Here is a 144,179-nt window from a genome sequence, read left to right on the forward strand (position 1 = left end):
GTTCTCATGTAAGAGAGAGAAAACAAGATCCTAGTGTTTCTCATGTTCCTCTCAACTCTTGCTATAAATCATGATATCATCAAAGAAAACTACCACAAAGTCTTGATAGGGCATAACAAGAAATTCATAGTGACTAGTTTGGGTTCTAAAAGCAGTCTTGAAAATATCGGGGTCGATCACTCTCACTTGATGATATCCTGACTTAAGATCGATCTTGCTAAAGATTGTGGATCCTTTCAACTTGTCGAGTAGATCATCAACTCTCAAAATGGGGTATCGATTTTTCACAGTGATTTTATTTAAGGCACGATAATTGATGCACATTCAGAAAGTTCAATTTTTCTTGTTGACAAGGAGAACGGGTGCCCCAAATGGTGAGCTACTAGGTTGAATTAGGCCTCTACCCAAAAGATCTTCTATTTGGAATTGAATCTCTTGCTGCTCAGTAGGATTGTGTCTATATGGTGATTTACATGGTGGTGCGCTACCTGGAATAAGGTCAATCTTATGATCCTCAGGTCTAGATTGAGGTAGGCCAGGGGGTAAGTCTTCCATAAAGCAGTCGTCATAGATAGCTAGAAAAGGATCCAAAGGCTCTTGTTTAGTTTTCTTAGTCTCAAGACTAGCCTCAATCTTATTGACCATAACCAGATGTGTCTTCTCATGTTTGCGCAAAGCTCTTTTAGCTTGGGTATGTGACAATATAGGCCAAGAGGGAAGATTCTTGTCGCATTCTAGAGTCATAGTCTCAGTGCCTTGAGTCACAGTAATGGTGCGTTCAAGATAATCAGGTTTTGCATCATGATCGATGCACCAAGGCATCCCTAGAATGAGATCTTGCTCACGCAAAGGAGTGACTAACAAATCATTGCTCTCAACTAATGGCCCTAAAGTCACCTCAAGATCCTTAACCATTTGCAAGCAATTATAATTCGATCCTTGAAAAGCTGATTTGACTTTATATTTTGTTTTGATGGTTGCGAGCCCTAACTTTTCAAAGACACTATGTTCTTTTTCGTGCAATAGTGCAGTCATATGTAACAAAGAAGTATGAAAATAAGATGCACTTTTACCTAAATAACATTTACCTGAAGGGGTGTAGTCGGCATCTTCAGTGTCATTGTCCTCATCCTCGCCCTCTTGCTTGAAAGATTTATCATGGGATCCATCATCAATGTAGCTGATCCGTGCGAAGTTGCTGCACTGACTATTACCATTGGTACGTCCATTGGTTCTCTCTCCATTGCCTCCATTGTTGTTGGTAGCATTCTTTGCTTGGGTACCTGTCTTGTGTGTAGCAAGTGGATTCTTTGGATGCGAGTAGCAAAGCTTCTTCCCTGCTTTCTTTCTGACCCTAATGCCAAATCCATAGCATCAGAAGCTATAGATGGTTGAAGCATACATACATTAGCACGAATAGCAGGACGTAAACCCTCAACAAAGGTACGACATTTCTCCTTTTGGGATACTTTCTCAATGGTTTGCAATTGAAGTAGAGAGGAAAGATATTTCTCGGTGTATGAATCCACACTCTCATTATCCAACTGCCTCAATCTTTGCCATTTCCTGCGAGTATCCTCTTCAAACTGTGTAGGTAGGAAGCACTTCTTGATTTTATCTTTGAATGCTTCCCATGTCTTTGGAACATGAGTGCTTTCAGCAACCACACTCCACCATAATTGTGCATTGCTTGTCATGTGACTTGTAGCAAGTTTTACCTTCTCGATCTCTTCGTACCGTTCTCCCAAAAAGTATTGATTGAAAGAACTAATCCATGCAAGTAAAGCTTGTCCATCTCTTTTACCATCATATTTTGGAAAAGAAAAAGTTTTGCGATTAATCTTACCAGATTCTTCTTATCATGAAGCTTGAGTGCTTTCAAGATGGCCTTTCCCATGTTGTCTTCATCGCTGGACTCATGTGAAGGAGTAGTGTCATGATGTCATCATAGTGAAGTCTTCACATGTCGCTTCTTCTTCCTTTGATGTCTCGTCTTGCTTCTTCCACGCTCACTATCATTGGTGTCTGATGATTTGCTGCTTTCACTTTTTTCATCATCTTTGTCCTTCATATGCTTCTTTGTGACTTTAGTCATCTCTTTTAACACTCGATTTGTGCATTCTTCGTTGGCTTTATGCGTGTTGCACATGTTGCGCATGTACTCAAGTTCCTGCTCAAGGTCCCATGCATGATGTTTCCATGCATCCAAGGAATCTGATGCATGAATAGGTTCCTCTTCCTCAATCGATATAGGTGGCTTCCAAGTTGTCGTCACTTGGCATAGAGCATGTTCGATTTCTTGATGTTGTTGCTTCTCATGCTGATAGTGTTCTTGCCATTCTTCCTCAGTAAGTGTCATCGGTGTTAAACTTCTTCTTGATCAATGGTGATTGTTTTCCACATCCTCATCATGATGTAGATCTTCAGGATAACCTATCTCTGACGGAATACGCCTTCCAGACATAGTTAAGTATGTGCACGGTGCAAAGAAGAAATCACTATGAAATGAAATACACACAAACACAAGACTTATCTCAATTTAGTTTCCAAGCTTTGAAAGCGGCTATTTGTCAAATAGCATCTCAGTGGGCTTTCAAACTCACACAATTCCAATAAGTGAATCCACGTTGCAAGGTACAAAGCAAAGCTCGTGTCTGATAGCACTTGTAGACTGCCTCCTGCTCTTGTGAACACTTGCTTTTGAGATTCTCCTCTTCCAAAATCCGTTGGGTTGCTCCCTTGTTTGCACTTTTGCCTTGAAGGATATATTTATGACTAGGAACTTCAAAGAATAGAGCAACAAAGTGACTTGATCTAGTGGATAGTCACCAATTGTTAAGGGGACTTGAACCGGAATGGAGGACCTCCCGAGAAGTTTTAAGAGCAATCTCCCAAGGCTTCCTCGCGCGTAGCCAATGGCACCAATGGTGCCTTCAATGCCAGGTATGCCAAGGACTATGCCTTGGTCACCGCCTTTGTTGTATGCCTGGAGGAGCTAAAGTGCGGATGTGCGTTCACAAGCTTCGACCTATCTACATACGATCGATTTCTTTTGCTGCGATATATTTTTTTTCACTGCACGTTTTCCTGCCTGTGAGGTGTTCTACACTGTTTACTTCCATTGCTTCGAACTTTGTTGCGCTCTTGTATGTAGTGTCTGCAATCTAATGCATGATGTGGTTTCTTGTTCGAGGACACGAGGTGCGTGTGCTTCCCGTGCTATGGACAATGAAACCTTGGCTCTGATACCACTGTGATGGGAAACGCTCACGAAACCTACAAATCCTTGAAAAACATAGCAACACTCTTTGAAAATACGCATAAACTCTCAAAACTCACAAACGGAAGAGACAGAACAAGCGTGTTGTGGTTTCTTATTTGAGGACATAGGGTGTGTGTACTTCCCGTGCTATGGACGATGAAACCTTGGCTCTAATACCACTGCGATGGGAAACGCTTGCGGAACCTACAAATCCTTGAAAAACACAGCAACACTCTTTGAAAATACACACAAACTCTCAAAACTCACAAATGGAAGAAACAGAACAAGCGTGCTGGGTACAATCTCCCCCCATAGGAGTGGTGCTCTCCTTCCACCTCCTATGTATTTATGTATATTTCCCAAAAAGCTTCTGAGAAAAAATCGTACAAAAGCCCTTGTGCTTTTCTCCATGCACCCTTTTACAAAAAGCCCATCCACCTAGAATAGCTGGCTTTTTCTAAAAATAAAGCTTTTTCTAACTTTAGTTTATACACTTAGCCAAGCCACTAATATTCCAAATTTCAAATATGTGCATAAGCTTTTGTAATATCAAAAATTAGGCATAAGCCTTATTCGCCCCCGCATCACTCGAGTTGTGCTACGTGCCCAAAATATGGTAGATCATGCTTGCTAGATGCCATCGCCCGATCAATTACTCTTCCCCTGGATTCACACGATCAATAGTAATGAAATATTTCAAGCATAAGATAACCTTGGAATTAATCACCACAATCAATCAACCTTTCAGTATTATAGCAACGCGAAATCAATAAATCACATATGAATGGTGCACACATGCGACACATACCATCTCATGGTGCACCTGATGCTACATATGAATAAAATCGTACGGATGGTGCACACATGCTACACATACTGTCATCGCATAAGTGGTGCACACAATGCTACACACTCATACAGTCGTAGCCGTATATCTAGCCATGTAGGAGCACACATGCATCACTACGGAATAGTGAGCACACATGCATCAGCTGCACGACAAAAATGTTAGATCTCACAAAACTAAATACTAAAGGATTAAATTAACGAGATCATTCCAATTCTCATAACAAACACTCCACATAGATGTGTCTTCAAAAAGTATTTTCCTTGTAGCTTAGGTGGAGTGTTTACGAATCGAGGTAATGTTGTTGTATTTTGATCCATGCCATCTATAATAATGCACATGTACTCATTTGGATGAGAAATAGTTTGCTATTTCCAAAATGCATATTTTATACTAGAATGTTGAACAAGTCCATGATGAAATTCTCTCTTTTTTTTGTATGCTTCTTTTTGTTATGAAGATGTTGCACTCTCAAGTGCTCCCTTTAAACCATCACAGTCATTGCACTTTGATATTTTTTGCCTCTTTGGGATTTTAACATGTCCAAAGCTCTTTTTCCAAAGAGTATACAAAGTATGAAAAGATGCGAGAGCATGCCCTCTTTTCCTCTGTGTTTCTTCAATAGAGTTAAATACTTCTTTGTTTGTCAAACCTATTGGAAAATACATTTCAGATAGATGGGGTTGAGGCAAAGCATTTTCATGAATGTAGTCATTCAAAATTGTTGTTGCTGCAACCATTGAGGCTCTTGTTTTGGGCCTTCTTGTGTTTCCATGAATGTTAAATTTTACTCCATACTTTGCTTTATTAGCCAAATTCCAATAGGTGCCATGTGATAATCCTACAATAATGTGATCTACATTATTGCAAATACTTTTTCCATTTATAAGAGGCCTTATCTGTTGTCCTAAACTTCGCCTTCTCCTATCATTTACAAAAAAGCAAGAGAGTGGGGTGAGTAGGTATTCATTTCTTCTACTCCCTCTCCTTTGCCAGACATGTTCTCTAGAGCCCTTGATGTCATGTAAGTTAATGGATCACATACATCTATGCTTATAGCATGTAGATCGCATTGCTTTTAGCATAACATCTTCATTCATTACTTTTATTCTCTTTGGTTGCTTTTTTGGATCTGCCTGGACTCACTTTCATTTCATGCAGCTATATGTCTATTTTTGGGCCTTTTGTACAAAATTATTTGGTTTTGTACAGTTCTCGTTGTAAGATTTATTTGTCACTTTGTTTTCATGGGATGTTGCATCCTTGATCTTATCACTGTGACAGTCAAAGTCAAATACCAAATAGTCCTTTGTTGATCTCATCCCTGCTTTTGATACATTCATAGAACCGTTTACATTAATTGTTTCATGGGAGGTTGCATCCTTGATCTTATCATAGTCAAAGTCAAATACTGAATAGTCCTTTATTGATCTCATCCCTACTTTTGATACAATCATAGAACCATTTGCATTAATTATCACAGTGGCGATAGAGTGTCTAGAATGATCTTCAAACTCATCTATTCCTGAGAGAACATCACTCATTGATGCACTTTCTATGGATTTCATTACTCCATAGTCTTGAAACTCCTCTCCTCCTGAGAGAACATCACTCATTATATCATCGTGCATGATTTCCATTATTCCATAGTTGCTTGGTTTGACTCTAAGAACTTTATTAGTATCCATGAAGTCATCCATGCTTGACAAGATATTACTTTTGACAAGTTCTCAATGTGCATGAATTCATCTACTCTGGATAAGACATCACTTGTGGATTCTTTTTCTTTTTGGTACCAATGAACTCATCGACTCTTGATAAGATGTCAGTGCTATAGTTGAGTGCATTGGAATCATCCATCTCTAAAGGAATAGAGCTTGGTACATTGGCATATTCTTTCAATTCTTTGATATTGTAGTATACATTATGTTTATCATTAAAAACCACATGCCGAGTCTTTCCAATCTTTAAAAATTGCATGCTCCATCTCAAATCCTTACCTACCTCATAGTAGGGACCATCCAATGATATTGAGTTATCATCCATACCATCATCAGTAACTTTTTGAATTGTCATCTGCGCAAATGTCCAGTGTTCCACTTGTTCAAATCCCAAGACTTGACCTTCTGCTACGTTCTTATTTGCAAATGATATCATTTCTAAAATATCTCCCACTCTAAAATCCAAAGATATGCATTTTATATTCGTGATGACATGTGTTGGATAAGTCTAATCTCTGTCCCATGCAATATATGCTTTGTTCGAAGTATTATAGGGCATAACATCTCCAAGGATTTCCATATCCCCACACTTATGCTTAAGCTCAACACATGCACTAAGAATTTTTCATATGATAACTGCCACTTTATCTTCACAAAGTCTTCTAAAATGACAAATAGAATTCGGATCACTTTCATGGATTGTAGCAAATGCAACTACTTCTCTTTTGCAACATAGAATCACCTCCATCCCCATAATAATATTTGTAGCCATCTCCTTTGTGAGCTTCCTTTGCAAGCAAGTTGTACCAACAATAATAAAAAACATGAGTGTCTTTTTAATAATCTACTTTATTAATTATTTAGAGATCTCAATCTTGTTTAGGAAATATGAGAGGTCTTATTTAGAAATCTGGGTTTTCAATAAAGGATTTAGGATTCAATAATTAGCAACTTCCTAAACCAAAACCCAAACCCAAACCTCTTAACTCCTAATCCCTAAATCTTCACCCCTAATACCTAAACCTTAAACCCTAATCTTGGCCCTCTAATTCCTACACCCTAACCCCTAAACCTTGAACCCTAACCCCTAAACCCTAAACCCTAACTCCTAAGCCCTAACCCATAAACCCTAACTCCTAAACCCTGACTCCTAAACCTTAACCCATAAGCCCTAACCCCTAGTCCCTAAATCTTAAACCCTAATCTTGGCCCTCTAAACTCTAAACTCGAACCCCTAAGTCCTAAACCCTAACCCCCAAACCCTAACTCCTAAACCCTAACCCATAACCCATAACCCCTAACCCCTAATTCTTGAACCCTAAACCCTAACCCCTAATCCCTAAACCTTAAACCCTAATCTTAGCCCTCTAAACCCTAAACCCTAACCCCTAAACCCTAGCTCCTAAACCCTAACCCATAAACCCTAACCCCTAAGCCCTAAACCTTAAACCCTAACCTTGGCCCTCCAAATCCTAAACCCTCAAACCCTAAATCCTAAACCCTAACCTATAATCCCTAAACCCTAAACCCTAACCCCTAATCCCTAAACCTTAAACCCTAATCTTGGACCCCTAACCCATAACCCCTAAACCTTAACTCCTAAATCCTAACCCATAAACCCTAACCCCTAACATCTAAACCTTAAGCCCTAATCTTAGCCCTTTAAACCCTAAACCCTAAACGCTAACCTGTAAAACCCTAATCTTGGCCTTCTAAGCCCTAACCCCCAAACCCTAAACCATAAACCCAAACCCCCAAATCCTAAACTCTAAACCCTAACATCATTGATTTAAGTAATATCATTGATTTAAGTAATATCATGGATTTAAGTAATAGTTTTCATTAAGATTGATAAGTGGGAGTGGGAATGTGGGAATGGGAGTGGGAAAGGGAGAAGGAACAAAGTGATGTGGGATTGAGAGAGGGGGAGGTGGGAGAGTGGAAATGGGAGTGGGAGGTGGGAGGTGGGAGTGGGAGAAAGGGAGGGTGGGAGAGACGTGAGAAGGGGAGGTGGGCGTGGGAGCATGGGAGTGGGAGAGGGGGAGGTGGGAGAGTGGGAATGGGAGTGGGAGTGGGAGTGGGTGGGAGAGGGGAGAGGGGGAGGTGGGAGAGGGGAGAGTAGGAGAGGGGGAGGTGGGAGAGGGGAGCGGGGGAATGGGAGTGGGAGTGGGTGGGAGAGGGGGAGGTGGGAGAGGGGAGGGTAGGAGAGACCAATGGAAGAGGAGGTAGTTGGATGGAGGGACCAATGGGAGAGGAGATAATGTGTTGCAGGGCGAATGGGAGAGGAGACAATGAGATGTAGGGACCAATGAGAAAGAAGCACTTGAACCCTAGCTTTTCTTATATATACCCTCCTCCTCTCATTATTTCTCCCATTACAACAAGGAAGAGCAAGAGGAGAAGCAAGAGGAGGAGCAAGAGCAAAAGCAAGGACAAGCATACCTTTCAATCTCAACTTTCTTCTAGGTTTTAAAGAGAGAGATTAGAGACAGAAAGCTGGAGAGATAGAAAGAGGGAGGGAGGGAGGGGAGGCTCAGAGAGAGAGAGAGAGAGACAGAGAGAGAGAGAGAGAGAGAGGAGAGGGAGGAGGAAGTTGCATTGTCACGATAGCGTCGTGCAAGAGAGAGGGAGAGAGAGAGAGGGGGGGGAGGGAGAGGGAGAGGGAGGGAGGGAGGGAGAGGAGGCAACGCACATGCATGCGCGTGAGAGAGAGAGAGAGAGAGAGAGAGAGAGAGAGGGAGTCATTAAAAATGATAACGAGTCATGAGTTGTCGTTGGCAACACTTTATCTAGATTTTTTGCTACTCCTAAATTTTAATCAATTTACAATCTTTTGGTGACATCAAAGAGAACTAATTTTATAAATTTTGCAAACTAATTATACTTTTGAACTTTTTGTAAAATGTACATATTGCTAGTTTAAAGATGTGATTTTTTTTTCTTTTCATGTCAAACAAAAAAAACAAAAAAATCAAGTCAATGACATGATCTAATATTTTAAGAGTTACTAGTAATTCATGCATGACTATGAAATGTATAATACATCCTTTACTTATAATTACCAAAATATGCTTTATTGTTTACAATAAATTAAGGAGTTTCATATCAATCATTGTAGTTCATTCCAATATTTGAATTAGAGCATATTGTTTATCTTAAGATAAATAAGTGGGATTCCAGAATCCACTTGGATTCTAGAATCACGATTTTGATGATGGAAAAAAAATCCGTCGACTGAAATTTTCTGACGGGCGGACTTTTTCTGTCGGCAAAATTTTTGGACGTTTTTTTTCCCATTGGCATGAAATTTTGGCACTGAAAGATTCATTGGATGAAAGTGATATTTCACACATTTTGGAATGCTTCGTTTTCACCTTTTTTTGGATGAAAATTTCACTCCATCGACGAAAATTTTAATCCATCACCCAATTTCGGATTCCAGAATCCAAGCTCACATCATAGCGGCTTGGATTGAAATAAAGTAAATTGATAAACTTAAAATCGTATCAAAATTTAACTATTCGATCCAAATAATATAAGATGATAAACGTCTTTAAATAACATTTAAATCTAAAAACATCTTTACATTCAACAAACCTCTTCTATGGCCATGAACTCCATATAACTAACTATGCTAATATTGATATATTCTTAAATTCAAGCATTTGATTAACATTGTATAAAAAGAAAGATTTTTTTAAAGACAATGCATACCTATAGGTTTATGGATAGCACATTACGCAACATGGAGTTTGAAAACATATATTGGTACAAAAGTAATACTTGAAGGCAATGTTGTTACTTCTATGGAAGTAATTGGTATAAAACTTTTTTAACAAAAGTGCTCAAGAGAAAGTTAATTCAAAGATGCTTAAAAAGAAAAATAATAAAAGAAAAGTGGAATTCATTAATGTGTAGAAATCTTTGAATTGCAAGCTATAGAAATTCTTGTGTATGGTTTTGAGTTATAAAAATTTGGACAATTAAGCACTGAAAAATAAATATTAAAGCAAAAGGTCCACGAACTTTCCCAGTTGAATAGAATAGTTACGTCTCCTTTGTAATTTGTCATGTTTTTCAAATTATAGGTTAGAACACTCTTTCCAATTCATAATATTAAATGTTTCTAGGTTTTAGAGTAAGAGGTAAGTGATGTTTTTTCCATAAAAGTAGCTATTTTTAAAAGATGTTTGACATAAAATTGTGTATTTTATTTCCATAGTTTGGAAAAAGGCACTTTTTTTGTTTTTTTTTTCAAAAAATAAGTTTTGTCGTTTGCATGATTTTGTTGTCATTTTTTATGACTCCTTGTTACTCAGTGATCTAGATGTTAGTCATGCTCTTTATGAGCAGCTTCATTTGGGTTTTTTGGTGAGCAGTTGATATTGGCTCTTTGTGAGCATACTCGTACTAAGAGAACACTTGAAGGAGAATATTTTTTCACATAGTATTGTCTTCTCCCTCATTTCGGCTGGGGGGTTAGTTGGGATGGTGCTCATCCTCATGTGGTCAAATATAATTGATGGACATGGTTAATTGCATGATAGAGTTTGTGTATGGCCACGTGGCATCATTGAATGCAGGTAACTACATAGGAATAGAAGGAGTAGCCACTTTCAATCTTGATCCCTAGATAGTTCGATGAGAGTCGGCAGTCTCCAGGTTTTTAGGAGGGACGTGCGACCTCTGGCTTCTCTCTAGAGCTGAACAACACTAGAGCATGGAGGTGTGTGAGCTACTGGCAAGCTGGTGATGAAGCAGTACTTCTGGGTGGCTATATGATGCATAAAGCTTTGAAAGCTTGTCGCCATAGTGTGTGTGTGTTGTGGAGTTGTAAATCCTTTGTGGCTGTCCATCTCGTCGTTGTAATTGAGCTACAAGCCCGGTAGGGATGCACTCACGTCGTTCATGATTGAATAAGAAGCATTGGTTCTTTGTTTAGTTGTGTTGCTTAGCTCTCTCTCTTCATAGGACTTGCTTTCATTTCAATTGAGATCCCTAGCTAGAAGCAAATACCTAACACCATCAAACTTTTTAATGCTTAAAAACTAATTTTCAAACATGGAAGAGGATGCCATAATGCAAATAAAGCAAAATCCCAAATGCTAGTGCCTCCAAGAAAGAATCACACCAAATACTAGGTGCACCCAAATATGCCTACCACGATGGAGGATAATATCACCAAAAACTCAAAGTGTAAAGCATCAAAATGCATCTGACTCATGTGCATATACTATGCATCCATATGATCAAATATAATATCACCAAAAACTCAAAGTGTAAAGCATCAAAATGCATCTGACTCATGTGCATATACTATGCATCCATATGATCAAATCTAGCCTAAAGAAAATGCCAACCTACAATGAATGTCTCATAGCAGTATCAGTGCAACAACTGCAATGTGTCAAAGTTGTCCCTCAGCATAAAATAGCATCTATGTGCTAAATGTTCACCAATAAAGCATCTACAAGGAAATCTAGGTGTATTAGTGCATCCAACAAGGACTCCAATGCATCCAAATGGCCTATAAAGCATCCATTGCAACCCTATGAAAACCACAAATGAGTGCACATGGCTCAGACTCAGACTGTAACTAGATTGATCTATATAAGGTATGTCCCAAAAAAAGGCCCATAGAAATGAATGCTACTAAAAATAAGACCTAAGATGCCTCAAAACATGGGCATCATTGCATAATCAAACTTAGCAAGACAATCTACAAATATCTCTCTTCAGCTGGAACTCCAAAATCCTAATCAATGAATGGGAAACGAGGAATCAACCCTTGCAATTGACATGTAATCAAAAAATCAAAGGTTTGAACCCTTTGAATGGATTTTTTACAGAGAAACAGACGATTTGATGTCTTAGAGAGATGAAACTTCTCCAAATCTCCACAAAATCATGTAAGAGCTGATAGATAGGGGTTTTTGGGCCTCTAAAATGCAATGGAACATACGGTTTTAGAAACCATGGTCCCAATCACTAGGTACAACACACAAACCAAAAAACATTTTAGCAAATAGATTTAATTGTTGTAAACACCACCAGAGTACAAATGATGAGCAACACAAAAGTTTAAGGACCTCTTGAGTCCATCGGAACTGACAGATATGTGAATGGTTGCTCCAAACTTGAGTTCCAACACATTGGCAGAAAAATGTTGAAGCAGAGACAGTGACTTAGAAATACAAAGAAATGATACCAAATTCAAGAATGAAGGGGTTTTTGAACTCCCAAATTGCAATGAACACCAAAAGCAAGCAATGGTTGCCTTTGCAAGTCATTCCATACTCTCAGTCATCGTGGAAAGGAATAGGGGAATTGTCAAAAAACGTTTTTTTGCTCCAAAAGCACCGATGAAAAGGCTTGCAAAAAATCACTTGCAGGCTTCTACAAGGTTCCAATACCACCTGGGTAGCTCAAACAAGCACCCACAGGCTTTCTCCATCCTCTCATAGAGTTGTAGCAGCAAACTCCAAGCTCCATGCACAAACACAGGCTTAGCTAAACTACCCACAAGCATCAGATAGACCACTCGGCTCTGATAACAGTTGAGAGTGCTCTAAACAGAGTGGAATGGAAGAGGGTGAGAGACTGACACAAGTTTTGGTGGGTGCAGAACACCCTAATCTTCTATGTCATCCATATACATATGTGTTTGAGTATTGTACATAACCAAGGTTAAGGCACAGTGACCTTTAACCCCCCATAACAACAAGTGGGAGCATCAACTTTAGGAGGGGGGTGTCAATGTACGAGACTGCTATGGAGGCATATAACTTATGATAGGTCACACTAGCAAATATCAACACGTGTGGCCTATTGTGGTCTTCTTGCTAGAGCCCTGCAATGAATGAGTGCTACCGTCACTCTTGTGGGTTGTGGTCCCTAGTGTGGTGAACAGGGAAGCGAGATCCCCTAGTGTGAAATTCCCTAGGAAAGCGAGGTCCCCTAGTGTGAAATGCCCCTCTGTGTGCTTGTGTGTTTGGCATGTCTCAAGCTTTGGCTCGGGTCCTCGAGGTCACCGTCTCCGTAAGTCTTGTTGTCGGCAGTATTAGGTTGGAAGAAATTGGTGATCATACTCTGAGTGGGGTCTGACTGTGTGTCATGGTCCCCTCTATTTGCACTGAGCAACTGCTCCCTATGTCGAATAGCCTCATGGATGAAGGCCACCAGGCATCTCTGGTCTGGGTAGGATAGGAAGCTGGGTAGAGAACAAGGACCATCTCTAAAAAGGCAATGGTATAGCAACCTCTGATCTCAGAGCATTTGAATGCAAAATTCTCCTCTAACTCGATCACCTCGAAATCACATAAGATGCAGATGCGGCCCTCTCTAGGTATCCCCTCTGCCCGACCACTCTCAATAAGGAGGTGATGTGACGAAAGTCAGAACTGTACAATAGATATCCTCTAACTCGATCTCCTTGGAATGCAAAATTTTCCTCTGGCTCAATCTCCCCACAATCACATAAGATGCAGATGCAACCCTCTCTAGGTATCCCCTCTGCTCGATCACTCTCAATATGGAGGCAAAATGCTCCTCTAACTCAATCTTCCTAGAACCACATAAGGTGCAGATGCGGCCCTCTCTAGGTATCCCCTCTACCCGTTTTGAGTTTCATCACATCGCCTCTGTATTGAGACTGGTCGAGCAGAGGAGATACCTCTAGAGGGTTGCATCTACACCTCATGTGATTTTGGGGAGATCGAGTCACAGGAGCATTTTGCATTCCAGGGAGATCGAGTCAGAGGATATATATTGTGCAGCTCTGTATATCTATGTTGCATTTCGGGGAGATCGAGTCAGAGGATATCTATTGTGTAGTTCTGAGTTTCATCACATCGCCTCCATATTGAGAGTGGGCAGGCATTTGAATGCAAAATGCTCCTCTAACTAGATCTCCATGGAATCACATAAGGTGCAAATGTGTCCCTCTCTAGGTCCAACCACTCTCAATACGGAGGCGATGTGACAAAACTCAAAATTGCACAATAGATATCCTCAAGGCATGAAGAACTTGGATCTGTGTATACCCTGGTAGATCAATGAAACCCTTAGCAGAGATCCGTAGGTAGTGGTCCCTCTGTAAAAGTTGAGCTTCACAGGGAGCTCATGAGGTGCCAACCAAGTCCTGAATGTGTATGATTGCAAGAGATCCTCTTGGATGACCAGGTTGACCTCGTGATAGGTGAGCAAGATAGAGGGGGCCTCCACACTGTACTGGAAGGGAGGTAGCTTATCTATGTGTAGTACCAAAATCTTAAACCATCTGCATGTACGTGTGTACCATCTCCTCTGATCACCTTCTGCTACCAATGCCATGGGAAAGGATAGGGCCAAACAAAGACGTCTACATTGTCCTATGGTGTGGGATCCATACTGTCTAATGCAGTAAAGATATGTGATCTGTTGAAAGGCCATGTCAAGCATTAGTACGGATACCCTGAACTTGTCCAAAACTATCTAATATGAGACTGAAGGCTTATTGTGCTGCTGTAAATCATCCATGAAAGCATAAGGACCTACAGCCTCTTAAAATGGGCCCAATTTGTATATGATAGTTTGGTCCCCAACACAGGCTCCTGTACATATTTACTAGTTGGGCCAAAGAGTTAAAGAGAAGAGTCTTGGTTTGAGGGTCTTGAAAATGAGAGTGAAAGAACTGTTGCCCGAGTCTAGCCAGTGCAGTGTACCCCTTGCTCAATTGAGCCTGTAATGTTGGTCACATCGTGAAAATTGGGTTGGAGGAGTGCATTTAAGTGCCGCTGGAGGCCCTTAGCTAAGGAGGATAATAAGACCATGTCATTCGCATATAGGAGAATCTAGAGTAGAGATCCAACTAGAGACAAACTAGCCCCTCCGAGGGTCCTAATAAAACTCTCAAGCTCATAAATGTATAGACCAAACAAGGTTGGTGATAGTGGACAACCTTGTTTGACCCCAATGGTGTTCATGATCTCATATGTCCATCATGTACCTATCTGAACATTACCTGATACCCTCTCATAAAGTGCCATAACTACCCAAGTGATCTCCTGATCATACCCCAGCTCTTGTAGTCTTCTAATAAGTCGGGCTCTTGACACTATGTCAAAGGCCTTGCAAAAATCCACAAAACAACAACAAACCTAGCTCTATGATCATGCTAACCTCTTTATCAAGTATTGATGCATAGGCATGCCCAATCATAATGGTCTTGTAATTGGGATCTCTTGCCTTGTGTATGGAAGTGATGGTATTGAGGGCCCATGTGTTTGGAAAGCCTATGCAAACTACTTCATAGAAGAGCTTTACTAAGATCAAGGTTGTGGTAGTTATCCCATAGGCAATGAATTTGTTGCGTAGCCCCTTATGATCTTTAGCTCGGCCGTTATGAATCTTCAGGGTTGTTTGCTTGACACCACCGATTGTAAATAGTTTATAAGAGGTGGGTCATGGTTTGTGTGAGAGATTAGCTGCTGGGGCTGAGGCTACAGGCTGATCGAGGGCATCATATAGTGTATGTGCAAATGATCTCCATATTTTGGTGTCCATGAGGGAGGATGGGGCTCGTCATTCTAAGATCCTTTGCTAGAAGTCTTTAGAGTTGTTACTAAACAAAGTGTTTAATAACTCCTCCTCGTTCTAGCAAATGAAGGCATGCTTCTTCTTATGAACCAAATGGTGATACGCGTGTACCATCTCTACCTCACCCCGTGGATGGTACTTGGTTTTGATTCAAAGTTGTCAGTGTCAAGCCTTACACTCGTTGGCATAAAGCCTTACACTACTCATTGTACCAACTATTGCAGGGAAGTGAGCCCAAAGGTGGAGGGTGTGTGGATCGGTGGTATATGGGAAAGTGTGTAAGGCAACCTCAAGAAGAGAATGTGTGATCAGGGTGGCCTAATCCTCTAGCAATGGTGGCAGGCAATGTCTCTAAGCATGTCTGAGTACCGAGTAGATGGGCTTTAGTTTGTGATCAAAGTGTATATCATGGTGGTAAGTGGTGTATGTGGGTGGCGACGAGAGTGTGTGAGCTAAGTAGAGGTGTGGATATACTAAATAACATATAAGTTTGGTCTACTCTTGATGGTGGTGGTGAGAAGGAAAAGTCGGTGATATGTGAAACAAAGGTAGGAGATCCCATGAGATAGTCAACTATGCTGGACCCCCCCCCCCCCCATGTGGAAAGCAAGTGAATCTTCCTAAGGGCTAGTAATGCAGACCTTTAAAGGGGTCCCTGTCTGATCCAAGATAAACCCTACCACAATCTTCCCCTGTGTCTTCTTAAGCTATGTATTACTTGATAGAGATTTACCCTAGTATGCCTGAACTATCCAACCCACTCTCCTCTAACTTGTTGAGCTCCTCCACATATTTTCCCTTCAACCCCAACCCTCTAGCATGGATAAGGCTCAATTGACTAGCCCGCTAGCATCAAGTTTAAGATTATCCAAGAGGCCTAGTTCTTGTTGGATGGCCACCCAAGGAGTAAGCGAGTAAAGGGATCGATGCCAGAATTCATTGGTCCTATCTTGAGGCTTATGTACAAGCCCAAAATGAGGGACATGATCTTGCTCGGGAAGGAGAAACACCGTGTCACATATTCATGAATATACTTTTTCATCTTTGGCCAAAAGAAGTCTCACTTCATGAGATCATATACTTTTTGAACACTTGAATGTCCCACACATGGGCTATCATGGCACTGTCAAATGAAACTCTGCCTAAGATCATTCTTACTGGGTACTACCTTGCTATTACATTTTAGCATACCATCCACTATGGTATATATTGCATAATTTTGGCATTTTCTAGATGCTAAGTCATTTATTTCCTTAGATTTAATCACATTATCCTTAGGCGAAAGGCTCTAAACTCGTCCACTTTCTAGTTCCCTAATCTTGATCATTAGAGAACCTCTAATACTATGAAACTCATTTTATGCATAATGCAAGACAATGCATTAGCACCTCTATTCTCCTTCCCTCTTCAATATCAAATCTTCGTATTTAACTCTTACATGAGCTCTACCCACCTTACATAGTTGCCCTCAAGTCAGGCAATGTACAAAAATGCTTCAAAGTATTGTGGCCCACATCCATGTAAAACTCTGAGCCATCCAAGTAATGTGTCCTCCATGCTTTTAAAGCATGAATAATAGTGTACAAATCTTGTTCATGACTTGGCTTCTTGCTATCTACTGCCCTTCCCTCTTGGAAAAGAACTAATCATGTCGAATGCCACTTACATTAGTTTCTAAGGGAAATGGTTTCTAGGGATTAGCACTATGTTCTTTATTAAACTCTCTTTTTATTATATCCCACACAAAAGGTACTTATTTGAGGTCACCTAGTCCATGGTGACAATATCCTTTGATATGCCTTTGATGAAACTAGAAAAATCCAAAGAATGATTTCTCGGGCATTGGCCATGCTAATATAGTAGCCACCTTCTTAGATCCATTTCCACCCCATAAGGGGGAATTATGAGCCCTAGATACTCAAGTTTAACCATACAATGCATGATTTCCTTTCTATTCACAAATAGACTGGCTATCCTAAAAGTAATTGTTCACAATGCTCAATAATATATTTGATGTAGACAAGAATATCGTCAATAAAGTGTACTATAAACTTCCTAATATATATGCATTGTAAGTCATTCATAAGCATGATGAACATAAACAGAGAATTGGTAAGCCAAAATGGCATTACCAAAGACGAACATAGTAAGCCATGCTTATTGAACATAGTCAGAGCTTTGCTAAGCCCAAATGGCATTTCCAAAGACTCATTATGTCCAAACCTGCTTCTAAAAGTGATTTTATGCACATCCTTGCTCTAATATGAATTTGAAAATAGCCACTCTTAAGATCCATCTTGCTGAAAATCATGGCTCCGAGCCATTGAATACTTGTTCAGAGATGAAAGGGATCATTATTTTTTCCTTCAATATCACTGGAAAAGTGAAAGGTGAGAAACTGGGTCGAATCTACCCCAACTTGAGATATTCTTCCAAGCCTTTGTACCTCATCTTCTTCAGTAAATATTAACCTATAGGGAGGCCTATTTACATGTTTCCCCCAGGAATAAGTTCAATCTTATGTTGAACATTATGCTCTAGAGGTAACCCATGAGAGGCAACTCATCAGTACAATAATCCAAGAACTCCTCTATGATTTGATCAACGAGTTTGGCCATTTTCCCATCTTGTGGTTGATCACCTATTTTCTTTATCACTATTATATGAAGAAATAAAAACTTTATAAAAAATTTTGGAGTTTCTGTCACAAATACCAACGTTCCTTGAGGTAAGTCCTTTTCACCTTGTAGAATTGCATATCATTCATCTTGAATTCATAAACATGCTTCTTCAAATCAATGGTTCAATCCTTTTTAGAACGCAATGCCTTTCCCAAGTCTTATTTGCATGATCAATCCTAGTTAAGTCAAAGTCTAAGCGTCCTAAATATGACGCTCTTAATTGGGATAACCCTTCAGTCCCACACTTCAAGATAACTTACATTTACCATTTTGATTGTATACACATACTCTGCTTTTTAGTTTCAGACAAGTCATGAACTTGAAGTTCATTACATTGTATGTAGATGCTAAATCAAACAACATAATGACATCAACCATTGTGTGTTCTGCCTAGCACCTCTTTAGTCTATTTTATGGGTGTTGTTCTTTCTTCTTTGTAGTTTCATACTGTTACCTAACGATGGAATGAGAATTTAGATGCATAGGCCTTGGTCCTGTATTGTTGTCCCCATGAGCAACAAGAAGCATACAAAAATGAAAGAAGCACAAACTTGCAAATTACAAGAAGAGAAATAAAATATTAAGCTCATCTACATAGCTTTTGCAAACCAAAATAGATGGATGCTCTCGAAAATTGACAGGAATACAATTTAGGGGGAATACTTCTGGTCAGAAGTGTATCTTCTCACAAGCATATTTTCTTCAAAGATGTTAAAATGTAAGCTTCGCTAGGTCATTGAATTCAAGTGGCACCTAAGACGGTTTCATGAAGGGGGTTCCTGTGACTTGCTCAAGATACACATGGAGAGAAAGGACAAAATGAATGCTTACTTCGATGCGTGGACACAAAGCCTTTTTGTTAACAAGCTTTGAGATGGGGATAGACGTGCGCACGCATCTACACACACACCTAGAGTCAAAATCCATAGCCTTAAATAAAGAACCAAAATGTTTCCAATTACCATGTCTCAAAGGTGGTACACACATGCCATGCTCTCTCTCTCTCTCTCTCTCTCTCTCTCTCTCTTTCTCTCTCTCTCAACCGCCTCCCAACTTCCTCCTTCCAAGTTGCCTCCTTCCCTCTTTTTTTATCGCAGTCACCTTGCCGGTAGCCCATAGCCGTTGTTTTGCGTGGTTGTAGCTCCCTTGCAAAGTAGCCACAGCCACAGCCCGACAACACCTCACTCATCGAGGAGAGCCAGTGGAGAGTGTGTAGTCATACTTTCCTCGGGGTAGTTTTCAAGGGACCAATTTTCATGATGATTTATGCAGCTAAGGCATTGCTTACACGACCACAAGGATCTTTAGCCCACAATGTTTAAAGGTATACTTCCAAGACCCCAAGACGAAGGGATGGCTATTTGATACTGAGGACATTTTGAGTGCTATTGGATTGTAGCATAGTATGTAGGCATAATGTACCACTTATGAGTAGCTTTTAAGCATGCACTAAACAAGGGGGCACAAAGGTGTCTAGAAGCACGGCTTTTTCTCCTTTTGAGGCTAAGCCTATGAACAACAAGTGATGCTAACTACCTTCGAAACAAGCTTCTGTACTTCACTATGGAACATACCAATGAAGAAATCTCCAATTTGGTGGATCGACTTGTTCATTCTTCCTTTGTTCTACAAGAGTTGAAAGAAAGAAAGAAAGATGTTTCTTTGTTCTCTACAAGAAACGATAAATCTGTCAAACTAAAAGAAAGAAAGAAAGCTATCTATAAGGAAGTAAACTAACTACAAGTTCAAAAGCAAAATGGTCTACATGGTACACAAATGCGAACACAATCTTTGGAGTAAAATACAATTTTATAGATCAACCACTTGCAAAGACATTGACCACAACTAAAGAAATGTTCATAGGTGGTGCCCAAATGGGCAACAATGCCAAAGAGGGTGGCATGGATGCAACAAACACTAAAACTGAGGCACCAATGGAATGCAGATACCTTGGAGATTCCAATAACAACACAGATTAATGTTCTCTCTTATGCAATTTTAAGCGCTCATAACGATTTACCATAAGTAGACCACACACATCACATCTTCAATTGATCAGTTCCTAGTTTCAATATACTAACATGTACATGGCTTTAAGTTTGTCTATAGGTCTTTTCATAGCTGCAAATTTGTAAGTGAGGTAATTCCATAAGAGACATGCAATCTTATTGCCTTAAGGTACTGATCATAATCTAATGCAACGAAATTGTGACGCTACAACAATTTGCATGCACTTTGAGAAGTATGGCCTCTTGTTCCTTGAGTTAGTTTGCTGTAGCCATTGCAGTGAATTACCTAAATTGACCTTTTCACATGAAACATTGATAAAAAATAAAATATCATTGAAATTTATACAACTGTCGATGCCAAATTCAGATCTAATGTGGCTAGGAGTGTAGCCATGCCATAGTTTTCAATACTTGAAAACTAACTTGTCGTTCACACTAAGACTGAATGCCAAAGTGATGGAAAGCACATTAAATTGTAACACGTAACCTTTCTTTATCATGATGTGCATGCAAGAATGTGGAAGCAATGATATGTCGTAGAAAATATTATCAAGTTGAGGTTTAAAGGTCCCTCGAACCACATGCGCCATGCCTTGTTCAAAATGTGGACATGTAGTATGGTAATCCCATCTCTTCTAAAGGTATCCCATATTGTGCAAGCTTTGTCTTGAAAGCATTTAATATATCTTTGTAGGCCTATCAACACACATTCAAATCATTTAAAGTGTTGCCTTGACTAAGGATAAAAATGAATTGCAATTGTGAACAAATGCAAGAAATATTATGAAATCGACAAGAGAGGATGCAAGTGCCTTGCTTATCTTCCCAAAATCGTAGCGGAGTTGCTTGATTTCTTTGTTTTTAAAGTCAAGCATGCGCTCAACAGTATCTTTAGCATGCTGGATCACATTTGGATCCCTATTTGCCATGACCATTACCTCTCCAAGTTGGGCATCCTTTTTAACCAAAAAAAAAGTAAGAAATTTAAAATGACATTGCCCTTAAGTCTCTAGCTCTAGAAGATCAGTTGCAATAGCTCTAAATATTTGGAAAGCTTACCTTCTTTTCTAGATTTTCTTCCAACACTTGAACCTTTCTTTGAAATACAAGGTTCTTTAGTTCACATTTCTGCTGTATCTCAAAGACACCATTCTCGAACCGTTTGTACATCTCATCTCGTTCATCTTTCACCTATTTTGTGCCAATGCATTAAAACAATACATTAGGTGGGAAACACAAAACATAGTTTAAATCTTTAAAGTATTGCTGAATGTAGAAAACAAATTCATTTACTTGAAGAGATGCAATTTTGCAACATGCATTGAGCTGTGGACTAAGAAAAACTCAGAAACATCTACAATGAGCAAAGTTTTGCACTACGGCTCACAACCTCAACTACAATTTGCTACTCATAAGATAGTTGGAAAGGGTATGTGATGTAATAACTCAGAGTGCCAGAAAGCAGACACATTAAAACACTTATTTGTGAGATGCATTGTTTGTAAAAGGCCTATGGATGTTTTATAACATTGCTGATAACTTTCATACTTGAAAAATAGACGTTTGTGAAACACAAAACATTGGGAGATAATCAACTCGTTGTACAAAAGATAGATGTCCCATTTGTAGCCGCCTATCAGGATAGTAGTTCCAGGAGTGACCGATTCCAAGTCCAGAAAATCTGTTAGCATTCATGAATTGTGCACTATCTAGGATGAAACGTTGCAGCTCTCCCAAAAACAACTGAGTTTGTAGATGCAGTCCATCCAAAAACCAACTAAGATATCTACGTTATTGGCTACTATGCCCATGTTACCTGGTAGCACATAACGTTATGGCTATTATCCCCTAATTACCTGGGAGCACCATAACTTAGCGGTTATTGTGAGCAGCACCATATCCCCTTAGTGGCTATTAGAAGTGGGTGCACAGTGGGCCCCTGGATATGTGTTATTAGATTCACAAGGATTTCTCAAATGAGACATGATAGTTGCACTTCCCTATAGACTGCAACTGACATCACCTCGCACATCCTTGTAGTGGTAAAGTAGAGGCAACCTCCATCAGCCATGTAAACCTACGTGATTTGCATAATGTACAACAATTAATGTACAACAATTGTAATGGGATTACTATGGTGCATGCCATAGAGTGACAAGACACAACTGTACATGTACATGAGAAATCAAAACTACGGATTCCAACATATTTCTTTCGTATTGTTGGACTCCAAGATGATCTCTGAATATCTCTACCTTGTCTCTGCTCAGCATCATTGTGAATACACTTTCTACCTACTCCACAGTGTTTTACCAAACTAGGTCAATCTCTGCACTTCATTTTCCTTGTACGAAATGATGATGTATCTCAAGCATGGAACTTGGAAGACGTGATTATTTGCTGGTTGCGTATAATTAACATTGTCAAAAAGGATAATAGTGGGTCTTGCAGAAGCTCCAACTCCTTGAGTAAGACATCAGCTCACACGGAGCATTGGTTGCACTTTATACTTGCTTCTATCAGCAACAATAGGTTGCTTCTAATTTCTGGGTTCCTTCTAATTTCTCGACAATATATCCCCACTGCCACAGGCTAAGTACAAAGCCTGATGTGACTTTATGATCATCTATGCTCACAGTCCAGTTTGCATCTGCATAGCCAACCAATCCACTTCATCCATGCTGGTATATTGCCATGTATTATAAAGATGTCGAAGTATCCTCTTTGTGCTGCCATCCAGAGTGTTTTCTTTGGAAAAGTTGTAAATGGGCTCATTGTAATAACTGCTTATGAGATGTCTGACCTGGTGGTGATCAAGCCTATAAGGCAACTGACTGATTAAATAATTTGCCATCCATCTCTTGATTTCATCAGCTGCTGTTAAGCAGCTGAGATCTGTATACATCTACACTAACATTGTGTAGCATGCCCGTCCATCTTATTCTTTACGCTGTCTACGTATTTACAGCACTGGGTTTCTTTTCTCCTGATAGCCAAGAGTGTCATTCTTTATAATTTTTGTGTAATCTCATTGCTGTATCCATTTTCAACGTCTTATTGCATGCACACATCAAGGCCTTGAGGTTCCCTTGCATTCATCATGAAACCCATGGGTGCAAAGCGACATGCTTACTTGTGTTGTTGCTACTTATTTTGGGAGCTGATCTACAGACGCCTTGCTTGCTAGTTTCACCTTGATCAAGCATAACATCTTCTTTGACAGTCTTACAATACCATCTAGGCAATTCCCTCTTTACTTTGGTGATAAGGACTCCTTCCTAGCAGAGCCTTGGAGCCTTGCCAGGTGAGTTGGTAATCAGAGGACTCCTTCCTCGCAAAGACTGCTTCACTGAGTAGGTTCAAGGCTGCACTCCCCATAGAGGCAGTGGTTGGCTCCCAAGCATGAGATAGATTTTCACTGATAGATACAAGTCTCCCTCTCATGGGTTCACCCCCAGACTCAGGATGAGAGGGGCAGACCATTATGTGGAATAAGTATTTTGTTGATGACTTAGGGCATTCACTTGGTGTCTCGGGAAACCTACAGTGGCCCAATGGGAGAGAGGAATAGCCTCGATAGTGGGCACCTAGAGTCTTCAAAGAGCTGCCTTTTCTGGGGCAGCACATCATCACCTAGGACTTCTGGGCCAGACGTATCTTACAGATTGGCACAGCTATCCCTGTTGATTGACTTTTGCGAAACACAGACAGGGTGGAGAGCTTGGCAAAGCGAGGACACAAGCATGCAATAGAATGCATGATCTTTGGGATATCTGCTTATACATCCTCCACTTAGTGCACAACTCTATGCTTATGGGACACTCACACCTGTAACCCCTGCACTAGGGGTCCAACCTCAAATGCTAGACCCTAGCCAACTAGTACCTAACTGAACACCAGAATTATTAACATATCCCTACAATTTGGCAAACATCCTAATGTAAATAACTTGAAATTGCAAATAAATAAATGAATAATATGCGCGCAATAAATAAATTACCAAGCAAGTGGATCTGCCTTGTGAGTCACTTCTCTATACTAGAGTTGTCCTCGTAGTCAAGAGCAATTACAACAACCGATTGCACAACTTCCCCTTGTACTTCATGATAGGGGATGGGGGGGGTACTTCATCCAAAGCCTCCGCACCAATGACCATACTCTCAATACGACACTATGACAGAGGATTAAAGGCATTGGACAACAAGGCAAGCATTCAGTCACTCGTCCACCGATACCGTACACAACAGGCTCTAGCTATGAAAGGTCCATACTCCCTTGGAGATGCAATAAAACCTTGGAGAGTGGTTTTTGGCTTGAGAAGATGGTGCAGTCCAGCCCAATTTCCTCCTACTACAGTTGCATTGACACATGACTTCAGCTGGCAGCCTCTCCATGGACCCCTCGTGTGAGTGACACTGGCCTTAGCAGCAGGTCCTGATTGACATTCACTCCAAACTCTAGAAATGGCTTTGTTCCAGCCACCAGCAAAAGTAGAACAACTATTTTTCCTAGCTGGTGGCACATGGAGGACTTGTTCTTAGCTTGTGGCTATGCTAGATGGGGAAGAGAAGGTACATGCCACTGGTGCATTGTAGGGTTCAAGAGTTGATCTAGCATTACTCATGATACTTCCTTGGGCCCAAGATATTTGGAAATGCGCACTCAAGATTATCTCACAGCTGATCACATTGTGTGCCCACCTAGGGGATAGTCCATTGCTCCAGTCCGAGGCAGCCCCCTACCATATTTGGTTAGTGGGGGACTTGATGGTACACCAAGAGATCATGCAGCTCTCTTCAATCTCCACATACACCTATGTTGCCTATGTGAGAATGATGTCTTAGAAATTGGTTAGTATCGCAACCTCGCATATACAGCTTCATGATGAGGGGAACCCACAGCTAGCGTAGTTAATGTCTGGCTGGACATCATCTACCTTGTGCTTGGTCCAGGAGTTTGGCATCGAGGGCTCTAAAAATTACAAGGCTTGGCCTGCAGGAACATTCGGTATTCACACAGATTGAGGAATCTGCTGGTTGTATAGTCCATCACACTGGCTGTTAGGACCTGCTTTAGGATTACAGTAGGCAGTGAGCTGTGACCCTGAGATGCAAGCTGCTAACACCTGGTTTTCTTTTTTCGTCAGCACCCTCGCGAATAGCAGATCTTGTAATGACTTCAAAGCATAAGCTTATTCGGTATTCACACAGATTGAGGAATCTGCTGGTTGTATAGTCCATCACACTGGCTGTTAGGGCCTGCTTTAGGATTACAGTAGGCAGTGAGCTGTGACCCTGAGATGCAGGCTGCTAACACCTGGTTTTCCTTTTTCATCAGCACCCTCGCGAATAGCAGATCTTGTAATGATTTCAAAGCATAAGCTCATTTTCCAAAAAGAAAAAAGGAAACAAGAATCATCAGATGCAAAATCACGATTGAAAATGAAGTCTTTCTTGTCTGTCATATAGTTGCATCTGTATTCAGTGTCCCTACAATACACTTTTACCTTCAATACACTTTTTGGCTATCTCTACCACCGTCCAGTTTTCCATTAAATTACTCTTTACTACTAAGGAGTATACATATAAGTAAGCTACATGTGTACACTACACTTTCTGCAATACTACCACATGTGAATCATGTTGTCACCCACACTACAAATCTTAAGATACGGTAGCCCTTCTACATAATGACATACGTTGTACCCTACAGTACATGGCATACATTGCCCTGTAAATACACTACAGTAACAACTACACATAGCTCTTTTAGTTATATTAACACTTGAGAAGACAAGTGTTTGCAGCATGCCGCGCCTTCACCTACAATAGTAGTTGTTCAAGATCACACTATTTCAACTCTCTTCAAACTTAAGATTCATTCTTTTTCCAATATATAAGCACGGTGTTTACAATTCTCGGCACTTGCAAAGGTGAAAGAACGTGTGTGTGTGTGTGTGTGTGTGTGTGTGTGTGTGTGAGAGAGAGAGAGAGAGAGAGAAGAAAGAAAGAAAGATGTCTTAACATCTGCAAGAGGCCTCGCCGGCTATGAGACAAAGTACAAATCCAAAAGGTACCTCATACAAGCCACTGAGGGCTGAAGCAAAGGGTCCACTAAGACCCTTGCTGAAAACTGAAAACTGAAAAACTGAAAGCTAAAGTGCTAAACTAGTGAACAAAATACTAGAGTAGCAGAGTAACAGAAGAGTGTCAGGTGCTCAGGGCTAGCACTCCTAGTACATGCTCAAGTTCCACATATCCAGGTAACCTGGTGGCACTCTAATGAGATGTGAGAAACACTCGTATCTGTGTCTGTCGAGCTGTCTCGCGACATGGGGGAGGGCGTGGTCTCCTCGATCTTTGGATCCGGTGGGCTACGTCAAGGGTGATGCCTCGTCTCTATCGGTCACCTCGAAGAAGAGATAGACCGGATCTCGATCATGCGTGCTCTGGTCTCTCTCCGAGTCGCACGAGGAGTGTGTGTCCCTCGTCTTGCAACATCGTGGTGGACGCTCCTACTGCTGATCCTTGATGCTCTCATCTCATCAAGCTCCTCTCCCTCAACCACACCGGCAGCTGACTCAGATGCATAGAAGTTTGTAACAAAAGTCTGTGATCTCTCGACGGTGACCTGTGGCATCAGTCCATGCTGCTCTCTAGCCTGTCGCATCAATGTGTCTCTTGTCGACGCATCTCAAGCAAGTAGAGCCCAACACAGACCTGATCATAAAAATGTATCAGCCATGTAAAGCCATGTCCCTTCTAAAAGAGGTAGTGATATCGTCCCCAGATCTCATAGTAGACTGGGCAGACACATAGAAAATGCTCCTCCGTCTCAATCTCCTCCATCTGGCATATTGTGCAAGTCTTCTGCTCTCTGGGTATGCTTGCAAATTTCCCTACCTCAATCCGCAGCTGATGTGGTGAGACTCGTAACTAACCAATGGCGATCCTCAGTGCATGTGAGACTCTCTTGTCCTCGAGATACTGAGGTCTGACAAGACCGTGCTCTGAGATCCTCATGAAGTGATCATGGTAGAACTGGATCTTGGTGGAGAACTCCTCTACCCCCCAAGCCCAAGATGTATGGAGCTGAAGGAGTTCCAACCGTATGATACGGTTGATCTCATCTCGTGAGATCATCTCGCGTGGTGCGTCCAGACTGTACTGACAGGGGGGAACTCTCTCCATCTAAATGCCATGACTACCAAACCACATGGATATCCGTGCATACCACGCCGTGTCAACACCACTCTTTGCTAGTCGCCTGGAGGACTCTAATGCTATTCTCGATAGTCTCCACTGGGGTAAGGCCCAAACGCCGTGGAGCAATATCACTGTCTGAAAGATGGCATCAACCTGGAGAGGGGTCATGGCAAACTCTGCCTATATAATCTGATGGGGGACTAAGGGTTTACTCCGAATCATCCTGGATCCCATGGTCACCTGTAGCCTCTCAAATCTCTTCCACTTAGTCGCTGAAATATCACTCCCGGAAAGGTGTTGCATACATCGCAATCGGTCTCATCAGTGTGTCAAAGAGCCAACCCTTCATTGGGGGGTCCTAGAAGTGTGCCTAGAAGCATCGCCTCTCTAGTCGGCCCGTCCTCGTGTAAGTCGTGCCGCACCCGCATGGATCATCGTGAAACCTGGTCCAAGAACACTAACCCCAAATATGTATAGGACTGCACATCTCAACAAGTTATGATAACGAGATGCTGCCCGCGAGGTGTTGAAGATCATAACCTTGGTCTTCCTAAGCTTAATTGTCAAGTCTCTCTCCCTGCAGAACATCTCCAAAGCCTCTAGATGTTTATGCAGTCCCTCTCCTGAGGATGATATGAGGACTATGTCATCAGCGGTATCTACATCATTTGGTCAGCCAGGAGTGAACTCTCTCCACCTAGCCGATCGACAAAAGAAGTAATCTCGTCGATATAGAGCTCGAAAACAGTCGGTGATAGGGGGCAACCTTGCTTTACTCCGATAGTTGCTCTCAACCCAGTCTGATAGGCCTCCTGGGGCACGTACCCTCCCTCTGACAGACTCATGACCCCCTAAATCATGATCTCTGTAAGCTGTAGCTCTTGTGACATCCTGATCGAGCGAGAGCGTGGGACAATATCAAATGCCTTACGGAAGTCTACGAAGCAAGTGTAGACTTTCTTATGCCTGGATTTCGCCTCCTCAATAATAGCCCTCAAGGTGAAAATGTGATCCAGGGTGGAGTGTTGTCTCCGAAATCCTGCCTGCCCAAGTGCCCGCTGCCCGTGATCCTCTGTGTGGCTGCTGATCTCCCTCTCTAGTACCGACCCATATATCTTAGCCAAAGTGTGGCCAATCATAACAGTGTGGTAGTTCCCAGTGCCCATGGGATCACCTGCCTTGTGTATCGGTAACTATGGTGGTGGTACTCTAGGTAGGTGGAAAGCCATGGCATATGGCATGGTTGAACAATTGTGCTAAGATCGGGGTCAAGATCTCTTCCCCATGCGTAAAATGCTCAGTGCGTAGCCGCTCGTTATCTGGTGATCGTCGGTTATGAAGCCGGAGAAGGACAGCTCGCACATTCTGTGAAGTAAACAAATGACATGTGGTGGGTCTGGGCATAGAGGACAAATCGGGTGGTGCCTAACCTGGGACATCATATAGAGAGCAAGCATATGTGTGCCAGATTGCGGGATCGGTGATGGGAATGGGTGACTTCCCTTCTGACAAGAGCCCCCATCCCGTAGTAGGATCTCCTCCGCAAAAGGAACTGATCACCTCATCCATCATGTGCATCAGGAAAGCCCGCTTCTTATGCCGTGTCACTCGACGTGAGATCCGTTGTGCCTCTGGTGAAGTCAAATGTTCCAGTGCTCGCTCACTCCCCGGATGCAACAGGTACAGTGCTTCAAGCTAGTCCTTTAGCATTGAGCTCTAGGAGGATCTTTTTGACGCCTTTCTCATTGGGGTTTGACCCTGTGGGGGAGGACAGCCAGTTGACTTCACTTTTCATTAGACTCCCTGGCCTTCCTCAAGTGTGCCATTGACTCCTACACTCCATTGGAGCCGCTTTTGGGTTGGTCACTGAAATTCCTCCTCTCCCTGGGATGCCTTCTTCGGCAGCAAAGGCAATTAGGTCGGATGGGGTACCACGGGTTAGGATCATTGTCTCTGACCCTAGCATCACGGATGACCACATCATGCTTCAGCGTCCGGATGGCTCTTTCTTCAAACAAAGAGTAGAGATTGCAAGGAGACAAGATCAGTGCAGGATTCGCAAGACCCCTGGGCACTTCACCAGAGATTGCCCAAGGAAGAAGAAAAGGCCTAAAAGGTCCACGGGTGTAGCGCCCCATGGACGTACCTCACGACCCACTGCACATCCTGCTTCCCGCACTGCTAGACCTTCTACTTCACGCCCAGGACCTTCGGCCTCTCGTCCTAGTCCTTCTTCTTCAGCGCGTCCACGACCTTCAGCACATCCTGCTCGAGTCGTCCCTCGTGGGTGCCAGTCAGAGTTAGTGAGCCAATTACCCTTCATGAGACTATTGTTGGTGCCACGGACACCTGCTACAGGCAAGAGATATTCCTGTCCTTGTTTCTTGTGCTGATGAGGTTGCTCCTATCCCCCAGCTGTTACCGAGAAGGAGATTGATGAGGTTGCTCCCATCCCCCTAGCTGTTAGCGGGATGGAGATTGATGATTGGTCAGATCATTTTCGAATCTCGTGCCTTACTTGCTGAAAATGCTAGAGTTTGTGCTTGGTTTCGCCAGCAGCCCTCTTCCTCCTCTTCTTTCCCTTCCACTTCATCCCTACTCCCAAACAGCCTGGAACTGTTACTAGTAACCACACTTGGCCACACGGTTCCCCATAGCTATCACTAATGCCCAAAAAGTTAACTATCTGCTCAAAGCAGAAAAAGAAAGCACACATAAGCTTTCTCCTCTGTTTAGGACTGCCATGACCAATAGTCTCTCACCCTATGGGTCGCACATATCCCAATACATCAACTTGTTTCCCATAAGAGAACTAGCATCACAACAAAGCAAACGCTATGGCAGTCACACCTGTACTGTCCCACTCTCGGTTCCAGGGATCCTTCCCATTCCAAGAATGGATTCCCGTGTACCAACGATGTGCCATCTGCCTAGCAACCACTGCCTGCATGTGACATATCTCCTAGAGAAACCAAAAACATATTCCCACACTGAACATGTTACCCGCCAAAGCCATACCATAATCTCTACTGAAAGTGACCTCCATCAAGCATAGCTAGGAACACAGAAAATCAAAAAAATACAATTTCATTGCTCTTTCAGAAAAATCCAGGCTGTTCCAAACCCACAAGTACATCAAAAGACTAAAATCACAAAAAAAAGGGTGCTTAGCAAAAGCGTCCCATGGTAATTACTCATTAAAGTAGAAACATGAGAGTACCTCATCAAATCTTTGCTGGAGAGCTCCTTTTTCAAACTCTAGGGTTTTAAGTTGCTTTGAGCTTTCTAAGAGTGCGGATCTAGCTTGTTGCAAAGATAATTTGTCCTTCATGCAAATATGACCACCCCATTAGGATATTACTGCTAGCATGTGACAAAAAGAAACAAGAATACCTTTGGGCATAAAATTACTGCTAGCATGTGAAAAAAAGAAGCAAGAATACCTTTTCATAGTTTGCCAATTGCTTCTTTAGACTCTCCACCTCTTTTAGGGCCCTCGTTAGTGGCTCCGTCAACCTTTTGTTCTCTTGTGCAATATCATACATCAACTTCTCATTAGCAGCTTCCTTTTTTTTCATATCTGTAACGTCTTCCTATATGTTGCAGTAAAATGAAAGTCAGCAATGTGTCGATGACCCTAATAAGCAGTCCTTATTGCTCCTAGTCTTGAAGAATAAGCACCTTCAGGGTCTTGATAAGGTCCAAGTTATTCTGAGTGATATCATTGTAGTAGCATTTGATCTCTGTAAAAGCCTTCTCATGTTTTTTCATCAGTTCATTTATATGAGTATTTTTCCTCTCTTCAACCTCATGCACCTCCTGCTTGCGTCGAAGCTCACAATCATCTCTTATAGACTTGATCTGTAAATTATAAAAATTACTTTAAATCGGTCCTGCAAGAAGATTACTTAGACTGAGATAATCTGCTATGCGTGCTATCTACTGATTAGAGTAGCACTCTAAAGTTACTCATTTTGATGTAGCATTGTGCTCGGTATTTCAATTCAACATGTTCAAAAAAGTTTGCTCAAAGGAAATAATGGACTCCATAACAATTTACCTTGCGTAAAATATTAGTATTTAGAAGAAGACGTGAAGCACTCTCTGCATCAATTATCAAGCCACATAGGCAACATTCTACAATATTATGACTAGTACAGCAGCATTGATTACCATGCACCCTCATCAAATTGACCTCTACGAGCCCCTAGTCCCACTTGTAAAATGGAGTGCAATGGCAATGTTATTTGGAGCGAGCTAATTGGTCCCCACTCCCTTCTAACCTCATTTCCCGTGTCCCTTTTCCTTATTCCTGCGCCCACTCATCCAATCTTCTATCATGCTTTCCCCTGCAGAGAGCATTGGGACATAGTGTGACCACGGCCAAAAGTCCAGGTAGTGGGGCTTAAGGAGGTGACATTACCCTGCAGATAAGCATGGTCTAATAGCTGGCAGGAAAGTGACAAAGTCTAGCTGGAACACCTCATGGGTCAAAGGCTCACAAGTATGGTGCCAAGGTGGGCAAAGTTATTACCAACAAAGAAGCAATCCTTGCTGTAGGCACAAAGAAAATTTCTCACTCTCTTTTTGCCACGGACATTGAGAGATATACAAGAGGTACATGAAAGAGGCGTTCCAAGCTGTAGGCACAAAGAAAATCCCTCGACCTCAGTTTGTCACTGAGATTGAGGGATCTACAATTGCTCCTTGAGAGGAGCATATGTCCAGTCTTGTCTACTTACTAGACATTGAGTCTAAGATCATTTCATCTTGAGATGCCCAATGCAATATTGCCACTAGACAGCCTTACCATGTATTCGAAGAGCTGAACATTTTGTGGCATTTCTTCCAGCACTGGGATCAATGTCATCTGAAATCCTTGTATTTTAGACACAGGCCATGAGTGGACAGGCTCACAAATAATGGATTGGCAAAATTATCCTGACTTACAAACACAAACTCAGAAAAGGAGCTTCTCAAAAGGGTCATTGTTTGTAGATGTACATAACTGACCCATTCTCAAGAACACACACACACACTAACGCTTTTATGCATCTTTGTGAGTCAGTCTTATAGTTGGAATCCCCCTCCCAATCTACAGTCTGTGATTTAGGAAGCTCATTGAGCATGTCCGTGTGTACCATAGTTACAATCAAATGTCTGGAGGTTCCAAACGTTTGGTAAGTTTTAAAAAAAGGATGGAGTTTCCAAACATGGGTTTTTTTAATATCATAATTTCATTGCTGAAAGCTTAAGTGCTAAACTAGTGAATCAAGTGTCCAAATACTAGAGTAGCAAAAGCAAAATAACAAAGAAGTATCAGGTGCTTAGAGCTAGCACTCCTACTACATGCTCAGGTTCCATATATCTAGGTAACCTAGTGGCTCTCTGATGAGATGTGAGGAGCTCTCGTATCTGCAGCTCTCCTTGCCTCAATCCGCAGCTAATGTGATGAGACTCGCAACTGACCGATGGCGACCCTTAGTGCATGTGAGACTCTCCTATCCTCGAGATACTGAGGTCTGATGACAAGACCATGCTCTGAGACCCTCAGGAAGTGGTCATGGTCGAATTGGATCTTGGTGGAGAACTCCTCTCCCCCCCAAGCACTAGATGTATGGAGTTGGAGGAGGTCCAACTGTATGATACGGTTTATCTCATCTCATGGGATCATCTCGGGTGGTGCATCCAAATTGTAGTGAAAGGACGGAAGTCTGTCCATCTGAATGCCGTGAATACCAAACCACGTGGATATCCATGCATACCATGCCTTATCAACACCGCTCTCTGCTAGTCACTTGGAGGACTCTAATGCTAACCTCGGTAATCTCCATTGAGGTAAGGCCCAGACTCTGTGGAGGAACGTCACTGTCTGAAAGATTGCATCAACCTGGAGAGGGGTCATGGCGAACTATGCCTGTATAATCAGATGGGGTAATCTTCCATCACAGTCAAGTTCTTTCTTTCGACTACTCCATTCCCTGAAGGAGTGCCTATGTTGGAAAGCTCCCCTTGATGCCTTTCTCTGCACAAAATCTCTCAAAAGTAAGAAAAAAAAGTACATCTCGGTGGAGTAAGGAAGGGAGAGATGGGGACAGACAGTGGAGGTAGAGTACCTCCAAATCTAGCTCTCTCACATGGTACTGTTGATGTGACAGCACCTTTGCATGGATTCGACATAGACTTCTATGACAATGACGTTCTGAACACAAATCCTTGACACTTTCCACTACTGCAAGAGATAGCTTCCTCGCCACCTTCGGAAAATGGACCATCAAGAACTCTCGTTGCAAGCCCTCTCTCTCCAACCGCTGGCAATAGAGACACCAAACAAGTTGCAAGGCCCTCATACGCAGGGGTGGTACGGGAGTTTAGAGGAGGGCTTTTCACCCCCCCTTTCACGCGTCGTGCTACTAGCGCTGCCAGCAAAGAAGAGCATGAAAAAGCAGGAGGAACTTACAGCTCCTTCAGGCTCTGAAACGCCAACAATGGGGAGGACTGGAGAGCAGCAAGCTCATTAGGAGGAGGAACAGAACGAGGGACAGGCGGTGCTAATACCGACGGCAAGATTATTGGGCTCATTCCGAGCCAGGAAAAAACGAATGTACCGACGCTGCCCAACAAGAGCCTCTCTCCCGGCCACCCAGATGAACCCAATTTAGTCGGAGATGCAGGGGATGGACACCCCAACTCTAAATCAAAGGATGGAGCAGGAAGCAGCCCCAAGTCAACAGGCGCAGGCGGAGGAACCAAGACTCCAGACCTCAGAAGAGAAGTTGAAAGCAATGCACCAAAGAACGCAGGACAACATAAATCGCAGAGTCAACAGCCTGAAGCTGAGGAGAAATCCCCTTTTGAAGGTAAGGTGGCAACTTTTCTGGATGTAGATAGGCTTGAACAATCTATAGACTGGCTTGAATCACATGCCTTAATGGGTTATCTGCCTGGCCCTAGACCTCCTACTGCCTTTCTAGAGGGATGGCTTAGAAACAATTGGATAAGGAAAGGTTGTAGTCACTAGTGTTAGATTTCTAAGAAAAGGGTTCTTCTTGTTTAAACTGAGGATATGGCTTGGAAGGCTCTTCACCATGTTCTCTAGACCATAAGACATCAACCCCTTTATCTAGAGTTTTGGTCCCAAGACTTCAACCCTGATAAGCCAAGATCCATCTTTGTACCTGTATGGGTAGAACTTTAGTGAACCAAGCTCCTAACCTTTGCAGAAGCTTAGGACAAGTGAATGATGTGGAAAAGGAGCAATTCATTAATCCTAGAGGCCATCCCCAGGTGTGTGTTAGATTGGATGTTGCTGAGGAGCTCCCTGAAACCCTGGTGAGAGTCGACAGGAATGGAAGTGCCTATATGGAGCAGCCTCTGGTCTACAAGAACCTTCCTAATTCATGCTTTTTGTGTGGGCTCTCAACACACACAGTCAAAAACTGCCCTTTAAAGAGAAATGGACCTAAACCAGTACAAGAGCTAGCTCAACAGCAGGCCAATCTTCCTCTTTCTACATTTCCCAAGGATGGGAGAGTTAGTGCCTCACGCAAGCTTTATCTGGTTCATAGTGATGTTTGTGGACCCATGTGGATTGCAACTCTTGGGGGATTCTATTATTTTGTTACATTCATTGATGACTTTACCAAATATACTTGGATTTTTGCATTGAAATCCAAATCTAAAGTCTCTACATGCTTCCATCATTTTATTGCCTTGGCTCAAAATGAGAGTGGGCAGCATATTGCTCACCTTAATACAGACAGGGGGGGTGAATATATGTCAAAGGAGTTTGCTTTTTTTTTTGCCTCACGTGGCATTCATCATCAGTGCACGGTGCCTTATACTCCGCAACAAAATCCCGTGGCTGAGCGAAAGAATAGCTAGGTGGATGTTGAAAGGCAAGCACTTGCCTAACAAGTTGTGGATGGAGATTGCTAGGTGTATATTGAAAGGCAAGCACTTGCCTAACAAGTTGTGGTTGGATGTCGTTATGTGTACTAATTACATTTTGAACAGATGTCCCACAAAGGCATTGAAGACCATCACACCTTATGAGGCTTGGACAGGTCATAAGCCCAAGATTACTCACATGAGGACTTTATATGCCTTCTCAGACACGCACCAAGTTGAATGATAAAGCTGTCAAATGCATTTTTATTGGATATAGCTCAGAGAGCAAGGGCTACAAGCTCTACCAACCCCGCACACGCAAGTGTTTTGTCAGTAGGGATGTTGTATTTGATGAATCCTCCACTATGCCTTTGCTGGACTGTCAAAAACAGCCCGTTGTTGATGCCCCAGATCTCTTTGACAGCTTGATGCCTTTGTTTCCGTCAAATGCTCATTATGATGTCACATATGAGGTTGCTCCTCCTCCATCTGTTGGTATAAGCTTGATATGCCTCCACTTGATCAGTGTTTATAAGATTAAACCGAAAGCTGATGGTTCAGTGGACCGTTACAAAGCCCATCTTGTTGCTAAGGGCTATGCTCAACAGCAAGGCCTTGACTTTGAGGAGACTTTTGCCCCCACTTCCACGATCACTACTATTCGCATTGTTATTGCCTTTGCTGCCCACTTTCATTGGGAGGTACATCAGCTTGATATCAAGACAAATTTCCTTCATGGGCATTTGCAAGAAGAGGCCAACCTCCTAGCTTTGAGGTTGAAGGTTCTGAAAGCAAGGTATGCTGCTTAAAGAAAGCCCTCTATGGATTGAAGCAGGCACCTCGAGCTTGGTATTCCAGAATTCATACTCATTTACTCACACTTGGCTTTCAAAACAGCCCTATAGAGGTTACTCTACATCTGCAAGAGTGGGACAGATTTACTAATTTTAGTGCTCTATGCAGATGACATGCTTGTGACTACACATGCTGCAGCTTTTAAGCTTGACTTGCAAAAGACATGTTTGATCTTGGTCTTTTGCACTAATATCTGGGCATCCAATTTGCTAGCAGTGAGGGGGGCATTTTGATGTCACAATCCAAGTATATTGGACAGCTTTTGCAGCGTTTTCAGTTTGAAGATTGCAAGCCGGTATCCATACCATTAGAGCCTGGTTTTCACTTCTCTTCTGAGGATGGCAGCGGTGCATGTCATGTCACTCTCTATCAGCAAGCAATTGGTTGTTTGATTTACTTATGCCATACGAGACCTGATCTTCAATATGTTGTCTTGCAGTTGAGCAAATATATATGCACAGACCCTCTATGCACCATTGGCATGCCGTGAAGCGTCTTCATATATCTCAAAGGCACTCACCATTTGGGCCTTCTTTAAGAGGCTGATTCTTCACTTGTTATGCATGGATTCACTGATAGTGATTGGGCTGGCTGTTCGGACACCCATGTGTCACATAGTGACAACTGTTTCATGCTTGGTACTTGATGCATTTCTTGGTTAGCTGTAGCTGTAGTAGGTCCTCGCATATGACCTAGTTGACCTCGTGGTACCTAAGTGGGAGGAACGACGTGTCGATGATGTACTAGAAGGGGAAAAGTCTATCCATGTGGAGCCCCAATCTAGAGAGAGAGAGAGAGAGAGAGAGAGAGAGAGAGAGATGATATGATATGACTATATTAAAGTCCTCTTGAGACCCTTCAGGATCTATGGGACCGGTGATCACTATGAAAGACAAATACTACAGACTTGCTATGTAGCTAGTAGTTGTTGAGCTAGCTTGTGTGCTAGTCCATGTATCTTCTTGTGGTGTTCCAAAACTTCTTTTATATAACTTCCTAGCTTTGTAGCTAGCTATTCTAATAGAATTTGTTTTCATCATCTATTTCTCCGATGTCTGCATAGGCCCGACATCTTAGAAGTACATGCTGCTCATTTTCCACTCCCTTGTGGGTTAGATTTTGCATATTCTTTCTTCTCTTGGTACCCTAGGTCTTGTCCACGTTCCCTTCTCCACTTCCAGGTCATGTGAGCTGGTTCTCATTTTGCATATTAGATGCCTTTCAAAAATTGATACGTCTTTCCCCATAGTATTTTTGCATCCCGTAGTTATTCATTGGATTAATTTCCTGTTTCTAGAACTACAATTTTTCCCCTAGCTTTTGCCATAATTTTTGTAGCATCTTTTGTGTCACTATCCCCTTGATCTCACATGCATCCTTTGGTATATCAGAAGCTGTTATATCCCATAATTCTATCCATCTCAACCCATCTTGGTACCATCCAATGGTTTGTGTAGCTTCCAATGCCTTGTGAGGTATCATGCTGGCATCCACCTTCTCAACTTTATTGAGGTAAGCCGTGAATTGGCATAGTGCCTCGCCTTCAAGAGGTATCATACCTATCTCAACCAATAGCATGGGGTAGGGTGTCTGAGCCTTAACCCCCAATTCCCCTATGAGCAATCTCTTGTGTAAAGTTTCTATTCTTTTCCAATAGGTCCTAGAGAGCCCGGGAGCCCATTGGACACCCAGAAAAGATTTATTAATGTCTTGAAAAAGAATAGACACTACATCTCTAAGTGTCAAAGAGCCAAGGAGTGCACATGGCATTTCAGCTCGAGCTTATTATAGCACACAACTATTTTCTAGTCCTATGATTAAGTGGCGTTTGTTACATCAATTTAAGACTAAAGAGTCTTTGGGCTTCGATTTGAATTCCCTAATCAATGCTTGTCCTTCATGGTAGACCGCCCATTTTCTTGGTTTCCTAGCTTCGTTCACTTCATAGCTTCGGTTGCTCTTTGCTTCAACTAAGTTGCAATGAGCTCCTTAGATATCCATATCTTTGTGCCCTTCAACTTGTATGTCTGTCAAAGAATCTTAATCCTGGCTACCTTGTCACTGAGAGAGACTTGTATCTGTGTTCTTTTTTGTTGGATATCCCGAATAGCATCTGGAACCCATTCCACTCCCAGTATCTTCGCCTTGAGCCAATTGATTTTATCTTCTGTGTATTCCCCAATCGCCAAAGCAGCCATTTGGCAACGCCTGCATGTGTAAGATCAGCTTATTGTTTCATAGACTTCATTTTCTTTCACTTCCATGTAGAGATCAGCATTATTCACCTGAGTGGTGAATAAAGCAAACATCTCTTGCTTCATTGATTTCCCCTGAGTGGTGATCATTTCCTGCACTATAGAAAGCAATTGTGTAGTTGGTGGAAATGCATTACACTTTGTAATACCTCATGGATGACTTCCTGCTTTCCATTTTCCTCCATGCCATGGACTCTTTGCCCGAGAGTTGCAAGCCGGAGCTTAGCTCCCGAAATTCAAGCTCTAGATAATAAATGCGCTCCAGTGGATCTAAAGTGATCTTCATCCTTTGATATGTCTTTGCATATAGGGCAGGATTTGGGGCAGCAGCAGTAGTTGAATAAGATTTCCTGCTAGTCGGGGTCGAGGTAACGATGCCTTTACCTTGGGGAACTCCATGGTGGCCTGCACAAACTATATGTACCCCGCTGGTGGAACTAACCCCCAAGTTGGTTGGGCTTCAGCCCAACCTTGGGGTGGGGATTACAAACGAGGCTACGAGCTGCTTTCGAACTATGTGCTACCTCTTGAACTGAAAACTGCTTCGAACTGAGCTGCTGCCACCAGCACAGTTAGGGTTAATGGACAGAGAGATGCTTTCTAGTGACGTGGTTAGCATTTACTGCGGCACGACCCTGTGTCCTGGACTGAGCGGACTGTTTTGAGCTGTCAGGGGAGGGCTGCCAGCTGGAGATCTGCTAGGTTGTCGCAAACTGTCCCTGGCTGTCGCAACGACTAGAAGAAGCTAATAAGGAGCTGAACGAGAATGGAGCTAGGCTTTCTTTGGGGGAGGGGAGAGAAAAAGAAAGTAAGAAAGACGTATTAACGTCTTAGAGAGGCCTCACGGGCCTATGAGACAAAGTTCAATATCAGAGTGTCGCATGCTCATACAAGCCGCTATGGGCTGGAGGCAAAGGGCTCACTAAGACCCTTTGCTGAGTATTGTACTAAACTAAACTCAAAAATCCAAAACACAAACTCAAAGTCCATAGCTAGAGAGAGAGAGAGAGAGAGAGAGAGAGAGAGAGAGAAAAGGACAGATGTATTAACGATGCAGGAGGCATCGCACGCCTAAGAGACAAAGTGCAAAACCAAAAGATAACACATACAAGCCACTAAGGGCTGAAGCAAAGGGCTCACTCTGAAAGCTAAAGTGCTGAGCTAGTGAACAAAATAGTAGAGTAGCAAAATAACAGAAGAGTATTAGGTGCTCAGAGAGAGAGAGAGAGAGAAAGAAAGTCATATTAACGTCCATGGGAGGCCTCACGCGCCTATGGGACAAAAGCAAAATGTCAAAATGACTTGCAACATCTGGATAGACCAGAGCTTCAAGGAGTGCACATCGCATCTGTCCGTCATCCATGGCCTGTCTCTACCCGTTACATCTTTAGCCCTTTATAGTCCCTCATAGCCCATCTATCGCCAGCAGAGCCGCCACACCAACCAGTAGCGCCGCCACAACAACCCACAGCACCATTACCAAGAGCAGAGCCGCCACAAGATCCACAAGCATAGGGGTCGTCGTCCAACCCAGCCCCAGGCTGAGCTGAGCCCTTGGCTCACTCTGGGGTGTTAGCGTCAACAACGGGACCTCCAACTCATGCACAAGCTGTCATGGAGTCCACGAAAGAGTTTCTGAAGGTGAAGACCTTTGTCACAACGCCTATCAGCAAGCCCTCCTACTCTAATATTGCAGCAACATCAGCCCCTATACATTGCACTACATGCGAAGGATCGGCTCAGACCCACAGGAACATATGTATTTTCTACAGCACGAAGTTAGAGAGCTCAAGCTCCAACTTGCAGCCTTGGGAAGAAAGTTGAATGACATGGAGAACAATGGTAAGAAGGAAATCATTGCAGAAGTATTACAAGAGTGTAGCACAGCTCCATTAGTGCCAACACTTGTTTCTACAGTCACAGAGATGATCTCCACCCAGGTTAGTTTAACCAAGAAGGAGATGGCCATCATGGCCAATAACAGAATCAACAAAGTAGACCTTTACGCAGAAGTCAAAGAGAAGGAAGCTATAGCACATAACAAGAAAAGTCTACACTTTAGCTGCCCTAATGATGAAGAGGGATACACACGTGGAAAAATTCACATGTCTCAAGAAGGAGATACCACAAGTTGATTGGGATGAAAATGATATTAGCTGAAGAGTCAAGATTCTCAGATAGACAAATAAGTTGAAGGGTATGGATATCTAACGAGTTAACTCCAACTCAGCTCAAACAAAGGAATATTGAACTCAATAAAGTGAAGGATGCACACAAAGCTGGAAAATGGGCAATCTACCGGGATGGATTGGGCATTAATTAGAGACTTCAAATCTAAACCCAAAGACCCTCAGTCTTAAACTGATGTAATGAAGGCCATTTTATGATAGAATCTGATTTTAGATGTGTGCTATAATAACCTCGAGATGAAGAGGAAAGAATCACATGCCTCAAGAAGGAGATAGCACAAGTTAATAGGGATGCAAATGACATTAGTTGTATCACTAAGAAGGGAAACAGCTACAAGTTTATTTCAATGAGAGGGCAGGAAGAATAAAGATTCTCTGCCGGACAAACAAGCTGAAGGGTACACGGGTATGGATATCTGAGGAGCTTACTCCAACTCACAAAGGGATATCGAGCTTACCAAAGTGAAAGATGCACGCAAAGCTGGAAAATGGGCAGTCTACCGAGATGGATTGGCATTGATTAGAGATCGACTGTCTGGTTTACCCAGATGTTGTAAGTCATTTTGACCTTTTGCCCTTTGTCCCATAGGCCCGTGAGGCCTCCCACGGACGTTAATATGAATTTCTTCATTTCTCTTTCTCTCACACCAAGACGGAAAGGAATAAAGTCCTCAAACAAACCAACAAGCTGAGAGGTACTGGAATATGGATTTCAGAGGAGCTCACCCCGACTCAGCTCGAGGTAAGAAATTCAAAATTAAAAAAAGTAAAAGAAGCTCGAAAGGAAGGAAAATGGACTGTTTATCGAGATGGTATAGCACTCATCAAAGACTTCAATCCTAGATCCAAAGACTCTCAGTCTAAAAAAGATGTAACGAAGGCCACTTCGTAACAGTAGTATTGGACTTTAGTAATGTGCAAAAAATAATTCAAGCTAAGATGCCTTGTGCACTCCTTTTTTGGATTTGTACTTTGTCTCATAGTCTCATGAGGGCTTCTGCAGACGTTAATACATCTCTCTCTCTCTCTCTCTCTCTCTCTCTCTCTCTCATATATCCGAGACCCTATCCTGCACCATTTGGAACTGTAATGGTACCTTATGGTCAGCAGAACCAGAGAACTTCTCGGAATCCTATACAAGTCATGACATAGTCTTTCATACAGAGACACATCAGAGTCCAGAGTGCCCACTACCAGTAATCAGCGGGTATACATGGGAGTCTGCCTACAGAGATGAGATGAGGGATAGAGGGGGAGTTCGACGGTCAGGTGGAGTCGCACTCCTTTACAGATCCACGCTTTTAGGGACCATTTCAGTAGAGCAAAGAGATGCACATTCCACGTTTCTTTGGATCCGGATTCGGCCAAATCACATGGACCCCCACGAGACGAGGCCTCGACATGACCGTGACCCGGAGCCTGTGACCCGACAGCTCAGACAGAGGGTTGACACACAGATCACACTTAGGGGCATCCCCTCCCTGTTTAGAGTTGAAGCCCGACCGACAAGGGTCACAGTAGCCCTGGTTAGACGCAGAGCTATGACCAGGAGACGTGCCAGGGCTGCACCTTTGAGTGGCCGACAGCACTCTATCGCGGATTTCATGCCTCCATTGCCTCATCCAGCCTGATGTTTTGATGATGATGATGATGATGAGATTGATATATAGTCAACCACCGACACAACCATGTTGTATTTAGGACTTAGTACTACCATTCTGCATTTTGCATTGGTGTGGATGCTCGTTTAGTAGCTCCACTACCACAGCTCGTTTATACCAGGTTTTTCAAATGGACTAGAATTTAGATGTGTGATATGATAACCTCGAGCTGAGATGCCATGTGCACTCCTCGACTCTCTAGCCTTATCCAGAGGTTGTAAGTCTTCTTGACATTTTGTATTTTGTCCCATTGGCCCATGAGGCCTCCCACGGACGTTAATGACTTAGCACAGATGCTCAACCTGGCTGTGTCACAGCTTCCCACCTGCTTGGAGCACCCCAAACTGAACAATTTGAAGTTGGAGGCCTCAATTGAAGACTTCTAGAGCAGCAAACAAAGGGCTTTCTGGTGGAATGGAAGCAAGGTTCTAGTGGATGAGATTCATAGAGAGATCAGTGGAGTGATTTGTGGATCTGGGATGCTCTCTCTTGAGCTCACATACAATGTATCACTGGCCTATATATTGGAACTTCCTCTCATGAATAAAGTCTCTTTCTCCTTCATTGTTGATCTCATCATGACTTCTTTTCAGTTCCTTCATTTGGTATCAGAGCCACGTCCTCCTTGAGCTCCTAGCCTCCATTTTTTGCCATGTCATCACTCCTACCACCTCCTTCTCCTTATTCACTAGTTTGCCCTCTTCTCATCCAAAATTGCAAGAGCTTGTTCTCCCTCTACATGCAACTATTCCCCAAACCCTCTGAGCTGTAGAACCACCTTCCTAGGGCACGCTCCCACCTCAAAGCATTTTGCAAGATTTTGCTCCTGCTGCCTGTGCCAACAGCTTCTTCACCTAGCGACTTTTTGCAAAATTCCGCCTGTAGACTCAACCATTTCCAAAACCCTCTTAGGGGAGGCTGGGCGACGTTATGAGCTAGCTGCTGACAAAGTTTGAGTGTATTTGGTCCACAGAAGAAGGAGAAAAGGCACAAAAACCAGTCGGAATTGGCAACACTCCCACAGACAATGCCGCGTGAAAATGCGCCTCTTCTTCATGCTGGACACTCTCCACAATAAGGGCTTCCATTCCACCAGGAAGCCCTTTGTTTGCTGCTCTAGAAGTCTTCAATTGAGGCCTCCAACTTCAAACTGTTCAGTTTGGGGAAAACAGTCAAATATATGGTCAAAGGTCAAAATTCTGAAAGGGCAAGGTGGTCAAAAGTTTCCTTGTTCAGCAGTTTTCACTTTTGCTTTTGGTCATCTACTCATATAATGTCTTCTAGCATCGATTCAAGATTGATCTTTGGGTTGCTGTCCAGTTTGACTATGTTTGACTATGTCTATGTTTGGATGATGAGCTTCATTGACAACAATGATGTAGCCTATTTGATGCTTGAAGGTGACTCAATGATGAATGTAGTTTCTATCATGATAGTTGAAGGCTATTTGCACTTGGATGGTCATATTTTGCCTTACATTCATGTATTTCCTTATGAGTCATATGAGCCTTACCTTTGTACAAGAGTAGACACTGCCCTTGCAATGACAAGTGGTAAGACCCTCTTCATACTCAATCTATTTGAAGGCATATGGGATGCAAGAAAGATCAAAGAACAAAGGAGTTACAAGATTGGCTATACCAAGAACCTCTCCAATGACAATGAACCTCACACTATGGTAGCTTGGAAGAGAAGAAGGAAAAGGACAAGACATGCCATCAAAGGGAGGTATTTCCCCACATCTTCAATTTAGAATTTTTGTGTGTGTGGTCAATAAGAGTTCTCTACCTTGGGATGTCCCCCTGAAAAGATTGTATTGGGTTTCGTAAGGGTTGCTAGTCATTTTGTCAAGAAACCTCCAAGAGAGATTGTAAACCAGGGACCAAAATTGGAGTGAGATCATGTTGGAGCTAGGGTGTCCAAATGAGTCTACTGCCAATGCAACTTAGAGTGAGTCTAGGTCGGGATCATGTGTGTTGCCACCAGAGGTGGGCAAGCCATGAAGTTTCCCATAGACTACTGCTAGGGGTCAAGGTCATCAATTTGTGGGGGGGTGTTAAAACAAATTGATGAAGGTATACCTATGTTTGTGTGTGTGTGCTTGTGTGTCCATGTGTGTGACCACCTATGTGGTGAGTGTGCCTGTAGTAGGTGTGATTGATGATGTGTCAGTCGGTAGGTGTGAGTGTAGAAGGTTCTAGTGGATGAGATTCATGGAGAGATCAGTGGAGTGATTTGTGGATCTGGGATGCTCTCTCTTGAGCTCACATACAATGTATCACTGGCCTATATATTGGAACTTCCTCTCATGAATAAAGTACTCTTTCTCCTTCATTGTTGATCTCATCATGACTTCTTTTCAGTTCCTTCACTCGCTTGATTTTCAAAGTCTCATAGACCCATCGAAGACTTTAATAATCTCTGTCTCTCTCTCTCTCTCTCTCTCTCTCTCTCTCTCTCTCTCTCCCGCCTAGCTCCCACCCTGATTCCGCCTATCCTATCCTGGCCTAGCTCCCTCCATAGCCTGTCGCATACTATTCCAGGGCCCCGTAGCCCATTGCGGGACCTCCATAGGCTGCTCCACCCATAGCGGGGCCTTCACAAAGGACCACGCCTGCTGCAGGACCTACATAGTTCCTACGAGCTGGTCACATGACACCTATACGGCTACAGGCCTGTCACAGGACCTCCACAAGGCCTCCAAAGCTGCTCCAGCCCATTGCGCCTGCTGCAGGATCTTCTCCGGGGTGATCCAGGGCTGTTTCAGCCCTTCAACTGTCATGGGACCTGCTCAGAATGCTCTCGGGGATGTTGTAGTCTCCCGACTGCCAAAGGACCAGCTCTATATGCTATTGGGAGCATCCCTCGACGCATAGCCTAGCTAAGTTGCTGTGGGCAGCGCAAATACAAGCAACCCCCAGCTCTTGCACCTCGAGTCCAGCTCCTTGCACCTCGAGCCAACTTGAGACCTGCAAAAAAAATCAAGAAAGTCAAGTGTTGAGCCAAGAAAAGTGCAGAAGGAGAGATTTCCATTAAAAATCCACACAATGGGATACTGAAAAAAAAAACAAAGAAGGGCAGGGAAGAACCACCAGCTTGCTTGAAGACCACCCAGGACAGTTAAAAATATGTGAGGATTCTCTCTCTATTTCTGCATTTACAGTTCAGCAAACAAACAGGGACAGATATTGACTTTGCACAATGCCTACATGAGCATGTGTAGAGGACATTTGGGGGAAACAAGCATTTGAAAATGCCATGACATCTTACACAGCAGGACCACTCCAAACACTACAGCCAATGTCCTCACCAGCCTCCAAAAGATATGCCTTGCATTAGAGAAGGCACATGTAGATAAAACACTAGCTTAGGTGAAAAATCATGGAGGGAAAATGCAGGACGAATGGAGGAAAGAAAGGGGCAAAAAGCAGGAATGGGAGAAAGAAAAGGTTGAATGGATAGGTGAGAAAAACAAGCTCCAGGACAGGGTGCATGCTTTGGAGATCGAATTGCAGCAAATAAAGGACATGAAAGCACTTCCGGATGGAAATTGCAAAGTAATGGAGGAGCTGAAAACAAAAACTGCTACTCTCAAGAAGGACATTGTCGCCATGCAAGACACACATGCGGAGCTTAAACAACAAATCAGCAAAAGGGAAGCTAAGATGTTGGAATGGAAAGATGTGGTCAAAAAGGGCACAACAGCCCCAAAAAAAGAATTTATCTCCGAAGCACTGGAGGAGGAAAAGAGAAGGACCAGCAAAGCATTAAATGTCTTAGTGAGGGGGCTACCGATGGGAGATGCCAAAATACTGTTCACCAAAGTGGGAGTCAATCTCACTTGTGAGACAGCCTGGAGGGTGGGTAAACTTGAGGCACCCACAAAGCCACTAGTGCTGAAATTCCGGACAGCGATGGACAAGAAGACCCTCATGAGCAGGAGGGCAACTTTGAAGGGAACCAGGATCTACCTGGATCATGACCTCACACTTTTGCAACATGAACACCGTAGAGAAGGTATGGTAAGAGTAATGGCAGCAAGGGACGCAGAAAAATGGGCTGTAATCCATGTGTAGCCCCAGTCGCTCAAACCATCTGATTGTGTGTGCAAACCAACATCTCTGGTCACTTGCTGCTGATAGCGCCATGGAAGAGGACAATGCTAACCACCGTGATATGCTGCGTCCAGAGGTGTGATCTCCGTATGCACTGACATGATATAAGTAAGTGATGATCTGAAATGCTGCATTGAGCTGCAATGATGAAGATCCAAACCCAGCTTGGATGATCTGGTGAGGAACTGACGGCTTACCGCAAATCATCCGTGATAGCATAAGAATTGTAGTTGCTCCACACGAGCCCACTGAGTATTTGACAGGTCCGGCCTCCAACAAGCGTTGCCATACATCCCCCACTGGTTGATCCAAGGAGTCAAAGAGTAGGCATTTGGTCTGAGGGTCCTGAAAATGTGAACGGAAGCACTGCCTCTCCAACCTGGCCAATGAGGCATATCTTCTGCTCAGACGAGCCTGTATCGCCGGTCTCATGGTGAAAATAGGTCTGGAAAAGATAACCCCCAAGTAGATGTATGATGAAACAATCTCGACCGGTGACCTGTCAAAAGTAAACTGCTCCCAATGCATCATGAACCAAGATGTATTGAAGATCATGACCTTGGTTTTATCAAGGTTGACCTTCAAAACATACGACTCACAGAAAGATTGTAGTGCACCTAAGTGCCTCTGGAGGCCCTCTGCTTCGAACAATAGGAGTACCACATCATCTACATAAAGCAATATCTGAATTACATTGCCAGCAAGAGAGCATCCAGTCGCCCCTAGTGTCTGCATGACTGTCTCAAGCTCATGGACATAGATGGCCAAACAAGGTGGGTGATAGAGGACACCCTTGTTTGATCAAAATCTCATGTGTCCATCCAGATCATGTCCGAACTCTGCCTGAGACACTCTCATAAAGTGCCATGATAGCTCAGATAATCTCCTAATCATAACCCAAGTCCTGCAAACGCCTAATGAGACGGGCTCTCACAACTATGTCAAAGACTTTGACAGAAATCCACAAACAACAATAAACCCTCTGCCTCGGTATCCTCGCCTCCTCAATAATACATCTGAGCGTGAGAATGTGATCCATGATCCCATTCTCATGTTGGAATCCGGCCTGTCCATATGCTCTAAGCCCCCGCATCTTTGCAAATCGACTGACCTCAGAATCAAGCACTGATGCATAAATCTTGGACATGACATGCCCAATCATAATGATCATGTAGTTTCCCGAGCTCATGGGATTCCCTGTCTTGTGGATGGATAAGATAGTATTAAGAGTCCAAGTATGTGGGAAGGCCAAGGCAAATAGCTTCATTAAAGAGCTTTGCTAAGATCGGGGCAAGGATGTTAATCACATATGCAATGAGTTCAGTGCATAGACCCTCATGATCTTTCGCTCAACCGTTATGAAGCTTCATCACAGTGTCCTTAACACCCCCCTTAGTGAAGAGTGTACAAGAAGTCAGACGAGATATGTGTGAAAGGTCGGCAAGAACTGGCTGATTTGGAATGTCATATAGTGTGCGTGCATAATCATACCAAACCTTAGTGTCGGTGAGAGGTGAAGGGGACCGTCTCTCTACAAATGTCCACTAAAAGTCTTTAGAGTTGTTACTAAACAAAGAGTTCAGTAATTCCTCCTCATTTCAGTGGATAAATTCATGTTTCTTCCTACGAACCAGCCGACGATACTCGCGTTTCATTTCAGGTTCGCTCGAAAGGTTATGTTTGGTTTCGAATCTGAGTTGGCTACGCAAAACCTTACACTCATCATCATACCAACTGTTGCAAGGAATGGTCCCAAGTGGTGGTGGGCGAGTAGAGCGAGTAGTGTGAGGGAAGGCGTGAAGTGCAGCCTCATGGAGTGAGCGGGCGATCAGAGCAGATGTGAGGAATGTATAAAGGCGTGCTGAGTACCTAGGCGAGAGACTATGATTGAAATGTATGTCCTGATAAGTGTTGTGAATAATCGGAGGAGCGAAGGGTACTGCGAGGCAAGGTATGGAGATACAGGAGAGGAGGTAGGTGTGGTCGGCCCTAGGAGGGAGTGGTGCAAAAGTCAGTGATACGAGAGGCAAAGGCAAGGGATCCCATGATGTAATCAACGGCGTTGAAGCCTCCTCTGTGAGGGAAGCAAGTAAAGCCACCAGAAGAAGGTCATCTGTCAAGACCATTATAAATAATGAGACCATGCATCCTACCGAGGTCTAACAATGCCTGCCCATAAGATGTGATAGGGGCTCGCCTGTCAACTGAGACTCGTAGCAAACTGCATCATGTAGGTCAATGTCTGGTAACATAACAAAATCATCTCTGAAATCAAGGAGTGATACCTGGCGTGCCCCTTTCCTCGCATTGAAGTCCCCAACCAAGAGGACTTTCCCACGACTCGAAAAATCAACATTGTCCTGATAGAGAGCTGTGTATGGTAATGTCTCAGTCTCCTCTCGAATATCTCATGCAAAGTGTGAGGTCTTGGCCGGAAAGTAGCATACTGCTATGAAAAAATCCTGGCAGTCCATGTGCTGAATTCGGATCCAAAGAAACCTAGAGTGTGAGTCTCTCTTCTCTACTGAGATGGCCCCCAAAAGAGAAGACTATAGAGAAGTACTACTCCACCAGACCCTCGTACTCCTCCAATGTCCCTCGCCTCATCTCTATAAGTAGCCTCCCAAGTATAACCTGTGACTACTGGTAGAGGACGCTCTAGGCTCTGATGTGTCTCTGTATAGAAGACGATGTCACAACTTGTATAAGATTCTGAGAAGTTTCTTGGTTCCGATCATAAGATACCATTACACTTCCAAATGGTGCAAGACAAGGTCTCAGATGTCCGAGTCCCATAAACCCCGTCCCCCTAATGTGGGGGAGAGGCCATGTGCTCGACGAGGGCCTATAAGGAGCCGCCCATCTCGTACTAACACCTACTTCTCGTCCTTCCCGTTGCTATATTAGAGTGTGTCTCTCCTCTACCTGTAGGGGGGGTAAGATCCTCATCCATGGAGATCGATGGATGGACTCCTAGGACTCATCTACGTCACAAAGCTGTAAGTCGCGCTGTGTATCATGAAATTATATGATGAGAGACTACTCTCGGTTGGAGTCTCTCCTCGCTCGCCAAGCCCTCTCGAACGATTCCATGCTCTGCTACCCCTAAAGTAGTGGCCACAAATCTAGCCGTATCACTCATTGGTATACTCTCAGTGCTCGGGATGCCACGAACTCTGATATTGAGAGCCTTGTCGCTTCTCTGCTGCTGCTCCATGAGAGTGGCTGAAACAGTTGCCTTCGCTAGTTCCTGTTTGACCACATCCACCCATCTAGATGTCTCCTCAATGACAGATTGCATGCTGGCAATTTGTGCCTCAACAACTAGAGTACTGCCTGGGACTGTACGGATAGAGGTGAACTCCTCCTAGAGCTGCAAAATGTCATGTCTAAGCCCCAGGATAAGGCCAACTTGCTCCTAAATAAAGCGAGCCTGATCCTGTATAACACAAGCTAGCTCCTGGGTGTAGCGGGCTTGCTCCAGTGCGAAGCGAGTCACTCCACCTCTCGTGCTCGTATACTATGTACCTTCATGAGTAGTGCCTCCCATGTGTCTGGTGGGCCCACCCCAACTGAAACTAAAATGGTTGGGATACAAAGTAGGAGGGTGAGACAGGATGGTAGGCTATGACTGAGCGAGTTGTGTAAGAAATAACGATGGCTGAGGCATGGATGAGAGGATCCTAGTAGGGTGCAGAGAGAGAGAGCTAAGGCATGGATGAGATGATCCAAGTAGGATGTGGGAGAGATGGCTGACTGAGAGAGAGGGGTGAGAAGAAAGTAGAGTAATGTGGACCTGTGTGTGTCGCCTCTGGTGAGGGTGACATAAGTGATGAATCAAATAGAGGATCTGTGATGAAAGAGGAAAGAGAGGTCAATGACAGACCACCTGTCGTGGGTGTAGGTGTAACGGTAGATGTAGCGGTGGCTGAAGTAGACATTGTCGATGTAGATGTAGCTAGAACTGAGAGAGAGAGAGAGAGAGAGAGAGTTTATTAAAGTCTTCGGAAGACGGAGGGGTCTATGAGACTGATAGAAAACTAATACAACAAGCAAAGAGAGAGAGAGAGAGAGAGAGAGAGAGAGAAGTAGAAGTAGAAGTAGAATTTATTAGCGTCCTCGGGGGGCCAAAAATGACCCATGGGACCCGTCTCGATACAATGTAAAAAGAGTCTCCTCAAGGAGAGGAGTCAGGAGTCTATGAATTCCTGACGACAGGTAAAAAGACGAGTGACAAAAGATCCCAATGCTGCCGGAGAGGCAGTGGAGAGAACTAATGTCAACTAAGCGGAGTCCCCCAGTATCTGCTGGTAGTCCTCCCTGATATGTGCATATCGGGGGCACTGTAGAGCTACATGTGCCTCCGTCTCAACTGTCTGCATGTCACAAAGGGTACAGACTCTAGCATGTCTAGGCTGGTGTATCCAAGCCCCCTGCTCAATGGCAAATGTATGAGATCTGGTACGGAACCTGGCGATGTTTCTGCGATATAGAAGGGGGATAGGTGTGCTAATATAAGACTAAGCATGAGTCTCTATGGACATGTATGTAGACCAACATGTGGGATTTATGTTGTCTTGGTAATATTCCAGCTTTACCCTCTTTTCACTTGTCAACCAGTGATTCCGCAAAGTGCTCAGTAAAGACAGTTGAAACTCTTGCATGTTGACCTTTTCAGGCGGCATGGTCAAATATGCTTCCACTTTCCATCTGCTGAACCATTTTCTTATGTCGGTTGCCCATCCTGTGCAGATGACCTTACTTTTGTAGTCTTTTGAAGCTTTGTGCTGGCATTCCATGCTTTATGAGGCAGCCTATCAGGTTGCATTTGCTGCACCTCTATGAGGTATTGCATAACTCTAATCAATGCATGAAATTCAATCGGTCTCCTTCCCGTTTCCAACAGAAGTATTGAGTATGGAGTAGTGGGTTTGACACCAAGGTGTCTCCTTAGGAAAGCTTTTTGCATTTTCTCAATATCATTCCATGTAGAGGCTGAAATGCTGCCTCCCCATACTTCCACTCCATATAATACTGTCTGCACTACATATGCATCAAACAATACATTTCGAATTTTCCAGTTCCTAGTGTCGATGTGCCTGCAATCGGTAGTACTTCCCCCAACCAGTGTCCATCCTTCTATGTATACATTGCCACCATCTGTGATCTACCGGGATATCAACCCCTAAGTATTTGAAGGTGCTGACATAGTCAATGATCTGTCCATCAAAGGTGATCTCAAGGGGATGTTCTGGCTGATTGGTACAGACTCTCATCATCTTTGTTTTTCCGACATTTACTTGCAGCCCGCTTTCCCTACAAAAAGTCTTAAGCACTTGTAAAAGTTTGTGCATAGATTCCGGATCGTATGCCAAAAGAACAACATCATCTGTGTATAACAACAATAGCACTGTCCAAAGCCCCAATTGCGGTCCTTGCAACCCTTTCTCTACTGCAAATTCATTGATGAGTTCCTCCAATTGGTCAATGCATATTCCGAACAAGGTAGGCGATAGAGGGCAGCCTTGCTTCACTCCCATATTGCTCTCAAATACATCAGACATACCTTGTGTTTGTTTGAGCCGGCATAAAACCTTTTCATAGATGCGAGAGATGCCTACCCTTAAGGCCAAAGCGACTCCTATTTCTTGCATTCTCTTCCATAATCCCTCCTCTTGGAACTATGTCAAATGCTTTCTTGAAATCCACAAAACAACAAAATAGAGTGCGTCCTCTCAGTATGCATTCATCCATGAAGACCCTTAAGGTAATAAGGTGGTCGGCTGTCCTGTGCTCCTTGCGAAAGCCTGCCTGTCCGGTGGCTCTTTTCTGTGCCTCTTCTTCCCATGAGCTGATTTTCATTTCAAGCACTATACTTAAGAGCTTGGCCAATGTAGAGCTGACCATTATAGTTCTGTAATTTGTGACTGAATTTTTGTCTCCACCTTTGTGTAAAGGCTGGACCCAATTTTCTTGCCATTCCTGAGGGAAACCATGGTGTAGAGCATGTGTTAGGATGTGTGAGAGCCATGTTCTTGCTCGGTCTCCTGTCCATTTCACAAATTCCGCCTGTATCTTCATGTGATCTGATGCTTTGCCATTAGCCATCTTCTTTAGTCCAACTTCAATGTCTTCGAAGGTGAAAGGACTAGTGCATGTGACCGATAGATCCTCCTTCCCCATTTCACTAGCAAGTGCATGATTGTACAACTTGGTAATCACCTACAGCCTCTCAAATCTCTTCCACTCTGTCGTCGCTAAAATGTCATTCCCCTAGAAAGGTGCTGCATACATGGTAGTCGGTCTCACCAGGGTGTCAAAAAGCTAGCCCTTCATCGGGGGGTCCTAGAAGTGTGCCTGGAAGCACTGCCTCTCTAGTAAGACCAAAGCATTCCGCTCTCGTGTGAATCGTGTTGTAGCTTCATGGGCCATCGTGAAAATTGGTCCGATAAACACTACCCCCAAGTATGTGTAAAAACTACACTATTTCCACTGGCTCAATGCTCGGGAGGAAGGTCGTTGAAGAGGCTTCTGAACGGCGTCCAAATGAGCCCAAATAGGGTCATAGAAAGCCCGTAAGAGGGACGGGGGCAGGGGACACAGTCCCCCCTTCTCTCTCGACCGCAGTCGCTGAAAAAAAACAATGGATTTCACCCAAAAAAGTGTGTGTGTGTGTGTGTGGAAGACTTGACAACACCCCTTTGCATAGTGAAATGACTAGAGATTGAAGCTAGAGAATGGAAAAGAAAGCGAAACTTATTGCATTAAAGAAAAAGTTTGAACAAGTAGGTGAACCCCTAAAAGTTACCAAGCGGTGGGTAATTTTGTAAAAATGATTTTGCACAAATTGCATAAAAGTAGAGCTTGTACAAGCCCTAGCAAGCATCACTTTTATTAAAGAGGGGAGTCTGCATACCTGCCACCATCCAACAAGAAAAATGATAAGAATCATATTTTAACATGGTTGGGAAGACAGGTGTCATAAAAACCCCTCCCTTGTTATCGGGATCACAATAAAACTAGTTGCTCACACTACGAACTTATAAAGCTAAATTTAGACACTATGCTTTAAGTGTAAAATGAATTGGGGTGTGTTAAAGGAACGGTGAATAAATGGTTATGTAACGAAGAAAATGTTTAATGCATTTGGGATGAGAGTATAGAAGGGGGAGAACTTAAAAATTAGAGCATTAATTGTAACATTAAAACTTGGAGCGGGAGTGTAACTAAGCTAGGCAGTGAAAAGAAAAAATAGGAAAATTAACAGAAAACTCTGAAAATTAAGAAATAATTAGGGGGAATATACTGAGCTAGAGAGAGGGGATAAGTTGGGAAAGGGTTTTCAAGGGAAAAAAGTAATTAGTATGGTCAAAAGAAAAAAGAGGATAGTGTGTGTGTGTGTGTGTGTGTGTGTGTGAGAGAGAGAAAGAGAGAGGGGAAGGGAGAGATTTTACGTAACATTTTGCATCTGCTTTGCTTGAAATGAGTTCATGCTTTGATTTAATTTGTTCCATAATTAATGGAAGTTTTCTAAGCTTACGCACAAACCTTTTTCTCAGTTTTAACTTGCAATTCTTTTCCACTAACATCGTATTCTTGCTTCATTTTGGTGAGCTCCTTTCCATGATCCTGTTTACAACTCTACAATCACAATGTCTTCTAGCCAAAATATTTCAATCAAAATGCTTATTACTTATTAAGCTAATGTTTTTTTACCAGTTTCACTTGCTTGATAGTGTCCTCATAAGCAAGCTCCAACTCCCTAATTTTCTCTTTTAAACCTCGCTGCTCATCTCTGTGGTCGATGAAAGATACCAGATGAACATAAGGATTGCAAAATACAAGGTGCTCGGCACTATTTTTATTTAAAAATAAAAATATTTACTCCTCCACAATGAAAAGGGAACGGGAGAATGAAACTTATCCCAGGGATGTGACCACTAGTGAAGTCACAACAGTAACATTGGGGGACTTGATCCTGATAAATATCCAGAAAGAAAGAAAGAAAGAAAGAAAATTTATTAGAGTCTTCGGAAGACCGATGGGTCTATGAGACTGAACGAAAACCTGATACAAATCACAATAAGGGTGGAGCTACTAAACGAGCATCATCACCCGTGCTGAGTCCTAAGTCTGATCATACATAATCAAATACATCTGGGTGTGACAATGAAAAGAAAAAAGACGAGCAGAGCCGAATCCTCCGTATGTCATGTCGCCCTGATTGGTACATAGCTGGTGATGGGATGCTAGCGTCCGTCAAGGGGTGCCGACGGGAGGTCCCCCAGAGTGATCTGTGTGTCCCCTCGATGTCTCGTGTGTCATGCTGCGGTTGTTGGGTCGAGGTCTTTGTCACGTCTACGGCTACAGACTCGACGATCAATGTCACTCAATGGAAAGAACTCTGTGATCCTGCTCTGAGAGGTGTCTGATGGTGTGGCCAAGCCCCGTCGCCTAAGTAAGTACTCTTTGTGTCGGACCCCCTCATGAATGAAGGCCACGAGGCATCTCTAATTTGGGTAGGCGAGGAATCTGGAAAGGAGCCCGGAGCCGTCTCTGAAGAGACAGTGGTAGTGACCTCGGATCTCATAGTACACAGGGCACCTGGAAATAAAATGCTCCTCCAACTCAACCTCCTGACAGTCGCACCCTCTGCTCTGCTGCTCTCTATGCGGAGGCGGTGTAATGATCAAGTCTTGCCATATTCGATCAATAAATTAAAAAACTCCATAACAACATCTCTCTATCATCTAGTAAATTGCCTCCCATGGGCAGCTACCTTTCTACAGCATGCTCATCAAAACCTTAAAAGCAAGATGTTGGAGACACTCTCCCAAAAGGTACCAAGGTGTTGGAGAATCACGTGGATTGAACACTTTCTAAATGAGTTATGAGAGGGACTAGCTGTGAGAGGGGATGTTGACCTCTGCTCGAGAAACTTCCACTAAAAGTCCTTGGCATTATTGCTACACAAAATGTTTAGTAATTCTTCCTCAATTCAGTGGAAGAAGACCCTCTTCTTCCGACAAACTAGTCGAGACCCTTTCATTTGGTCTTCATCTCAGTCAAAAGGTGATGCCCGGTCTCGAATATGAGTTGTCATACTAACCATTGCAAGGGACCAATACAATATGTGGGAGGTAGGTGGATCTGGTGGTATTCGAAAAAGATTGGAGAGTAGCATCATGAATGGACTCTCTTCAAGCTTGCCTCCTGCGAATGCTCCCACCCCTCCCCCGCTCCCGTCTACCCCCCCCGCGCTGCGCGGCCCCCTCTCCCCTCCCCCTCCTCTCTCTCCGCCGCCTCCCAGCTCGCAGCCGTCGCGCCTCCTCCGTCTCCCTCTCCTCCTTCTCCGCCCCTCCGTCCTCTCCTCGCCTCCCCCCCCCTCGCGTTGCGCTACCACCCCCCCGCCCCCTTCCTCCCCTTCCCCACCGTTGCGCAACGCTGCCACACCCCCCCCCTTCCCCTCCCTCCTCTCCTTTCTTCCCCGCCCCCCCTCGCGCTGCGCTGCCACACCCTCCCCTCTCCTCCCTCCTCTTCCCCGCCCTGCGCTGCGTTGCCTCCCCCCCTCCCTCCTCCTTTCCTTCCCCCCTTCGCCATTCGCTCCCCACTCCACCACCTCTCCTCCCCCCGCTTCCCCGTACTTCTCCATCCCTCCCTCTTTCCTCCCTCGCCTCTGCCATTTCCTTTCCCCCACCTTTTGGAGCTTTTGCAGTTTGTCGGTGCGGTATGGCGGCCGTGAGCCCGGAACCGGTGGCCCAGACGGACCCCCCCCTCCATCAGCCTACCGCATAACACTGACAGAGCATCAGGTCTCCTTGGTGAAGCAGGCCGCCACTGACTTCTCCCAGACGTCCGTTTATGGGAGAGTCATTGGCTACGCCCCTTCACGAGCAGACATCAGGGACTGGTTGCAGTCCACCCTCTACCTTGAGGACAGCCACATTGAGGAGGTCGCACTCATGGGACGTGGTATCTTCTGGCTCAAGATCTCCTCAGCACAGGCTGCGAGCGATATGGTCAGACGGTCCCCTACTTTTGTGGGTGGGAAGATCATCCTTATGGTCCCATGGTATAGGGGTTTCAGTGTAGCGGACTTCGATGCCCGCTTTCGCATTCCTCGCCATCCAGTCACCCTCATTTTCCCAGGCCTCGCAACAGAGCTTCGCCCGATCAAGGACCTGGGGGCGCACTTTGGCTGGCTCATGCAGGACACCTTCGTTGATGCGGCGGCAGCCCAAGGGGTGCCACGTGTCAAAGTGGCAGTCCTAGATCCATAGAGTATCCCCTTAGAGTTCGAGATTGAGACGGACACAGGTGTGGTGACGCAGCGCATTATGGTCATTGGTCACCCAGATCAGTGTCTGAGATGCCATGACTTCGGGCACCAGGCGCTCTCCTGCCCTCGCTTCACGAGGATAGAACCTCATATGGCCCCCATCCAGGCAACTCAGGATCCCCCCCGCCAGGCATCGACATCCCCTCCCGAAGGGGAAGGCTGGACTGAGGTCAAAAGAAAACAGAAAGGAAACAAAACAGGACTAAAAAAGCCTTCCCATCTACAGCAAGAGACCCCTGTGGTCACCAATCAGCAGCAGCCCAGTAAGGGGAAGGAGAAGATCAGCCAGCCTCCCCCTCATCCTTCACCCCGCCCCCCCCCCTCCCCCCTCCTCCTCGGTCCCCCTACCTCCCCCCCCTCCGGGATCCCCCCCAGCACCTTTGGTTTCAGCCCCCCCCCTCTCCCTCGAGCATGATCCCGAGGGAACCCCCCCATTCGCTTGCGCCGCCTACGGCCCCGAAGCCAGCACAGACCTCCTCCGTGCCTATCCCTCCTGGCCCCCGGTGGAGGGGAGAGGCCCTTCCCCGCAGATGGCTAGCACCACTCCAGCTCATTCGACAGCCAGCACCCCTCTTTCTAGTTCCGACTCCTCATCCTCGTCCCCACACCCAAGGGCAGCTCCTAGAGCTCTACCTTTGGAGCTTTACCCGAGCAGGACCTTGGGATTATTTGGATGCAGCTGGTATTGGCTCCTTCCCTGCATGCCTAGACATCAGCATCTTCTTCCTCCAAAAGGGGGCGGAGGGTAAGGTGTCCGTCCTTGCCCCCCATGATGGTCCTAGCTATTCCTTCACTATCACCAGTGACGGGAATGAGCAATGGATGAATGAAAATGTTTGGGAGACGATTCGAAATCAGTCCCAGGAGCAGGTGCACGACTGGATCGATAGCAGAGCAGCGGAGTTTCTTCAGCAACAGTGGAAGGAGGGTGACGTTCGTCTGAGATGGCGCCACAGCGCCAAACAATTCCGCCTTTTGGTCATCATTCGACCGCCTCTGGAGTGGATCTACGCGGAAGGGCTCCGCCCTTGGAGGACCTCAGAGGTAGCGGGCTGCTATAGTATTTCCCTGGCGGAGGCTTCGAGTTGGTTAGAGAGAGCTTACCACCATGGGACGAAGGGCCTCTCCCCTCTATTGAAGGTTTTAGAGGATGGGTCCGATGATCCGGCCTCTCCTTCGAAACCCTCACAGAAGCGCCTTCGTCTGCACACTGGACATCCTCCGACCACCTCGACATCGACCGCAAGCAGACAGCTGTTTGTGGCCCATCTCCCCTCTTCATGAGTATACGCATTATCTCTTGGAACGTCAACGGGTTCCACTCATCAGGAACCCGCGGCCCCAGGAAGATGGTGCTCAAACAGGAGCTCCAGCCAACCTTGGTGGGAAGGGTAGATGTGCTCCTATTGCAGGAACACAAGCTTTCGGCTTCTCAGACCAGTAAGTGTGGGAAGGTCCTCACAGGACGCTCCCACACCTACTGGGAACCTTCGATTGGCGAGCAGGGGAGGAGCGGGGGTGTCTGTACCTCCATCGACGCTTCTCTAGTTCAGCACGTGTGTGGTTTTGGCACCTTGATCCCAGGACGAGCGCTTTGGGTGGGCTTGAATATTGAGGGCTCCCGCATCGGCATCCTCAATATCTATGCCGCGACCGACCTCAGACGGAGAGCCGCTTTCTGGAGATCTTTGACAGGCTTATTGCCAAAGATGGATTCTTGGATTGTAGGAGGGGACTTCAATAACCTTGAGACTTTAGAGGATCAGCAGGGACGGGGCCCAGAGTTCCTCGGTATAGCTCAGGCGGAGCAGGCGGATTGGGACTCCTTGTTCACTGTGGGAGGTTGGGACAGTTTGAGGGAGCCTTCCTTTTGCAGATGGACAGGGAGTCTGGACTTCTCTTGGGGTTACAGGAGGGAGAGAGGCAGACTTCTGGAGCGGTTGGACCGTTTCTATGTCAGCGATTGGGCGCTAGGCAGAGGTGGAGAGTCAGGAGTGGTTCCAGGGACGACCCTCTCTGACCATGCCCCAGTCATCCTAGTCCTGGACTCAGCCTCTCACTCCTTACCTCCACGCTCGTGCTGGATCCCAGACTCCATGTACTCCAGAGCAGCGGTTCGCAGCAGGATAGTGGACCTGTGGGAGCAGGATTGGGACCCCATGGGGGATATGGCAGCTCAGGTTCTTGCCGAGTCTAGTCTCATCTATCAGCAGAAGGCGATTCAGGTCAGGCAGCAGTGGTGGGCGAAGGAGAGGGGTCTCAGACGAGATCTTGCCTCAATACAGCGGATGGAGCAGTCTTCTCCAGGCTCTGAGGAGCTCAGACGACAGGAGGTTAGAGCCCGAGCCATGCTAGAGGAGATCACCCAATGACGCTCAGAGTTCTCGTTTCATGCTTCCAAGTCCTTTTGGGCTAGGAAAGGCGACACGATGTGCAGAGAGTTCTTCAGGACTCATGGCCAGAGGTCAGTAGGGGAACAGCTCCGATCTCTTAGAGCGCAGGATGGTAGTGTCAGGACAAATCCAGACAAGGTCCGAGACTTGGCGACAGATTTCTACAAATCCCTGTTCCAGCAGGAGCCCCCAGACCCTCGTGCCCGCCGATGCAGGGAGGAGGTGTGGAGATATAGACCGTCGTTCGTGCAGCCTAGCATGAGTGAAACCCTTCTCGCCCCTTTCACCGTGGCAGAGATGCAGGATGCGGTGAGCGCTATTGATGGGCAGAAATGCCTAGGTGAGGATGGGCTCTCTAGAGCTTTCTTCACCACCTTCTGGGAGCAGGTCCACAAGCCCTTGCTCGCAGCCTTCCAACATATCTTCTCCAACGGACAGATGCCAGAGAGCCTTGCCACAGGCTTGATTTTCCTCATCCCCAAAGGGGGGGACCGTCAGGAGATCAGACAGTGGCGCCCTATCACCCTCCTCCCGACTGCCTATAAAATCCTTGCCAAGATGATCAGTAGCCGCATCCGCCCCCTGCTACATGACTTGATCCATGACACCCAGACTGGTTTTGTCCAAGATCACAGCATTTTGGACAACATTTTCACATTCTCAAAGGCGACGGAGTGGGCCCAACACAGTGGCCAGCACCTTGCCATACTCCTTGACTTTGAGAAGGCGTACGACAGGGTAGACTGGTCCTTCTTGGAAGGTACACTCTCTCGGTTCGGTTTCCCCGGACGAGTGGATCAGAGGTATTGCTAGTCTCTACAGATCGGCCTCAAGCCAGGTTATCATCAGCGGCAGGATGGGGGAGAGATTCACCCTCGAGCGCTCGGTGCGTCAAGGCTGCCCGCTTGCGCCCTACCTCTTCCTATTTTTTGCGGAGGCCATGACTCACTTCCTACGAGCCCGTACCACTGGTCTTCGAGGGATGCGCCTCCCTATTCGGGACGATGCAGAACTTCTGGACTCCGAGTATGCAGACGACACGGCCCTGTATGTGCAGGATGATATCGAGTCACTGGAGCGAGTGAGACTATCTTTAGAGATTTTTTGCCTAGCCGTTGGGGCGAAAATCAATTGGCATATGTCAGTTGGTTTTCTTATAGATCCGGGAGCCAGCTCACAGTGGGGTATTTTCCTGGGGTTTCGCTGGATCCCTAGAGGACAGACGACATGTTACCTGGGATTCCAGGTAGGTCTGGATATCACGCCGGCTTAGCAGTTCTTACCGGTCCTAGTCTCCATACGACGGAAGCTAGCCTTCTGGAGCACGGCTCGGCTATCTTTGGCAGGCAGGGCCCTTGTGGTCAATCAGGTCCTTCTTGCCACCGCTTGGTAAGTGGCATCTTGCTGGTGTTTCTCGAGATCGTGTGTAGCCTAGCTGAGGAGACTGGTGCGGAACTTTCTTTGGTCTGGCTCAGATGGTTCCGGCACCACCAGAGCCCGGGTCGCCTGGCAGACAGTCATTCTCCCCTAGACAGAGGGCGATCTTGGCATCATAGATCCAAAACTGCAGAGTCACGCATTACATGGCAAGTTAGTCATCCGCGGTCTCACCCTAGGAGGGCAGACGTGGAAGCTCTTGATTTACATGGTCTCAGCGCGTGTATCCCCCACAGAGGGGGTGATTGGCAGCCGTCTATCCGGTGGATTGTCACTTCAGCCCCACTGACTCAGCCCTGTTCCCCCTTCCTCCGTGGCCTCGTCTCGGTCTAGAGGAAGTTGCGGCACAGCCTCTCTCAGGTTCCCCCCAGCTGCCGAGGGGAGATAGACAAACATCCCCTAATTTGGAGCAGCCAGGTGACAGATGATACAAGTCGCCAGCTTGGAGAGAGATCCCATATCCCATGGGCGCTCTGGGCGCGTGGGCCTGCACGCTCGCTCCGGGTTTGGAGGGACGTCTATAGCCAGTTGAGCCCAGGCAAGCTGGCAGCAGCAGTAGGTACGGCACGTGGGATCCAGGCTCGGCGAGCGGAGATCAATGCTGCCATTCCTACAAGTTGGAGGATTCCCATAATCACCAGACAGCTCCTCCCAGGAGATGAGAGGTGGCTAGGGCAGTTCACACCCCGTGGCATTCCTTTGGTGGTTGCAAGCCTTTTCTCGGACTCCTCGATTCACTTCTTCTCCGTCGCCGATGGTAGCCATCTCCAGAGCAGAGAGGCCGTGATCGACCCCCAGCTTCCCTCGCAGCGCCTTCGCATCATAGGGCTGCAAAGGAAAACGTGGCATATAGACCCCCTGATTATGCAGGACCAGGACTAGAGACTCTGGATTTGGGAGGGCCGCTCCTTGACAGAGGTGGAGTGGGACCCAAGGGAGTGGCGTTGGCCACCACTGGAGACCTCAGAGAACCCTACCCCCTTCTTCTCATACAGTGCGCGTACTGGTAGGCGTGCTCTTGGGGCTCTCCAGCGCACGCTACCCACACAGGCACATAGTTGGTATGCCCAAGGGATATCTCTGGTTTTCCTTTGCACATTCTGGAAGACTCTTTGGGCAAGCTGGCGGCCGAGGAAGATCTCTTACTTTCTTTGAATGGTGGCCCACAAGGGGCTACCAGTTGGCAGATGGCTGAGGCAGGAGGGGCACTGCCAAATGTGTTTTCAAGAGTCGTCGTCCCTGAAGCACTGCCTTTGGAGCTGCTCGCATGCTCAGACAGTGTGGAAGGGAGTCATGGGGATCTTAGCGAGGGCTGCACCCGAGCTAGGACCGGTCACTTGGGGAGCCGTTTGCTGGTGCAGCACCGAGATGGGACATCACTTGGCTTATGAGTTCTCTAGGCAGGATCCAGTTTTCTTCATCATGCAGGCCACCTGGGCATACATGGACAGCTTCCCTTGGCATCTGACAGAGACAGATGCAGGAGCGATGACTCGACACCCAGTTTGGGAGATCATAGGGAGTATTGTAGGCTGGCATATCTGGACTTCCAGATGCGCGCAGACCTTAGGAGATCAGGCTTCTTCTGCTACCCAGACCCTAGCGGACATTTGGAGCACGATCATTCACACACTCAAGGGTCAGTGGGATCAAATTCAGGGGGAGTCCCGGGCAGGGAAGGAGAAGAGACGGCACTTCCTTCGTGACTCTGCTCAGAGTCTTCAGTGGCATTACTCCCCCCCACCGTGGTTGTTTGTCCACACTCCGATGATTATGCCCTGAGAGGCTTGTAATTATTATTTTGTTACCACGGGCTGTATCCGTTTTGTGATTACAGCCCGCTAGCCTCTGTACTCTCGTTTTCAAGCAATATAACTAGCACTACTTTTTGCGCAAAAAAAAGCATCATGAATGGAGTGGGTGAGAAGGGCGGCTCCATCCTCTAGTAGGAGGACATCATCAATATCAGTAAGCATAGTAGAGAGGCGGGCAATGTATGCAGGGGCTAATTTGTGATCAAAGTGAATCTCTTGATAGGTGGTGCATATGTGCTTAGTGATGGGAGTGGGATGGACAAGCTAATGAACAAGTAGGTATGGTCAGCTCCACGCGGGGGTGGTGGGATGTAGAAATCTATTATCTGAGAGGCAAAGGTAGGGGATCACATGAGGTAGTTACTTGCATTGGACTCCTCCATGTGGAAAACATGTGAGATCACTGAACGAAGCCCATCATTGTAGATAATCAAATCATGCATCTTGCCCTGTCTATGAAGGTGTGCCATACGAGGTGACTGGGGCTCATTGGTCTATGGAAGCTAGAGAATACCTGCCTCATCTAAATCAATGTTGAAAATCAATGATCGGTACCTAGCGGTCTACAATCCATGCTCTCAAGTCTCCAAGGAGAAGTCCATAATGTCTGGGTATAGAGCTGTATACGACAACACCTCACCATTCTGTGGCAGCTCCCTGGAAAGGTGTGAGGTTAGACTCGCAGGAATCTCACATATAGATTGTGTCGCTCCATAGAGATCATCCCAATGAGAGATGATTGGTATAAAACTGCGAGACCGCCTGATAGTTCCTTGGCTCGACCATAAGGTTCCATTACAATTCCGGACGATGCAGGTCAGGGACTCAATCCTCCAAGCGTCATAGACCCTGCCTCCCTAGTTGGGTGTTTCAACGGTCCCCTAGGTAGGACCAATCAAGAGTTGTCCCTCACATACCACTGCCCACTTCCCCTACTTACGGGAAGCACTCACAAGCCCGCCGGGGGGGGGGAGGGGGGAAGCAAGGCGGAGAGGCACAATGGGTAAGGGGGCCTTGCGGGGGCAGGAGGTAGCAAGGGAACTCAGGCGGAGGAGGGAAGAAGGCAGGGGGCAAAAGGCACTAGTGGAAGCGAGAAGGCAACGCAAGGGGGAGGCAGATCGGAGGGCGGGACGAAGGCTTAAATTACAACCATCTCCTTCCGAAAGGTTTTATTTGTTGTAGATTAAAGCTCCTCCAATGCTTTATTTGTTTTCTCTTCTTCTAGGGCCTTGAGGGAGTTGACCTCCTCCTTGATGGTATTCAGCTCCTCATTTTGGGGTGGCTAGAATTCACCCTCCTCCCGTTGCATGCATATATCTAGAATGAATCCAGTAACATGCCCAAACTCATCCTCTAAAAACACAACATAGTGCAGTTTCAATCTCATGATAGTCACTCATAATGCTGAAACCATAAAATCCATCACGCATAGCAAGGACACTCGGTTGTAGACCATAGTATAAACATATGCTCTCACACATGCAAGTCGAGGTCATCATCCAAGTAAATTCGGGTCACTTTCACAGCCGCCCTCATGCTCATGAGGGTCTTCCTGTCCATAGCAGTCCGGAGTTTCATCACTAGTGGCCTTGTAAGTGCCTCAGGTTTGCCCACTCTCCAAGCTGTCTCACATGTAAGGTTCACACCCATTTTGGTGAATAAGATCTGTCTGTCTGCCATAGGGGTGTCTCCCACTGTGAGATCTCGAACCAAAACATTTACAGCTTTGTTGTTCCTCCTTTCATCTTCCTCCAAAGCTTCTGAGATAATCTCTTTCTTGGGGGAAGTTGTGCCTTTCTTGACCACATCTTTCCACTCTAGGATTGCAGCCTCTCCTTTTGTGATCTTTTGTGTGAATTCAGCATGTTTAACTTGCATTGTGGCCTGCAAGGATGACAAATCTTTTCAGAGTTTTTCGTTCTCAGATTTCAGCTCTTCCATTACCTTGTTTGCTCCTTCCGCAGCTCCTTGTGCATCTCTCCGCTGTTGTAGTTCGGCTCCCGTGGCTTGCATTTGGTCTTTGAGGCTGTTTTTCTCTTATTCCCATGATGCTCTTTCGTTCTCCCACTCTTCTTTCTTGCTCTTCTCCTTCCGCCATTCATCTTGCAAGCGTCCGCTTTGTTTCTTGAACTCAGCCAATGCCTTGTCTACATGTGCTTTTTTAGTTAGCAATGCTACATTGGTGGCTTCCAAACCTTCCACCTTCTCGACAGACCTATGGGACAAAGTACAGCAAATGGAAAGAAACTCATATAAGCCATAGAGGGCTGAAGCAAAGGGCGTGCTAGATCACGTGCGAGTGCTATGATAAACTCAAATATATGGCTCAAAATCTCAAACTCGCATAACAAAACTAGAGCTAAAGCAAGCTGAGATCAGTAGCCAAAACCCCGCGCCGTGGTGGCCCTCCGGTGGGCTGCAAAGATATCCTAGATCTGTGTCTATCGGGCTGTATTCCGCTGTGGTGGGGGGCAAAGTCTCCTCGACCTCTGTATCCAAAGAGCTATATCAAGAAAGACGCCTCGCCTCGGGCTGTCTCCTCTAAGGAGGGCAGAGATGCGTCAGACCTCAATAGTGCGTGCTCTGGTCGCTCTCCTAGTCGTGCGTGGATTTTGCGTCTCTCACTCGGTAGTACCGTACCGTGCGTGGACTCCATATCAAGAGTGGACAAGCAGAGAGGATCCCCAGAGAGAGAGTCGTATCTGCACATTATGTGAGTGGCATGAGGTCGAGTCAGAGGAGCACTTCGCCTTCTGTTTGCCCAGTCTACTACAAGAGAAGTGGACGATACCACTACCTTTTCAGAGACAAATTCGAGGACCTTCCCAGACTTCTCTCATATCCAGATCAAAGGTGCCTCGCCGCTTTCATTCATGAGGAGGTTCGACATAGAGAGCACCTCATCGGATCACAGAGACAAGGGCAGGAGGCCTTATCTGACCCATCTCAAAGTGTGATCACAGAGTTCTTCCAACCAGAGCATGCTACCCCCCGATCACAGATAGTAGGAGAGGGAGAGACCCCGAGACCGAGACGTGGCACACTCGACATAGGACAGATGCACAGATCATGATAGCTAACATCTCATCTATTTTCAAACTTGGGATATGGCTGATAGGAGTTACAGTGGTGCTTGTCAAGCGTAGAGTAGCTGCTAGGAGGCCAAACAGTAGACAGCGATATATCACGGGCTTCTTGCCTACACGGCCTAGCGCGTCACCGGGCATACCTTGACGTCCATTGTATTGTATGGTATCGGATCAGATTGCATCTGTTATGATGATGATGACTATGGTTATATGTATGATGATGGCATTGACTATGTCTACACAACTTTCTAGCATGGGTTAGGATGCTCACTTAGTAGCTCCACCCTTTTGCTCATTGTATCAGGTTTTCTATCGGTCTCATAGACCCATCGGTCTTTAGTAGACTTTAATAAACTTTCTTTCTCCGCTGATCCATGCTGCCCGCATGTCTACTTACTCCTCCACCTCTCTGTAGCCCGGAGCTTACTCAAATCCATAGAAGTCTATGACACACTGATGTGATCGGTCTACCTCAACATCCTGTGGTAATGTAAGTGCATGTTGTTGTCTGATCTGTTGTAATAGCATCTCTCTATGTCGTTGCATCAAATAGAGCCCAATGCAGACCTGAGCATGCAAGTGGATCAGGCGGGAGAGTGAACAAAAACCCTGCCCCTCCTGGAAGTGGCAGTGATAGCGTCCCCGGATCTCATGATACGCTGGGCAAACACATAAGAAATGCTCCTCCGTCTCAACTGCCTCCAGTCTACCCAGTCGGGCTAGAGAAGCATATCCTCTACTCAAACAGGCTTGCATCGCCAGTCTCATCGTGAAAATAGGGCCAGAGAAGAGAATTCCTAAATTTGTGTATGATGAAACAATTGTGAGACATAGCGTGAGCGCAAAAGAGTGTGTGTGTGTGTGTGTGTGTGTGTGAGAGAGAGACAGAGACAGAGACAGAGAGCAGACAAGTGAGAGTCAACACACTATCGTTGAAGAGATACAAACAATATACAAAACTTGGGGTTTTTTCCAAAGTGACAAAACCCTAACTAACCTAACCACTAACTACTAACTGTAGTTGGGAATCCTAACTACGGTTAGAAAAAAAAACCTCTAAAGAGAAAAAAATGCTCCTAACCCACTTATTAGTCATAAATTGGTCACTACCATGAATTATGGCGATAATTCCAACACCCCCCTGCAGTGCCAATGTGATGATGTACAAGAAAAAGATCAATCACCAAAAGGAGATAAGTTCAGGGCATGGCAAAATGCCTCAAACTTCTCACATGGAAGTGCTTTGGTAAAGATGTCTGCAACATTGTCATGTGTGGAGACATAGATCATGCTTAACTCCCTTGCATGCAACATAATGATAATGAACCTGAATGTGCTTCGTGCGAGCATGAAACACAGGATTCTTGGCAACTGCAATAGCCCTCTGACTATCAATGAGAATAGGAGAAGGACCCTCCAATGCTAGATGAAGATCAGCCACTAAACGACGCAGCCAAACACACTCAACTGTTGCTGTGAAAGCTGCCCTGTACTTAGCTTCACATGAGGAGGTAGCCTCTGTAGATTGTTTCTTGCTCAACCAAGAAATGCAAGCATCACCCAAAAAGAAACAATTACCACTAGTGGACTGCCTTGTGTCATAATCTCCAGCCCAATCCAAGTCACTGTAGCACGCATTTGCAAGTCACCGCCCCTAGGAAACATCAAACCATAAGAATTAGTACCTTGCAAGTAACAAAAAAAGTGTTTTACAACCTGCCAATGCATAGTCTTTGGGCTATGCATATATCTGCTCACTTGTGAAACTGCAAACTGAATATCAGCCCGAGTATTGCACAGATAAATAAGGCATCCAACAGCTGCACCTGACACCTCAAAACCGGAAGGTTGCTTCACATAAACCTCTTCCAACAAGTCTCCATTAAGGAAATCTGTTTTTGTATCCAACTGATGTACACGCCAATCAAAATGTGCAACCATGGCAATCACTGACGTGATAGTAGTCATCCTAGAAGTAGGAGCAAAAGTCTCCTCATAATCAATGTCCTTTTTCTGAGCATAACCTTTTGCAACCGGCCTTGCCTTGTACCTATCAATAGACCCATCTGGCTTTCGCTTGACCTTGAAAACCCATTTGGTACCTATAGCATTCTTCCCTAGTGGCAAATCCACAAGATTCCAAGTCTGATTCGTATCAATGGACTGCAACTCATCCTTCATGGCATTCATCCAATGCACATTATCCTGAGCCTCCTCAAAAGAGTCGGGCTCTTCTTCATCCTCCAGAAGTGCACCAATAAAAACTGAATCCACAAAATGTGACCCCTCTGCATGTCTGGATGCACTACAAGTTCTGCCAGGCAAAGGAGCATCAAGCCTACTCTCCTTGAGAGCTTGGAGCAGCCAATGAGAAGCTGATTTTGCTGTGTGTATTTCTGTCCTTTCCTATCTGACGGCATCTTCCACTGCCTGTGGTGGAACTAAATCAGCTTGAGGCTGAATCGGGGCATGTGGACCAAGAGCTGCTTGCTGTAAAATCTGATTTTCAGTACGGATATCAGCTCCGAAACCCAATGCGATGGGTAGCAATCCCTCAAAAACATCATCCAAGATGGAAGAAGCTGGAACATTAAATTCAGCATGTGTATGCACTGAATTTTCAGAAAAGATTACATCTCTGCTAACAAAAATCTTGTGAGAAGCAGGATTGTAGAGACGGTAACCTTTGCTCTCTGCACTATACCCAACAAATATGCACTTAATTGCCTCGTCGAACAGCTTTTTGTCGAAACTCAACAGGCACATGGACATATGCAACACATCCAAAGACACGAAAATGATCCACTAAACGCTTTCTGCATGCCAAACTTCATAAGGAGTTTTTGTTCTCAAAGCCTTAGTGGGAGCCCGATTCAAAACATAGTTTGTCTGCTCAACTTTGCCATTTTGCTAAGGGGTAAGCCTCACTGTAAGCTGATGTGTGACGCCCTTCTCTTTCAAATAATCCTCAAATTCATGAGACATATACTCCCCCCCTCTATCCGTGCGTAGAATCTGAACCATGAGGCCTGTTTCATTCTCAACCTTGGCAACAAAGTGTCAAAAATGCTTAAACACATCTGATTTTTTCTTCAAACCATAAACCCAAGTGTAGTTTGAGTAGTCATCAATAAATGTGACATAATAGAGATAACCACCCAATGCAGGAGTCCTCATGGGATCACAGACATCACTATGAATGAGCTGTAATTTTCGAACGGCTCGTACTGCACCATCCTTCTTGAAGGGAAACATGTGCATCTTCTCAAGTATGCACCCTTCACAAGCATGAGGGGGAGGTGACTCCAAAGGAGGCAAAGCATCAACCATAGAATGTTTTTGAAGTGTCATCAAGATGCCATAACTCATATGCCCATATCTAGCATGCCATAACCCCGCATTCTACATAGCAGTTGTGGAAGTAGAAACTGCAAGTGCATCCTCTGGTCTTTTCTCAAAAACATCAAGCTGAAAAAGACCACGAAACAGCGTGCCAAATAGTCTCAAGGCAAATCCTCTTTTATTGAGAGAGAACACTAAAAGCAAATTCTTCTTGATTCCAGGTACATAAAGCACATCATGAATTCTGAAATTTCTGCCATCTATGGCTGTAAGTACGAAATTACCAATGCCACGAACGGAATAAGATGAATTATTGGCACAAGACACCCTTTTTCCAACGGGTGATGGATGCAGAGAATCAAACAAACACTTCCTGGAAGTGATATGTTTGGTGGCACTACTATCGAAGTACCAATTATTCAATGTCTCATTGACAATTGAAAGCACACGAATCCTTAGAAGGATCATAACTGCAAGTCAAAAAAGCATAAGAGTTATCCTCAGAGGTGGCTGTAATATCTGGAGCAACCACCTAAAAATCAGGACTGAAAGTCAGAAAGGCATACTCTTCTTCCACTAAGTTGGCTGAAGCATCACCACCATCATGTGCATGAGGAGCTAAATCTGTGGACAACCATACCAGAATCCTTTTTCTTTTCCTTGGCAATTCTTTTCTTGCATTCCCTGATCTAGAGACCCGGCTTCTTGCAATAATGACAAACACCCTTTTTCTTGGGCTTCTCTGCATCATTCTTAGCCTTGTAAGAAGGCTGTCCAGAATCAGCTTTGCTCATGTGAAGGCTGATTTGCATGCTACTTATGTTGCCCCTTCCTTTTGGGCTTGAATTTCGAAAGAATCGCATGTTCACAAGCTCATGAAGCCATGTTCTTTTTGGTTAAGAGGGAAAATTTCCCAAAAGCCCCAAATTTTCACTAAAATTGCTATGCAAAATTGAAGCCAAACCAAAAGCCCCAAATTTTGGAGCAAATTCTGCAAACAGATTGCAATGTATGTCACATACACAAAATGCCACAAATTTCTGCTCCAACAGATTTGCCAAACAATGGCTCACACTGCAAAATGAACCTGTAAAGGGGTCTTGCATGGAGACCCTGACAAGAAGAAGAAGAAGAAGAAGAATATATTATCGTCCTCTGAAGACCAAAAATCGGCCTATGGGACCTGAGCAATACAAAATCCTCGTACACAAAGACTCCTCCCTTGGAGGGGAGGGTATTAAGAGAAACTACCTTTATGTCTTAGGTGAGTTCCTGTGCTTGAAAAGCTTATAGACAAACGTTCCTAAAGCTGGGGGTGACCCGCTATGTAGCATATCAGCCAGTCTGTTATGTCCCTCGAGAAGAGAGCTAAATGCTTTCCGGATGTGAGTATAGTAAGGGCATATCATTACCATGTGTTCTTCAGTTTCTGCCATTCCCTGGTCACATAATTGGCATATTCTGCTCTCTTTTGGCATATCTTTCCATCCTCCTATTTCAATCTGCAGCTGGTGTGATCGGGTGCGAAGTGAGGCCAAAGCTCTTTGCTTATGTATTGCCATAGGTGTGCAAATGATGAGGCAGAGAGAAACGAAACAGTTCGTACAATGCAAACTGTACGGGCTGTACGGCCGTGCAATACGGAATGACATGGCTAACAGAGCAATAAATGCAAGTCACACGTGGACCTGTACGGAAATTAGGCACTGGCCTGTACGACCTGTACGAATGTGCTGCACATGTAGTTGTTGTACGAAAGGCTGGTATGGCACTGTGCCGTACGTCATTGTACGGCTATGTGGACAATTGACACGCAGGTTGTACGGCGGGTGGTGGAGCTGTACGGACCGAGCAGCGTGGAGCTGCAGGCGACACAGGCTGCGTGTACGAATACCAGGCTCGGGCAGGAGCTGGTCCGGGAACTAGTCCTTGCTCTAATACCAAATGTGAGACAAAGCGTGAGCGCAAGTGTGCATGTGTGAGCTATCGTTGAAGAGATACAAACAACACACAAAACTTGGGGTTTTGTCAAAGTGACAAAACCCTAACTAACCCAACCACTAACTACTAACTATAGTTGGGTATCCTAATTGCAGTTAGGGGGAAAACCTCTAAAGAGGAAAAAATGCCCCTAACCCACTTATTAGTCATACATTGGTCACTGCCATGAATTATGGCAATAATTCCAACAACAATCTCCACTGGTGATCCATCAAAAGTTAACTGCTCTCTATGCATAGCTGCTCGGGATGTGTGGAAGATCATGACCTTGGTCTTAACAAGTTTGACCCTGTGCGACTCACAGAATGTCTGTAATGCATCTAGGTGTCTCTGAAGGCCCTCTGTAGAAGAAGATAATAGAACCACGTCATCAGCATACATCAGGATCTGAATCAAGAAACCACCGAGAGAGCATCCAGCCCCCCCCAGTGTCTCCATAAATGTCTCGAGCTCATCTATGTAGAGGCCAAACGGGGTTGGTGATAGTGGGCACCCTTGTTTGACCCCAATAGTGCTCATGATCTGTCCAGACTCTACCTGAAACTTGAACCTAACTGTTGCATAGTGGGAGATTGAGAGCAGCTAACACTATCTTTATTCTACTTGGCCTTGGCAATCACCAATGGACCACAGAATTCACTCGTTGGCTTCCCTCGATGAAGGGGGTGAATACATCAGTCCTCATGACAGTGGCTGGAAACTGATGGTAGAGGTAGGGTTTGCTGCTCATGGCTGCATCTGGCTATGGCTGAAGGCTAAACTGCTCCAATAAAGACAAAGGGAGCTGAGGGGCTGGAGAAGATGCTGAGAGGGGGTTGCTGCTGGCTTAGGCTAAAAGCTTAGTGCTGGAGCTGCTGCTGTTGAGGGCTGAAGGGGCTGGATTTTGTGATGATGGGCTAGGAATGGTTGGACATGTAAATGAGCAGATGCAGGGCTTCTTATAGGCAGAAACCCATACCTATTCAGCCTGGTCAACACTCAGCCAAGTCAGGCAAAAATCAAACATTGATGGTTTAGAAGTCAAGCGTATTTGTTGACCTGTTTTGTCTTCTGTTGGTTTTGCAAAGACTGACTGATGTTTTTCCAAATCTGCATGCTGCTGCTTAAAAGATTCTGATCTAAATCTACACATGAGACTCATCTGATTCTAGGCGTAGCTGCCCTAACATGCCTTAAGTATAGGTAGATGTCCATGGGCCATTAGAATATCCATGACAAGACAATGCCTTTATTTGTTTCTTGCAATTTTTATAAGTTTAAGCAACATGTTATAACTCATATGAAATTTGTCCAGCATCCCGAATTTCAAAGTCTAAAGCATTGCAGCAAAAGCAGAAACTCTACATTGGTTTGCATTTTTTCACGCTGTTTGAAAGAAGATTCAGTTTTCATGCATTGCACAGAGAATAAAAATGGAATCGCACCCAGTGTAGCTTACATATACAATCCTTAGCAATGGCGCCAATTTTGCAAGGTACCATATAGAGCATGACAAATGTTTCTTTAGCTCGTTACTTGAGAAAAGGGACAGTTTTAAGGGACATAACTGAGAGAAGACTTGGCTAATTCACATAGAACTATAAACTGCAAGCACAAAATTTCTTTAAAATATCATAAATGCAATTCAAGCATGGATGAGCCTACATTTTTGTATTTGTGGATTCGTATGAATTGCATGCAACGTGTATGAGTGGTCTTTCTGTTGGTGTCTTTGTGTGGTGGCCAATGGTGTCGATGAAACATAAGAATGGATCCCTAGCATGATTTCAAAATTTGAATGTTCTCGAGCAGTGGTTTTGAGAGCGTTTGCAAGAATCTGAAGGGCTAGAACAAGACTTGATAGGATGGCAGAGGTCGCATACAAGTTCCACGACATATAATTTGAAAATCCTTAAGCACCCCAAGTATTTGAAGTTAAAATCAAAATCTGCTTATATATACGAAGATAAACTTTGACTTGGATGTACTCAAACCTAACGTTGATGCCTCTTTGATATTCTCCACTTTGAAAATAGAAAGTATCTATCACTTACAAATAAAATGAAGAGACAATAAGATGGAAATGTAGTTCCTGCCATTCTAATTCTTGTTTGAGGCTATGATGCTAATCATTCGTGCAAAAGATGAAAATTCCTAATCAACACATCACAGACTTTTGTTACAGACTTCTATGCATCAGAGTCAGCTGCCAGTGTAGCTGAGGGAGAGGAGCCTGATGAGATGAGAGCATCGTGGATCAGTAATAGAGCTGTCCGCAACGATGCGATCAGACGAGTGACACACACTCCATGAGCGACACCGAGCGAGCCCAGAGTACGCACGATCAAGGTCCGGTCTATCTCATCCCTTCTCAGGGGCGACCGCCAGAGACAAGGCATCACCCTTGACGTAGCCCACCGGATCCAGAGATCGAGGAGACCACGCCCTCCCCCACGTCACGAGACAGCTCGATAGACATAGATACGAGAGCTTCTCACATCTCATCAGAGTGCCACCAGGTTACCTGGATATATGGAACCTGAGCACGTACTAGGAGTGCTAGCCCTGAGCGCCTGACACGCTTCTGTTACTTTGCTACTTTAGTATTTTGCTCACTAGCTGAGCATGTTAGGATTTTAGTTTTTGCTTTCAGTTTTCAGTTCTCAGCTAGGGAGGCAATGCTTTCAGGCACACTTTTAGGATCCGCCAACAAAGGGCTGGAATTTTGAAACCCTAGTTAGCTCAACTGCCATGTATGCATGAGCACTCATCGTTAAGTGTATTTAAACATCTTAATTACACTTAACGGTACATACAAAAAGTTGAAGAATAATAAAATCGTCTCTAATCCCTTAGAAACACTGTTCAAGGCTTTCATTATAGACACAGCTGCTTTACTTGACAAACTGTTAGTGGCTCCCAGAATTTGTGTGAGATCCCATTGCATTCCAGTTTTTTTCATGATTGAACCTCTCAGTCTATATTTTCAAGAAATCTGTTTTATGAAGCTGAGGCTGTCATTTTCCCCTCTCTCGAAACCTTCCTTCATTTAAATTTAAAGCCTTGCTTTCCCTGCGGCCATATTATACAATTTGAAGTCCCCTCCCCTTCCTATCTGCATTTGATTTGAGCAATCATTTTTTAAAAACTTTGCTCCAGCTAGTAGATATAGGCTACAAGCTATTATCATTCTTCGCATCTCGGTGTCTGATCAGTATTTTGTTTTTCTGTAGAGAAATGAGGAATTGAGCTCTTCTAAAGCTAAGCACGACCATTTTCTAATATGACAGTTATAAGGAGAAAATAGCACCTACAGAAGCTCCAGTTCACGCTTGGCTGCTTGTTCTCGTTGTAACTTCAAGGCTAGTTCATGCTCAGCTTTGACAGTTGATATGTTGTTATGTTGCTCGTATAGGAGATGTTTCATCTTTTGATTATATACCTGCCATTCAACGATACAAGTGAGTAAAATGCATCAAAGTGCTTAAATGATAGCAATCCATTGTAATACTGAACACAATTGCCTCAAGTAGCTGAAGTAATATAGTTTGAACCTTGATTTCGTCTTGATGCCTCTCTTCCATTTCCTCAAGATTCCTATCTTTTATCCGCAATTCACTCTTGGCTTGCTCTAATTCCTTTTTTTTAATCTCCAAAAACGAAGCAATCTTATCCTGTCATGGGAAAAGCTTTGCCCATTATCGTTTTGAAGCAAGTTTTTTCAGAGATTTTTTCATCAATTGAGATAAATTTTCCAGAATATTTTATCAAAGCAAGTTCAAAAATAGCTCTAACAGATTAATTGCTAGTATACTGTTTACTATCAATTACATACTCTTTCTAACTGCATGTAGTTTCTCTCCTGCTCCTCTCTGATCTTGTCTGCTTGCAGGGCCTCCATCTGGCCTTGCATCTCTTTTGGAGAGGGTCGATCTGATTTATCACCATGTCCAACTGCAGCATCTCCTTTCCCTTTCTTTTGTTTGGAACCTGCTGCTTTGTCTTTTGCAATTGCAGTTTTCTTTTCCTTGTTAGGGTCCTTCTTAGGAGCCATTATAGAAGCTCAAAGAGTGAAAACACTAGATTCAAGAGTCCTTGTCCATATAGCACAAAAGGGGCAAGGAATTAGCTCCAAGAGGTTTCTGCTGCCACAATGAGTCAAACATAGGATTTATATTTATAAGAGCTCTATGGGGGGAAAGTAGGAAAAACTGACTTGAATTCAAAGTGTACAAAAATGGATAAATATAAATATGAGAATCGTTTCGATTTGACACAGATATTTGTTGAAAAACTGGCAAGGTTCATAACTCCACTGTTATAGCCTCAAACTATTATTTTTAAATTCGCAGTTATTCAGTAGGTATTGTGGAGATGAACCCAATCAAGCATTCATTGTTTACATATAAAGAAAACTTAGCCATGAGCAAGCCCAATACAACAAAATCATAAGATGCAGCTCTTACAAGTAGGTACCCCATTAACAAGTAGCTCTTAGCCATGAGCAAGCCCAATACAACCAAAAAAAAATGCAGCTCTTATAAGTAGTTACCCCACTAACATAGGATCTAGCACACACCAGCCAGCTAAATTTCTGTTCCAACCTTACCATGACAAACTTGCCAAACATATCTCGCTGTTTCGACAGGAAAAATATCACAATATCAGCAGGCCACAATATGGATGAAAACTTCACCAGGTGAAATTTGCATATCCAATACGGCAAAAGCATATATCTAGATGAATCCAAGAACATTCCCAAACTCATCCTCTAAAAAAACAACACATAGTGCAGTTTCAATCTCATGATAGCCACTCATAAGGTTGAAACCAAAAACTCCATCACGCATAGCAGGGACTACCTACTATGACATCCCCACTGACATCATCCACAATGTCCAACAATGGGTGTATATACCTAAATGAATCCAGGAACATTCCCGAACTCATCCTCTAAAAACACAACATAGTGCAGAATTCTTCCCCATTTGCGGAGGGGGGCCCTCAATGAGTACAGGGTCCAAATCTGGAGTCGTCTACATTCTCTCTCTAACCCTCTCTCTCTTTGAACATAGCTCAACAGGTTTAGAGATCAAGGAGACCATGCCCCCCTCGGACACCATAGCATGAGACAGTCAGACAGCAGACTCAGATCCGATACATTTTCACCGCTCATAGACGAGCCACCACAATGCCGGGTTTTGGTTTCTGAGTTCTAGCTCCTGGTCTCAGCTTGCTCCAGATAGCAGTTAGCACATGATTGGATATGATATGATATGTGTTGTACTTGACTTTGCTTGAGCTACTGAGCTCTCTTTATTTCAGGATAGTACTCAGCAAGGGCCTTAGCGTGCCCTTTGCTCTAGCCCTTTGTGGCTTGTATGAGTTTTTTCCCTTTTGGTGTCACTTTGTCCCATAGGCTCGCGAGGCCTCCCATGGACATTAATATATCTTTCTTTCTTTTCTTTCTCTCTCACTCTCCCTCCCTCCCTCCCTCCCCCCCCCCCTCTCTGGAGGTTGACACATATTTTTTGTATCAGGACTAGACACACCGTCCTTCATAACCTCTTTTTTGTAGAAACGGTTGGCTGGCCCGTTTTGAGACCGCCACCGTTATGCTCATTGTATCAGTTATCTTTAGTCTCATAGACCTTCACGGTCTCCCGAAGACTTTAATAAACTTTCTTTCTTTCTTTCTTTCTCTCTCTCTCTCTCTCTCTAGAGGGCAAAAAAAGAAGTACGAGATGCAGGAGAAGGAGACAGCACATGATGGTGTCTGAACAATGGGACAAGTATGCAAAACAAATTGGGGATGACAGTGTGGAATTGTAATGGTACCCTCTGGTCCGACCCAGGGGAGTTCTTGGAGACATACAGAAACAGAGATATGATCTTCTACACCAAGACACAGAAGAGCCCAGAGAGAGGGCTACCCACAGTGACATGATACACTTGGGAGTCTGCTCATAGGAGGGAACTGAGGAGGGATAGTGGGTGCGAGGATCTGGAGGTGTGGTTGTTCTCTTCGGATCACATCTGAGGCCACTCCTCTTTGTGATACGAAGGGAGGAGCATGCACGGCACATGTGGATTCATATTCAGTTACCATACGCACGGCCGATCTTCATTGCAGTGTGTCACTTTCCCCCAAACACATCATCTTATGCGCGAGAGGTCACCACTGACGGGCACAGCCCGTATGAGACTATCCACAATGACATCACAGAGTTCTCCAGACACGGGGACACTCTCCTCCTTGGTGACTTCAATGCACGTACTGGGAACAGACAGGTGGGCTTGTTAGATTTCGATGAGGATTCCCTCATGGATGCAGCAGAGCTGGGGATTGTGAGGCAATCGGTAGATGCAGATGCACCAATGACAGTATATGGGAGGCATCTACTCGAGCGGTCAAGCAGTAGTCCACAACCCCAGTAGGTAAAGGCCCTCAACCAAGGGACAATAGGTTTCAGCTGGTCAGAAAAAGGAGTCTAAGCCCAAGATGACGCCAAATGAAAAAGATAAGGCGGGCATTACGAGAGGATACTTACAAACTGACGAGCAGAAACGGTACCACGCGGAGCACCTTTGTTTCCATTGCCACCACATTGCAGGACATGGAAATAAAAATTGCCCCAAATGGTTGGCCGAGAAGGCTGCGAAAGCGCCAACTTCTACCCTCGCACTGCTTTGGCACTCACAGCTCCACCTACCACAATTACAAACGTAGTTCTACCTACTTTGAACGCCATAGCCACGGTGGTCTTTAAAGATAATAAGGAGGGCATGCTCAATGAGCAAAATAAGGCCCTCATCAAAGCCTAAAGGACAATGATTTGTTGTCTTATTCGACATGGGAGTTCAGAAGACGCTATCTCCCCTCAGCTCGCCAAAAATATGGGGTGCACTTTAGTGCCTCATGAGCTTGCGGTGGATAGGTTCACACAGGCCTCTTTTTAGCGTGACTTCATCCTCATACCACTTTTAGGTTGCGACATGATACTCGGTATCCAGTGGGCCGATTGGCGGCAGGATTCCTTCACAATTCTCGAAGGACTACCTGAGCCAACCATCATCCACGAGAACGGAAGCATTCCTGGTATCCCTCTGATCTCCCACTACCAAGCAGCTCCCGTTGTTTGCAAAAGCACCGTCTGCGCGTTGGTGTATGTCCGCTGTCATCTAAATTCAGTGCAGCCAGCTCCTCCTTTGGGGCAGGCCATGGACGATCTAATCCAGGAGTTCAAATATATTACGCTCCGGGACAATCTACCACCACAGGTTCCGCCTCATAGAACCAAGGACCATCAGATTGAATTAGTCCCAGACTCGATGCCTCCCAGTAAGTTTCCTTATCGCTTATCTAAGTCTATGGAGGCAGAGTTAGAACGACAGCTAGCTCAATTATTACGCACTTTGTTTATCTGGCCATCCTCATCACCTTTTGCGGCTCCAATTCTATTTGTCCAGAAAAAGGATAAGATGGCACGACTATGTGTCAACTATAGGGCACTCAACATTACCATCAGTAAGCAATTTCCCTCCCACATAGAGTATATCTTAGAACGCTTAAACGGTGCTAAGTATTTTTCCAAGATAGACCTTAAGAGCGGTTATCGCCAGGTCCGCATATTCGACGTTGACATCCCAAAGTCAACGTTCAGGACAGAGCGAGTTCGTAGTCATGCCATTCGGCCTCAAAAATGCACCACCAACATTCAACAAGATAATGTCGCAAGTGTTCGTTGAGCATACATCTTTCTAGATGATATCTTAATCTTCTTAGCCACATCGGAGTAGCATATACACGATGTGCGAAAAGCTCTTCAGCTTTTGCGCGATAATCAATTATATCTCAATGCTAAGAAAAGTAAGTTCGGCCTAATGGAAATCCAATATTTGGGTTACATCATCAGGACAATGGCATTCACTTGGATCCTGAAAATATTCAAGCTATCACAGGCTAGGCAGTCCCCACGACGGCCCAGGAGATCTAATCTTTTGTAGGGCTTTGCCACGCCTACAGTTCACATATGCCTGAATTCTCCACGACCTCAACACCCTTAATCGACTTACGAAAGGAGTGAAGACTCGCCGGCAAAAGATATCCATGACCGGCGCAGCTTTGCAGGCCTTCCATGACCTACAACGGTTGGCTACAACAATTCCAATAATGAAAATCGCATCATGGGATGATCCATTCTTGGTCATTACTGATGCCAACAAGGTAGCCATCAGGGAAGTGCAACATGAAAGACTTTTGGCATACTATAGCAGAAAGCTTAACCCTACTGAAAAGAATTACTCGGTCTATGACAAGGAATTACTCGACGTTGTCCAGACATTAAAACACTAGAAGCTATCCCTTTATGGACGGACCTTCACAGTCAAGACAAACCACCAAGCCTTAAAGTGGTTGCAAACAATGCCCATCTCCCAGTGGAGCGAATCGGCAATCCCAATGGAGTCAAATATTCCAGCAGTTCACGGGCATGATTAAGGCAAGAATAACCTTGTCGTCACCGACACTCTCAGCAAGAAAGCTTCCATTTAGACCATAGAAAAGGCCACTATACTAGAGATTAAAGGAAAGGACCTTGACTCTATGAAAACACAGTACGCGGACTCCGCAGAATTTGACACTCAATATCAGTTTGCCTTGACTCTTGCGCCCGACATTATTCAATTTAAGATGGATGGTTATTCTATAAGAAAAGACTTTGTGTGCTCAAAGACAAGCGGCAAGCTCTACTCCATGACGCCCATGATGTCCTCACAGGTGGCTATCGAGGCATCAATAGTACATTGGAGAAGCTAGAGCGATATTTTTACTAGCCTAAAATGCAAAAGGATGTATATAGCTATGTGCAGAGATGCCAAATCTACCAAAATGTAGAAGTGTCCCATCAGAAGGCAGCAGGGTTGCTTCAGTCCTCACCGGTCCCCGAAGGTCCTTTCCAGGACATCACAATGGATTTTGTGGGACCCCTTCCACATCTGCACATATGTGAAACACTCAATGTCTAACCATTGTTGATTGTTTTAGAAAATTTTGTATGCTTATTCCGTGCAAGCAGACAACCAACGCCAAAGACGTAACCCGCTTATTTATCAGGTACTGGTACCTGATTGGAGGATTGCCACGAACCATTATCATGGACAGAGATTTTATATTCACCTCACACCTATGGACGGCTCTGTTGGAAAACTTTGGCACCAAGCTTCACATGTCCAATGCATTTCATCCGCAAACCGATGGGCAAACAGAGGTATACAATCAATTAGCTTTTGATGTACTAGAATCGTATTGTCATGTTGCGCAGTCCAAGTGGGAGCAGTATCTTTCATTAGTGCAGGCTATATTGAACGATACCTGTTCTTCAAATATTGGGCGTACCCCGTATGAAGCCGCTTTTGGCAGGAGATTCTCTTCACTCCTCACCAGGATGATATCCCCGTCTCTTGAAGCCAATAAAACTATAGAACCCATGGCCGAGATCACGGAGTCAATTAACAACCGCCTCATCAAAGTGTTGGAGATATCATATCCAAAGAGTGTGCTGATGTGATGAGTTGGTGTAGTACTAGGAGATCTAGTACTAGTTCATGTGTGAGTCATGTGTGAGTGCCACGTGCCACTATGGAACTTATCCCATATGCACTTGGTGCAAGTGTGTGAGTATGTAACCTATATAAGGCGTGTACTTAACTTGTCATGTCATACTTCATGAATGAATGAAAGCCTTCATGGTTTCTACATTTGTGTACCACTTCTTCACTCCCTAGCCTATCTCTCGCTCTCACTCACACCATGTTTCTAATATGGTATCAGAGCAAGTTAGCCCTACCACGTCATCATCTCCGTCTTGTTCACCCATGTTCACCCTCTGTCACCCTTGTTCACTCCTTGGTCACCCCTTGTTCACCCCTCCGTGATCGAAGTAGATGCTCGCGGTGCTGTCTGTCTCGTAAATAAAGGCGGCTAAGCATCTCTGGTCTGGAAAGGAGAGAAAGCGAGACAATATCCTAGAACTGTCTCTGAAGAGGCAATAGAGGTGTCCTCGGATCTCACAGTATACTGGGCATCTGAAAATGAAATGCTCCTCCGACTCAATCTCCTAGATGTCACATAATGTGCATATGCGCCTCTCCCTGGGCAAACCCTCAGCCCTGCCACTCTGGATGCAAAGTCTATGTGAAGAGACCCGAAACTACCCAATAGAGATCCTCAGTGAGGGGGGTATGGTGGATTTACGTATATCTTGGTGGGTCGATAAAACCCTCCATTGTGATATGTAAACAATGATCCCTATAGAACCTGAGCTTCTCGCTCGGTCCCAACCAGGTCCTGAATGTGTGTAGCTGCAAAAGATCCTCACGAATGACTTGGTTGACCTCATGAGACAGGAGAGGGAAAAAAGGCGCGTCAATGCTATACTGGAAGGGGGGGAGTCTATCCTTGTGGAGTCCCAGTCGCTCAAACCATCTCTCTGTGCATGCAAACCAGCATCTATGATCACCTCTGCTACTGATAGTGCCATAGAGGAGGACAATGCTAGCACGTCGGAATCCAGCCTGTCCGTCTGCTCTAAGTCCTTGCATCTCTCCGAATCGACTAACCTCAAAATCAAGCACTGATGCATAAATCTTGGACACGACATGTCCGATCATAATGGTCCTGTAGTTCTCCGGGCTCATGGGATCCCCTGCCTTGTGGATGGGTGAGATAGTGTTAACAGTCCAAGTGCGTGGGAACCCCAGACAAATAGCTTCATTGAAGAGCTTTGCTAAGATCAGGACTAGGAGATTAATCCCATATGCAATGAATTCAGTGCATAGGCCCTCATGATCTTTCGCTCGGCCATTATGAAGTTTCATCACGGCATCCTTCACACCCCCACTAGTGAAGAGTGCGCAAGATGTGGGATGGGGTATGTGTAAGTTCAAGAGCTGGCTGATTTGGGATATCATAAAGCGTGTGTACATAATTATGCCAAACTTGAGTGTCAATGAGTTGTGAAGGGGACCCCTCTAGAAATCTCCGCCAAAAGTCCTTAGAGTTGTTACTAAACAGAATATTCAGTAGTTCCTTCTCGTTTCGGCGAATGAAGTGTCACAATCTGTGACGTATTCCTTTCTCTATATCTTTGACTTATGGATGGTTTGATGAATGGACACTTGTGGAAGGGTATGCCCTTTCGACGGGACACTTCCTATGAGGCACAACCCTTCACAAGAGACATTCTATTGAAGAGACACTCCCATTGTAATGTACCCTCTCATCAAGGGTCACACCCTTCACAAGGGGTACACACCTCTTCATGCACATACACTTTGGAGTACACACCTTTTCATGTGTGACTCTTCACTCTCTATATAAGAGAGGCCCAACTGTATGGATGACACACTACAGACACTCAAGCAATACAAATATTCCTTGTTCTCTGCTATTTCAGTCTCCTTTCTGTTCCTTAGCACATTTCTAAATATAGTAAATCTAGGATTTCTTACAGTGGTATCAGAGCAAATTTCGCTTCTGCCTGTAGGAAATGACCCCCACCTTCTAGCGCCTATCTGATACATCTTTTTCCGCTAGAAGGATATCCACGCACGTTGTGCATGGAAGAGATGGAGAGAATGAACGTAAAATTTTTTAGCGCCAACCCCACCTAAAGTCATCAGTGGCCTCTCCGTCTCCCTCACATCACGAGTTGATGTGAATGGACACGACAAAAATCGTGTCTTTTGATGTGCTTGGGCTGTCCCAAAACCAAGGGACGCACCTTTTTCACCATCGGACGTACCTTTTGATGAAGAGTTTTGACTCCTCACCCAAGGGACACACCCCATCGTGGAAAAAAGGACACCTTTTCGTGTGGGGACACCCCTTTTTAAAATAGGGTCACACCCCTTCATAAAAAGGTACACCTATTCCAAGGGTCACACCCCTTAGAATAGGCACACCCTTTGGCACCAAGCACCAACTTACAAAAGGGTACCTAGAGGGTCTAAAAAGGGCAACCAGCCCTACACCCAAGGCCTAACCCTAGACTACCCAAGGGTTCATTAAACCCACGTTTTAATTTTTTGGTAACCACCACCCAGCAATAGGCGCACGAATCAAAACGCGAATTCCTGAAATGTTTCGCCTTTTTTTGCCGTACATGATTGCGCCATATCCTTGCAGCAAGCCGTGCCCTTCGTCAGGCCTCCATCTTGCGTAGTTCTCGATTGCCTGCATCAGCCGGCTCTTTTGCATACCTGCCTACAAGACCTTTTAATCAAACAGATCCCCTTTTGCAGCCTCTATCGTCATCTTGCTGCCCAGATTTCTGCAAACAAGGCGTAGGTGCCAGAAATTCGCCATCTTCTTCTACTGCAAATCACTTCAACCAGTCCCTCTTTTTCCAAGATCTCGCCTCTATCAACAGATCGAGCCCCAACTAGTTGATCGTGCTATCGCTGGCAACATATTTCTGCCAACAACCGGACTATTTGCTCGCTGAATCGCCTCCCTCTACAGCAAACCCTAATTTCGAAATTTGAAGCCCGACTTATGTCTTCTACCAACTCGACATCAGGACCTCCTTCAACTCGCAATTGATGCTGTACTTCTTCCAGCCCGAAGCCCACCGCTGCAAATGAAAGCCTCCTCCTTAAAGCATGGAAACCCCTGGTAATCCCCCAGTCCCTTCAAGGACACCTCAGGCATCATCTACCACACAATATCGTGTTCAGATTGCACAACCAGCCCATTCCAGAGCTTTTGCATCGTGGGTCTTCTGTCACGTGCCCTTCTAATGACTTGGACCACATCCTATACCTTCTGCGTGAGGCACCTCAATTACATTACTTCCTCAGCACAGTCCAGGTTGTGTTCCACGAGACACGTAGATACCCATAACCCGATATTCCTCACGAGTTTGCTGTCCATCTTTGGAGAGACTTTTACCCCTCAGCTTCAGCATCTCTAGGGTACTCTCCACCTTTTTCAGCTCCCAGATATCCTCCTGCACAGGTATTACCTTCCCCAAGACAGTATTTACACTCTGAAGGCACTCCTCCTCCTGAATATCCTCCACTCCCGACAGCAGCTCCTTATCCCTTCTCAGATCCGTGGACTCTGCAACCTACCCCTGTACTCTCACGAGCAATAACACCCACTTCGGCATCACCAGTGCTACCTCAGACAGGACCTCCTTTACCAGATTTCCACGGGTGGTTCCATCCTGCCTCACCTGCCCCCTCCAACATAAGCAACCTCAGGGAGCAGCCCGGATCTTCTTCCAGGAATGGTACAAACTAGAGCGCAGGTTCGTGCTCTTCTCACAGGGACCTCAGATATGTCGCAACACTCGTGTGCGACCTCTCCAGAAATTAGCGACTCGTCCAAAAAAGACCTGAAGTCAACTTACAAGGCGAAGCACTACTTCAACTTTAAATTTTCTAGCTTCAAGACAGCATCTCCGACTTGGTCCAAAAAGTCCAACAACTCCAAGATTCTCATAGTACCACACATACAGAGGATGACGTGACGCCACCGGACGACTATGTGGACTCGTTCCCACCTGAGGTAGAAAACACTGAACTCCGTACCCCCTACCATTTACTCCAAGCTTCCAAAACTAAAAGACTTGACATTAAACTTCCGGAAGCCTGGTCAACGAAATCACCGAACTGTTGACCAATGGCTCGCAAAACTGCGCATGTACTTTGATACTGTTGACCTCACTGAAGGCAAAAAGATTGCCTTGGCAGCCTCCCTCCTCAAGGATACAGCTTTCCTATGGTGGCAACGGCGCTTAAAGGACGGCAAAATGTTGTTAACTTGGGAACATTTTGAACACGTGTCCGTAAGCAGTTCATACCTACCAATGCGGACTTCCAAGCAAGTTCAAAACTCAGATAGTTGGAGCAAACAAGCTCCCTATCTTCCTACATCTCTCAGTTCACCACATTGATGCTGGAGATTGATGGTTAACTGATGATGATTGCCTTCATGCTTTCATATCAGGCCTAAACCCCTCGTTACGCATTGATGTCCTCAAAGCAAACATCACCACCACAGCTGGCGCTATTGCTTACACAGAGCGCATTACAGATTTCCAAAACACAAGGAAGCAGAGTGCTAATAGAACACAGAACTCTACTATGGCCAAAGGTGCTCGCCCTCAAGATAATCCCAAGTTTAGAAAAAACGTGGGTAATAAGGTCAGCAACAGTCTCAAGATCCCCATAAGTCTCAGAAATCGTATGCTGGATCCCAATAGCAGCACTCCTCCAAGGATCGCGCCTCTTCTTCTTCACGAAGTCATCACCGTCATCCCTAACGTAAAGGTGCGGCCACTGACAAGAAGAACAACTCCAGCACAAAAGGACTTTGTACCATCTGTAGAGGCGACCATAGATGGTTCGATTGTCCCAAGCGACCAAAGCAAAATTCCAATATGGAACCTAGCACTTCCCAAACAGAAGATGCTACCCCAGCACAAGACAAGAAAGGCAAAGCTGTTCGAATGGCAAATACCATCCACATGAGCCTTCCCAGCAACCCCGAACCTTCCCTGGCCACTCAAGTACTTTGTGTCCAAGGATCAATTCATGGAACAACGGTCACTATCCTCATCGACAGTGGCTGCTCTCATAGCTTCCTAGCTAGTTCTATGGTCGACAAACTTCGGTTGACCACCCGTCCTAGTCCCATGGACTATCAGATTGAACTCGCAAATGGAACTACCTTCTTGTGCAACACCAGGATCAAAAACTTGTCTTTTCGCATCCAACATTATACGGACAAGTTGAACTTCGACATCATGCCTCTTTCTCAGTACGATGTCATACTTGGACAACAGTGGCTCTACGACTATGATCCATCAATCAGTTTTCGCAGCCATACTATCCAGTTTGTCCACCAGGGAAAACTTATTGAGCTAACTGGTTCTAGGGACTCTCCTTCAACCCCAGTTGCCTCTGCCCAACAACTAAAGAAGTGGGTTCCTAAACGTCAAGTAAAGACTTCACTTCTGTTGGTTACGGCAATAGAGGAGACACCAACAAAGGATCCTCCTGAATACCTCAACCAACCTTTTTTCCAGCCCTACTTGGATATTTTTCCACAGGAATTGCCAAAGCAGTTACCACCTCGACGACCAGTGGATCACCCAATCGAACTTATTCCCGGCAATGATCCACCGTCGAAACCTCCTTATCGGGTTTCTTACACTCAAAATGAAGAAATCCAAAGACAGGTGACCGAACTACTAGACAAAGGTCACATTCGGCCCAATCGCAGCCCTTTCGGATCTCCTGTACTACTTGTGGAAAAAAAGAATAAGTCAATGCGCCTCTGCATCGACTACCGAGCCCTCAACAAGCTCACTATCAAAAACAAGTATCCATTGCCTCGCATCGATGACCTCTTTGATCAACTTCTACACGCAACACAATTCTCAAATATTGATCTTCGTTCAGGTTATCATCAAATTCGCATACGAGAAGGCGATAAGTACAAGACAGCTTTTCGAACAAAGTATGGACACTATGAATGTTTGGTCGTGCCTCTTGGGTTAAACAATGCCCCGGCCACATTCATGACACTAATGAACGACATCTTCAGGCCTTTCCTCGATAAGTTTGTCATCGTTTACCTCGATGACATCCTCGTTTTCAGCAGATCCCTACATGAGCACAAACAACATCTTCACCAAGTTTTTGAAGTTCTCCGCGCAAATTCTCTCTACATCAACGTTGAGAAGAGTGAGTTCTTCAAGACCCAACTCAAATATTTGGGACATGTTATTTCAGCTCAAGGCATCTCTATGGATCCCAAGAAGGTCGAGGTAATCCAAAACTGGCCTACTCCTAAGAACGTTCATGATGTCCGCTCTTTTCTCGAAATGGCAAACTTCTACCATACAAAGGTCTATCAGTTTTCCGAAATTGCAGCTCCTATGTCCGAATTATTGAAAAGTACAGCAGTTTTTCAGTGGCTTCCTGAAACAGAGTATAGTTTCCAACAACTCAAGCAAGCACTCACTACCACACCAGTTATGGCTATTGCTGACCCAAACCTTCCATTTGAGGTCATGACCGACGCTTCCGACATCGCTACAGGAGAAGTCTTGATGCAAGAAGGCAGAGTTATTGCTTTTGACAGCATAAACATTCCGATATCCAAACCCGATACCCGGTTTATGATAAGGATTTTCTTGCCGTTGTACATGCTTATCGCTCTTGGAAACATTATCTCATGGGAGCCGACTCGGTGGTCAAGACAGACCGTCACTCTCTAAAGTATATCTTTACTCAGCCAGTCATGAACGCTCGACAAGCACGCTGGATTGAGTTTCTGGCCAACTTTCACATGACCATTGAGTACATTCCAGGACTACGCAATGTAGTTGCAGATGCTCTCAGCAGGTTAACTCTAGCATCAGCTATGGTAATCTCTACATTACCTATGGATGTTCCGAATTCATTCAAAGGAAAGTATTTCAATGACAAAGACTTCGACACAGCAGTACATGTTCTTTCAAAAGATCAACCTTCGACTTCCGAACAGAAGATTTTCTCATCCTATTCTTATACGGACGACAAAATGTATTATCAAGATTGTGTTTGTGTACCACATGACAAGGATATTCGACGTCTTTTGTTAAAAGAGCATCATGTAGTTCCTTATGCAGGCATCAACAAGACTTATAGGTTACTCAGTGCAACATACTACTGGCCTCAGATGAAAAGCAACGTCATCAAAATGGTTACATCTTGCTTATCTTGTCAACAAATGAAAGCAAGCCGACGACTTCCAGCAGGACTTCTTCAACCTCTTCCAGTTCCAATTGAAAGGTGGGAAAGTATTTCCATGGATTTCATTACCACACTACCACGATCCTCCCGAGGTAACACTCAAATTATGGTAATTGTTGATCGATTGTCCAAAATGGCACACTTTGTTGCTTGCAAAAGAAGTGCACAGGCTCCGGACATCGCCAAACTCTGCATACGACACATCTTCCGACACCATGGATTGCCCAAGAATATCGTATCCGACAAAGATCCTAAGTTTACTAGTCACTTTTGGATTTCACTGTTCGAATCTTTGGGTACAACTCAACTGTTTAGTTCAGCCTACCACCCAGAATCAGATGGCCAGACTAAAAGAGTCAACCAAGTTCTGGAAGAAATGCTTCAACATTATATTCAGTCACGCCTAGCAGCTTGGGAAGAGTATCTACCACTCCTTGAGTTTGCTTATAATAACTCTTTCCATAGTGCCATCAGCATGACTCCATTCCAAGCAGCTTATGGACACACTCCGATTGTACCAATGAATTTTGTACTTCAACATCGAGTGGCCCTAGCTGATCAACTGGTTCAAGAAATGCAAGACATTCTACTCCAAGTCAGGGATCATATGCGAAAAGTGCAAGAGCGGTATCAACGGTCTGCTAACAAACATAGACGTCACCTGGAATTTGACACTGGTGACGTGGTGCTATTATTTGTAGCCCCACATCACTATAAGACGGTTAAGTCTATGTTTCCTAAGTTGCGACCAAGATACTATGGACCTTTTCGGATCGTCAAGAAAAATTCACCTTTAAGTTACGAATTGGAATTACCACCATCATGGGGTAAAATCCATCCGACATTTCATATTTCTTGGCTAAAGACGTACATTCCAGGCGATGAAGTAGTTCCTCCTACAAGTGATTATGTCCCAGAAATCAAAGACGATTATGTTCTCCTTATTCCTGAGCGTATTCTGGACCATCGACAGCGAGAGACTCGACATCGACTTATCACGGAATTCCTTGTTCTTTGGCAAGATCTGGACGACTCTGACGCCTCTTGGCAATCTGATGCAGACTTACAACAGTACCCTGACATTTTACAGCAGTATTTTCAGAATTTACCGTGAAATTTTCTACATCAGTTCATTATCTCCACCAGGGTCTTATTTTGAGTGGGAGGAGATGTCACGATCTGTGACGATTCCTTTCTCTATATCTTCGACTTATGGATGGTTTGATGAATGGACACTTGTGGAAGCGTATGCCCTTTCGACGGGACACTTCCTATGAGGCACAACCCTTCACAAGAGACATTCTATTGAAGAGACACTCCCATTGTAATGTACCCTCTCATCAAGGGTCACACCCTTCACAAGGGGTACACACCTCTTCATGCACATACACTTTGGAGTACACACCTTTTCATGTGTGACTCTTCACTCTCTATATAAGAGAGGCCCAACTGTATGGATGACACACTACAGACACTCAAGCAATACAAATATTCCTTGTTCTCTGCTATTTCAGTCTCCTTTCTGTTCCTTAGCACATTTCTAAATATAGTAAACCTAGGATTTCTTACATGAAGTCCAGCTTCTTCCTACGTACCAATCGACGATACTCGCGTAGCATCTCTGGTTCATTTGGGAGGTGGTTTTTGGTTTCAAATCTGAGTTGGCGGCGTAAATCCTTGCACTCATCATCATACCACCTATTACAAGGGATGGTCCCAGGTGGTGGTGGACGACTGGAGCAAGTAGTGTGAGGAAAAGCGTGAAGGGCAGCCTCGTGTAGTGAGCGGGTGACCAGAGCAGCACGGTCCTCTAGTAAGGGTATAAAGTCAATATATGTGAAGTATGTAAAGGCGAGCTGAATAAATAGGCGAGAGGCGGCGACCGAAATGTATGTCATGATAAGTGGTGTGAGTGATCAACGGAGTGGAAGATACTGTGTGATGGGATGTAGAGATACTACTAAAGAGGTATGTGTGATCGGCCCCGGGAGGAGAGGGTGCAACAGTGAAATCAATGATACGAGAGGCAAAGGCAGGGGATCCCATGATGTAATCAACAACGCTAGAGCCCCCTCCATGTGGGAAGCATGTAAAACTACCTAAGGAGGGCCATCTAACAAGACCTTTATACATAATACGATCATGTGTCCTGCCTGGATCTAACAAAGCCTGCCTGTAAGATATGTGATCGGGGCTCGTCGATCAGCTGAAACTCGCAGCATACATGTGTCCTCAAGATCAATGTCTGGCAATAAAATGAAACCGTCTCTGAAGTCAAGAAGTACCTAACGAGCCCCTGTCCTCGCGTTGAAGTCCCGGACTTCCCTACGGCTCAAGAAGTCAACAATGTCCTGGTAGAGAGTTGCGTATGGTGATGCCTCCGTCTCCTCTAGAACATCTCGAGCAAAGTGGGAGGTCTCGGGGGGGAAGCAACATACTGCAACGAACAAATCCTAGCTGTCTGTGTGTCGGACCAGGATCCAGAGAAATCTGGAGTGTGTATCTCTCTGCTCTACCGAGATGGTTCCCAAAAGGGCGGACCTGTAAAGAACTGCTACTCCTTCTGATCCTCATACTCCCCCTGTGTCCCTCATTACATCTCTATAAGCAGACTCCCGTGTACCCGCCGCTGACTACTGGTAGTGGACGCGACTCTGATGTCTCTATATAAAAGACTATGTCACGACCTGTATAAGATTCTAAGAAGTTCCCTAGTTCTTACCATAGGGTACCATTACAATTCCAAATGGTACAGGATAGGGTCTCGGTAGGCTGAGTCTCATAGACCCCACCTCCCTATGTGGGAAGAGGTGCAGATGCCCGACGGGGGCCTGTAAGGAGTCGTCCATCTCGAACTACTGCCCACTTCCCATCTTTGCGGGCCTGATGATCCCACTGCTGTATCAGAGTGCACCTCTCCTCAACCTGTAAGGGGGTGAGATCCTCATCCATATGTAGAAGTTCTTTCCCGTGTATCCAATTTGCAAGTGGCACCAATATGTGACAACATTTTTCCCTTGCCTTCATCCTCTCCTCACTAGAGATAATGAGAAGGAATGAATGAGCATTTACATTCTAGCCAACAACAGCTCTACCTCCTTGCTTAGAAAAATCCCATATACATACATTAACCCCCCACTCTCAAGTTCAACTTGTCTGCTGAGAAGCTTTCTACATGTGGAGCTTAGGTAAAATTATTTAGTCAGCAAACACAAGGGATCTCTCACAAAGGAGCCCTAGTCTCATCTAAGACTTTCTCATAGATATTGAGGCTTTTCTTAGAGGCTTAGGTGGTCGGAATAAGAGAAGCAAGATCTTCTGCGCCATTAGAAAGTGTGAGACATTGTTAGCATGCCCCTTCAGGTTCAAGGACTATTCTTTGAAGCTCTGGGCTTTATGGAATAGTTTGTATTCTTATCCCCTACCGATCCCACTTGATACATGACCTGATTTTACACTCTTTTTCAAAGTTTAAAACTACCTTCAATCTTCATTTCTCTTTATGTAAGACTTATTGAGCAAGTTGACCTCAATGTTTTCTCCACAGTTGGAAGGAAATGTCCATATGAGTTCGCTTTTCTGTGCGCTTTGTCCCATAGGCCCGCGAGCCCGTGGACGTTAATATATCTTTCTTTCTTTCTTTCTTTCTTTCTTTCTCCCTTTCTACATCTTCCTTATAACTAAAGTGGGTCCTCATTCTTTGAATGGCTGTGTATCACCAACCAATCTTATCATAAGCAGCCTAGTCTCAATTTTTGATTATTTGATCTCTCCTTTTTGGCAGATTTCCATTCATTGTTTTCATGATTGCTTTGATCGCTTTTACTTGCTCTTACTTTTTGTTAGTCATCCTCTCTCCTTGCTGTACATAGGACTTTCCTCCTCCTAGCTTTCCAACATAGTCCTCTCTCATCAGGCCACTTGGTCAATTTTCATCCGTTGCTTTCATGATTGCTTTCAATCAATTTGCTTCTGTTTTCTCTTGCTTTATGTTAGTCAGTCTGTAAATCTCATTGCTATGCATAGGATAAAAAGAAAACTGTAAGGATAGAAAGAAGCTTTCTTCTTGACCTGTGAAGACGTTGAGAAGAAGACGACTACCACCACGAACAACCACTAATACACCAAAAATAGGCTTCCGCTCAAATAACTAGCACAGAACGTAATACTTCTACATAGACAAGAAGAACAATACACACTTTCATTAGTGCTTTCTAAAAAAGAATACAAAGGCAAGCACATCCATCACAATCAAGGGATCTGGCAAGCCCACTAAGACCTCTTTCACAAAAAATGACATAAACCATAGCCCTTCAGTATCCTCTTAGATTAATGAAATTTATTCGAAATTGTTGAAACCATGGCATTTCAGGAAGATGAAGGTAACGTACTGTTTCAAAGAGATAATCGGGCTCCTTGTAATCTTTCAAAAAAATCTCTTTTGGAGCATCTTTCATCGCGACTCCTCTTCGACTGCACCTGTACAAGTCACCTTCCCTAGCTCTATCGCTGAGACCACATTATTACCGATCTTCATGCAATCACTTTTCAAATACCTCTCTTGCGAAACTGACTATCATCGATAGAGTGAAGGCTTCCAGCGATGATCCAGGCACACGATCCAAGTCCCTGCAAGAAAAAAGGGAAATTCTTTTGATCCAAAAAATAATCCGTTCCAATGACAGAGTTTGCCGCTCGATTAATCTTCTACTTCTAAAATCTATAACTTCCAGTGTGATGCATTTTTTTATTTTTGCTTATAGAATTGTCATGCCAAAAAAACAATTCGCTTTAAAATTTCGAAAATGCACGTAAGGTGCGAAGATAAAATATATTAGCCAATGACGTAAGCTACCTTAACCAAAGCTGACGTAACTTGATCAGCTAACATAACCCAACAAGGGGAAGGGAGGGCTAACAAGGAGGGAGACGGCATAGGGGAGGGACAATTGAGAGAGGCAATCAGATGGGAAGGGGAGAGGAGGGCTAAGGCAAGGAGAAGAGGAGAGAGAGAGAGAGGGAGAGGTGAGGAGAGGGACGGGGGAACAAATGTGAGGAGAGGGGCTAGGGCAGGGTTGAGGCAAGAAAAGAGGGGCAATGGCTGACGTGAGAAGAAGTGAAGGAGGAGCGCACATGAGGGCAGGAGGGACATGGGAGGGGGCTAAGTGGGAAGAGCAAGGGAATGGAGACTGGAATGGGAGGATGGGGAGGGAAGGGAATAGGGAATTGGCAATGGGAGGCCGTTTCACCCATTTCTTCTGATTATAGCGACCGGCATAGACTCTTGACCATAGAGGAGTAGGCAAATGATGTGGCAATCGAGGATTGGAGTGAATGGTGGGTAAGAGTGATGCGTGTCTACTTTGTATTGGTGGGCCGATTTTTGGACATGTGATGTGGCATCCGAGGACTAATGGGCATGTGTGGTGCCTAGGTGTCATAAAGTAGCCTTAAATGAGGCGATGAGTGATTTGGATAAAGTAGTTGGTCAGAGCGTAAGTAGCCGATGATTTCGTTTTTACCAATACATAAGTATGGTCAGGATGTGCGAGCGAAGCCAATGACGATGAGAGGGCAGGGGAGGAGAAGGGAAGGAAAAGGGGGGGAGGAGGTAGGGGGCACGAGAGAGAGAGAGAGAGAGAGAGAGAGAGAGAGAGAGAGAGAGAGAGAGAGAGAGAGAGAGAGAGAGAGAGAGGGGTGTAAGTGGCGAAAGGAATTTGATTAATTTTTTAGGGGGAAGAACTCACATTTATTTGATTGGGCGAATTTAGGTTAACATGAGTAATTTTTCAGGGGGAGGAATAATTAATTGATTTTTTGTTGATCAAAGTTGATTTCTACCATGACATTTTATTGTTATTCCATAGAGTATGGTTGTGAGGGGTCGTGCGTCTCTAGATTGGCCCTTGGAGCCCCGACCAAATTTGTCACATGGCTACTAGTCATGCTTAGGTTAATCCAACGTGGTGCATGGGCCAGATCTACATCGACCGATAAACTCCTTCGTCAAGGTAGTGGCTGGAAGTTTTATCATATGTCGCGGGTGCTTGGAGCGATCACTTTGTCCAAACTCTCTAATAAGAGTCGTCTCCCTGTGTAGAGATTTCATTAGCTTGTAGAGTTGGGTAGTCATCTGCTAGCAACTTTTTTTTTTGTTAAAAGAAATGTGCCGGCTTTTATTCATAAAACAAGGAAATTTTCAAAATTATGGCAAACTAACAAGGGCAAAAGTGCCCAAAGCCCACACCACTAAGGCAACTCATAGACCCAAATGATTATAATTGACATAAACTTGATTCAAACATGAACCTATGCAAGACCCTCTAGCCTCCCCGTATCAACAATGCAAGTGTTGGTTAAAGCCAACAGAGCATTATCACGGTAGCCTATCTAATTAAATACCGTGTCATTTCTAATGCTCCAAATTTCCATAAGAACTGCAGCATAAAGGTATTGCCAGTGGACCGCTAATGTAGACGGGAGACCTTCAAAATCACCAAGGATAAACTGTCTCCAATTGGTGCGAATGAAAAACCAAACCATAAACTAGTTTCCCTGATAGCCCTCGCAACTCTGCACCAAATCCTCTAGGGACTAAGCACACTCAGAATAGATGCATTGTATCTTCAAACCACTGTCCACACAACGAACAAAATGGGTTGTGCTTGACCATTTTCTCATCTGACCCCTTTAGGGGTAGACATCGATGCATGACCTTCCAGGCTAAGAAGCAGATCCCATTTGGGTCCCCTTCCAAATATTACTAATCTTGAGTTTCCTCCAACTTGTGCAAATTCCACTTGGCATTCAGTTTGTTTATCAGAGAATGGTCTGCAACCAGACTCCATAGATAGACCTCGTTGTAGTTCTTCTAAGACCTATCTCACTCTCCAGTCAGTCGAAGCAATATAGTTGGTAGGCTAGCCTTCACGAATGTTAGTCAGGACCTCTTGTGAAGCAACCCCTCTTTGCTATCAGCAGACAACGCAAAGTGACCCCTTGGCGCTCATACAAATCTCCAATTGGCTCTCCTGACATCCTAGAGAAACAACCAAGTTCTAACTCCCTTCCTTTACAAATATCTTGCGTTATCCAAGTTCACCTAGGCCAAAGCCTTCCCCTACATATTCACAAACCAACTCCACCATAATCCCTACCATCCCCTCTTAGGCGGGTCCTGCCCTTTCATGGCATCAATAGGCTACAAGACTTCCACAAATCTACCAATGCTGAGATCAGCAAAAACTTTTACTGGAAACCAAGAGCACAAATTGTCATACCAAGCCATATCTTTTCGAGACCCAACACCCCTCCCTTTGGCATTTTCCAAAGGCCAATTTTCAACATTGAACCCAAGGCACCGGACATAGCCTAGGCAACCACTTTGCCTGTCAGGGTAATGTTCCTTAAACCTACATCCGGTATTGTTGGGCCTCCCTTAGCCTTAGGATTTTTCATTACATCCCAAGGCACATAGTACCATTTATGCTTGTCCCAATCCATAGCTCAGATAAAGGCCTTTAGCAACTTCTCAATCTCTATCCAATGAAAATTTTAAACATCCACATAGTGGCCAAATAGGTTGCAATTGTAGATAGGACATGCTTCACTACCATGAATCTAGCATGCTAGCCCATCACAATACCATGCTACCAAATCTTTCCCAAAAACCACTCAAATTGTTGTCTCAAGGTAATTCCAACCTCTAACGATGCACCTAAATACCTGATCACCATGCCCCTAACCACCCACTTTAATGGTAAGGCATCTAACCACTAAGGCTGAGTACTCACATAAAAAATGTTTTGGGTCAACTGCATACTGAAACCGAGGTATCACAAAACTTTTGCAACACTAAAAAAAGGTTTTGAACACTCTCCTACGTCTCCTTTGTGATTGCCAACATGTCATCCATGAACAGCTATGAACAAAACCATGATCCCAAAGGGGGAAACACCCTTTGAACTGACCTTGCATTGACCTCTTTTTTTATCATGCTAATGAGTGCCACAGTGCACAAGGAAAAAGAGAGGGGCCAATGGACAACCTTGTTGGATTCAGATGTCAAGCCATCTGGACCAGGAGCTTTATCAAATTCAAGCATGTCTAGAGCCTCCCATAGCTCTCTATCCCTAAGTTTGCTCTACACCCTAGGCTGAACATCCCCGAAACTTTATCCACATTCCTTTTCCACTCAGGGGATACTTCCCCTGGATCTCCCACAATACATGAAAGTTATATTCTAAAAGCTTTGAGATATGTCAAAACACATTCACCACATTACCTTGCCCATCCTTGACACAATCAATAGCTTGAATCAAGTGTTTCTGCTTCACAGTTTGGGGGAAAAATTAGAAGAGCAGTGACCTAAAGAGAGCTAGAGAAGCCAACTCTACCAATGAACCTTCTCAGCCTAGCTGATCTCTTCCTCCTATGAGGCATCCTCAGTTTCTACCAAGAGCGTAGCAATGTACAAATCCTCCAAGTTTAACAACAAGAAATTCCTTAAAACAAACGTACAAAGCACCAGATAAGCATTAACTTGGAATCTCTCTTTCATGACCTTGACCTGCCACAATTTAGCCATGTATATTACCACCTAATCACTTTATTCCACTAAGCACCAATTATAAAACCCAAACTTTTGTATTCCAGGTATGGTCCACATTGTCATTGCAAAACCACATGTATTGCCTTCACAAGCCCGCTTGATTGCTTGGTTGCCCTTGCGAGGTGGACCACTCAATCATCCCCCAAAAGCATGGAGTTGGCACTCCTACTGATGTGTCCTTGATATTTTTCTTGCACTTCCCCTGTCATGCCTCTAGCCTACCTTGACATTGCACTCTGTTGCAAGGCCAAATCCTTCTAATTGCCCATACGGCATGTGATCTTCAATCTCCACCACCTTCTCTAGAGATGTATCGACCATCGTGGGCTTCGTTTCCACTTGTTCTGATGTGCTTTCAAAGTTGAGTTGTCCTCCTCCTTTCTTGCGAGGCTGGTTTGTTGCCACAAATTTTGGCCTATGAGTGGCATTTTCCTCCTCTATTGTCACCTTATTGATGCTTTTACACTTACGAGCCACTATTATGTTGTCACCCCTAAATTCAGGCTCTTGATGCATAGGAGTGCTGCTTATGAAGCCCTCCACCATCCTCGACATTGCTGCAAGGGTTGGGCTTTTCCCTTGCTGAGATCACCTCGCAAGGTTCTCTGCACTAGGGTCGGCACCATGGTACTTCCCTCCAATGAATGAGTGTCTCTTGGTTCTTTGCAACAATGCATTGGCCAGGTCACTCACACATGCATTTTACAGATTCAACATCCCCTTGAAGCCTTCAATGGCCAACCAACTTGCATGTATAGGCTCAACAAGATTTGTCGTGGGCATGTGCGATTTGTCCTCCATGTCCTATCAAGAATAAAGTATATTGAGTGGCTCGTTTGCAAAATTTGGTGGGAAAATAAAATTTTGTATTAGTGAATATCCAGATACTCACACCAACAAAGTGCTGTCGCCAACGCGGATATCGAACATGCTACCAACTCAGCCAAAACAATCCATCAAAGGGATGTTTGATTAAAAAACCTTCCCTGTGGCCCACCAAGTTCGGATGTACCTTTGCTGTGTGGTTGCATCTTCCTCTATCGATGCACACCTCCCCAATCGACACATGCGTTTGTGCTCATCTTGGAAGCTCCTATGCACGTATTGGGAGGTGTGTATTTGTATTCTTTGCTCCCAATGGAAAAGGCAAGACCTTTCCCAACCATGCATCATGTTCTCTGGTCCATTATATTGTTCATACTGCCCTCCCATTCGCGCTAGCCTCATCTGCCATGAAGCTTTTAAAGTCCATACTTCTCCATGACATCATTTAGCTTCAACCAAAAAAGGATCTAAGCCTCCGTGTCCTCCTCTTTCATCTCACACATGGCAATAGTCATCAACTCTTCGACACTGCATCATACAACTAAAGTTAGGCATAAGCATTATCCTTTCAGTGCTGGAGGGAATGTAGGAACACTAGCATTTGCCTTACCTTGGATCATATACGTGAGCAACCATGGTTGTCCACCCGCATATGCACTGCACATGGTCAAAACAGATCTAGCTATTTCTTAGATCTCCACCACTAGTGCAGCACATGCGGTTCACCAGATCTACCCTTGAAGCAGGTCCTGTTGTCGACATCTTGAAGATAAAGCATCTGCTTTCATCATTGATTGCTTGACGAGGGAAGAGGATCCCATGGAAAAATATATAAGCACATCTTTGCTTCAGCTTCAGGAGTCTAGACTCCATGACTTCATCACTTTCAATGCGATTACCACATACAATATGCTTGCAGGTTGTCCATTCGACTACATGTTAATTGTTGCTTCTAAGAATGCAAAGAAAACACATTTGAGTGTACTTGCCATTGGGTTGGCCTTGTATGGTTTACCTGTGCCTTTGGACAAGAGGCTTCAAGTCCTTAAGCATTTCCATCAACTCATTATCCATAAGGGAGACGCCTAGGTTGCGGATGAGGACACTCGAGACTTTTTTTTTTGGCGACTACCATTTGTAGGTGTCTGGGACCTGCTCCACTAAAGTCCTTCACCATCTTTTTGACCGTGCACCTAAGGTCTTTTACGTGGGCTTTATAGGTACCTCTTTGCACCTCATGATTGTGCATGCCCATGTGGAAAAAGAGTCTTGTCATTTTGGGCCCCGCCATCACATAGTACTCCACACATGCAGTGCGGTTCGACAATCCGCTAATTGACCTGTCGGAGCAAAGGGGGTTTGCACACTCTAGTTTGCCCACACACCTACTGCGAATGACGAACTTTGCCAAGAAATGTCATTGTTGTCGACATTGGCTTCGTCTAGCAATGGCCATCATACTTTTGCTCGATGCTGTCCATTGCACTCGTTCCATGCACTATGGGCGGTAGCTCGAACGCAATGTTCCTCTTGTACATTGTCGGAACTTCCATCATTTCTCCACTATGGTTGAATTGTGCAACAATTGACGAAGCAGTTGATGATGTCCCTGAGAAGACATGATGTACAACGACATGCTAATGGTTGGCTGCTTGAGGACCCTCTATTGCGGTTACTATTGTTGAGATATCGAGCTCCACTCATGATATGCTAGGGTGACCATTGTGCATTTATGTCACTGCCTTGTTAGCTGCAGATGCGGTTGGTACACCACCCATGAATAATAGCTGGATGACAGCTATCTTTATGTACTCTAGTTAGTGGCTCAGTTAGTATGCCACCTAGGTTAGTTGAGTTTGGTTTGAGACCCACATATAGGGTTCGCCTATTCCTTTTGTACTTAGAGAGAGTTCTTTTGGCTTACACAACTAAGAAGAGGAAACTGTTTTTAGCCTCCACCTTTGTGTGTATTCCCCCATTGTGTATGTGATAAAGTTGCAAGTGAGACTCCTTCCTTCTCTCCCACTCTCTTTACATGGTATCAGCAGAGCTCGGTTCGTGGTAAGGAGCTCAAGAAAGCAAACCAAGTTCACGGTGTCTTGGTAAGAGGATCAGTGTTGCTGTCCTTTTTTGAGTTTGGGAGCAAATCTCTGCAATTAGCACAACCGAAAAGTGCAAGAGTGCACTGTCTCAAATTGGGACGCCCTTCGCGGGTGCGGCAAGAGGGCAGTATATGTTGCGGGAGATGGTAGAGGCCATTTTGGGGCCCGTTTTGGTGGCAGAAGTTTTCCGCATGCACTCAGGAAAGTGCCTTGTTTTTGTTGTGCGACCACTGTTCCGCAAGTCGGTGAAAAGTTACCACAGAAATTGCATCGTATGCCTATGCACATAGATATTGGGAGTGACAGAATTATTCTTATTGCCTGTTGATGCATAATCGTCACCGAAAAGTGACTGTGTGGTCAAATACCACTTTTGTTAGTTTTGCAGATTTGCCCTTGTGAGACAGTTGTTTTTTGCAGTGACAGAATATTTTTGCAGTGTTCTATAATGGTGTTTGATGCTCTTTCACAGATTGTCACTGAAAAGCATGACAAGAACAACTTCCAAGTATGGAAGTTTAAAATGACGAATTTCCTTAAGGGAAAAGGCTATTGGGAGTTCATTACTGGAGTTGAACAAGAACCAGTTATTCCTAATGTTCCCAATCAACAGGAGTTGCAGGCATTTAAAGGCTGGCATGAGAGAGCCAGAAAAGTTATGTACTAGCTGTCTATCAGTATTTCAGATTCTATAATTGTGCATATTTAGGATGCAAGCATGCCGAAGGAGGCCTGGGATACTTTGACAAAAATGTATAGCATAAATACACAAGCTAGGAAAATGCAGCTCAAGCAAGAGTTGCATAATGTGCAAAGAGAAAATATGAGCATCAATGACTACTACATGAAGGTGAAGAAGATTGCAGATGCACTTGCTTCCATTGGGTCGCCAGTGGAAGATGCTGATTTAGTTTCTGTGACCTTGAATGGTCTAGGAAAGGATTATGCACAATTTCGAACATCCATTGCTGTCCGTGAAAAATTTCCTGATTTTGAGGAGTTGATTGCTCTTCTAATTTTTGAAGAGCAGAGAAATGGTGGTGCATCTTCTTTAGGAGGAACTTCAAAAGAAACTGTCTTCTACTCAAATGCTGGAAGAGGTAGAGGTAGAGGTAGAGCAGGCCGATCTGGAGGCCATGGCAGAAATCAAAATATGCAGTAAATTCAAGAAAACTAGTCCTATGGAGGAGGACGTGGTAACTTTAGAGGAAGGGGGATCCAAAGAGGTCGTGGTGGATGACAGAGAGGCCAAAATGCAAGCAACAATGTTGAATGCTACTACTGTGGTAAAATGGGTCATATGGTTAAAGACTACTATAAACAACAGAATGACATCATGACTGGGAAATTGCAGCAAGGCAATTATGCATCCTCTAGTAGATAGGGTGATGATAGAAATGAGAATTTGTTTATGGTGGTGCAGCACATGACCAATTCTGTGGAGAAGAAAGCAATGATGTGTGGTATGTTGACTCAGGTGCATCAAACCACATGACTGGTCATGCAGAATGGATATGCAAGATGCAAGGAAAATGGAAAGACCAGGATTCGTGGAGACTGGTGATGATACTACACATCCTATTATGTAGATTGGTAAAAATCCTTTGTCTATGCAGGATGGGAAAAAGAAATACCTGTCTAATGTATTTCATGTCCCGAATATCACCAAGAACCTGGTTTCTGTTGATCAAATGGTTGAGCAGGGCTTGCAAGTCAGATTTAATCCTCATGGATGCTTTGTTGAGGATATGAAAAATAAGGGTCGCTTGATAGCAAAAGGGAAGAAGAAGGGCAGGATGTTTACGTTGAATGCGGACATGCTTGAATTGAGTGCAACTATGTTTGCACATGGGACCGGTGTAGTTGCAGATATTGATATTTGGCATAAACGCATAGGTCATGTTAATGTACAACGACTTAAATTAATGCAGGCCCAAAATATTGTTGCAGGATTGCCTAAGTTCAAGATTGCAAAAATGCATAAGGTATGTGAAGGCTGTCAATTTGGAAAATAGGCAAGGAAACCATTTCCTAGAATGTTCGAGTGAGTAAGAGGCCATTGGAATTAATCCACTATGATGTGTGTGTTGGGATATCTCAAGGTGTATGCCTCAGGCACACCTTATGTTTCTATGTGTGAGTGCTAGAGGCACAGTTAGGTGCCCACAAGCACAGTTAGGTGGTGGAAGAGCCACATAGGATGATTGAGAGAATCTAGGAGCAGATTGAGGAGATGATTGTGGAGCTCTGAAGTCATCAGTGATGTCAGTGAGCATGTATGAGGTGCCTACTTAAGGACCTCACTCTTCTTCATTCTACAAGCAAGTAATGCAAGTATTCTGAGTTTGTGTCCACTCTTTCCTTTCCTTTCAGTTTACCAACATGGTATCAGAGCCCTTTGATCCCCCTTGAGCCCATTTCTGCCACATCATCATCTTCTTCTTCACCATCTCTCCCTCTTTTTCCCAAAGTTTGCTTAAGCTTGTTCTCCTCCGGTTCTCAGCCATTTCCCACGTCCTTCCTGCTGGAGATCCACCTTGAAGGGACGAACTTCTGGCTGAGAGGAATTGAAGAAAGCCACGCCCGTTTCGTCGCCATTACACGATTTTCGTCGATTCTTCCTTCTGCGTTTTCTCTCAGCACACCTTATCTTCCTCTAATTCCTTTCAGGGGTAGATTCTCCATGCTTTGGGCTATCTTGTGCTGAAATCTGAGCAGCAATGGTTGCTTATTCAAGCTGAAAACAGAGAAAAACCAGTCGACTTTAAATAGGCAAGCTATGGAGCTCTGACGCGTTTTTGCGCCTCTTCTTCCCAAAGGATCTTCTGTGGTATAACAGCTCTCTTTTGCCTTAAAAACCTCCTTTTCCTTTGCTTTGAAGAGTGAGCTACAAGCCCTCCAAGTTCAGCCTTTTGGTTTTGACAGTTTTGGACAAGTTTTTGAAGATGATGCTACATAAAATGCTACTCTAGCATTTCTGAGTTTTTGAAGTTTTCAATAGCATCAGTACAAGTGTGGCTTCAGTTTTTCTTTGAATTACTAGACCTGGTTTTGATTGGAAAGTTCTCATTTTAAGCCACCTCTGTGAAGCATGTAAGAAGAAGCATCATTGTTTGAATATTGGTCACTAGTCTTTGCTACATCAAGTGCTCATATTTTGGAAGTCTTTCAGTTATTTTTTGCCTTGTAAGAGAGATAGACACTGCCCAATATCTGGGTTAGACCCTCTCATGGCTACCCTATTGAATCTAGAAAAGTTCAATGGAAAGGGCTTCCACACATGGCAGATGAAGGTGAAATTTGCATTGATGAGGGAGAACTTATGGGGACTTGTCAAACCTACTCCTACCGCTTCTTCTACGGCCTCCAATGCTGGAGAATCCTCAACTCCGACACAACCGGCAAGGGATCCAGCTAGAGAAGAAAAAGCATATGGTATCATTGCTCTTGCTTTAGGAGATGATTATATACACCATATCTCTGACTTGGAGTCTCCTTCGGAAGCTTGGCAGAAGTTGACATGATTTTTAGTGCTAGCTCTCACATCTCTAAACTATCACTTAAAATCTCTTTCTTTGAATTGAAGATGGCTAGTGGTACTACTTTAGCAGCTCATGTCAACTATATGCGGAGTCTTATGACTCAATTAGCCTCTATTAACTCTCCTATTTCTCTAGATGATGCTATGGCAGTGTTACTTAAGAGTATGCCTGAAGATTATGATCACATAGTTACCGCTTTGAAAAATCTTCCTAATCCTAATCTTGAAGGTATTATCTCTGCTCTCCAAGAAGAAGAAAGGCATATGGAGCTCAGGAAAGGCAATGACACTGCTTATGCTGTAAAAGTCCAGAAGGGCAAGTATACTCCTTGCAATCACTGTGGAAAGACAAATCACCTTTCAAAGGACTGCTTCAAAATTAATCCATGCAGCACTGTGGCAAGAACAACCATAATGAGAAGTTTTGCAGAGGCAAAGCAAAGAAAGAAAATGCAAATCTACTTTCAGTTGATGAGCCTCCACAAGATGAGGCATCCCATGAAGATTATGCATTTTAAAAACATCTCTATGTATGCTCCAGATCTCTCTTTTTATGTCAAGGTACTCAGCCTGGATAGTCCTCCAAAATGAAGGAAATAAATTATTGTGGTTTGTAAACACCTCTGGTCACCTTATGATGTAGGCCATGTGTATGTTTTGCTCCATGGTACCTCCTGCTGCAGACATTGTGTGCATGTACATGCAGGGGAGATAACCATTGGAAGGTCTTTTTGTATCCCTTTTTGTTTACCTTACACCCAAGGGAACCCTTGCTAGCATGAGAACCTAGCCATAGATTAATCCTTGACCACCATGAGATGGCATGAGAAACTATGAGACTAGATGTATCCTTGACATAGCCTGAGGCATTCCCTTGAGGGGGGGTTTGTTGGGATATCTCAAGGTGTATGCCTCAGGCACACCTTATGTTTCTATGTGTGAGTGCTAGAGGCACAGTTAGGTGCCCACAAGCACAGTTAGGTGGTGGAAGAGCCACATAGGATGATTGAGAGAATCTAGGAGCAGATTGAGGAGATGATTGTGGAGCTCTGAAGTCATCAGTGATGTCAGTGAGCATGTATGAGGTGCCTACTTAAGGACCTCACTCTTCTTCATTCTACAAGCAAGTAATGCAAGTATTTTGAGTTTGTGTCCACTCTTTCCTTTCCTTTCCTTTCAGTTTACCAACAGTGTGGACTACTAAAGCTGCATCTATTGGAGGCTGTCATTATTTTGCCACTTTTATTGATGACTACAGCAAAAAAGTTTGGTTGTATTTTATGAAAAAGAAAAGTGAAGTGTTTGGGCATTTCAAAGCTTTTAAAGCTATGGTTGAAAAACAAACAGGCTTGCAAATAAAATGCCTAAGGTCAAATGGAGGGGGAGAGTACCTCTCAAATGAGTTTGCAAGGTTCCTGCAGGAGCATGGCATAAAGCAACAATATTCATGCGGTCATACCCCACATCAAAATGGACTTGTAGAAAGGAAAAACATGCATATTGGAGAGGTATCTCGTGCCATGCTCAATGAAAAAGACCTACCAGATTATTATTGGGCTAAAGCAGTTGCTTCAGCAGTCTACATAATGAATGGGACTCCCACTGCAGCAATACATGGCATGATGCCAGAGGAGAGGTATACTGGTAGGAAACCAGATATTTCTCATTTGAAAGTTTTTGGTTGCATTTCCTATGTTCATGTGCCAGATGAGTTGAGATCCGAAAGCTGAGAAGTGCATCTTTATTGGTTATTCTCTGCAGCAAAAAGGGTATAGATGCTATAACCCTTCTACTCGTAAGTTTACAATGAGCCTCTATGTTTTTTATGAGATGAGCAGCTGGTATAAACTAGTAAATGTGATTGACGATGTAGATGCACAAAATGGTAATCTACACAGAATTCATAGTAGCAATCACAAAATATTAGTGGACCTATAGTGTCCTCTAGCAATGGTTCACACACTTCGCCATGGATAGGTAGATTGAGATCGGTATGCAAGTATCACGAAAAGGAAAAGAGAAAGTACATCAGCCCATGGTTGATGTGAACGTAGGTCACTCTTATGTGGATGGTGAATCCAGTGGCACAGAACGGAGCCTTGATGATGAGTTAGGTATTCCTTTTATTGTTACACCTAAAGTAAGGACAACAAGGGATGTTTTCAGAGCACCTGGTAGTGAGCCTATTTTGCACAGGTCTACCAGAGTTAACTATCTTGTGGATAGGCTGAAATATGATGGATTTATAGCCATTCACTATGCCTATATGGTCAAAGGGATACATGAACCAGAACCCACTTCTTTTGAGCAAGCCATGGGAAAAGAAAAATGGGGGAAAGAGATGGGATGCCTTGGAAGCAAATGCTACATGGGAATTGGTGCCTTTGCCTAAAGACAAGAATGCAATTGGCTGCAAGTGGGTTTATAAGGTGAAGCACAATGTAGATGGTTCGGTAAATAGATACAAGGCAAGATTAGTTGTCAAGGGGTATGCACAGACATATGGCATTGATTATGAAGAAACATTCAGTCCGGTTGCAAGAATGGCAACCGTAAGAATAGTCATTGCTATGGCCACATCAAAGGGATGGTCTTTACATCAGATGGATGTAAAGAATGCCTTCTTGCATGGCAGCCACCAGGTTATGTTCATGCTATTCATCCAGAGTTTGTTTGCACGTTAAAGAAAGCCTTATATGGCTTGAAGCAAGCACCCAGAGCATGGTCTGACAAGATAGGATAGCATCTTGTCACTATTGGCTTTCAGATTTCCAAGGCAGATTTCTCACTTTATGTGAGAAAAACAGAGAAAGGTATTATGCTGCTTGTCATTTATGTTGATGATTTGATCATCACAGGTGATAGTGATGAAGATATCCTTCATGTGAAAATGCTATTCAAGCAGAAGTTTGAGATGAAGGATTTGGGAGGGCTGCGTTACTTCTTGGGCATTGAGGTGATTAGATCCACAAGTGGGATATGGCTCTTGCAGAGGTAGAATGGATTGGACATGCTATCCAAATATGGGATGACAGGCTGTAAGCCTATTTCAATTCCTTTGGAGCAGAATGTGAGGTTGAGCGCAGATGCAAGTGAGCTTTTGGAAGACCCTACTATGTACAGCCGCATAGTAGGAAGTTTGATTTATATGACTATTACCAGGCCATATTTGAGCTATGCTGTTGGGTTGGTAAGTCAGTTTATGAAGGCTCCAAGGAAATCGCATTTGGATGCGGCTAGATGCATACTGAGGTATGTGAAGTCCACATTGCAGTATGGACTATTTTATGAGACTGGGGTTCACATACAGTTGCATGGATACACTGATGCTGATTGGGCTGGTAGTATTTTTGATAGATGATCTATCAGTGGATATGTGTTCTCTTTTGGGAGTGCTGCAGTCACTTGGAGCAGCAAGAAACAGCCTACAATTGCCTTGTCAAGCACAGAGGCTGAGTACAGGGATGCAGCAATGGCTGCATGTGAGGTAGCTTGATTGCGTAAGCTACTTTATGATATGCATCAGTCTACAGATGGGCCAGTTGTCATTTATTGTGATAACATGAGGAGTATACACTTGGCAAATAACCCAGTCTATCATGCTAGAACAAAGCACATTGAGGTGCATTATCACTATGTGCAGGAGAAGGTTCTAGTAGGTTTTATTGATCTAGTTTATGTTAGTAGAGAGGATCAGGTAGCTGACATATTCACAAAGGCATTGGGTGCAGAGAAGCTGCGCAAGTTCAGAGACCTACTTGGTGTGCAGGAATTGGGATTGAGCTCAAGGGGGAGTGTTGAGATATCGAGCTCCACTCATGATATGCCAGGGTGATCGTTGTGCATTTATGTCACTGACTTGTTAGTTGCATATGCGGTTGGTACACCGCCCATGAATAATAGCTGGATGACAGCTATCTTTATGTACTCTAGTTAGTGGCTCACTTAGTATGCCACCTAGGTTAGCTGAGTTTGATTTGAGACCCACATATAGGGTTCACCTATTCCTTTTATACTTAGAGAGAGTTCTTTTGGCTTACACATCTAAGAAGAGGAAAACTGTTTTCAGCCTCCACCTTTGTGTGTATTCCCCCATTGTGTATGTGAGAAAGCTACAAGTGAGACTCCTTCCTTCTCTCCCACTCTCTTTACAACTATATCATCATCATCATTTATCACAATACCGTGCCATTATCCATGGCCCCCTAATGGTTGTTCTTGAACTCCTCGAGCTTAGGCTGCCTAGGCTAGCAATGAGATCTATAGTGGGTGTAACTTGTACAATGGTTTCCTTCCCTCGTGCTCGAAATGATGGGTCCAACTCGCATGGTTTCTGCCTCAAATTGGTTGGGGGCTTTGGGTGAGATCTATTATGAGTGGAGCGTAGGCAGGTGCTCTCTTTCCTCTCTCTAGCACATAGTCATGCAACAACTCCATGTTCACCATGTACAACAGCCCCAATCTGCTCACCTGAATGGCTTCCACTTGCGTACTCTATAGGCAGCCATTTGCATGTGTGATGGCCATGACACATATGCCCTTTCCTATCACGGTGCCATCCTCACTTAGCACAATGGTTCTGCCATTTGCATATTGTATCATTGGCTCCGAGAACACTTTGTTGAGGTTGCTAAGACCTTGCACCAGTTGGGCCAACCATTTGAAGAGAGAGAGAGAGAGAGAGAGAGAGAGAGAGAGGAGTTCACACACACACACACACACACACACACACAGAGGTGTGTAATAGGGGGAAGAGAGAGACAGAGAAAGGGTAAGGGTATGGAGGAGGAGTTGAGAGAGAACGAGAGCTTGAGAGAGATGTGGGGGGGGAGGTGGTCTTTATATAGTTGATGTCTACACAAATAGCATTTAATGAGTATTTAATGCAAGAAAGGTGTAAGGGTGAAGATGCCATTTTTTGTACTTTTTTTGTTGTCAAATGTTAAAAAAAACAGCTAGAACCCTCACCTCCACCCCAAAAAACAAAAAAAAATTTTAAACCCCCAAAAAATGAGCATCTTGGCTCTTGGCATAGCAATCGTAATTATGCAACAATTAGAAAGTGTAGGTGATTTGTGCAAAAGGCAAGCAAGCCCTTAGAAAAACATGAAAACCAGTAAAAATTATATAGAATTTTTGCCAAACAGTAAAATAGCCATAACCTTTTCGTAGCAACTCTAATTTCCAATCTTTTTATGGAAATTCAAGAGCACAACTAGATCTACACAAAGATTTCTAAAAGCAATCTTTTTGGGAGCAACCAGGGCCAAATTTGGAGTGGAAGGCCCTAAAAAAGGACAACAAAGCAAGGTGGTAAAAAATTTAGTGCAAATTTTTTTATTTTTGGGAATTTTCTTGGTTTCTTTTGAAAATTTCTTCTTGGGAAAAAAAATCCCTTAAAAAATAGAAAAGTTTGCGCCCACAGAATGGCACTGGCGCCTCCTATGGGCACCAACTTTGCTCTTTTTGGGGGGATTTTTTATTTTTTATTTTTTAATAGATTTTTTTTGGGGGGTTCAAAAATTCCCAAAAAGGAGTGAAGTTGGCGCATAGAAGAGGGCATTGGTGCCCTCCTCTGAGCACCAACTTTGCCCTTTTTTGGGAGATTTCAAAAAAATATTATGCCCTCCTCTAGGCGCCAAACATGGACCCTTTTTAATTTTTTTTTCAAAAAATTTAAGAAAAAAACAAGCTTTTGGTGGGAAAAGCTACCCCCCCCATGATACTTTATTTGTGAGTGAGCTATCAAGGTACCCCTCCCTCCCTCCCTCCCCCCCCCCCTCTCTCTCTCTCTCTCTCTCTCTCTCTCTCACACTCACACACACACACACACACGCTCACACGTACATGCACATGCACACACACACACACACACACACCCATCTCTCTCTCTCTCTCTCTCTCTCTCTCTCTCTCTCTCTCTCTCTCTCTCTTTGTGCCTCAAAAGGCCTGTATCTTTCTCCTCCTACCTTTCCCTTTTTTGTCTTGTAATGAGGGTTTTTGTGCCATGAATGCAGGTCTTGAAACCTTAACTTTGTACTGTATCCTCAATCCACATCCTAGCAATAATGGCATCACTCATATTCAAGTGAGATGACATCTTCATCTTGTATGATGACAAACACAATCCCGCGGCTTAGGCGCCCATCCGTCAAACACATGAGTCGGAAGGCATTTGATCCACGATGTTGGTGTCATCATTTCAAGAGCATGTATGAGAAGGCCCCATTCAAAGGAATAAACAAGGATGGGGCTAAAGTGGACCTCAAAGAGAATGCATTACTTGTGTGGCCCGTTGGACAAGCTCTTCTATCATGTCCTTCCTTTGCATCAGCTTAGAGTGAGCTTTGTTGGATTCCTGAACCCATTTTACCAATTTTTTCGAACAGAGACTTGATGATATAGCCTAGCCCGATGATCAGGACATGTCTTCGACAGTGGGTACAACTTTTGCATGAGGAAGACTGCATGGTCCCACGGGTGCTACTTCAACGCAAGGGGGAGGTAGATGAAGAAGAGCAATTTGTCTCGATCCCTTGGACATGCTAGGGAAGGAGACCCATCCTCAAAACTCCACGGGGCCTTGGCGACATCTGCTAGGGCTAGCATCGGCACTTCTAAGCGAGATTCCAAAGGAAAGAGGAAACTTGTGATGCAAGAGAATTCAGTCAAAGAAGAGGAGGAGGACAAAAATGAGGATAGTTCCTTTGGCGAGCGTAGTGAAACTATGAGCACACCCTTTTCCCAGGGGCATTGCGGCAAAGGCAGAGGTCGACATGCATCAAAGCAACTGCCTAGATAGGAGTTCGAGGATGGTGACAAGAGGGTGTGCTTGGAGAGATGGCACTGAGCACGTCTTGTGTTAAGACAATCATGCGGGAGTGCATCGAGGATCAGGTACAATCATTCACTATGAGTAGTTCGGTCTTTTAAAGGTCTATAATTTCAAGGCACAGAGAGAATAAATGTTTGGGCTAAATAAAAAAATCTCCTTTATAAGTGGAAAAATATATCCCTCTGCTCTCGATCCCCTTGTGTCGATTGCTCCCAATGCCCACTTTCTGCCAGATCACATCTTAGACCCAAGAGAAGAGACTTGTCAATGTACAAATTCATTTTTATAGATACTTTTGGACTAGTTTTTGAATAAAATTTAAGAAAAAACCCACTCTTCCAAGCACAGATAAAAACATAAAAACAAGCAAATTTTAGAGATTTTAAAAGGAGATGAAATCAAAATTATAAAATTTAACGTGGCACAAATAAGTTACACCAAAAGATAAGATTCAGTAGCAGCAGTTGTTAACTCTCTTAATAAATATAATGGTGTTAACAAGCACCTTCAAAAGTTACAGTAAGCAAACTGCCATACTATTTATAATGGTGTTAACAAACACCTTCAAAAATTACAATATTAAGCAAACTATTACAATATTAAATGTTTGATGAGAAGAACATAATAATTGTTCGTAATCTTTCACTTCCAAGTATCGATTCTGCTTGACTCACTTAAAGTAGAGAATTCCCAATGCTCCACAAACTTTATTCCAAACCGTTCATTTCACACTATTGGTTAAAGTGTCATTTGGACCGTTCACCCATACTCATATGTGTAAACACACTACAATGCTCACCCATATCGTAATAGCGAACACACCTTTCTCTCATTCTTGCTCTATTTATTTTCTTCACTCCTCACCCTCAACATTGTGTTACTAAACTTGTATTCTTCCATCCTAGTCCTTCCAAAAACACTCTCTTCTTTCTTCCATCCTCATCCTTCTGCGAACTTGTATTCTTCCATCCTAGTCCTTCCACAAACACTCTCTTCTTTCTTCCATCCTAGTCCTTTTGCAAGCATTTTCTTCTTCCATCTCTCTTTCTTTATCATCTCCCCACCCATAGATGTCCTTGGCATCGTTGGACGTGGAGTCCGAAATTAATTGTCCCAAAGAATGGATTGCTGACCAAGGAGCAAGGAGAGAGGCAAGAATTCGACAAGGCTCTCCATTGACACGGATGGAGAGAGAGGAATTTGATGCATAGAGGCATGTAGAGAGGGAGGAGACCCTGAAGATAGCAAAGAGTGATAGACTTTTACGAAATATTATAAAAGCATGACAAGATTTGTTAGACTTCTTAAGTAACCATTGTTATTGTAACACTTGGTATGGAGATTTGATGTGGATGTTGAAAGAACAATAAGGGCATCACAAAGAAATTATCAAGAAACAATCTGTGACTACTTGAATTTCTTCCTTCATTGTAATTATGTTGAGGATACAAACGTGGAGTCAGTGGAAGATTGGGTTGTTGCTTGAGAAGATAAGAGAGACTAATGATGAGATCTTCTAGTGTGGTTTCGGCCTGTGTGGCTTGTAATAGTTGATAATCTTATTTCGTATTCTTTGCAATAAGCCTGGTAGGGCTGAGCACATCATATTAGAATTGCTAATATAGTTTTGTTTTTAGTCACAAATTCTCATCAACTATGGCTCTTTACCAAGTTGAGCAGATCACATTAGAATTGCTAATACGGTTTGTTTTTGAGTTGAAAATTCTCATCAAGTGTGGCTCTTATGATTCTATAATGTTATAAACTTTGACCCTATAGCACATGCAAGACATACTTTTGTTATCTGATTGAAAACTTCATCACTGCAGAAAAGTATACTTGTCTAGCCTTGATAAACTGTCCCTTACTGTCTTAAAGCTTGTCATCACCTTTGTCGTTTCTTGCTTTCCCCTTGGTATAATTGCACTCAAGCATGCGCAAAAGTCAACAAGATTTTCCCTTGATTTTTCGCTTGTGCTTTAGTAGCAATTCTTTTAAGAGTGGTCACAAGAGCATTAAAAGTTCTCCATATGGTCCTAGCTTTGACCAACATATATGAAGTGGAAGTGATCTTTCATAGTGCATGAATGTCATGATTAATTCTTTCCAACTCAATCAAATATTTTTTCTCATTTTTGAAGATACAAATGCTTGCAGAAAAGTAGTGGAATTGAGGCACATTCACGAAGGTATCATAAGTAATTTCTCCTTTATTGTATGTCTCTCTAGAATGTTCATTACAAGCATAAGCATAGTGCTGACTGTCTATGGGCTCAAAAATGCAGTGAGCTAAGAAATTTCTCCTGGCATCCCTTATATGTCATTCTAGATCATCCATTGAACGTTATCCATCCTGAAGTGAGGGAGCTTGTTTTCCAAGGAACTTAGTGAATTTCATCTCAAATTCTTGAGGTTGCTCGAGAGGGATGGATTGACTAGAATCTCCTTTGATTCGCTAATATGCCCTTGGATGGATTATCACATTTGAAAAAATTGGTTTTTTTCCATTAATCAAAGCCTCAAAAATCTTTTTAAGCATAGGCTTTATGTAAGGTCTTGCTATTGGTGAAGATGCTAGCTTTCACCCCACCGATGAAGCATGTACAACATAAGTCTTTTGGCCCCATATGTATCTTTGATCGTCATCTGTCAATGTCTCATTCAAGCGAAGATTTAGGTTCTTCATTATGACAACATTTTTGCTTTTGAATCTAAGACCCTCCGCGTCCTCTACATGTTCTTTCTCTTCTCTTTGCCCTTTCTTTGTAGATGAACAACCTCTTTTTCAAGTACTTGTAGCTAGCTTGGAAGTGTAGCTCATGAAGTACTCGCCTTTTACATTTGATGTCGGGGTTTATTTTTTAGGGGCTCTATCTGAATCGCTCTAGATCGCCCTAGTTCTTCTTCTATTTCCTCCACTTCAATTGTACTTAAGGGATGCTCTTGTTCTGTTATCCCATCAATTTTGTGCGTTACACCATCTAAGTGAGTAATACCATGAGGGAGAGATGCATGTGCATGTCTCATCTCATCTGATGCATGTCATCTCTCAACTAATGTAATTCCTGTGTCATTTGTAGATCCCTTGTAACCATCCATGTGTACAAGACCCTCATCCAACACTACATGTTCTATCTCATCCACTCCAGTTCCTCTCTCATTTGTATGACCCTAAACCAAGTCTACATGGTGTGTCTCATCTATTCCTTTCTCATGTCTGGATTCGTTAGGGGAATTTTGAACTCAAAAAGGGCCTCTAGGATTAGTCCCTTAAGATTTATGATTAGCAAACCAGCCAATGGGAAGGCTTGGGCATTAAAAGAATGGAGGATTCCATATTGGCCTCTCATTGGTGGAGAGTCCTCCTTGGTCCCCACTAGGCTTCCACTTGCCTCTCTCTTGCCCCCACCACCTCTTGAGGCATTTACTCCCCCCCTTTACTTTTGGATGGTCCCCATACCCTCCTAGGCTCTCTTGGTAGGCCCCCAAATTCATGACATTTTTTTCCCTCCAAAAGATAAAAAATTTCTAAAAGTGTCCCTAGCACCCCAAACTCCTCCCAGAAGTGTCCCCAAACTATCCCCATTGACTCCCCACCTTTCTCTGAGCCTCTTCCTCCTCTCTACCTCCTCTCAGCCTCCTCCCAACCTCTTCCTCCTCTCAACCTGCTCTCAGCCTCCTCCTCTCAACCTCTTCCTCCTCCCAACCTCTTTATCTTTGCTTGCTCCCATTCTTTCTACAATGGTGAAGCACTCCCCTTCCCCTAGGCCAAAGCTATGAATTCAATTTTGTGTGGGTTACATTTTAAAGGATAATAGTGATATTTGGATCCCTCAAGAGTTTAGGTTAATGTCCTAGGTCACAATGCAACCATCTGCAATAGGTCCATTTAAGGTTTCTAGAAAGGATAGAGTAAAGAAAGAGAAGCATTGGAAGGGTTACATTGTTGGGGCGAGGGGAGGCAGGAGTGGAATATGATGGCAAATTATTTAGGCCAATATATTACATTGTCCAATATTTTATTACCTAAATTGTAGTTGGACCTTTAAGGTATTAAAGAGTCTAAAGTCAACTATATAAAGGGCCATTAGGTATGACATAGCCTTTGTTGTCCTCACCTCCTAGATAGTATGCTCTTGCCATCTTCCACAAACCTCCAATGGCCACACCCTACGAGGCATACCATGACTTTGCCGCTTCTACTCATCATTCAAGTAGAGAGGCAGAGTTGTATGACATTTTTGATTGTCAAATAGATGTCATCGGCACAGTCCACAAGCATCTAGATCTCTTTAGAGATGTGGTAGATTATGTGAGAGAGAAAATCAAGCCTTACCTGATTCAGCTAGACATAGATAGAGTACACTGGGTTCCTGTGACTCTTCTCATTGACTGTTGCTAAGCTAATAGCACTTTCAAGCATAGGTTGTAGAGAATTTGCAAATCCCTTAGTCCAAAAAGTTTTAGAAGGATTTCCAAGGATGAAGAGTTGGATCTGCAAGCGGGTCCTATAGGAACTGGTTTTTATCCCTAGAAATAGCCTATTGGAAATGGAGGACACAGATGCACCTCCATTCATCAATGTAGAGGCACCTCTTAATCTAGTAGCAGAGCAAGATGTTGAAGTTGAGGAGAATCCCAATGTGGTTGTGGAAGCCACCGTTGCTCTAGATTGGTCTAGTGCAACTTTGGACAAGGGAAAGCACATAGCAGAAATAGAGCAGACGATAGAGTTCGTTGTGGTTTCCAAAGCAGGTGGGACATCATCCCCCATAGGACAGCCAGAAGAGGAAGAGGAGGAAGGAGAGCAAAAAGAGGAGGAAGAAGGTATGACGGATGAGGTTTTGATGCAAACCCTTCCATATATTTTGATTGAAAATAGAGAATATTTATTTTTGATTGACATTCAATACATTAAAAATTTGAGAGAAGATGAAGTACTGGGGGCACTCTTCGCTTGGGAGAGTAGTAGTAACTTAGGTTACCTAAAAGAGGGGTTGGATAGGTGCACAAATTTGGCACCTGCAAACACTTTGGAGCATTCGATCTTAGCTGTGTGGGAGGAAATGCATGACTCTACTAATGCAGTAGTTATAGAGATGTTCCGTGAGGTCCAAGAAAGATTGGAGGCAGAGAGCGTACAGAAACGCTAGAGAGTTGAGAATACTGCAGAGGCCTCATCATTGGCACCACCTCGAGCAATTGGTGAGAGCAAAAGCTCCATCGATATAACTTGACCAAGAATGGATGAACAAGATGCTACCCACATTGTAAGTTCATGATATTTTGTCAATATGAATGAATTTATGTTCTTAGTTTGGCATTGAGAAGATTACTGATGTTATCTCAATTTTCAGGAGATCATCGAAGTTGATCAGTTTGTGACACGTAAAGGGGTTTGAGGTGATAGCATTGGTGTGGATTCAGCACTAGGACACTACATGGGAATGTTTGAGCACCATAGCCTAGTGTGCTTCCATACTTTGTTCTCCCCTTATGGGAAGGAGGAGATGATAAAGTGTAGGGCACTTTCAAAGCTAGTCTCCCTTGTTCCTTTACCCCCTTTTGCACGGTGCAAATGTATTTTGATGAGGCAGGATTTGGCACTATCTACTTTTGGGGAGAAACTAGCAGGAAGAATCATGGCAGTTGCTGCTATGGGTGCTTCGGTAGGTGTTTATGATGCTGGGCAGCTTGTAGAATCTTTCAGTGAACCCCCTATTTTGTCAACTCAGAGGAGAGCAACAATAGTAGCTAAAGCTAAGTAAGCAAATATTTTGTAAAAAGTGCATCTATTGGATGCAATATACAAGAAATATTGTGTATAGACATCAAAATTAAATATATATTTCTCTTGTTTTCCAGATGGGTGGTGTTTTGCATTATAATTGAGTTTCATTTCTTGGATTTTAGTGTATTCTTGTATTCTCCAAAATTTGCATCAAGTAGGGCTTGTTTTTTAATTAAAAAAGTCAAGTAGGACATGAGACTATATACATGAACTTAATGAACTGCAAAAGTGGATAATTATAAATGATACTATGACATTCCTTAATTTAAATATACAGTTGATTTTGAAGAAAAGTGCATTCCCTTGTCAAAGGTTTCAAGAATTCTTCAAGTTACTAGGTGTATGAATAGACAAGATCAAGATTGCCAATTAACTCTAATCAAGATTGCTAGTGCAACACGTATTTGTAGCAGAAATTTCTTCTATATTCATATATATATGTATATATATATCTTGTGTTTAAAAGGGGCCCAATCCACCAATTTAAGGCATTTCTTTTATAATTATATATAATTATATATATATAATCCACACACACATGGCGGATTGAGGCACCTCCCCCCCTTGGGTTGTGTGTGTGTGTGTCTGATGGGGGATGCATCAAAAAACAAAAAAACAAAAAAAAAGCCCCAGAGGGACCTTGGTGCATGCAGGCGCAACTTGACAGGGGCTGCACATACCAAGGCCCCTCTAGGGCTTTTTTTTTGGCAGGGATGAATCCCCCATCTCACACACACACCCCAAGGGGTGGAGGTGCCCCAATCCACCATGTGTGTGTGTGTGTGTGTGTGTGTGTGTGTGTGTGATGGGGGGGATGCACCCCCCCTAAGAAAAAGGAAAAAAAAAGCCCCAAAGGGGCCTTGGTGTGTCTGGCCCCAAGTCGCCACCTGCATGCACCAGGGCCCCTCTAGCGCTTTTTTTTTCCTTTTTTTGGGGGGGGTGCATCCCCCATCACCCCCTCCCCCAAGGGGGAGAGGTGCCCAATTCCACTAGTGTAATGGGAGGATGCATCTTTTGAAAAAAAACAAAAAAAATGCCCCAAAGGAGCCTTGTGCGTGCAAGCATGACTTGGGGCCAGATGGGGCCCCCATCTGGCCCAAAGTTGTGCTTGCATGCACCAGGGGCCCTCTAGGGCTTTTTTTAATTTTTTTTTCAAGGGATGCATCCCCACATCACACCCCCCCCCCCCCAAGGGGGAGAGGTGCCCAATTCCACCATGAGTGTGTGTGTGTAATGGGGGATGCATTCCTTGAAAAAAACACACAAAAAAAAGCCCCCGAGGGGCCCTGGTTCGACTTTGGGTCGGGTGCATAGGCATGGTTTGGGGGAAAGTTTTGAAGAGTTTTTGGCCATTTTGGGCACTTTTGAAAAATTTCAAATTTTTGGGCTCACGAGATACTTTTTGGGAATGTGAACCACCTAAAGGTTGTAAAGAGAGTTAACTTTTTAAGAGTGGGGGGGCCCTCCAGCTAGGAGAGGGAGGTGCACTTTTGGGGACCACCAAGGGCCTAGGGAGATGTACTTTTTTGTCCCCATATGGGGTGATGAGACCCTTTGTAGGCCTTCTTAGTTCTTAATCCATTTTGTTAATCGACTCCTTATGAGGCCCTTTTTGAGTCCAAAATTCCCCTAATGCTTTCACCTTAGGTGTCTCATGTGTGGATCCTTGTACCTTAGGTCCCTCGAATGAAATTGAACATTGTTCTATGGCACCGTGAAAGTATTCAAGGATTATCTTTGGATGCATTTTTCTTGCTTCCTCAATGGGAAATATCTCCCACACATGTTGGAGGATCTCTAATGCAGGCACCAATTTAGGAAATCTAAGTGCTTTTGGAGGCAGCATCACAAAGTGCTTTGCATCTTTCTTTAAAAGAAGAAACATTCTATTGCTCATTCTTGACTTTGTGTAAATTATCATTATATTGTTGTCTTTTTCAATTTTTATTTCGAGTAAAGTGCACCTTGAATCAAATTGCTCTTTGAGAAAGATACATCCCATGCCTCCTCATCTTTCTCCAACTCTCTCTTTGTCATCACTAAAATGAGATTGCCTTTGCTTAGTACCAAGGACCATGCTTTCTTAGTGGTATCAACAACGGTCCAGTTTGTGAAGCCCTTCGAGGCATATACTTTTCCATTGTACTTCAATGTCATACTGTTAACAAATGTTGTAGCCTCAAGATCCATCCTATATTAAAGTATAATAAAAATTTTAGATGTATGAAGACTACAATTAATTTGATAAATTAAAAGTACAATGAGTCCCATTGTACACCTCAAGATTTCATTCTCCCCAATGGCATACTTGTGTTACTTTCATGCTTTGGGAATAACCTAAAAGGATTTACAAGGCTTAGATACATGCATAAATGAGGGGAAAAAAAAAGGATTTACAATGAACTCATGGATAGTGTAAAATGAAATAAAGTACAATTGGATACAAATTTGAAGTTTGTCTTATACAAGTGCAATATGCTCTGTCCACTCCCATAACTGGTACAACTGTAATCTACTCTGTCCTCTCCCACAACTGATACAATTGTAATCTGTCCTGTGCACTTATACAACTTGCAATCATCTTGAAAGTTTTAAAACTTTGATCGTTGCTTAAATGGTAGGGTTGTTGTGAGTGTGAAACCGCATGTGAGTGAATGGATTGACTCCGATTAGGAACTAGCCAGGCAATTTCGAGCATGGCTTTGATTGGTTTTTTTGGAGTTCTCTCCTCTAAGGATAAACTAATCTATGCTAATATAGACTACACCAACCGTTGAAGCGAATAAAAGCAAGAAATCATTTCTTTTCCATTATTCTTTTTAATATGCTTAGGTTGTGAGTTTAACAAAGACAATTACAATTGGGATAAAAATTTTAAAAAATGAGACACTATTTTTATTTACCAAAACTAATGTACTTATAACTAATAAGAATTTAACAATCACATTAATAAGAAGTTAAAATATCAATAAATTTGAATTTGACTTTATGAAAAATAATAAAAACTAAAAATTGAAATTGACTGCTGCAAACCCTAAACTCTAACCCTAAACCCTAACCCCAAACCCTAAATCCTAAACCCTAACGCCCAAACCTTAAACCCTAACACCTAAACCCTAATTTTAGCCTTCTAAACCCAAAACCCAAAACCCTAACTCCCAAACCCTAAACCCTAAATCCTAACTCCCAAACCCTAAACCCTAAACCCTAAACCCTACCTAACTCCTAAACCCTAACCCCTAAACCCTAGACCCTAGACCCTAAATCCTAACCCTTAATCCCTAAAGCCCAAACCCTAATCTTTGCCTTCTAAACCCTAAACCCTAAACCCTAAATCCCCAAATCCTAAGCCCTAAAACCTAACCCTTAAACCCTAAACCCTTTTTTAATTCAAATTGATTTCACTTAAAACTAATAAGAATTTAAAATTCACATAAATAAGAAGTTTAAATTTTGACAAAGTAAATTCTTATTAATCTAAACTCTAAATTCTTATTAGTTTGAATCACAAAATTCAGAATTCAAATAAAGTAAAATTTAACTTTATGAAAAATTTAAAAATTTAAATGTAAAATTCAAAAAATAAAGCTTAAAATGAAAAATGTAAAATTTAAGTAGAAGCAAAATTTAATTCTCCCTAAAAGGAGAGAAATTAAACTAATATATTGAAAATGTAAGCTAAACTAATTTAAATTTAAAAAAAAGGCGAGAAATTTGAAATTCTACTTTCTATATTCCAACACAAAGTACTTTTTTAAATAGTATATTCTATAAGTTTCAATTGAGAAATTAAACTAGTAAATTGAAAATGTAAGCGAAAGTCATTTTAAATTGTAAAAAAAGGCAAGAAATTTGAAATTCTACTTTCTATATTCCGATGCATAGTACATTTATTGTTTGTCTACTAACTTTTACATTTCATAAGTACATTTGTTCATTACCAAGTGCCTTGGTAACTACTTTCGACACATTTGTCTTTCCACACACCAAGGTACATTCTATATTTCAACACAAAGTTTTGTTTATTCAAGTTTCGACACGTTTGTCTTTTCACACACCAAGGTACATAGTTTTGTTTGTTCAAGTTTTGACATTTAGTCATTCCTATGTTCTCTTTACTAGCCTCTAATCTCTCTCCTTGATTGTCGCCTCTACTCCTATATCCATCGTCGTCTCAAATCACCTTCAATATCTCTCCTCTAATACACCTCCTTGATCGTAGCTCCACATCCCTCCATTAAAACCTCTCTCCTCCAATATCCCTCCTTGATCGTCGCACACTCCTTAGTCATTTCTCCTCCTCCTTGGTAAGATTTTCTATCTCTCTTTTCCTATTTTCTATCTTTTATTCTCACTCTCTCCCTATCTCTTGTACTCTCTCTCACTCCCTCCCTCCCTAGATTTCTCTCTCTCTCTCTCTCTCTCTCTCTCTCTCTCTCTCTCTCTCTCTCTCTCTCTCTCTTGCGCACATGTGATCTCCCTACCTACCATCTTTTCCACAATAAGAGCAATGTCGAGTGTCTCGATTGATAGCCAAGTAAGATCTGGAATCATAAATAGATGAACAAGTACACTTCTCCTCACTTAAGAGCATTCCCACACAGTCTAGGAACTCCAAATCCTCATCAAGATGTAAAATTTGAACTATTTCACCAAACTGCTCCATAGGTAAACTTCTAAGCAAGATAGCCTTCTTATCTTCATCCTCAACTCGTGCTCCTACATCACTCAACTACCTTAGAAGAGCTTGCATGTGGTTTAGAAACACACCTAGTGTCTCAGATTCATTCATCTGGAGATCAAATAAATCTTGCTTGAGATTCAACTTTGAGTGGTTCATGCAAACTCCAAATAAGGTTTCCAATGTTTGCCAATTCTCTGCTACCATGGCTTTCACATCAAGGCGGTGGAAGTACTCAGGTCCTAAAGCTCTGGCCATATAGCCAATTGCCTTCTCATCCTTCTACTCCCACATGGGAATTTTATCTGAATCATGAGAGTGCTCCTTCAGCTTCTTCTCTGTACCAGCCAACAATATGCCAAAGTCCCTTTTGCATGAAGAGTAAACACGTAGCTAGTTGCCAGGAAGCAAGAGGATTCAAAAATAGGCCTCTGCTAAAAAATTAAGAGATGATCTCGACTTAGGACTTCGTCTACTCCTACGTCTCCTCACAACTGAGAGACTTGCCTTCGTATTGATAACTTGTTTAGACATGTATGAATCATGGTACCTCTCACAAATCTCATAGATCTCTCAGAAACTATCGACCTACTTTGACACCATATGTTAGGTATTTGCTTCTAGCTAGTGATCTCAATTGAAATGAAACCAAGTCCTATAAAGAGAGAGAGCTAATGAACATGACTAAACACAATATCAATGCTTCTTATTCATGAACGACGTGAGCACATCCCTATTGGGCTTGTAGCTCAATTACAATGATGAGATGGACAGCCACAAAGGCTTTACAACTCCACAACACACACACACACACACTATGGTGACAAGATTTCAAAGCTTTATGCATCATCTAGCCACCCAGAAGTACCACTTCATCACCGGCTTGCCACCAGCAGCTCACACAACTCCATGCTCTAGTGTTGTTTAGCTTTAGAGAGAAGCCGAAGGTTGCATGTCCTTGCTAGAAACCTAGAGACCGACTCTCATCGAACCATCTAGGGATCAAGATTGAAAGTGGCTACTCCTTCTATTCCTACATAGTTACCTGCATGCAATGATGCCACGTGGCCATACACAAACTCTACCATGCAATTAACCACATCCAGCAATTATATTTGACCACATGAGGATGAGCACCATCCCAACAAATGGGACAAACATTTCTTTATGGAAAGAACAGATAAGGGATGTGCTTATTTAAAAGAAGAAAATTAAACCCTTGGAAGGGATTGTAGCTAAGCCTAGAAGGGATTGTAGATTAAACCCTTGGAAGGGATTGCAGCTAAGCTTGGAGCTATGTTTGAGGATGATAGGAATGAGTTGGATGCATTAGCAAAGTCTACTATTAGAATTTATCGTGTAGAGTCAGTTTATTTCACAGTAGTAAACTTAGCAAACTACAGAAGATTTGTGCAAGAAATTATGAGAAGGAAACTGCCTCTAATAAAGTCTACCTCATGAAGAGGTTGTTTGAGCTACATATGAAGGAAGGGGTCTCCATTGCTTCTCACTTGAATGAATTAAATATTATTTTCAACCGAATTCTTACTCAGAAGATGAATTTTTATGCAAAGACTAAGGAAGTATTCCTCTTGTGTTCATTGCCATCCTCATGGGATACCTTCCCTACAGTTGTCATCAGTAACTCTACACCTGGTGGAGTACTGAAGTTTGAGGATGTTGAGGCAGGTAGCCAGTTGGCCTATGGATGGCAACAAGCAAGATGCAGCCTTAAATGTCTAAAGGGGAAGATCATAGTTATGGGGGAAGTCCCAAGAAAGAGGAAAGTCTCGTAACAAATCCAAGGCATGGAACATTGAGTGTGTTGCGATTGTGGCAAGAAGGGCCACATGAAAAAGGATTGCTACAAAGCTAAAAAGAGAGCAAAAGGATAAGAAAAAGAATGCAAATTGGGGTGTAAATAATAAGAAAAAGAGTCCAAGGGAAGACAAAGGAAAAGTGAAGATCGAGGAGATCAATGCAGTCATCACCCCCACTGATAATAGTGACAATGACATTCTCTTCATGTCTAGTCTACCTGTAGTGTTGCTTACCACTTAAGATGATGCATATTCCCAAGATTGGATTTTGGATTTTAGTGCTTCATTCCATATTATTCCCCATAGGGAATGGTTGTCAACTTATGGTAGTGGAAAGACAGGTTGTGTGCATCTTGGAAATAACTATGCACATGACATAGTGGGAGCAGGTGACAAAGTTTTCTTTTGCAAATGGGTTTGCATTTGTTTTGAAAAATGTGAGACATGTGCTAAGCTGACCAAAAGTCTCATTTCAATGGGTCAGCTAGATGTTGGTTTTCAGACCACCTTTGGCTTTTAGAGTTGGAAAATTTAAAAGGGCTTTATGGTTTTGGTAAGGGGTGCCAAGTGTGGGACGTTGTATCCCTTACATGTATCAGGGGTGTCTGATCATGTTGTTGCAACAACTGAGCTGCCAAGTACTTCTTTGTGGCATTGTTAGTTGGGGCACATGAGCTAGAATGGAATGAAACTCTTATGCCATTTGGGTTATGTACCCCACTTGAGTTTTTCTAACTTTGAATTTTGTGAGCATTATCTCTATGGGAAGTAGACTAAATCAGCCTATAAAAGAAGGGGAAAGGTAAAGGTTAAGGTCTTTCCTGGGATGACAGGTAGTGTCTAATCACCAGAGAATCTTTGTACAGTGTCATGATGAAGGTCTTATCCATTTGGACAGTGTCTATTCATCATGACTAGATGGTGTGAGTAAGACCCGAGCCCATTGCTAGTGGGGAGTAGCATTCCACCATTACAGGCTACCTAGAATGGAGCTCCTTGTCATGAAAACATATCAGGGAGGACATTGGTAGTGCCTTTTTTCCATTCTTCAGAAAAATCATACATAGTGAAGAATTCTTGCCAGCGGGCAAGGCGGCCTCTACCAATTTGCTTATCAATGTGGCATGTATAGAAAGTTTTAAAGTTTTGGTTATCTGTCTGCACAATAAACTCCCTGTTGATAAAAAATTTCAATTTCTGAATGGCACGTTTGACTACAAGGATTTCCTTCTCGATCGAATGATAGTTGAGCTCAGCGCCTTGGAATGTGCCAGAGCGAAAAGCACACAAAAGTTCTTGTGACAGAGTCCGCTCAAGTAATACAGCACCCCAAAAATTATTGGATGCATCTGTCTCAATGACCAATTGGTCGGAAGTAGAAGGAATGTTGAGTATGGGCAGTTTTTGCACTTTCTCCTTGACGTGTTGGACAGCTTTGGTTTGGGCTTCACCCCATGGAGGACCATCTTTGTGTAAGCAAAGCTGTAGTTGATACCAGTCCTTTGCTAATTGTTCACAGAATGGAGAAATGTGGTTGAGACATCCAAGGAAACGTTGCAGTTGAGTTCTATCTCGGATTTCATCAAGAAATGCTGCTAGGGCCTTTAGAACATGATCTATCATTTGGATTGCACCCTTATGTATGTGGACACCAAGAAATTCAATGGTTTCTTGTCCAATCATAACCTTCTTTGTGGATAGAGCAAGACCTTTACTTTTAAATAGATCATATATAATCTTTAAATGCTTCAGATGAGAATTAAGATCTTTGCTATATACAAGGATGTCATCTATATACACCAAACAAAAAGAATGGTAAGGTTTGAACACAGAGTCCATGAATGTTGGAACTCCATTGGGGCTCGAACGGTAGGACATTCTCATGGTGAAGTCCCAGAGGCACCTCAAACTCTATCTTATGGCAATCGGCAGGATCTAAGCCCCCACTTGCCAGAATCCATCTTTAAGATCAAACTCGGAAAACAGAGTGGAACCATAAATCTTCTAGGTATTCCTAGTTGGGAAGAGGGTATGAAACAAAAATTAAACACTTGTTTAAAGGATTATAATTGATAACAAGCCTTTTCCTACCCCTCTTCTACTTTGAGTGTTTGTTCACATAGAATCCTATTGCAGCCCACTTAGAACGAGAGTCAGAAATAATTCCCATTTCAAGGAATTCATGGATTTGTTGGTTACATAGAACTCAGTCCTACTGTGTAAACCCATAAGGGCCTTCTTGTATTGGAAGAGAGACCTGATGCTAGAAAATATGCTTGAACACTAAAGGAGACTCATTGCTACAATCTTGAACAAACCTTTCATGCATTTGTTGGAGTGAGGTCATCATGTGGAGAGTATGCGTTCGTGTCTGCAAGCTTTTCTGTTCCTCATCATGGAGAAGAGTGTAAATATAATAATCTAGTTCATCACCTTTGAGTGGTCGTTGGGCATCTGTCCCAGGCTGAGGCAATTGTCTATTATCATTTTTGGATGAACTTTGAGACCATCAATGCTTATTCCTATACTCTCAATTTGGTCAAAACAGGGAGGTCGCTGTGGAACATAACTAATGGAAGGCTATAGCAGAGGAGGCTGGATAGATAGTGTTGTTACAGAAGTCTTCAAGAAAGGCGGTGGAAGAAAACTAGGAGTGGAGTCATGCACATTGTGTGGTATCCTAAAAATAGATGGACCTAAGTATTGGTCAACTGGGGAAGGTCTGTACATTAGAGAAGCTAAGGGACGTACAGATGGAACAGTTGTGGAGTCGGACAATTCCTCAGATGTTTCAAGATCATGAGTGTGAAATCTATGGCAAACTCCATGACCGCGAGCTCATCCTCGAGTGAAACTACACCCAATGGTAGGGGCATACACTTCAGGCAAAGGAGGTTCTTCTAGATCGTCTTCAGAGCTACCTGAAGATATGTCAATGTCAATGTGGAGAGGACTCGGCGGTGAGGATAATTCATGAAACTATAGACATTCGGATCATCTTCATCAGACCGCACGGAATGAAGAATCTCGTGAGCATAGTCATAGGAATCATCATGTCGCATCTGGCAGTGGAGGCATGTGGAGTGTCGGATTCAAAACATTCAAGAAGGGACTCATCAGTTGTCCCTTGAGATACTACTTCCCATTGATCAAGATGGTTCACCAAGGCAAAGAAACCTTTCAACTGCTTCTGCTGGGAATTGTGAGGTTGCCCTTTTTTGCCACAGATGAAAAGCTAGAGGATTTGGGGTTACCAGATCTATGCCTGCAAAGAAAACGCTGAGGGCGACGGTGCCAAAGGAATTTATGAAGCTTGGGAAAAGAAGAAGAACCACATGTACAATTGGAGTGCTTACTATATTTCTTTTTTGAATGGTGAGTGCTACGCGAATATCTACTGATAGAGTTGGACAGTGGACAAAAGTTTTGATGGCCAACAAACTAGCCACATATAACTGGAGAAGCAATACCAAATTTCTTGAGCTTCTTCTTGAGTGTGTATTTTGTGCACTGTCGTCGAATATACACTTGCACCATCTGGAAAAGATTGGCAAAAGTGAAATCTGCCATGGTCTTATGTATTTTTGTTGGGACGTTATCAATATTTACTATTTTGGTATGGGCCTCAATTCCTATCATGACTGCTTCACCCAGTGGATGAGGGAGACTGTACAAGTAGTGCCGTTTTGCAGACATATCTGCAAAAATACTTGCCTTGTAGACTAACTATTGGACATGGGCCTTATAAGCTTCAAGTTGGAATAAGGATGGTGGAGCAGGTGTCAATGTCCTATCAAAGGAGCTCTACGAAGAATGGGGTCTCCCACCAATGCAAAAGGCTAATTTTAACATACGCCTTGCCGATGATTCACGGGCTAAACCCTTGGGAATAGTGAATGCCGTGTCCACAAAGATCGCAGGAGTCCGCTTTTCCCTTCAATTCACAATCTTGAATCTCCCCAAAAAATCCTATCAAATCTTACTGGGACGTCCTTGGTTACGGGAAGCATCAGTCCTCCATGACTGGGGAACTGATAGATTGACAATCCAGAATCGAGACACTGCAGTCAGGGTGAATGTGGGGATAAGAGCTATTGAACCAATTGTTCCTAGAGCATTGGATGACACATCTTCCACGACAATCTCAAGCAAATCAGCTCCCTTGCAACAACATGCCATAACAGGTGACTCACAAAGCAATGTCAATAACTGGATACAAACATTGGCAACCATCAACAACTGCCATTCATTAGACCCCATCTTCTCACAAATAGATGCTAACGCACTACAGGTCGATCCTCCACTGACACATGAAGAACCAATCGATCTAGGGATGCCATTCTTTATGGCTGACCTCGAATGGGATAATGAACCTGAAGAAGGTACCCATACCAATGATGACTCAGATTTTCCTTGGGACCTTGAAATAGAGGCTGTGAATGCTGAAATTGAAGATCAAATCTTTGATAATGACCTAGCCATTCTGCATGCCCTAATGGCAGTCGAGCTCCCAAAAGTTGAACCTCCGCAGTTGAATAACAGCAGAAGATCCCGCAAGAAAGCTGCAGGAGGAAATCGCAGAAAAGCCAAGGCCGAGCACTTCAATGAATTCGAACGAGTCCAATCAAGGATCGTTGAATTGTACCTTGCAAAGTCAACTCCCTCAAAATCAGAACCACCGCCTCTTAAATGGTCCCCTGAGGGACTGGAAGGAGTATGTGCAGCACATGAACCCTTACTTGGAAACACCTTACCAGTGGAAAAGTTACCCCACAGTTCCCAACGTAAGAGGTTTCGGAAATATAAGCCACATGTGCGGATGAAGCTCAATCAAGCGACTTCAGAAAAAGAAAGAAAAGAAGAACCTAACAAATTAATAAATGCAACTATGCCACGCAGTACACATGACACATGTCAGGCTAGTTCAACCCCATCAGAGGCCGATCTTCGAGAAGTGCCGGAATACTTCAAGAATTATACAAGTGGCAGTGCACCAATAGCAATGCCAAGACCACTAAGAGAATCTGAAGTTCAAGAAACCGATAGCATTGGAGAAATTCCAATCTATGAGGGACTAGCAAAAACATGCATAATAAACCTCACCCTTGAAGGGGAGGAAGAAAAATTGGTTTTCATTGGGAAACAGCTCCGTCAAGAAGATGAAATCAAACTCAAAGACCTCCTAATGGAATATCGTGACTGCCTAGCATGGTCATACAAAGAGATGAAAGGAATTTCACCAGAAGTGGCAGTACACACGATAACTATAAGGGAAGTTGCTCACCCTAAGGTATGTGGACCTTATCGCACAAATCCTAAATATGGCACCATGGTTTATGACGAGCTGGAAAAACTCCTAGATGCCGGATTCATCTACGAGATAGAGCACACTGATTGGGTTTCACCCATTGTCATTGTGCCTAAACGCAACAAGAAGCTCAGAATATGTGTAAACTTGAAAAATGTGAATGCCACCACAATTAGGGATCACTACCCCCTACCCTTAACAGAAACAGTGTTGGAAAAGGTGGCAGGATCCAAAATATATAGCTTCTTGGATGGCTTCAGTGGCTATAACCAAGTGCAAATTGCTCCTCAAGACCAATCAAAAACAGCATTTGCTACAGAATGGGGTATTTTTGCATATAGAGTCATGCCATTCGGCCTTTGTAATGCCCCAGCCACATTCCAGCGAGTCATGTTCACAGCTTTCACGTCATTTTTGAATGTTCACAGCTTTTAAAGTGGCGCCTAATCACAGCACCCATCCTTATATCTCCCAATTGGGATATTGATTTTCATGTTCATACTGATGGATCCAAGTATGCAATTGGGAGTGTGCTTTGTCAACCTGGTGAACATAAGAAAGACTACCCCGTCTACTTCGCCAGTCGACAACTCAATGATGCAGAGATCAACTATACAACCACAGAAAGAGAAGCCCTAGCAATGGTGTATAGTGTAAAGAAATTTTGGCACTATCTACTCGCAAATGATTTTGTCTTCTACACCGACCATCAAGCATTGCTTTATCTTGTGAACCGTCCGTGTACCATAGGAAGATCAGAAGCGTGAAAGAGCTCGTAAGTAACGCAAAACGGAATATCAGCAGAAGGCAAAAGAAAATAAGGAGAGGGCATATAGAAGTGGAAAGAAACTGAAACATTGGAATGAGGAGGCTTGAAGGCTGGAAATATATTGCAAGATAGCTTGAAGATACAAGAGCTCTTGAAGGCAGACTTTGCCTTGCAAATGAGCCATAGAAGACATTATATAGGATTGAGTGAGTGGCTTCCAGGTGGCTGTCAGTATCCCATTAATTGAGTGGAGTGTGGTAGGTAGCACCTTTTAAGCTAGAGTGCACTATCTTAGTGGAGTACCATAGGGTGACAAGACATAAAGGTGAAGGTTTTACCTGGGACTACAGGCAATGTCTAATCACCATCACCATGGAATCTTTTTACAGTGATAAGACATTAAGGTGAAGGTCTTACCTGAGATGACAAGTAGTGTCTAATCACTAGAGAATCTTTGCACAGTGTCATGATGAAGGTCTTATCCAGTTGGACAGTGTCAATTCATCATGACTAGATGGTGTGACTAAGACCTGATCCCATTGCTAGTGGGGAGTAGCATTCCATCATTGTGGGCTGCCGAGAATGGAGCTCCTTCCCATGAACGCATATCAAGGAGGACATTGGTAGTGCCTTTTTTTCATTCTACACAAAAATAATACATAGTGAAGAATTTTTGCAAGCGGGCAAGGTGGCCTCTACCAATTGGCTTATCAATGCGGCAGGTACAGAAAGTTTTAAAGTTTTGGTTATTTGTCCGCACAATAACCTCCCCGTTGACGATAAACAATTCCAATTTCTGGATGGCACGTTTGACTGCAAGGATTCCTTCTCGATCGAATGATAGTTGAGCTCAGCGCCTTGGAATGTGCCAGAGCAGAAAGCACACAAAAGTTCTTGTGATGGAGTCGGCTCAAGTAGTACATCACCCTAGAAATTGTCGGATGCATCTGTCTCAATGACCAACTGTCTTAAAGCAAAAGGAATGTTTAGCGTAGGCAGTTTTTCCACTTTCTCCTTGTTGTGTTGGACAGCTTTGGTTTGGGCTTCACCCCATGGAGGACCATCTTTGCATAAGCAGAGCTGGAGTTGATATACCGGTCCTTTGCCAATTGTTCATAGAAGGGAAAAATGTGGTTGAGACATCCGAGGAAACATTGCAGTTGAGTTTTGGTCTTGGATTTCATCAGGAAATGCTGCTAGGGCCTTCAGGACATGATCTTGCATCTAGATTGCACCGTTATGTATGTGGACACCAAGAAATTCAATGGTTTCTTCTCCAATCATAATCTTCTTGGCAGATAGAGCAAGACCCTTACTTTTTAGCAGATCATATACTATCTTTAAATGCTTTAGATGAGAATTAAGATCTTTGCTATATACAAGGATGCCATCTATATATACCAAATAGAAAGAATGGTAAGGGCTGAACACAAAGTCCATGAAATTTTGGAACTCCACCGGGGTTGTGCCTTGAGGCCAAACCGTAGGACGTTCCACTGGTAAAGACCCTGAGGCACCATGAACCCTGTCTTATGGCGATCAGTAGGATCTAAGCCCACTTGCCAGGCTTTAAGAACAAACTTTGAAAATAGAGTGGAACTAGAAATCTTCTACATTAGGTATTCCTTGTTGGGAAGAGGGTATGAAACAAAAATTAAACACTTGTTTAAAGGCTTATAATTGATAACAAGCCTTTTCTTACCCCTCTTTTGCTCTGAGTGTTTGTTCATGTAGAATGCTCCTATAGCCCACTTAGAACAGGAATTAGAAATAATTCCCATTTCAAGGAGTTCATGGATTTCTTGGTTACATAGAACTCGATCCTGCTCTATAAACCCATAAGGGCTTTCTTTGAAAGTGCGAGAGCTTTCTCGTAATGGAAGAGAGACCTGATGCTAGAAAATATGCTTGAACGCTAAAGCAGACTCACTGCTACAATCTTGAACAAACCTTTCATGCATTTGTTGGAGTGAGGTCATCATGTGGAGAGTATGCGTTCGTGTCCGCAAGCTTTTATCTTCCTCATCATGGAGAAGGGTCTGAATATAATCATCTAGTTCACCACCTTTGAGTGGTCGCAAGGCATCTGAAGCAGGCTGAGGGCTGAATTCAGCATGTTTGGAAAGCGGAGAGGCTACAAGAGTGGGAGCAAATTTGGAAGGTGGCTCAATAAATGGAGAGGAAGGTGGTGTACATGTATTAACAATCTGCAAATCTTCTTGAAGAGACTTGAGCACCTTCATGAGTTTTTCCCAAGCAGGAATATGTACAAGGGACCACCAATGCTAAAGGACCATTTCTTCTGTAGAAAATCTGAAAGGTAAGTGGCGATTCAAAAAATCAGTACCAATGACAAGATCGACTCCTTGTGATTCTAGTTGGTAGAAGTTGTTTGCCAGAGAGATAGTTGTTGAGTGATTTGCCAGAGAGATAGTTATCTGTGAGGCAAACCTTTTATAGGCGATTAACCCACCTCCCATAGTGGAACCTTTCATCTGCTCATGAGAATCTAAATCTTCCCAACAATGTGAAGGGAGAGCATGATATTTACAAACATTAAAACCGGAACCTGTGTCCACCAATGCAATAAGAGAATAAGGCATAATCCCATCAAGGACTTGGATGAGCCAAGTCTTCATTGGATTGCAAAATGGTGGAGCAGGTTGCTGGGAGAAATCATGGAGAGAGAAAAGATTAGTGGATGGGATGGCTTCAAGAGAGTATAATTTACATTGAGTGAGGTGCTCACTAATCTTACGATCTAGAGAATCAATAGAGGTCTGGAGCTTTAGGTAATTGTCTGATATCATTTTTAGATGAACTCTGAGACCATCAATGCTTATTCCTATACTCTCAAATTGGTCAAAACAGGGAGGTTGCTATGGAACAGAACTGATGGAAGGTGGAGCGGAGGAGGCTGGATAGAGAGTGTTGTTGCAGGAGTCTTCCAGAAAGGCAGTGGAAGAAAACTAGGAGTGGAGTCGTGCACACTGTGTGGTGTCCTAAAAACGGATGGACCTGAGTATTGCACAACTAGGGAAGGTCTATACATTAGAGAAGCTGAGGGACGTACCGATGGAATAGTTGTGGAGTCAGACAATTCCTCAGATGTTTCAAGATCACGAGTGTGAAAGCTGTGGCAAACTCCATGACCACAAGCTTGTCCTCGAGTGAAACTACGCCCAATGGTAGGGGCATACACTTCAGGCAAAGGAGGTTCTTTTGGATCATCTTCAGATGTACCTGAAGATATCTCAATGTCAATGTGGAGAGGACCTCAGCGGTGAGGATAATTCATGAAGACATCTCAATGCCAAGTTGAGCTAAAGCAGAAGCTATATAAGATTGTGTTACTGCTATTGCCACCTCGTGTTTTTCGTCTGATGCTAGTCTCCAGTATCGGTGCTCCACAGCTATCAATCATGTGCCCCAGTCCCATTCGAATTATGATAATATTATGGCATTAGAATGAGTACACCCCATGATGATGCTCCATCTAGCTCAATGGCCCAGGGGTTTTGGTTTCTAGGTCTTTTTCGAAGACACTTCTCTTAAGTGTGTGCATGCTCCATATGCCCTCATTGACAAAGAAGGTGCCAATATGCTTGTCAAGCAGCAGCAGCTTAATTGGTGCAATGCGCACAATCTAGCGACACAAGCATGTCTCGATGCCTGTTACATGGCACTCTATGACTTGCAATTGGTGGTTGGTAACCTTGATCACAATATCCAGTCTATTCTTTATGAATTGCATTCTAGTCAAGCTTCCTCATCATGCCACTCTGTATATTCTGGTTTTCCCCTACTCTGCCTCCTTTGGCCAGTCCCATTGATGACTCGGTCCGACCCGCTGGTGCCCCTACCTTTATGCTTCTACCTACTTCAGATTGCCAACCTTCTCAATGGTTAGATCTTGACCATCCTATCATTCGTGCCTTCCATGTTCCCGCTTTTGTTGAGGATGATGAAATCGAGGTCATTCCTAATATTCCTTTTGTTCCCCTTGTCCCTGACACTCCTCTGGCTACTCCTCGTGTCCCTGAGACTCCACCACCTTTTCCTCAGGATCCACCTCCATCTCTCCACCTTTGCCTAACTCCCCTCCTTAGTCACCTAGTGCTACTTTAGACAGTTCTTCCTCTATTGCCTTCCATCGGATCTTGTATATGAATCAAGGCGTCAAGCCTGAACCAATGGATGAAGATCCTCAACCCTCTACATTGGCACCACCTCGACAACAACAACAGCAACATCCATGGCGTGGCAAAAGAATACCTTTTATGATTCGCTAGGTGCCCAGTTTATCTGAGGAGAATTTTAGACCCATTTCACTGATGGCGATCTGAATGAGCAAGCCGATCTCCAACAATGGCTTCAGCATAAATCTTTCCTCGGCTATATTCTCAACATTGATGCTATCTCTCCCTAGGCTATGAAGGACATTCTAAAAATATTCTATGGCCACATGATGTCTCTGGTCACCATCTATCGCTGGGATCCCTAGGACACTGTTGTTGAAACCACCAAAGGTTTCACGGGTGTAATTGCCAATTGGTGGGAGTTCCTCTCTCTGATGAGTCTAAAGAATAGATTTTTGCAAGTGTGGATGGCAACCACCAGCCTAATGCTCCAGATGCATTGATTGTTGCCATCTCCAATCAGTTCATGCCAACCTTCACTGATGATCATGCTCAGACTGCAAATGAGTATTTTTGCACTTAAACTCTGTGATTTATTCCAGCTTGAAGCTTATAATGCCCATGTCCAACAGTTAGTCTACAGGGCAGGTATTTTTGCATATACGTTTGCAAAACGGCATTACTTGTACAGTCTCCCTCATTGACTGGGCGAAGCAGTCATGATAGTAATTGAGGCCTAGACCAAAATTGTAAATATTGATAATGTCCCAACAGAAATACATAAGATTGTGGCAGATTTCACTTTTGCGAATCTTTTCCAAATGGTGCAAGTGTATATTCGACGACAGTGTACAGAATACACACTCAAGAAGAAGCTCAAGAAAATTGGTATTGCTTCTCCAACTATATGTGGCCAGTTTGTTGGCCATCAAAACATCTATCCACCGTCTAGCTCTATCAGCAGATATTTGCGCAGCACTCGCCATTCAAAAAAGAAATACAGTAAGCACTCCAATTGTACATGTGGTTCTTCTTCTTTTCCCAAGCTTCATAAATTCTGTTGGCACCATCGTTATCCTCGACGGCCTTAGCATTTTCTTCGCAGGTGTAGATTTGGTAATCCCAAATCCTCTGGCTATTTCATCTGTGGTAAAAAAGGGCATTTTGCTCGTGACTGTACAGAATAACCTCGCAATTCCCAGCAGAAGTAGTCGAAAGGTTTCTTTGCCCTAGTGAACCATCCTGATCAATGGGAAGTAGTGTCTCAAGGGACAACTGATGAGTCCCTTCTTGAATGTTATGAATCTCACACTCCGCAATTCCTCCACTGCCAGATGTGACATGATGATTCCTATGACTATGCTCACGAGTATCTTCAATCCATGCGGTCTGATGAAGATGATCTGAATGTCTATAGTTTCATGAATTATCCTCACCGCTGAGTTTCTCTCTGCATTGACATTGAGATATCTTCAGCTAGCTCTGAAGACAATCCAGAAGAACCTCCTTTGCCTGAAGTGTATGCCCTTGCCATTAGGCACAGTTTCACTCAAGGCTGAGCTCGCGGTCCTGGAGTTTGCCACAGCTTTCACACTCGTGATCTTGAAACATCTGAGGAATTGTCTGACTCCACAATTGTTCCATCGGTATGTCCCTTAGCTTCTCCAATGTACAAACCTTCCCTAGTTGACCAATACTCAGGTCCATCTGCTTTTAGGACACCACATAGTGTGCACGACTGCACTCTTAGTTTTCTTCCACCACCTTTCTGGAAGACTCCTATAATGACTCTCTCTGTCCAGCCTCCTCCGCTCTAGCCTTCCATCAGTTTTGTTCCATAGCGATCTCCCTGTTTTGACCAATTTGAGAGTATAGAAATAAGCATTGATGGTCTCCGAGTTCATCTAAAAATGATAACACACAATTGCCTAAAGCTCCAAACCTCTATCGATTCTCTTGATCATAAGGTTAGTGAGCACCTCACTCAATGTAAATTATACTCTCCTGAAGCCATCCCATCCACCAGTGTTTTCTCTCTATTGAGATATCGAGCTCCACTCGTGATATGCCAGGGTGACCATTGTGCATTTATGTCACCGACTTGTTAGCTGCAGATGCGGTTGGTACACCGCCCATGAATAATAGCTGGGATGACAGCTATCTTTATGTAGTCTAGTTAGTGGCTCAGTTAGTATGCCACCTAGGTTAGCTGAGTTTGCTTTGAGTTCCACATATAGGGTTCATCTATTCCTTTTGTACTAAGAGAGAGTTCTTTTGGCTTTCACAACTAAGAAGTGGAAAACTATTTTCAACCTCCACCTTTTTGTATGTGAGAAAGCTACAAGTGAGACTCCTTACTTCTCTCCCACTCTCTTCACATGGTATCAAAGCTCGGTTTGTGGTAAGGAGCTCAAGAAAGCAAACCAAGTTCGCAGTGTCTTGGTAAGAGGATTAGTGTTGCTTTCCTTTTTTGAGTTTAGGAGCAAATCTCTGTAGGTAGCATAGTCGAAAAGTGCAAGAGTGCAGTGTCTCAAATTGGGACGCCCTTTGTGGTGTGGTGAGAGGGCAATATATGCCATTTCGGGGCCCATTTTGGTGGCGGAAGTTTTCCACAAGCACTCAGAAAAGTGCCCTGTTTTTGCTGTGCGACCACTGTTCCGCAGTTCGGTGAAAAGTTAACGTAGAAATTGCATCGTATGCCTATGTGCAGAGATATTGGGAGTGATAGAATCATTCTTATTTCCTGTTGATGCAAAATCATCACTAGAAAGTGACTGTGTAGTCAAATACCACTTTCGTCAGTTTTGCAGATTTGCCCTTGTGAGGTAGAAGTTGTGTTTTTTGCAGTGACATAATATTTTGCAGTGTTTTGTAATGGCGTCTGATGCTCTTTCATAGATTGTCATTGAAAAGCTTGACAAGAATAACTTCTAAGCATGGAAGATTAGAATGATGAATTTCCTTAAGGGAAAAGGCCATCGGGAGTTCATTACTAGAGTTGAACAAGAACTAGTTATTCCTAATGTTCCCAATCAACAAGAGTTGCAGGCATTTAAAGGATGGCATGAGAGAGCCAGAAAAGTTATGTACTGGCTGTCTATCAGTATTTTGGATTCTATGATTGTGCATATTCAGGATACAAGCACGCCAATGTGCAGAGAGAAAATATGAGCATCGATGACTACCACAAGAAGGTGAAGAAGATTGCAGATGCACTTGCTTCCATTGGGTCACCATTGGAAGATGATGATTTAGTTTATGTGACCTTGAATGGTCTAGGAAAGGATTATGCACAATTCTGGACATCCATTGCCATCCGTGAAAAATTTCTTGATTTTGAGGAGTTGATTGCTCTTCTAATTTTTGAAGAATAGAGAAATGGTGGTGCATCTTCTTCAGGAGGAACTTCAAAAGAAAGTTCTACTCAAATGTTGGAAGAGGTAGAGGCAGAGGTAGAGGTAGAGCAGGCCGATCTGGAGACCATGGCAAAAATTAAAATATGCAGCAAATTCAAGAAAACCAGTCCTATGGAGGAGGACGTGGTAACTTTAGAGGCAGGGGGAGCCAAAGAGGTCGTGGTGGATGGCAGAGAGGCCAAAACGCAAACAACAATGTTGAATGCTACTGTGGTAAAATGGGTCATATGGCTAAAGACTGCTACAAAAAGCAGAATGATATCATGAATGGAAAATTGTAGCAAGGCAATTATGCATCCTCTAGTAGAAAGGGTGACGAATGAAATGAGCATCTGTTTGTGGTGCAGCACATGACCAATTCTATGACAAGTGTAGAAGAAAGCAATGATGTGTGGTATGTTGACTCAAGTGCATCAAACCACATGACAGGTCATGCAGAATGGATGCAAGATGCAAGGAAAATAGAAAGACCACGATTTGTGGAGACTGGTGATGATACTACACATCCTATTGTGCAGATTGGTAAAATTCCTTTGTCTATGCAGGATGGGAAAAAGAAATACCTGTCTGATGTATTTCATGTCTCGAATATCACCAAGAACCTAGTTTTTGTTGGTCAAATGGTTGAGTAGGGCTTGCAGGTCAGATTTAATCCTCATGGATGCTTTGTTGAGGATATGAAAAACAAAGGTCGCTTGATAGCAAAAGGGAAGAAGAAGGGCAGGATGTTTATGTTGGATGCGGACATGCCTGAATTGACTGCAGCAATGTTTGCACATGGGACTAGTGTAGTTGCAAATATTGATATCTGGCATAAACAGATTGGTCATGGTAATGTACAGCAACTTAAATTAATGCAGGCCCAAAATATTGTTGTAGGATTGCCTAAGTTCAAGGTTGCAGAAATGCATAAGGTATGTGAAGCCTGTCAATTTGGAAAATAGGCAAGGAAAGCATTTCGTAGACATGTTCAAGAGAGTAAGAGGCCATTGGAATTAATCCACTCTGATGTGTGGACTACTAAAGTTGCATCTATTGGAGGCTGTCATTATTTTGTCACTTTTAGATGAACACGACTCCCACTGGAGCAATACATGGCATGACACCAAAGGAGAGGTATACTGGTAGGAAAGTAGATATTTCTCATTTGAAAGTTTTTGGTTACATTGCCTATGTTCATGTGCCCGATGAGTTGAGATCCAAGTTGGATCCAAAAGATGAGAAGTGCATCTTTATTGGTTATTCTCTGCAGCAGAAAGGGTATAGATGCTATAACCCTTCTACTCGTAAGTTTACAGTGAGCAGAGATGTTGTTTTTGATGAGATGAGTAGATGATATAAACCAGTAAATGTGATTGATGATGTAGATGCACAAAATGGTAATGCTGCAAAGAATTCACAACAGCAATCACAAAATATTAGTGGACCTGTAGTGTCCTCTAGTAGTGGTTCACATACTTCACCATGGACAGGCAGATTGAGATCATGAGAATCTCCTCAAAGCAATGCAGATAGTGGTATGCAAGTATCATGAAAGGGAAAAGGGAAAGTAGATTGATGTGAATGCAGGTCACTCTTATGTGGATGGTGAATCCAGTGGCTCAGAATAGAGCCTTGATGATGAGTTGGGTATTCCTTCTATTGTTACACCTAGAGTAAGGAAGACAAGGGATGTTTTGAGAGCACTTGGTAGTAAGCCTATTTTGCATAGGTCTAATAGAGTTAAGTATCCTATGGATAGGCTAAAATATGATGGATTTACAGCCATTCACTATGCCTATATGGTCAAAGTGATACATGAACCAGAACCCACTTCTTTTGAGCAAGCCATGGGAAAAGAAAAGTGGGAGAAAGCCATGGATGAAGAAATGGATGCCTTGGAAGCAAATGCTACATGGGAATTGGTGCCTTTGCCTAAAGACAAGAATGCAATTGACTGCAAGTGGGTTTATAAGGTGAAGCACAATGCAGATGGTTCTATGAGCAGATACAAGGCAAGATTAGTTGTCAAGGGGTATGCACAGACATATGGCATTGATTATTCAGTCTGGTTGCAAGGATGGCAACTGTAAGAGCAGTCATTGCTATGGCTACATCAAAGGGATGGTCTTTACATCAGATGGATGTAAAGAATGCTTTCTTGCATGGTGATTTGCAAGAAGAGGTCTATATGGAGCAGCCACCAGGTTATGTGCATGCTGTTTATCCTGAGTTTGTTTGCAGGTTGAAGAAAGCCTTGTATGGCTTGAAGCAAGCACCCAGAGCATGGTCTAACAAGATAGAACAATATCTTGTCACTATTGGCTTTCAGATTTCCAAGGCTGATTTCTCACTTTATGTGAGAAAAATAGAGAAAGGCATTATGCTGCTTGTCATTTATGTTGATGATTTGATCATCACAGGTGATAGTGATGAGCATATCCTTCATGTGAAAATGCTATTGAAGCAGAAGTTTGAGATGAAGGATTTGATAGAGCTGCATTACTTCTTGGGCATTGAGGTGATTAGATCCACAAGTGGGATATGGCTCTTGTAGAGGCACTATGCATTGGACATGCTGTCCAAATATGGGATGACAAGCTATAAGCCTACTTTAGTTCCTTTGGAGCAAAATGTGAAGCTAAGAACAGATGTAGGTGAGCTTATGGAAGTATGTACAGATGCATAGTAGGAAGTTTGATTTATATGACTATTACCAGGCCATATTTGAGCTATGTTATTGGGATGGTAAGTCAGTTTATATAGGCTCAAAGGAAACTGCATTTGGATGCGGCTAGACGCATACTGAGGTATGTGAAGTCCACATTGCAATATGGACTATTTTATGAGACTGGGGTTCAGATACAGTTGCATGGATACATTGATGCTGATTGGGCTAGTAGTATTTCTGATAGACAATCTACCAGTGGATATGTGTTCTCTTTTGGGAGTGCTGCAGTCACTTGGAGCAGCAAGAAATAGCCTACAGTTGCCTTGTCGAGCACAGAGGCTGAGTACAATGGCTGCATGTGAGGTAGCTTGGTTGCATAAGAAGCTACTTTATGATATGCATCAGTCTATAGATGGGCTAGTTGTCATTTATTGTGACAACATGAGCAGTATACACTTGGCAAATAACCAAGTCTATCATGCTAGAACAAAGCACATTGAGGTGCATTATCACTATGTACAAGAGAAGGTTCTAGTAGGTTTTATTGATCTAGTTTATGTCAGCACAGAGGATTAGGTAGCTGACATATTCACAAAGGCATTGGGTGCAGAGAAGCTGTGCAAGTTCAGAGACCTACTGAGTCTGGTTTGAGACCCACATATAGGGTTCATCTATTCCTTTTGTACTAAGAGAGAGTTCTTTTGGCTTTCACAACTAAGAAGAGAAAAACTGTTTTCAGCCTCCACCTTTGTGTGTATTCTCCCTTTGTGTATGTGAGAAAGCTGCAAGTGAGACTTCTTACTTCTCTCCCACTCTCTTCACACTCTCTCCATGATTTCTTCTAGCAACTTGCTCCAGCAGTTTGCAATCCAATGAAGACTTGGCTCATCCAAGTCCAACTCGGCCCTGATGGGATTGTGCCTTATTCTCTTATTGCATTGGTAGACACAGGTTTTGGCTTTAATGTCTGTAATATCATGCTCTCAAGGTTTGCCTCACAGATAACCATCTCTCTGGCAAATCATTCAACAACTATCAACTTCTACCAACTAGAATCACAAGGAGTTGATCTTGTCATTAGTATTGATTTCTTGAATCGACACTTACCTTTCGGATTTTCTACAGAAGAAATGGTCCTTACCATTGGTGGTACCCTTGTACATATTCCTGCCTGGGAAAAACTCAAGAAGGTTCTCAAGCCTCTTCAAGAAGATCTGTAGATTGTTAATACATGTATACTACTTTCCTCTCCATTTACTGAGCCACCTTTCGAATTTGCTCCCACTCTTAAAGCCTCTCCGCTTTCTGAACATGCTGAATTCAAGTCCTCAGCCCGCCGTTATAGATGCCCAGTGACCACTCGAAGGTGCTAAACTAGATGATTATATTCAGACCCTTCTCCATGATGAGGAACAGAAAAGCTTGCGGACACGAATGCATACTCTCCACATGATGACCTCACTCCAACAAATGCATGAAAGATTTGTTCACAATTGTAGCAGTGAGTCTCCTTTAGCATTCAAGCATATTTTCCAGCATTAGGTCTCTCTTCCATTACGAGAGGGCTCTCGCCCTTTCAGAGAAAGCCCTTATGGGTTTACACAATAGGACTAAGCTCTAAGTAACCAAGAAATCCATGAACTCCTTGAAATGGGAATTATTTCTTATTCTCGTTATGAGTAGGCAGTAGCAGCATTCTACGTGAACAAACACTTAGAGCAGAAGCGGGGTAAGAAAAGGCTTGTTATCAATTATAAGCCTTTAAACAAGTGTTTAATTTTTGTTTCATACCCTCTTCCCAACAAGCAATACCTAATGTAGACGATTTCTGGTTCCACTCTATTTTCAAAGTTTGATCTTAAAGCTGGATTCTGGCAAGTGGGGCTTAGATCCTGCCGATTGCCATAAGACAAGGTTTATGGTGCCTCAGGGTTTTTACCAGTGGAACGTCCTAATGTTTGGCCTCAAGACAGGTGGAGTTCCAAAAATTCATGGACTCTGTGTTCATCCCTTACCATTCTTTCTGTTTGGTATATATAGATGACATCCTTGTATATAGCAAAGATCTTAATTCTCATCTAAAGCATTTAAAGGTTGTATATGATCTGTTAAAAAGTAAGGGTCTTGCTCTATCCACCAAGAAGATTATGATTGGATAAGAAACCATTGAATTTCCTTGTGTCCACATACATAAGGGTGCAATCTAGATGCAAGATCATGTCCTAAAGGCCCTGGCAGCATTTCCTGATGAAATTCAAGATAGGAACTCAATTGCAATGTTTCCTCGGATGTCTCATCCACATTTCTCCCTTGTATGAACAATTAGCAAAGGACCGGTATGAACTCCAGCTCTGCTTACGCAAAGATGGTGCTCCATGGAGTGAAGCCCAAACCAAAGCTGTCCAACACATCAAGGAGAAAGTGTAAAAACTGCCTATGCTCAACATTCCTTCTGCTTTTGATCAGTTGGTCATTGAGACAGGTGCATCTGATAATTTCTAGGGTGTTGTACTACTTGAGCAGACTTTGTCACAAGAACTTTTGTGTGCTTCCCGCTCTGGCACATTCAACTATCATTCAATCGAGAAGGAAATCCTTGCAGTCAAACGTGCCATCCAGAAATTGGAATTGTTTATCATCAACAGGGAGTTTATTGTGCGGACAGATAACCAAAACTTTAAAACTTTTTGTACGTGCCAGATTGATAAGCAGATTGGTAGAGACCGCCTTGCCCGCTGGCAAGAATTCTTCACTATGTATGATTTTTCTATAGAATGGAAAAAAGGCACTACCAATGTCCTCCCTCATATGCTTTCTTGGAAAGGAGCTCCATTCTGGGAAGCCCGCAATGGTGGAATACTACTCCCCACTAGCAATGGGCCCAGGTCTTAGTCACACCATCTAGTCATGATGAATAGACACTCTCCAAATGGATAAGACTTTCATCATGACACTGTACAAAGATTCTCTAGTGAGTAGACACTACCTGTCAGCCCAGGTAAGACCTTCACCTTTATGCTATCACTATACAAAGATTCCATGGTGATTATGGTGATTAGACACTACTTGTAGTCCCAGGTAAGACCTTCACCTTTATTTCTTGTCACCCTATGGTACTCCACTAAGATAGTGCACTCCAGCTCAAAAGGTGCTACCTACCACACTGCACTCAATTAATGGGATACTGACAGCCAGCTGGAAGCCACTCACTCACTCCTATGTAATGGCTTCTATGGCTCTTTTGCAAGGTAGAGTCTACCTTCGAGAGCTCTTGTATGTTCAAGCTATCTTGCAATATATTTCCAGCGTTCAAGCCTCGTTGTTCCAGTGTTTCAGTTTCTTTCCACTTCCATATACCCTCTCCTTATTTTCTTTTGCCTTCTGCTGATATTCCGTTTTGCATCACTTATGAGCTCTTTTACGCTTCAGATCATTCTTCTCCACTCTTGCGCACCTCTCCTGCAACTGACTTCCCTGTTTACGTCTGCTTCATTCACGCCTCCTCACCCAGCTTTACATTCTCCCTTCCTCTTGGCATTGTCCTTGGCTCCCGTACCTTCTCCGCTTAATTGTTTCCTATCTTCTCTTTGCCCTCCATTGATCGGTTTCTTCTTAGTTCCATTTTGGTATCAGAACCTTGTTCTTCATTTGTGAGACTTCCAAGAGGTGCTACATGTGCTCCCCGTTGAAGGCCAGAGAGAGCTGTGTGAGGCTGTGCCTACCTGCATGAGGAATTGCTTTATTTGTCTTCAAGGTCCTAGTTATCATGGCCAGTGTGATCAGTTCCCTATCTGCCTGCATCTTTGCTCCCTGATCTGCTTCTACCTCCTTTGAAATCAGTGAACAGAAGGCTACTTGGAATTTGCCTTTGATTGACCCTGAAGAAGTATACAAGTTTTCAACTTTTCAATTCAAAGCTCTCAAGCATGTAAATATTTTTGAGGTTTGCATCAACATTGCTGACGAAGGTTCCTCTGGTGTTTACCTTCCTCTTTTTACTCCTCAGGAAATAGACTCCTTTTTACATTTTGGTTACCAGTACATCCATTACAGTTGTTTTGTTCTTGCTATTGAGCCTCTTTTCCATCTAGGTGTAAACAACACTTGTATGGCAAGTTTGGTTGACACATGCCATCTTAATCTTAAAGATGCTCGCATAGGTCTTGTGCATGGTAGTCTAAACAAAGAGCCTATTTATACCGTTGTCTCTCCCAATTTCAAGATGTCCTTGCATGATCCCTATTTGTCCATTGCTCTTCCTTTATATGTTCAGATCAAAGGCCTCTCTATAAAGCCAAAAACTAAGCACTGTGCTATCCACGTGCATTGTGTCAACTACCTTGTATCCACCATTAACCCTATCCTGTGTCATGTACATTCTAAATATGAGTGCATCTTGTATGGTAAAACTAATGCCGAAATTACTCAATTTCCCTTTGATGTCGTACCCATGCCAGCAGAATGGGAGATGGACTACCAACAAGTCCTAGATGAAGTTTCTTCTCAGCCTCCCCAGGAAGATGTTCCCTCTAAGGCAATTATTTGGCATCGTTCTTCCTGAGATAATGGCAAGCGCATTATGCATCTCTCTCTTCCTACCTCTTCTCGAGTTTCTATTGCTAGCATCCCTGATGATGAACAAGAAAGCTTGCGGACATGAATGCATACTCTCCACATGATGACCTATCTCTAACAAATGCATGAAAGGTTTTGTTCAAGATTGTAGCAGTGAGTCTCCTTTAGCGTTCAAGCATATTTTCCAGCATAAGGTCTCTATTCCATTACAAGAAGGCTCTCGCCCTTTCAAAGAAAGCCCTTATGGGTTTACACAGTAGGACCGAGTTCTATGTAACCAAGAAATCCATGAACTCCTTGAAATGGGAATTATTTCTTATTCCCGTTCTGAGTGGGCTACAACAGCATTCTACATGAACAAAATCATACCCTCTTCCCAACAAGCAATACCTAATGCAGAATATTTCTGGTTCCACTCTATTTTCAAAGTTTGATCTTAAAGTTGGATTCTGGCAAGTGGGCTTAAATCCTGCCAATCACCATAAGACCAGGTTTGTGGCGCCTCTGGGCTTTTATCAGTGGAACGTCCTACCTTCGACCTCAAGACAACCCTGGTGGAGTTCCAAAAATTCATGGACTCTGTGTTCAACCCTTACCATTCTTTCTGTTTGGTATATATAGATGACATCCTTGTATATAGCAAAGATCTTAAGTCTCATATGAAGCATTTAAGGATTGTATATGATCTGTTAAAAAGTAAGGGTCTTGCTCTATCCACGAAGAAGATTATGATTGGACAAGAAACCATTGAATTTCTTGGTGTCCACATACATAAGGGTGCAATCCAGATGCAAGATCATGTCCTGAAGGCCCTAGCAGCATTTCTTGATGAAATCCGAGACAAAACTCAACTGCAACATTTCCTCGGATGTCTCAACCACATTTCTCCCTTCTATGAACAATTGGCAAAAGACCGGTATCCAACTCCAGCTCTACTTATGCAAAGATGGTCCTCCATGGGGTGAAGCCCAATCCAAAGCTGTCCAACACATCAAGGAGAAGTTGCAAAAATTGCCTACGCTCAACATTCCTTCTACTTCTGGTCAGTTGGTCATTGAGAAGATGCATCCAACAATTCCTAGGGTGCTGTACTACTTAAGCAGACTCCCTCACAAGAACTTTTGTGTGGTTTCCGCTCTGGCACATTCCAAGGCGCTGAGCTCAACTATCATTCGATCGAGAAGGAAATCCTTGCAGTCAAACGTGCCATCCAAAAATTGGAATTGTTTATCATCAACACAGAGTTTATTGTGTGAATAGATAACCAAAACTTTAAAACTTTCTATACGTGCCGCATTGATAAGCAAATTGGTAGAGGCTACCTTGCTCGCTAGCAAGAATTCTTCACTATGTATGATTTTTGTGTAGAATAGAAAAAAGGCACTATCAATGTCCTCCCTGATATGGTTTCATGGGAAGGAGCTCCATTCTCGGTAGCCCACAATGGTGGAATGCTACTCCCCACTAGCAATGGGCCCGGGTCCTAGTCACACCATCTAGTCATGATGAATAGACATGGTCCAAATGGATAAGACCTTCATCATGACACTGTACAAAGATTATCTAGTGATTAGACACTACATGTCATCCCAGGTAAGACCTTCACCTTTATGTCTTATCACTATACAAAGATTCCATGGTGATTAG

General features: G+C 43.6%; 1 protein-coding gene across 2 annotated transcripts; it reads right to left on the minus strand.

The window, feature by feature from the left end:
- Positions 1 to 20,415: 20,415 nt before the first annotated feature.
- LOC147903130 (dynein regulatory complex subunit 4-like) lies at positions 20,416 to 92,196 on the minus strand. Of its 2 annotated transcripts, XM_087373303.1 has the most exons (13): positions 92,026 to 92,196; positions 91,861 to 91,948; positions 74,496 to 74,802; positions 74,215 to 74,334; positions 73,975 to 74,102; positions 53,983 to 54,061; positions 53,815 to 53,895; positions 30,983 to 31,162; positions 30,745 to 30,894; positions 30,522 to 30,626; positions 21,156 to 21,287; positions 20,909 to 21,052; positions 20,416 to 20,792 (listed from the first exon to the last, which is right to left on the minus strand). In XM_087373303.1, the coding sequence occupies exons 3-13, from the start codon at positions 74,712 to 74,714 to the stop codon at positions 20,694 to 20,696; spliced, it is 1,437 nt and encodes a 478-aa protein (XP_087229429.1). In that variant the 5' UTR covers positions 74,715 to 74,802; positions 91,861 to 91,948; positions 92,026 to 92,196; the 3' UTR covers positions 20,416 to 20,693. The 2 variants fall into 2 exon arrangements, with proteins under 2 accessions (XP_087229429.1, XP_087229430.1); XM_087373304.1 differs by lacking the exon at positions 53,815 to 53,895 and having other exon boundaries at positions 91,861 to 92,196.
- Positions 92,197 to 144,179: the final 51,983 nt, after the last annotated feature.

This window comes from Dipteris shenzhenensis, chromosome 4 (genome assembly GCF_047967505.1).
Source record: "Dipteris shenzhenensis isolate YYH24624 ecotype China chromosome 4, Dip_SZ_1.0, whole genome shotgun sequence".
Classification (NCBI taxonomy): Eukaryota; Viridiplantae; Streptophyta; class Polypodiopsida; order Gleicheniales; family Dipteridaceae; genus Dipteris; species Dipteris shenzhenensis.

Bases quoted from the DNA above. Each gene is read 5' to 3' on its own strand.
- LOC147903130 (XM_087373303.1), bottom strand. From the start codon at position 74,714: ATGGCTCCTAAGAAGGACCCTAACAAGGAAAAGAAAACTGCAATTGCA. The intron at 74,103-74,214 runs GTTCAAACTATA...GTTGAATGGCAG, and splicing joins GGCATCAAGACGAAATCAAG to GTATATAATCAAAAGATGAA. The intron at 21,053-21,155 runs GTAAGCTTTCCA...TTGGTTAAAAAG, and splicing joins AAGAAAATCTAGAAAAGAAG to GATGCCCAACTTGGAGAGGT.